The 126,612-nt window shown below is 38.2% G+C and overlaps 12 protein-coding genes across 15 annotated transcripts in view; 7 read left to right on the top strand and 5 right to left on the bottom strand.

Annotated features, from left to right (window-relative positions):
• The window catches only part of LOC148068874 (myelin and lymphocyte protein-like), a 13,031-nt gene extending 8,025 nt beyond the window's left edge, over window positions 1–5,006 (bottom strand). Inside the window, exon 1 of the mRNA XM_087802510.1 lies at window positions 4,840–5,006. Within this exon, the coding sequence (XP_087658636.1) occupies window positions 4,840–4,920 (81 nt within the window). The 5' untranslated portion in view covers window positions 4,921–5,006. The remainder of the gene's footprint in view (window positions 1–4,839) is intronic.
• A 10,162-nt stretch (window positions 5,007–15,168) lies between these two features.
• On the bottom strand, window positions 15,169–22,696 carry nphp1 (nephronophthisis 1). Its single transcript, XM_087802378.1, has 20 exons — window positions 22,560–22,696; window positions 22,235–22,290; window positions 22,110–22,170; window positions 21,790–21,920; window positions 21,535–21,718; window positions 21,296–21,397; window positions 21,121–21,233; window positions 21,009–21,057; window positions 20,846–20,933; window positions 19,752–19,846; window positions 19,547–19,675; window positions 19,401–19,475; window positions 18,514–18,624; window positions 18,342–18,424; window positions 17,123–17,199; window positions 16,820–16,919; window positions 16,643–16,755; window positions 16,505–16,578; window positions 15,630–15,674; window positions 15,169–15,546 (listed from the first exon to the last, which is right to left on the bottom strand). Exons 1-20 carry the CDS (start codon window positions 22,623–22,625, stop codon window positions 15,268–15,270), a joined length of 2,031 nt encoding a protein of 676 aa, XP_087658504.1. The 5' UTR covers window positions 22,626–22,696; the 3' UTR covers window positions 15,169–15,267.
• Window positions 22,697–25,871: 3,175 nt separating this feature from the next.
• Window positions 25,872–38,069, top strand: LOC148068872 (uncharacterized). Its single transcript, XM_087803246.1, has 5 exons — window positions 25,872–25,903; window positions 30,383–31,383; window positions 34,230–34,251; window positions 36,443–36,588; window positions 36,712–38,069. The coding sequence occupies exons 1-5, from the start codon at window positions 25,882–25,884 to the stop codon at window positions 37,162–37,164; spliced, it is 1,644 nt and encodes a 547-aa protein (XP_087659372.1). The 5' UTR covers window positions 25,872–25,881; the 3' UTR covers window positions 37,165–38,069.
• LOC148068871 (uncharacterized) lies at window positions 37,176–43,087 on the top strand. 2 transcript variants are annotated; one of them, XM_087802641.1, is made up of 2 exons: window positions 37,176–37,293; window positions 41,387–43,087. In XM_087802641.1, the coding sequence occupies exon 2, from the start codon at window positions 41,643–41,645 to the stop codon at window positions 42,519–42,521; it is 879 nt and encodes a 292-aa protein (XP_087658767.1). In that variant the 5' UTR covers window positions 37,176–37,293; window positions 41,387–41,642; the 3' UTR covers window positions 42,522–43,087. The 2 variants fall into 2 exon arrangements, with proteins under 2 accessions (XP_087658767.1, XP_087658766.1); XM_087802640.1 differs by lacking the exon at window positions 37,176–37,293 and adding an exon at window positions 39,337–39,351 and having other exon boundaries at window positions 41,284–43,087.
• A 1,345-nt stretch (window positions 43,088–44,432) lies between these two features.
• LOC148068870 (uncharacterized) lies at window positions 44,433–58,392 on the top strand. Its single transcript, XM_087802638.1, has 2 exons — window positions 44,433–44,584; window positions 56,524–58,392. The coding sequence occupies exons 1-2, from the start codon at window positions 44,563–44,565 to the stop codon at window positions 57,753–57,755; spliced, it is 1,254 nt and encodes a 417-aa protein (XP_087658764.1). The 5' UTR covers window positions 44,433–44,562; the 3' UTR covers window positions 57,756–58,392.
• A 2,920-nt stretch (window positions 58,393–61,312) lies between these two features.
• On the top strand, window positions 61,313–70,477 carry LOC148068869 (uncharacterized). Its single transcript, XM_087802637.1, has 2 exons — window positions 61,313–61,479; window positions 68,555–70,477. The coding sequence occupies exons 1-2, from the start codon at window positions 61,458–61,460 to the stop codon at window positions 69,874–69,876; spliced, it is 1,344 nt and encodes a 447-aa protein (XP_087658763.1). The 5' UTR covers window positions 61,313–61,457; the 3' UTR covers window positions 69,877–70,477.
• Window positions 70,478–72,112: 1,635 nt separating this feature from the next.
• LOC148068868 (uncharacterized) lies at window positions 72,113–77,773 on the top strand. Its single transcript, XM_087802642.1, has 2 exons — window positions 72,113–72,257; window positions 75,454–77,773. Exons 1-2 carry the CDS (start codon window positions 72,191–72,193, stop codon window positions 77,109–77,111), a joined length of 1,725 nt encoding a protein of 574 aa, XP_087658768.1. The 5' UTR covers window positions 72,113–72,190; the 3' UTR covers window positions 77,112–77,773.
• A 4,626-nt stretch (window positions 77,774–82,399) lies between these two features.
• On the top strand, window positions 82,400–87,291 carry LOC148068867 (uncharacterized). The gene is made up of 2 exons (XM_087802639.1): window positions 82,400–82,560; window positions 85,244–87,291. Exons 1-2 carry the CDS (start codon window positions 82,539–82,541, stop codon window positions 86,137–86,139), a joined length of 918 nt encoding a protein of 305 aa, XP_087658765.1. The 5' UTR covers window positions 82,400–82,538; the 3' UTR covers window positions 86,140–87,291.
• Window positions 87,292–89,492: 2,201 nt separating this feature from the next.
• Window positions 89,493–90,892, bottom strand: LOC148068866 (uncharacterized). Its single transcript, XM_087802328.1, has 2 exons — window positions 90,873–90,892; window positions 89,493–90,740 (listed from the first exon to the last, which is right to left on the bottom strand). The coding sequence occupies exon 2, from the start codon at window positions 90,663–90,665 to the stop codon at window positions 89,703–89,705; it is 963 nt and encodes a 320-aa protein (XP_087658454.1). The 5' UTR covers window positions 90,666–90,740; window positions 90,873–90,892; the 3' UTR covers window positions 89,493–89,702.
• Window positions 90,893–92,840: 1,948 nt separating this feature from the next.
• On the bottom strand, window positions 92,841–101,448 carry LOC148068865 (uncharacterized). Of its 2 annotated transcripts, none has more exons than XM_087802324.1 (3): window positions 101,325–101,448; window positions 99,068–99,175; window positions 92,841–98,279 (listed from the first exon to the last, which is right to left on the bottom strand). In XM_087802324.1, the coding sequence occupies exons 2-3, from the start codon at window positions 99,087–99,089 to the stop codon at window positions 96,787–96,789; spliced, it is 1,515 nt and encodes a 504-aa protein (XP_087658450.1). In that variant the 5' UTR covers window positions 99,090–99,175; window positions 101,325–101,448; the 3' UTR covers window positions 92,841–96,786. The 2 variants fall into 2 exon arrangements, with proteins under 2 accessions (XP_087658450.1, XP_087658449.1); XM_087802323.1 differs by lacking the exon at window positions 101,325–101,448 and having other exon boundaries at window positions 92,841–98,004; window positions 98,134–98,279; window positions 99,068–99,259.
• Window positions 101,449–102,628: 1,180 nt separating this feature from the next.
• Window positions 102,629–115,391, bottom strand: LOC148068864 (uncharacterized). Of its 2 annotated transcripts, XM_087802327.1 has the most exons (5): window positions 115,372–115,391; window positions 111,549–112,316; window positions 108,539–108,632; window positions 106,709–106,854; window positions 102,629–106,579 (listed from the first exon to the last, which is right to left on the bottom strand). In XM_087802327.1, the coding sequence occupies exons 3-5, from the start codon at window positions 108,558–108,560 to the stop codon at window positions 105,260–105,262; spliced, it is 1,488 nt and encodes a 495-aa protein (XP_087658453.1). In that variant the 5' UTR covers window positions 108,561–108,632; window positions 111,549–112,316; window positions 115,372–115,391; the 3' UTR covers window positions 102,629–105,259. The 2 variants fall into 2 exon arrangements, with proteins under 2 accessions (XP_087658453.1, XP_087658452.1); XM_087802326.1 differs by having other exon boundaries at window positions 102,629–106,854.
• Window positions 115,392–119,508: 4,117 nt separating this feature from the next.
• On the top strand, window positions 119,509–124,131 carry LOC148068863 (uncharacterized). The gene is made up of 4 exons (XM_087802823.1): window positions 119,509–119,832; window positions 120,722–120,899; window positions 122,502–122,596; window positions 123,872–124,131. The coding sequence occupies exons 1-4, from the start codon at window positions 119,509–119,511 to the stop codon at window positions 124,061–124,063; spliced, it is 789 nt and encodes a 262-aa protein (XP_087658949.1). The 3' UTR covers window positions 124,064–124,131.
• Window positions 124,132–126,612: the final 2,481 nt, after the last annotated feature.

Raw genomic sequence — 126,612 nt, 5'->3', positions numbered from 1 at the left:
TAAGTAAGAGTCTTGTGTGAAGAATGAAATCGGGTTTCAATCAGCTGAGCAAACACTTGATGTGTGTTCATTGCTGGTCAAATGGATCAGTGAGTTTTCACAGTGACCGCAGGAAAGATTCACACACCCTTTATTCAAGAATGGAACCGTCCGTTTGAACTGATTTATTCATTCATTTCAAGATTCATATGAAGTTAATGATTCATTTTCTTCCAGGATTACTGTTGAAACCAGTGTTTTCTACAAGCAAATATTTAAAAAATATTTAACAACAGTGACTGAACAAAGTAAAATAAAGAATGATTCTATACGCGTGGACACATGTTTGACTTGTTTTGCTGATTTTAGTTATAATAAATGTGATGTTATTTAACTCTTTCCTTTTTATAATTCACGTAAATATTTCTTCTTTATATATTGACGTACTTGACCTAAATCATCTTAAAATGAATAAATACTTTTTTGCAATTAGTGCAATTAAAATGCAGGGGAGAAACAAACCTTTTAGGACTTTGCATTTAACAATATAATAATATAAATAATATATAATTTAATAATAATGCTCAAATAATTCCCCTTTTTTATTTTTCTTACATTTTCTTTTCTTTATTTTTTCCCACATTTTATTTCATGCTGAAGATTTCCCAGCATGAGATCAATAGAATATAAAATATTAATGTCAGATTTTACCCGAAATCTAATGTGTTTGTGGTATCCCTTGTGTTATCTCAGGGTCAAGGTCACCCATATGTATTTCTGGAAGCCAGGGAGATAAGGTATTAGTATTAAGGCTTGTTCAAAGTGAAAATGTACACAGAAAACATTCTTCATGAATGAATACGTGAATGAACTTGATAATGTGAGCATTATATATGTATATATTTTTTGGTTTATGTTGTTTTTCTTTTCACGTATATTTGCCAATATTTGAGTATAAACGTAAAATCATGTGTACAGTATGTACAATAGAGAAAATACACCTTTAGAAAGTACATTTTCTTTAGTTTACAGGTTGTCAATATAGTTTTTTTATGTTTTGTTCGTTTTTTTGTGTTTTAACTGAATGTTTTTGTTTGCTTCAGAGAAACAACGTGAAGTTTGACAAGTTTTGAAGTTGATTTAGAGAATGAATCCAAAAGAATCCACTGGTTTAATTGTCATCATAGTGAACATTTTAAGTGTAGAATCCAAAAGTTGAGACAAAAATATTCACAGACTCACATGAACTTCATTAAAGACATTTTTCCTGAAACTAGAAAGTTATTGAATGAAAAAATAAAAGAAGTAAACTGAGAGTATCAGAGTTAAACACAACCGTGTTGCGAGTGGATCACAGTGGAAAAGTACAAAACTTTTTTCCTCATTTCAGTTTTGAGTGGGTTTGTCTGGCCATTCAAGTGTAACGAGAAAGTGATATAAGGAAAAAGGATGTGCCACGCCTAGTTCTTCTTTTATTTGAATAAAGGAAAAATGATATTATCGCAGTTTTAAAAGTCCTAAAAGCATTTTTGTGTTTTGAATTATTTACGTCTCTAAAATAAAATAAAATAAAAAGTAAATAAAGTATTTATTTTAAAGACATTATGAGATTGAATTGAATTTACTTCACACAATTTAACAAATTAAAAATAAATTTGATTCGATTTTTTCAGAGCGTCACTTTTGTACGAGTATTAGAACCAATAAAACTATTTTCTTTCTTGTATTTTATTACATAAGGATGTTATAATGTAAAAAAAAAAAAAAAAGGAATTTTCTATGACTTTAATCTCTTAATAAATCTATTCTATACAACTTTGATCTCGTAATAAAATAATTGATTTAATTGGTCCTCATACTCCGTGTACTTTTGTGCCAGCACTTAAATATATGTATTTATTCTGATTAATATATTTGTTGATTTAAATCAAGGTCGTATAAATGTATAAACCTCTTTGATATCCTATTTAAATATTAATTTATTTAAAATGTTATCAAATCTATTTGAGTGGCCCTAATACTCCATTGTAACTATACTTAATTAAAACCCACTTTAAAGTCTTCTTCCAGACACGTAACATAGTATTTTAAATGTGATTTAAATGTAAATCTTCTTGCTTTAACAGCTGATGCAAATTTTTGTTCGCTAGTTTGTCTTTTCTTTGCATTCAAACTGGAACGTTGATCCACTGCAGTGATGATCCTCAAGATACAAACGCGAGCGACAACATGAATGCAAACATATTGTGATGCAACTTTTGCTGAATCAATACAGAATCAATTTCACCGTTTAAATGACATCATCATGTGGATTGAAATTTGCATTGTGCATATTTGAAGAATAAAGAATGATTTTATTTCTCGTTTTTATTTCTGGGTGTTTCATTTCTCTTGCTGCTGTTAAACCGAATTTCCCCTCGCGGGACTAATAAAGGTTTTCTGATTCTGATTCTGATTCTGATTCTGATTCTATACGCGTGGACAAATGTTTGACTTGTTTTGCTGATTTTAGTTATAATAAATGTGATGTTATTTAACTCTTTCCTTTTTATAATTCAAGTAAACATTTCTTCTTTATATATTGACGTACTTGACCTAAATCATCTTAAAATGAATAAATACTTTTTTGCAATTAGTGCAATTAAAATGCTGGGGAGAAACAAACCTTTTAGGACTTTGCATTTAACAATATAATAATATAAATAATATATAATTTAATAATAATGCTCAAATAATTTCCGATTTTTATTTTTCTTACATTTTCTTTTCTTTATTTTTTCCCACATTTTATTTCATGCTGAAGATTTCCCAGCATGAGATCAATAGAATATAAAATATTAATGTCAGATTTTACCCGAAACCTAATGTGTTTGTGGTATCCCTTGTGTTATCTCAGGGTCAAGGTCACCCATATGTATTTCTGGAAGCCAGGGAGATAAGGTATTAGTATTAAGGCTTGTTCAAAGTGAAAATGTACACAGAAAACATTCTTCATGAATGAATACGTGAATGAACTTGATAATGTGAGCATTATATATGTATATATTTTTTGGTTTATGTTGTTTTTCTTTTCGCGTATATTTGCCAATATTTGAGTATAAACGTAAAATCATGTGTACAGTATGTACAATAGAGAAAATACACCTTTAGAAAGTACATTTTCTTTAGTTTACAGGTTGTCAATATAGTTTTTTTTATGTTTTGTTCGTTTTTTTGTGTTTTAACTGAATGTTTTTGTTTGCTTCAGAGAAACAACGTGAAGTTTGACAAGTTTTGAAGTTGATTTAGAGAATGAATCCAAAAGAATCCACTGGTTTAATTGTCATCATAGTGAACATTTTAAGTGTAGAATCCAAAAGTTGAGACAAAAATATTCACAGACTCACATGAACTTCATTAAAGACATTTTTCCTGAAACTAGAAAGTTATTGAATGAAAAAATAAAAGAAGTAAACTGAGAGTATCAGAGTTAAACACAACCGTGTTGCGAGTGGATCACAGTGGAAAAGTACAAAACTTTTTTCCTCATTTCAGTTTTGAGTGGGTTTGTCTGGCCATTCAAGTGTAACGAGAAAGTGATATAAGGAAAAAGGATGTGCCACGCCTAGTTCTTCTTTTATTTGAATAAAGGAAAAATGATATTATCGCAGTTTTAAAAGTCCTAAAAGCATTTTTGTGTTTTGAATTATTTATGTCTCTATATTTCTTCATATTTATGTTTGTTTTTATATATTATATTTCATCTCTTCTTTTTACGAAATTGAATCAGGAATCTGATCCCGTCAATCAGGTGGGTACCCGTCAATCAATTATGTAAATAAAGTATTTATTTTAAAGACATTATGAGATTGAATTGAATTTACTTCACACAATTTAACAAATTAAAAATAAATTCGATTCGATTTTTTCAGAGCGTCACTTTTGTACGAGTATTAGAACCAATAAAACTATTTTCTTTCTTGTATTTTATTACATAAGGATGTTATAATGTAAAAAAAAAAAGGAATTTTCTATGACTGTAATCTCTTAATAAATCTATTCTATACAACTTTGATCTCGTAATAAAATAATTGATTTAATTGGTCCTCATACTCCGTGTACTTTTGTGCCAGCACTTAAATATATGTATTTATTCTGATTAATATATTTGTTGATTTAAATCAAGGTCGTATAAATGTATAAACCTCTTTGATATCCTATTTAAATATTAATTTATTTAAAATGTTATCAAATCTATTTGAGTGGCCCTAATACTCCATTGTAACTATACTTAATTAAAACCCACTTTAAAGTCTTCTTCCAGACACGTAACATAGTATTTTAAATGTGATTTAAATGTAAATCTTCTTGCTTTAACAGCTGATGCAAATTTTTGTTCGCTAGTTTGTCTTTTCTTTGCATTCAAACTGGAACGTTGATCCACTGCAGTGATGATCCTCAAGATACAAACGCGAGCGACAACATGAATGCAAACATATTGTGATGCAACTTTTGCTGAATCAATACAGAATCAATTTCACCGTTTAAATGACATCATCATGTGGATTGAAATTTGCATTGTGCATATTTGAAGAATGTTCTCGTAAGACAAACTTACATTTGAAAAACACACATGAGCTCAGCCTGGGGTTCCTGGGTCCTCTGTTTCTATGACGATCTGTGTTGTCACCTTCTATTTAATCTGCTCTGGGGCATGATTGACACAAACTTACCGAGTAGCAAAACTTCTCATTCCGGAAATATTCGCATTGAAATAAAGTTTGCATTTGGATGTAAACGTAGGAAACATACAGCGATAGACAGATAGATAGACAGACACCTGATGGAAGCGAGGGAGTGGAGAAGAAAAGATGAACTCACAAACTCTGGGATGAAGAGCAGGTCAGGAAGGGTGGTGAAGATGCTGCCGCCGCTGGGCATGACGTCTCCTGCGCTAGCCATGATTGTCCCACCTAACAAGACCACCTCTCGTGTGTGCGTCTGTGTGTGTGTGTGTGTGATGCTGACACGAATGAGCGAATGTGTTGTTTCGATCACCTTTGTCAACTCTGTCTCTCCTCCTCCTGCGATCCTCCTCCCTCCTTGTGACTCCCTCGTCCAATGTCTGCAGCTTTAAAGTGACAATCCTGAGATCGAAATGAGAAAAAAAAGTTCATTGGTTTGAATCCTCTTGTGTGTGTGTGTGTGTGTGTGTGTGTGTGTGTGTGTGTGTGTGTGTGTGTGTGTGTGTGTGTGTGTGTGTGTGTGTGTGTGTGTGTGTGTGTGTGTGTGTGAGTGTGTGTGTGTGTGTGTGTGTGTGTGTGTGTGTGTGTGTGTGTGTGTGTGAGTGTGTGTGTGTGTGTGTGTGTGTGTGTGTGTGTGTGTGTGAGTGTGTGTGAGTGTGTGTGTGTGTGTGTGTGTGTGTGTGTGTGTGTGTACCCTTATGTTTTCTCCTACAGGGCAGTGAACAAGTTTACATGTACACAAAAAAGTGATTGTGAGGCAACTAGTGAAATGTTCACATGACAAATTCTGAACCTCCTTTGGAATTGTACCTAAAAAAGTGTGAATAACTCTTTCACTTCACAGTTTTAAACAAACATATGTGTGATTTGAGCCCATGTGTGCGATGGAGTGAAAGAAAAACATGTTTATTTTGAGGTTACATAAGGAAAAATAATATATCAATGTGTGAATGAGAGTTTATTAAACATATGAGAAAACAATAGAATTGCTATGTTTGTCTGTTGTCTCCCAGTGTGTCGCCACGACAACAGACTTTTGTGTCGGAACCACCTGAGGCAGGTGACGTCCTCAGGACCGAGACTCCACGGATGATGTGTTTGCATTATGTCAGGTTTTGAGCTTTGTTGGCCGTGTAGACATGTAGAACGTATCACATGTCTCGCCTGCGCATAAACGTTGACACAAGAACAGGTTTCCTCTCCACGAACCCAATTCAGGAGCTTGTACCTGTTTTTTTTATGATTATTTTTACTACTTTCTTTTCTTCTTTTTTTAATTACTATTTTAAAAACACGATCTCTGTGTTTGATGATCTACTGACTCCTTCAAGAAACATCTTATGTCACTTTTATTTAAACTTTTCCTTGATTCTCTGAGACTCTCGTGTTTGTCTTGTGGTGTCTTGACCTTTTAATTATATATTTTAATGAGTATTGTTTTGATTGTTTAAGCGCTTTGTGACCCTGGTCTAGAAAAGCTCTCTACAAATATTATCTTTTATCTAGTGACAGATATCTTTGACCTTCTGCAGGGTCAATCATCGCAGCAACATCAATATGAGACGGATCTTGGAAAGAAAAGGGAGAAAGAATTGAGATCGATTCCTGTTAAAGTTCACCCAAAATTCTACAAAAATGTTTGTTCATTTTAATGTAGCAACTAGAGCTCAGTGGTCTTCGTCTTCATCTTCGTCCAAAAAGACACTAAACAACATCCAAACACCTCCTCGTCTCTAACGTCCAACTTGGATTGAAGCTCCACATGAGAAGTTGTTCCAAAAACTTGATATTTTAAACTTGTTTGTAACAGTAGCTTAAAGGCTAACATGCTGTATATTCAGTGTAAATAGGAATAAATGAATACTTTATTTCAAACATGTGCATAAAAACAAAATACACTAGTTGAGGAGACGCCTTGATTTTCTGGAACTCCTGTTGTGTAATCAGTTTTATCTTGATCTTTAAAATATATACTTTATTGAATATTGTTTTGATTGTTTAAGCGCTTTGTGACCCTGGTCTTGAAAAGCGCTATATAAATAAAAATTGCTTACTTACTTACTTACTTACTTATCCTTAAGTCCAACCCCTTCTCCGACTAGTATCTACAACTATAGGTTATCTTGCTTTTTTGAATACTCTAAACAAAACAAAGAATCACCAACAAAAAAAACAAACACCATAACTGCTTGTGTCAAAATAAAAAGTCACAAATATTGGCAGCTAGTGAAAACATACGCACATACAAATATGGCGAGAGCTTCCAGTGTAGACAGTAGACAAACCCACCTGAGCACTGTTTCTTGATGGCTTCTTGAGTTTGAGGAGGTTTTCCATCTGTTGGCAACAATGAAGGTCAAATAGAGAACGCCAGTTAAATGTTACGTAGTGCAGCTTGAACACCAAACTATGAGCCATGAATCTTATTGATCTTCTTGAATTGACAAAAAGATGTCAAATCATTTCAATTGTCAAAGCTTCAACACTAGAGACATGATGCAAGTCCAATAACTTACAGTAACGCCTCAAAGATGCTCAGTGTTACTCACAGCATATCAACGTTTATCTGAAGAAGGTGCAATAAGGTGTTTTTTTATTGACGGTTCAGGGTTGGGTGTGACTCTGTAAAGCTTCCCCTTTGTTTTCAACAAGATGAATCATCCTCTAATCCCCAGACTTGAAGGTTTTATCTTTTCTACTTCAAAGTTTGTCTGACTTGCTGAGAAACTTTTCCGCCGACGCCCCTCACTCTCGCCCGTTTGCACCGACGCTCCGGGTTTGTCACTTCCTGTCTGTATTTAGACTCGTCGTTTTTACTGATGCGTTCCACCGCGTCGTCTGAAAACTTCACAAACCGACGACAGCTTGAGTGTCAGCGCGGCAGGGTGAACAGGAGGGGGCTCAGCCGGCAGCCCTGATGCATTTACCGATTTCTTTTTAAATGAATAAAACCAACTCTTGTATTATGAATTGTTTTCCATCTACCTAAAGACACCACCTGTTAAACACTAAAATATAGGACCCGGTGGCCTCATGTACTAAGAAGTGCGTAGATCTTCTACTAAATATGTCCATAAGCTGAAATCCAGAAGATGAAGCAGCACAAAAATATTCACATGTATGAATCTGTGCGCGACAAGAATTTAGGCACTTTTCTTTCCAATCAACCTACAATTAATGGCAGACTTGTTCGTCCCTTTCCACGCCCTCATTTACATATTTAAATAATATTTAAATTAAGCAGAGTCCATGATTTTTCTCGTGATCAGAAAAAACAAATGAAACAAATCGTTGATGTAACTCTGACATGAACATCAAATGGAACCGGCTGATTCGGGCGTACGCGACCTACAGACCGTGCGGGAATTTTGAACATTGTACCGCTCTTTTCAGTGATGACACACATGGACTTTGACAAGGAAAGGTTGCTTGTTGCACTTTTTTTGGTGCGTAAAACCCGTCAGTACATCAGGCCCCTGTTTCCTAAAGCTTCTTCAGCCGCATCACTTGACCTACAAATGACCTCCTCAGTGGCTAGTGTTGCTCTACTCAACTGATTCAATCTGGACAGAAGATGAATCTTTTTCTGAGACTGTATGTCAAAGTATTCAAACCTTTTTTTCTAATGAGAATGTTTCGAAAACACATTTCATGCACACTTGTCGTCTACACACTTCACAAACCTGTGATAGATTCTTGGATGATGAATAATTTCATGATGAGTGTGACTCAGTGTAGTTAATCCACAGTCTGGTAACATCATCTTGTTCTTATAACAATAAACATGAGGGTTGATTATATATAGACAATATGATTTTTTATTTATTATCTTACAACAAATCTAGAGAAAACTAAATGCAGACCTTTTATTGAAGAAGGTGAAAAGATGGAACCTGATCTCCACCTGCTTTCTACCTTATGCATTCTCACACATTCTTCCTTAACTTAATTATTTATTTTTTACTGTCCATCTTTAAATGCTTGTGGAGTTTTAAACGATCCATTCTTTACGAGTCTCCTCTTCCCAAATATACAGAGCTTTCTTTTGTTCCTTGTACCGAGACACGCCTTGTTAAAGGTGCAAAAACGAGTCTCACTGGAGCGCAGGGTCACAGGTCAGAACGATCCGGTTAGTTCATCCTTCTTTTCCTTTCAAACCTAACAGATTAGTAAGAATTAATGGTTGAATCTGAATTATAATGACACCTATTGTTATTATATATTATAATATAATAAATTACTTTTCATCAGAGTGTACAGTAATTGTTGTTTTAAACAGGTTATGAGAATTAAACAAATACAATATGATTAATCTTTGATGAATTTTGGGGATATTTTGAGGAATCTATTGACAGATGTTTGCAAGAAATGATCTTTTTGTGAGCCATGGTGTTCATTTTCTTCATTCATCTTTCAGCATCATCGTCGTTGATCCTCCAACTTCACCAATCCTCCCAAAGTCACAGATGTTCATGACCTTGTTTTATTCGTGCAGACTTTTCCTTGATTCTCTGAGACTCCTGTGTTTGTCTTGGTGTTGTCTTGATCTTTTAAGAATATATTTTAATGAGTATTGTTTTGATTGTTTAAGCGCTTTGTGACCCTGGTCTAGAAAAGCGCTCTACAAATATTACATACTTACATAATGTTCCTTTTGTATTTTACCCAGTACCTTCATCTCCACTGTTCCTCCCAAACATATCATTGAAAGAGGTACTTTGTCTTTATGAGGAAGTGTTTTGCTGGTTCTCTCTTTTGATCGACCGTTTCCTCTTCTGATCTTCAGCTGTCAATCGAGTAAGTTTTTAATTCATATTACTGCCTCTGCTGCACACATGCTTGTGTAAATTGAGAGATTTACAAGATGAAATCCTTGCTACCAAAATGTCTAAAGCATTTTTCTTTCAAGTTTTTTAGGGTCATTTACTTTGGTTGCTATTGGCTTTCATTGTTAGAAACACACAGTATAACAAACATGTTTCTTTGGCTGATTTACTTTTTAGATATTTACATCAGCAAAAGTGATAGATTTAAAAGGTTTGAACTCAGATTTGGACTGAATATGTGTTTAAGTTCAGCCAAAAATCAACTCAAACCTCAAACCAAAAGTTATAATTAATACAACTATTGAAACAGATTTTGTGTTTCAATTCTGACAGCTTGGTTGTTTTTTGGTTACACACTAGCCTAATGTCCCGAATGTGATACTGAAGGAATGTGGTAAAACAGGAAGTTGTGTTTCTTACCAACAAGAAACAGGTCTGTGTTGGTTCACATTACTGGCGTTTAGCTATGCTAGTCCGGACTAGTTAATCATGTCGCACTTGTCACGTTAAAGAATTAAACCGTCAAAGTTGAGGTTTGTAGGACTAAGACATAGGGTGGTTACATGTCAAGTGAGAATAAAACAGAATCAGAAAACTTGTATTTCCAGTGTAAACATTCCAGTGTTGTGATGTGACTGAAACATTTGTGTTTCTGAATTTGCTCTCATGCCGAAAAACTAATTAAGATATTTGTGTAATACAACAGAAACATGCTGTCTCCAAAACAAAGTTGTTTGCATGTACTTTTCCTCAACCAACATTATCCACTACTGTGTAGACCTTCGCCCATTCACTAGTGATGGCCTGATGAAGCATCATGAAGCACTTTCATTATCTTCAGAGTCCACTAGATGGTTGTGATGTGTTGATGAAGCTTCATGAAACAGTGTCATTATCTTCAGAGTCCACTAGATGGTAGTGATGTGTTGATGAAGCTTCATGGAACAGTGTCATTATCTTCAGAGTCCACTAGATGGTAGTGATGTGTTGATGAAGCTTCATGAAACAGTGTCATTATCTTCAGAGTCCACTAGATGGTAGTGATGTGTTGATGAAGCTTCATGAAGCACTGTCCTTATCTTCAGAGCCCACTAGATGGCGGTCTCTGCTCACTGATCTATTGCTTCTAACAACTATTGGAGCTACACATTTTTAAACTGAGGGCGCCACCTACTGACCTCTAAAAATATATCACCGTTTCATGAAGCTTCAATAGCCCGGACAGCGTGAGGACTAAAAATGGCTATTGTTGCTCCACTCGACTGATTCAATTACTTATTTTCTGAGAAGGAACTTAGTCGTATTAAACTATTTTTTCTCGACATAATGTTTCAAAACAAATTTGATGCAAACATGTCACCTTTTAAAAGCTTCTCACATGTTCGAAAGCTCTTGAACACATACAGCTCACAAATTAAACAACTCAAACGCACATGTATGAAGCCTCTTATCCACATCAAGACATATGACATTAACTATATCAACTTGATTTGGAAGAATCGCACACATACATTAACCTAAGCACACATAATAAATGTCACATATTTATATAAAAATGTATAATGATCATTAGTTTAAGGATTAGGATCGGTAGAACCGGATTCAAAGATCTGTATCTACCTGTCGATCTATATACAGTATTCCTGTCCTAACCAGTCGTAACTAGCTGGGACCAAAATCACTGCTATGACCAGTCAATCCATGGCCTTGACGCACCCAGGAAACGATTCATAGGTGTAATTGTTGCTTTATTTCCCTCGTTTGTCATCAGCCACACCTTTAGAGCCGCTTTATTTCCTTGGTTTTATTATAAGTCAAACGGTTCCTTTATTTTGCTCTTCATGATGCTGAGGGTTGTTAAACCTCCTAATTGACAAAAGGTGGTCCAGTGAAAAGGTGAAACTCAGAGGAATGTGAGATTATCTAACGTCCACCCAGCAGGCTGTGCTGCTTTTATAAGGCTCTATAAAAAGCAGGCTAATTATTAACCGTGGACACGCCCACTGTAATACTACACAGCGTTGGGGGTGATGTTGAACTTATGGGTGGAGGCGGTTGACGCGACCCAGCGAGCACAGAAATGACAGGATAGAAAACACTTGAAAAGCCTGTAAACAAAGCTTGAGTGATACTTGACATTAGGCCAGGATTTCTTTTTTTTTTTTAAGGTTTACCTGTGCAGCGAGTGCAAACAAAAGAGGCTCACTCATTGACACTCATTGAAGTTTGTGTCTTCTCGTCTATTGCAACAGCTTGTTTTCATGTCTAAACAAGAAGGATGTGTTTCGCCTGCAGTTCATACAAGACTCTGCAGCCAGAATTCTGAGCCGCTCTAGTAGAAGAACTCACATTTCTCCTTCAAACTCTTCACTGGCTGCCAGTTTCTTTCAGGATCATTTTAAAATTCTGGTTCTTACTTTCAGATCTATTCATGGTCAGACCTTCCATCAGTGATCTGATCCAGACTTACACCCCAGCTCGGGCTCTGAGGTCTGTGGATCAGATTCCTGTGTTTGTCTATATGTTGTCTTGACCTTTTAAGTATATATTTTATCGGTTATTGTTTTAATTGTTTTAAAGCGCTTTGTGACCCTGGTGTAGAAAAGTGCTCTACAAGTATTATTTATTTACTCACTTACTCAAACGCAAACATTAGGATTAGAATTGGATATAAAGCTGGCAACGTTCTACTCTTTATGTTTGACTTGAGTAAAGATAAGATCGTCCAGGATATTATTGAAATATTGTTGTGAATTTGCCTTTATCTGCATCCATCGTCCAACTCTTATCTTATCTTAGGATGGGTCCAGGGGGCAACATCGGGATCAAAGAGTACCGGACTTCCCACTTCCATGCAAGCTACTCCCTTGTGACTCCGGTGACTCCCAATGTGACCTAGGTCTCAGGAAGCATCCTTAAAATAACCCGGAGACACTTCAACTGGCAACTCTTGATCTAGAGTGGTAGCTGATTTACTTCAGAGTCTCTCCTGACTCACTGGACCTTGTCTCTAAGGGAGAGTCCAGAGTTGCTCAGACGAAGGAGGACCTTTGCAGTTCCCCACGATAGTCCTTAGCAGGGAGGTTCCCCATGGCTGCAACACACTCTAATGGCCCTTTCCGACTAGTCCTCCACCACTCGACTCAACTTTTTGTTTCGTTTACACCAGTACTGCACTTCGCAGCAGGTACTTTCTTTATATGCCCTCTGCTATAGTTCCAAACGAGCCAAGCCGGTACAAAAGGTGACTTCGAACGACTGCAAGCCACTGATGGTTTAAAGAGACACGACACAGAAGAGCGACTCAGCGAGACTCCCAACACGAGAGTAGGAGAGAAGGAGTACGAGAAGTAACTTTGTCAGTTGTTCCTTGGTGCATGGAGACGGTCCAGACCTTTTGTGTTTGGTAAGTTCACCGTTGCCTCCAAGTGCACTATGTCATTAACCGTGAGTAGAAGTAGAGTGGTGTCCAGTAAAGGTATGCCTGCAGTCCAGAGGCGACACCATGAGAACCCCACAGCACCCAGAGCCTTGAGATACTTTGTAAGGATCTCCTCCAAACCAGGCTGGGCCACAGAGAAGTGCTTGAACTACCTTAGCAAACGAAACCCGACAGATGGCTGAATGTGCCTCACACTCCTTTGTCTTCATAATAGGTTAGGTAGGTAGAACTTTATTGATCCCTAAGGAGGTCTCCTTCGGGAAATTGTTTTTTTCCAATTAGACACAGCAATACACCAATTATTCATAAAAATAAAAATAAGAACAAGAACAAAGAGAAATAAAGAGAAAGAACAAGATGATACAATCTAAGTCTTAAAATAAAGAACATAGATCAAAGAAAAATAACAAAGACAAATACAAAGATTAACATGGATTGAGGAAGTTCTTAAAATAACTTTCGCATTCCAGCGAGGTTTCTGGTCCAGACAACTGTTCCAGTCTGGCCCACGTCCAGAGCCATCCAAGAGGTTTGCCTCTTAGGCTCCCCATATCAGCAATGAAGACCTGAATCATGGTCTATGGTCCAATGTCACCTGACTCTCTCTGTAAATGGTTCAAGCACAAGGGGATCATGTCAAATGTTAGCCTTAGCTTTTTTTTTGTTTGGTGTTCATACTGTAGCCACTAGTGTCACTTTCATGGTCTTTTTTAATCCTTATCATGTTCCCAATCAATAAAGTTTTACCTTACCTTACCAAAGGAAGAGCCTCACAGAGTGCTGAGAACACCGTCTATATTTATGTAAGTAAGTAGTATTTTTAGAGCGCTTTTCTAGCGCTTTTCTAGGGACAAAAGCACTTATCAAAACAATACTCAAGAAAATATATACTTAAAAGATCAAGATAACACCGAGACAAACACAGGAGTCTGCACGAATAAAAGTGTCTTCAGTTGTTTCTTGAAGGAGTCAGTAGATCATCAAACACAGATGTTTCTTGAAGGAGTCAGTAGATCATCAAACACAGATGTTTCTTGAAGGAGTCAGTAGATCATCAAACACAGATGTTTCTTGAAGGAGTCAGTAGATCATCAAACACAGATGTTTCTTAAAGGAGTCAGTAGATCATCAAACACAGATGTTTCTTGAAGGAGTCAGTAGATCATCAAACACAGATGTTTCTTGAAGGAGTCAGTAGATCATCAAACACAGATGTTTCTTGAAGGAGTCAGTAGATCATCAAACACAGATGTTTCTTGAAGGAGTCAGTAGATCATCAAACACAGATGTTTCTTGAAGGAGTCAGTAGATCATCAAACACAGATGTTTCCTGAAGGAGTCAGTAGATCATCAAACATAGATGTTTCTTGAAGGAGTCAGTAGATCATCAAACACAGATGTTTCTAGAAGGAGTCAGTAGATCATCAAACACAGAGATGTTTCTTGAAGGAGTCAGTAGATCATCAAACACAGATGTTTCTTGAAGGAGTCAGTAGATCATCAAACACAGAGATGGTTCCAAAGCTTAGGAGCAACAGTCTGGAAGGATTTCTCTCCTCTGGTCCGGAAGTTCAGGAACCATCAGTAGATTCTGATCCACAGACCTCAGAGCCCGAGCTGGGGTGTAAGTCTGGATCAAAACACTGATGGAAGGTCTGACAATGAATAGATCTGAAAGTAAGAACCAGAATTTTAAAATAATCCTGAAAGAAACTGGCAGCCAGTGAAGTTTTAAGGATCAGAGAAATGTGAGTTCTTCTACTAGAGCGGCTCAGAATTCTGGCTGCAGAGTTTTGTATGAACTGCAGGCGAGACACATCCTTCTTGTTTAGATACCAAAATAAACTTTTACAATAATCTAAACGACACAAACACTAAATTTAGAGATTTTTTTCAGTTAAAACAGTTTCTGGTCAGTTTTCTTCAGTGTTGAACTAGAGACATGTCTTTGTCAAATACAACACCCAGGTTTCTCAGGCTCAGTTTGACAGACTGACCTAAGTCACCCAAGTACTGACTCAACCCTGGAACTCCCTCATCAGGCGAAATAACCAGAGTTTCAGATATTTCCATTCTCATTATAGGTCACCATGTTAAGGTAAACATCATGTTAAATATTTGTCGTTAGAAGCACTTTGTGATCAAGTCCTTCTTTAATGCTGCAAGATAGTTTTGACATGTAAACATAACGTTAGTGTCGAAGGTCAAAAACGTTTTATTGTGATGATACAGAAAATACTTTCTCTAAAAAATATGATATACAAAACTCGACGATGTCTTCAAAGGTCCGGAGCCGCTACCAGGCCACTCGCAGAAGGTCAAAGCTCAACTCGTTCATGTCAAAAGCGAGATGCTGATGGGCGAGGTCGGCGAAGATCTCCGGGCCTCCTGATTGGCTGGTGGCCTCCTGCCAGCGTTTGAGGGCGTCCAAGGCGGTGAAGATGATCCAGGCGCGCTGCTCCTCCACGGGCGGGTCTGCCCAGCGGTACGCCGGCAGCGAGGAAGAGTGGAGGAGGAAGTAGGCAGACGACATGTAGACTTTGGTGAACTCTTGCTTCAGGTACATCGGGTCTCTCTGGAAATGAAAGGGGTCAACATAGTGCGACAGCGCTCTCTACTGGTGACATGAAGCAAAGACGAGAATGGGAAACAAAAGACCTTCTGGGCTCTGCTCATGTGAGTTTCCGCTTCCAGCCAAGCACTCTGAGGAGAACAATACCATTTGGAATGAGTAACATATTCAAGAAAGAGTTTCAAACCTTAATGAAATTGTTTACATATTAATCGATAAGTCATGAGTTGTCGAAACACATGCTGTTGCGTTACATTATGACCAACACAAGTTTCTAATTCTAAATATTATAACATTTGACATAGGCTAGGATAGATGTAATCCTTTAATTCTGTGTTGAGAAATAAACATTTCTAGGTATTAAATGTAACTATACATTTCAAATGAATGCATCTTAATGTTCTTTACTATATATATTTAAATATTAAAACTGATTCGAACGAGAGGTTACGAGAGTCCATTATGACGTAATAATGGCTTCACTCCTCCTCCAGCTGTAATCACGCCCCGCTTTGTTTATACAACGAGTCCATTGGAGGTGGGGACTTCCTGGCTTGATGACGCGCAGTGACACACCTCCATGCTTGACCAATCACAGCAGAGTGGGTGTGGTTATGGTCAACAAGATTGAATCTCCAGAAAAACTGTGTGCAGTTGGCGGAGTTTAAGATCATTTTCTAATGTCAATATTTCAATGAAAAGAGAGTTTTGTACAAAAACACACTGATGATACAATAGAGTCACACATCACTTTAAGATTCACTTAAATAAACCCATTAATTTAACTTTAAACAATCTTAACTGATCATTCTAAAATGATTAATTGGCCCATTTAATTAGAAAATGTCCCCAAATATTTTGGTTGTCTTAATATGCATTTAGAGATAACCTTGATGTCAAATGCACAAAATAAATAAAAAGTATTTGCTTTTGAAAATATTTACGTTAACAAAATACTGACCCTGACAGCGTCCAGCAGGTCGGTCTGGTCCAACAGGAGCGGGAAGGTGGACAGCACTGGACTGGAGATCAGATCTGAAAGTGTCGTCTCTCAGATACAGGTTCCTGAAGGAACACGTGTGTGTGGCTGAAGAGTTACCAGCGTTCTGCATGGTCGGTCGGTCCATCAGCAAGGCATCGGCCAAAAGTTGTCGGTGTAGCGTCAGCAGGTGGACGCAGCTCAGGCAGTGCAGCAGAGTGTCCGGCAGAAGACTGAGAGACCATTTCTTTAAGCATGGAACTTCATATAACTTCACTGACAAACTATTTCCAGCACCTGAGTTGCGCTTTAGTCTGACTTTTCATTGACTTCAACTTGACGATCAGCTTGGGTTGGCGTCGGCTCTGCATCATCTGCTGGAAAACAGTCGCGGGCGCTGCAAACACAGCGTCGTTTGATGAAATATTCAACAGTTTCGAACATACTTAACAATCTTCTGAGATCAACAAGAGTTTTTTTTGTTTTATAGTTGTAGTATTTATACAAGCACACTCTCGCTCTTACACAAGATGTCGCTTCATTTAAATTGACTCAACTTTTGTAATTGATTTACTGGAAGTTAAAAGTCTCTGCTCTTACAATCTCTGATGTGGGAACTCTCCATCCCAACGTCCTTCTCATATGGAGTTCCCCCGTTCACCTGCAGCTCGTACGTCCTACAAGTATGGAAAGACGACAAGTATTACATGTATTATGTAGTACACACACGGCCCTCTTGGCGTCACTGTTGCCATGGCTACCATGAACTGTCGTCTTGCTGTAAATAGGGAAAAGTTTTCCAAGAAAATGTATAAAATTGTGAAGATATGAACATGAAGAAGTACCTCAAATCTCACTATATTATAACAATCTTCAGTCGGGAGAAGCAAAAATATTTGTCCACTCTTTTACAAACAAGGGATTTATTTATTTACTGCAGGTTCCATGCCATGATGCCTTCCTACATACTCTGCACTGTATTTAGTGACAACTGATTTATCGCTTGTTGCTTATGTTGCTATGTCAAAAGTGATCAACAGTTTATTGGTTGGCTGGGCGGCAAAGCATTATGGGAGCTATTCAGGTCACCAGTACAGAGATGGTTATCGAGAGGAATGGAGCTCATATCTTAGTTGAGTTTGCAAGATCAAAATAATTACCAAATAAAGTTTGTAAATTATAAGATGGCTATAACGATATGGTGACTACTCTACGGTGTCTTTTATAAACCCCGCAAGTCTATCTACCGTATTTTCCGCACTATAAAGCGCACATTATAAAGCGCATAGAATAGAAGATTCTGCAGTCAAACTTTTCCCTGATTCAGTAAACGCGTAGTAAAAGGAACTGATACTGATATTTCAAACGTTAGTGCATAACTCAACATTGTTCAGTCACGTATAATACGTAAAGCTCACGTTTACCTGTCGATATCTTTACTTAATCCATTAGCCCCATAACAATAGACTACTTTAAGGTGTGAAGCGGTAGGTGGAACATAGCTTTTTGCGTCCGCCATCATGTGACATGCGTCATAAATCCCACCCCGTGATGGTGCAATGACGTAATCCCACCAACGGCGTGTCGGCTCCGTCGGTTTGTCACCCGAGTCACTGACCAGGTAATGCTCATATATGAGGCACTCAGGATTATAAGGCGCACCGTCAGTTTTTGAGAAAATTAAAGGCTTTTAAATGCGCTTTATAGTGCGGAAAATACGGTAATATAATCTAATCTGATCTAATAATCCAGGGACCATTTGCCAACTATTTAGATTCTAAAATGTAAGAAATACTTCAGACAATTATGCATGTTGTACCTGTTGGGAAGTGGATTTCCAGCTTCATCCGTCAGTTTGAGGAAAGTCCATCCACAGCTCAGGTCTCCTCGCTCGCCCGTCGACTGAAACACAAGAGTTTGATTTTCGCTGTTTCCCATTTCTGACATTCATGTGTTGCTCAGGGACGGAAAGCGTCAAGTTTTGTAAGTACGTTTCGGATAAAAGACACTCCCAGCTCGAACAGGAGGCCCAGGTCGGGAGACGAGGAGCTGCAGCGTAGAAAACAGTCGCCGTCCAGTAGAGTCGGCAGCAACCCGGTCACCTGGAAGACATGGAGCAACATCTTGACCTTTTGAAAGGTTCGGTTCAGAACATGTTGATCACTTCCATCGTCGGCACATCACGAGAAAATATTCTGGAGTCAATTAAACATTTGAAACGGTGAGGACGGCTGTACATGCATGAGGCACAATTAATGATTAACCTTTTCCAGAAGCAAATAATAAATGATTGGAAGAAAAAACATACAGTAATAGCTTAATATATATATAACACATGTTAAATCCACAAGATTTGATTGTGGCATCAAAATTTTGATTGGTTTAATTTAACATTTCAAACTTTTTAACCCGTGTGTTATCTCAGGGTGAAGGTGACCTGAAGATAACCCCTGATGTTTTCTCCACAAAGGGTCAAGGGGTACCACAAACACCTTCGGGTCACCTTGACCCTGAGATAACAAGGGATAATATTGAATAGTTGAATTTGGTTGATTTATTTTTCTTTAAATAATTCCATTTTTTTTTAAATAGATTTTTTTTAAATTAATGGGGTTTCAGTCAGAGTTTGATATTATAATCAATAAAAGTAAAATGTATTTTTGAATTATTGGAATTGGAAAATCAAACTCTATGTGTAAAGAAAATCCTTTCGTTTTGAAGATGTTTGTTCTTTTGAATTAAATTGTAAAAGATAGAAAACTAATTCATTTTTAAATATAGAGATGATGGAATACAATTATTCAACCGTTCAATATTCTGATGCCAATAAAAAAAAAACACAATCCTGCCAGAAATCTTCAACCAAACAACTTCTCACCCGAGGAGAGAAGGTCCATGTTTTGGGGCTCTTGGGATTGTAGGTCGCCCTCACCGTGTGAATGTTGCTCAGCACCTGAACCAAATAAAGTCGCGGATGAGTTTCGGCAACAAGCAGACGGGTCTTGTTTGATTCTCTTTCCTCACCTGAGTTCCATCAAAAGCACAGAAACGGATGTGTCTACTGACCACTTGAACCCCCACACCAGGAGTGGGGATCATGCGACAGCCCCACAGCGTGAAGCAAACACAAGTTCTGACCTGGCGAGCACGAACCTGGACCGGGAGGTTTGGAAAGATCAGTGCGTTTACACGACATCGAGTAATTGGATCAACAGTTAGACTCCCTCACTCTGCCGTTGTCTGGGTCCAGGAAGAGATCACTAAAGGAGAGCTGTGATTGGCTGAGCTGAGGTTGGATATAATGACTTGCTCTGTACGTGATTCCTGAAACAAAGTGTGTTAGCAAAGAATATGAACCCAAACAACTTCCCTAACTGGGAAATAGTCATAATATTGAAGTAGATCTGTGCCATCAGAATAACAAATGGTTCGTATTCAATATTTAAAATGTTGACTTTTTTTATTTTAATGTAGATGTTTTAAGGCATTTCATTATTTTTTGAATAATCAAATTCAAATGATTTCTTTATAAAATAGTTGGATCTTATAGTTCAATAAAAAAAATATTCAACATAATTTTTTTGTCACACAGATTTATATTTGAATTCCATTAATTCAAAAAAACATTTGTAAAACTTAAGATTTGGAAGCTCGCTGCTCGATTGGATCAGTGTTCGATCTTTGGAATGAATTTAAAAGGCTATGAACTGAAGAATATTGAATTTAGGAAATACACTTTTGAGTTCTTGCTGGGGAGGGAGCTGGTCTGGGAACACCTTAGGGTCCCCCAGGAAGAGCTGAAGGAAAGACTGACCCTCCCTGCTTAAGCTCCCGAGACCTGAACCCGGATAAATGGACGACAACGAAACAAAACGAAATTAAAAATTCATTTTGAAAATGTGTATTTTTATAATATAGAAATGATTAAAGTCAATAATTCAAAAATGATTATTCAAACAAGTTTCCATATTTGAAATAATACATTCAACCATTTAATATTCTAATGACACTGAAATTCAATTCAATTTCATAAGTGACTTATCATAACAAAGTTATCTCAAGACACTTTACAGTTGAAGTAAGAAGAAAGAAAAACAGATCCAGCAACTCAACAATGAGTAAAGCACAGTCAGGCGTTGGCGAGGAAAAACGTCCTTGTAGAAGGCAGAAACCTCGAGCAGAACCAGACTCATTGTATATACTTCCATACTTTGACTGCCATTTTTTCTTTTGCTGAAGTCAAGTCTGTTTTCTTCATAACTAAATACAACAACTTTGAATAGATATAAAAATGATAGAGATAAAGAAAGTCTATAATTTCACCTTCTTCTACCAGCAGCTTGTTGAGAGTCGAGGGTCTGAATCCGGACGGTATGGCCCCCATGGCTGAGAGGACATCGGTGGCATCAATCTGACGGATGAACACTTAGATATAGAGACCGGACATGATATTGATCATCTATAGGGATGTTAAGAGAGGCCTCACCTCCGTCAGAGCCTTTCTGACCGTCGACCAGTTGGATGACGCAGCTTCACTGTCGACCAACATCAAGTTACTTTCTTTGGTCGAGGTGTGAGCAAGAAATAGTTTGATCAACCTTTTCTTATCGTCGGCCTGTTCGTCATCTTCCTCCTGAGACACGTCACCTTCACTTTCTTCATCGTCCTCGTCGTCATCATCTTCATCCTCCTCACTGGTGCCGGAACAAATCTAGAACACAAGTCATTGGTTCAACTACTGTTGGACATAACAAGTTTCAATGTGGTCTTTACCTTCAAGTAGGTTCTTGGCACAACTCCCTTGTCTCCTCTGGGGTTCTGAGCGAGCCACCAGCCATCCCCCCTTTTCCTGATTATTCTCAACACCTCCCCCTTCTGTATGTGAGGACAGTGGTGAAACAGTTGTTCTTCTTGTGCGTTGTCATGGTCTCCATCAGAAAATGTCAGAATTTGTTCACTGATCTGTCAAAAGTCAACTTGATGGGAATAATAAATAATATGAACTGCTTCACCTGAACCGAAAGATCTCCGTCCTCTTCTCCTTTAAATTCACTGAGAACCGTGTAGACAGGAAGCTGAGAGAGCAGTGAAACCACTGTACTCTCCTCTTCATCATCATCGTCATCATCATCATCATCCTCTTCATTATCATATTCCTCATCGTCAGCATCGTCACTGGTCTCTTTTGAGCGATCACTGTCGTTAAAAAATAAAAAAGTTTCTTTGTTTTTATGTAATAGTATAGAGAACATATGTATTAAACTGACCCTATCTTGCTTGGTCCAGGTGATGAGAATTCAAGAGACAGATTGTTTAGTTTCTCTAAAATGTCCAGTAGTCGCTTCTCCTGCTCTTTTTTCCTCTGGTCGTAGCTTCCCACAGGCGTCGACTCGTCTGCCTGAGAAGAAATAAAACGACACGAATGACTTCTTTTAATGTCATTGAAAGTCCAAGATAAGTAAGGAGATGTTTTACTAAACATGTCATGCACCCGTGCTATTACGTATCGTCAAATTGATGATTGAATAAATTGTGTTTTTTTAACTATCTATGAGGTCTAGAAAAGCGCTAGACAAATATTACTTACCTTTGTCAGTTTCATCAGCGTCTTCAACGTCTTCTCTGCTGATATTTGAAGTTCTTGACATCTGTCAACACAAAATAAGTCATGGTTATTTGAAAAATGAAATCAATGCCAATGAAGATGTTTACCTTTGAAATGTTTCTTCTGTGGGTTTGCCTTGAGCTTCTTTCAACAGGTTTTCAACCTGAGTTAAGGAACACAAACGACAAGGAAAGACAAATGTGGAATTAAAACTTATACAGTACAGTTTTGGTCATATTTATTTTCCATTGCGTTAATAGTGAAAATGGGCCACAAACAGAAAACCGCAGCCATGCTCACACCTTACGGAACTTTACTTGTTTATTAATTCAATGTAAACGTCACATCGTGTACAGTAGTAGTAAAATAACATTACATTTCGTGCCAAACAATGCGGCTTTTATTCGCTAGATTTTGATCATTTAGACAAACCTGTCGTTTTATATCGTCCACATCCTTTTGTAGCAACTGAAGCGGTCCCTTTCTTTTGAAAGGCATTCCTACATTTGCCTCTTTTTTTTAGCCAACTGGACAAGCTAGCAGCTGCTTAGCCGAGTGACTGACGCTCCATTTCCTTGTCGCTAGGCAACATTCTTCTTTCCCAAGTTTAATGGCGGTTTGAAATCAACGTGAAAGCTCACTACCGCCACCGCCTGGTGTGGATCGGAACCTAATTAAGTAAGTAAGTAAGTCTTTTTTATTTATATAGCGCTTTTCCAGACCAGGGTCATAAAGCGCTTTAACTTTATTTTCAGTAATAATACTCAATGATAGGTAGAGGTACTTACATAAACTTTGGTAAATAATACACACAACTAACCAACTATTATAATTTCTCTAATGATTTAGTAATACCATGACAGCGCAGTAGCAAATCAAAACATTTCTCAATGTAATTTCTCAATACATCTTTTAAATCCAAATGTATCTATCTATCAATCTTTTTTAGATTAATAGTCCAGATGTGTTTCTTTTATTTACTGAGCCCCTAAGGCAGGTGTGGGCAATTAAAATTCTTCAAGGGCCACATTAAATTCTGTGAATGTTGTTTGGGGCCGTCGAGCAAAAAGAAAGACGGAAAAATCTCTCTTAAAAAAAAAGACATGCGTCATTAGGCCGCGATATTTATTAAGCTAAATAAGCTTCAATTTTATTCTTGCATGTATGAGTTTTTTTCAAAACATTTCTTCAATTAACTTAAACGGTAAAAAGAGGAATGTGTGGTTTAACTTTTTTGCATCAGTCTCCTTGTTGTATAAGAGCTTTTCTGTGCTTTAAAGTGAAAATATTTGTGAGAAGAATATTTATAAAGGTATTTGCAAAACAAAAGTAATTTGATCTGGGATCAACACGATTTAGAAGTAAGTTAGTAAACCGTTTAACGGTGTTTTGACTAAACGCAACTTGTTAAATGTATTTTTGTGTCATCATTGATTATCCTGAAGTGACATTTACAATTAGCAGAGTTAACGTCACATACATAAGAAACTGCCTTTATTCTAGCAGTATTAAACAATTAAATATATTATTATAAATATTATTACATACATATGCTGTGGTGTGTTGGGGTGGAAATGTGTCCAAGAGGAGTGTCAACAGGTTGTGTCAGGGTGCAGAACGGAGAAACCCAGGTGCAGAGTTCAATTGTAGAAACTTGATTTTAATTCCGAGAGGGAAGGCAAAGACGTAATCCAACAGAACAGAATTCGGCAACAAGAAGCAGGAACGAGGGCGAGGCAAACTCGGTGTCAAAGGGCAGGAACAGATCCAACACAAAAACAGGCAGGAAAGAGGTACGAGTACTTAGCGTGAACATACGGGTACTATACGAAGATGACGTCAAGACGAGGACGTGACAGAGAGTGGGGGTTTAAGTAGACAGGGGAGCAATCAGCAACAGCCGGGGGCGGGACTAACAAGACAGCTGGGAACAATTACAACTCAGGGGGGAAGTAAGACTAGCACAGACACAGAAGGGAGCGGATTTCACAATAAAACCGGAAACACAAGGAGGAACATGTAGACTCATGACAGGTTGGACAGGTTGATCAGGAGGGATGGCTCTGTGGTTGGAATGAAGCTGGACTCACTGGTGACAGTTGCTGAGAGGAGATCATTGAACAAACTACTGTCAATCATGGATAATGACAGTCATCCTCGGAACACTGTCATCAGTGAGCAGAGAAGCAGAATGAGAGCACGAATGCTCCTACCCAGGTGCAAAACAAATAGACTCAGGGACTCAATTATCCCTCGGGCTATTAAATTGTACAATTCTGTACTTTTTCTTTGATCTATGTTCTTGTCTTTATCTTTAGACTTAGATTGTGTAATTGTGTTCTTTCTCTTGTTCTTATTTTATTTTGATTTATTTTTTATTTTTTTAATTGCTGTATGTATTGGCTATTGGAAAAAAACAATTTCAATAAAGTTTTACCTTACCTTACCTTACCTTATATAATATTTATTGGATCGAGGCAGATTCCAATGATGAAGTCAACATTAACACTTTGTTATTATTGACTTTCATGCATTGACTGAAAGTTTCTCTCGTCTCTACAGAACAGCAAAGTTACCAAATAATTCTGAGGAGGTAGCTGTCTGCAGCATAGGGGCTTGAGGGGTGAGGGGTCTGAGAGGGTCTCAATTGTTCAGTGACTCAAGTGTGTTTGTGTCCCTGCAGATGTTCAGCAGCTGCTGGTAAAAGAAGAAGTTTCTACTGAGCAGCAGGAGTGCAGCTCCAGTCTGAGTCATCAGGAACAAGAAACTTGTGTCTTCAAAAGAGAAGAAGAAGTTTCCACCACACTCTCCTTCACTCCTGTCCATGAGAAGGTTAGATATGAAGAAGATGGAGAGTCTTTGATCAGCAGCTCAATTAAAGACATCAAAACAGAAGCTGATGAAATCAAATGTGAAGGACCAGAACCAGACTTGAATTCAATTCTACTCTCTGACCACCAGAGGTCACCGTCTTCTGAATCTGACACTGATGAAAAAAACAACATGAAAGATGATCATAAGTCACTGATCTGTTCTGAGTGTGGGAAGAAATGTAGATACAAATCTGACCTGAAGAGACACATGCGGATTCACACTGGAGAAAAACCTTACATCTGCTCTAAAACTAAAGAAACTACCAGGGTAAAGATACCTGTTGTATCTTGATGTTAGAAAGGTTCACAGAATTTCCAAAGTTGCAGTTCTTTACTGACAGTTAAACCAAGACACGAACAAACCTAATCACCAGATGAACATTTAATACCTCGAGGAGTCTCTCGCATAGAAAAAAAAATCTAGCGCCATCTAGTGGACTTTTAGTACAACAACATTATTCTGCACATGAAAGAACAATAGAGTCAAAGATAGATTATTACAACTATACAACAATGAATGTACGTTAAAGGATAAAAACAACAGAGATAAACAAACACAATCAGTTTGTAGGAGAAGCACAACTCTTTTATATCACATTTATTCATAAAACACACCACACAAACTAATGAATAAAGAACAATATTAACTCACAGCTAAATACATAATTTAATGTCATTCGTATGATTTGTTTTATAGTTTAATCACTTCTCAAATAATGAAGATTACTATTGTGTTAATCTTTCTTGTGCTACTTAAGTCAACGACAAATGGAAAACAATCTCATGAATGAATCAATAAACTTGTTCTTCAACAGATTATGTTACTTCCTCGTTCCGAGTCAGGAAGTCGCAGAAGTTAGTTTCAGGAAGTCAAATCCAAGATGGCGGCGCGTTTTGTCAACAGTGAGTTGAGCTTCTGTAAAGTTGTGTTTATTCCACTTTAACTAGTGTTTTTACCACTACGTCGGTCGTGTCTACAGTATTGTTCGACACACATGTATAAAAGTGTTTCTGAAGTGTCATTTTAAATGTTTATGCTGTTTTGTAAACTATAATGCGACCCGTGCTAACAGTGGCTAACGCTAACTGACAGTGTTATTGTAGTGAAATATAGAAGGAGAAATATCACTAAAAACTGTTGATCGAAATGTATTTGAGGCGGATGTTCACCGAGGAAAATTGCTTTTATTAATAGTGTTGCTTTATTTTATTTTTTTATTACATTTCCGGGGGAAATTATTTTAAATTTCGAGACCTTTTTCTGAATCTTCAACAAAAGTAAACATAATATTGTTGCTAAAAATGAGGGTTTACCAGGAAGTCCTGTGGTTGTAAGAAAACAACGACGTCTTTCCTCATCTCAGCTTCATCTTGTTCTCTAGGAGAGCAAAGTTGAGTTTATAAACATGTGAATTTATCTAAAAGGTTTCAAACTTATCAGCAAAAAAATGACATCTTCTCTGTAGTAGTTCTATGTTCAGATTTTAAACACAACACAATGAAATATCTCTCTTCTTGTCTAACAATACAAACACTGAGGTAGTATAATAAACTCTTGTCAAACCTGTAAGAATATAAATGATGTCTAAACAATAACAACAAAACTAGAAAGTTCTAAGTAACTCTAAACACGTAGCTTCTAAGATGGCCGTGTCACGTTGTCATGGTGGAAAGTTACTGGAGTTGATTTCTTCTATGACAGGGACCGCACCCTTTTGTGCACCACAGACCGGTTTGATGTCAGACAAGATTCCGCGGACCGGTGCCAGTTCTTCAACCTTATCACTGTCTTTCATTTCCTGGTCTGACGATACATTGACTTTGACACCAACAGGAAGTGCTCGCTCATTCTACCTGTCTGTAGTTCATAAACACCTCAGTAATTATTTAGTTTTCATTTCGATTTAAATCAATTATTGAATGTATATATGCCCACTTTATTAAACGAGTCATTTTATTTTTATTGAATGTGTTCCATTTGTATAATGTATGCACTACAAACAAAAAAAACGTGTGTTTTTCTAACACTACTGGCAATAAACATTTTCTAATTTTCATGATATTATTGTGATTTGTTCTCTTAACATAATATATAAAAAACTAAATAATTACTGAGGTGTTTATGATCCGAACTACTGACAGGTAGAATAGGTTATAGAAAGGGGAATAGTCTAACATTTTGTTATTTGAAAAGCGAATTATTTCAGAACTCGAATGTTTGTATTGTATTGTACAGTTTTGTCTTATTATTAGTAAAACAGCTTCAGCCAATCAGCGGCTTCGTCACATGTAGCGCGGACACTTCCGTTGGTGTCAAAGTCACATGATCGTCAGACCAGGAAATGAACGAATGGAAAGTGATTATGTTGACGAAGATCGTCTTTTTGTCAATCTAAATGTTTAAGTGATAAAAAGTATCATGTAAACGTTCTGTTGACGTTTCTTTAACCCGTAAAAAATATTTTAAAGAGACGTTCGCATATGCAGCATGTGATGTCATCACGTAGGAACTGGGGGGACCGATATTTTAGGGGGGACCGAAAATTTTACCTACATCGGTGCGACTTCTCGTAAAATCACGCCAAAAACATAACATAAAGTAACATCCACTCTGTTGTCTTTATAATGCTCTTCTGCATGCTCTCTGGTCGCTATGGTAACGTGTAAACATCCCTTCAAAATAAAAAGATACAGGTAAAATACAGCTGCACCATGAAACGAGTATAAAGTGCATGTTTTACTCACCATGACAACGCTAACATATCACGTGACCCAGATGCGAAAAAATAATCCGGTAACTTTTTCAAAATAAAACATTGCGACTTTGATAATTAGAAAAAAGAATAGATTATGCAAATGTTTTATCCTTTCTCTGCAGCCCGGTACCAAATGACCCACGGACCGGTGGTTGGGGACCCCTGCTCTAGGGAGAATCTGTTTATCAGTTGACTTACGCAGATATGAAATATAACCAGTCAATCAAGTGATTATTTAAAATGTAGATGATTCATTACAGGAAAGTAGTAATTTCCCGACACTCCCCTTGATTGCATGATAATTATTGATGCAATGAAACCAAGACAAGTCTGATTACATAACAACAATCGCAAATCTGATCACGAGCTAAACATGCAAACCATCATCCGTATAGTGCACCCGTTTTAACACGTGGAGCAGCAAAACTGTTTTGACTTCAAAAATAAAATATGATGCCATATAAGAATTACTTACTTTGTTTAGCTTTATACTATTATTTTTATAAACTATAAACAAAAGGTAAAAGTTCAAACTTTTCACTCATTTTCTACTCACCCTCGTGTCGACTACTCTGAAAATAATCCCAACCCTGAGTTGACATGAGGGCGAGTAGAAAATGAGTTTGAAGTTTGAATATCATTCTAAGCATTAACATTGTTGAGAGGATATATTATCCATATTAACCAGGTCTTCCTTAACAGCTTTGTTGCGAACAGATTCTTATTTTGAGAGAAAGTGGTAAAACAATTTATGTAGTTAACGCTAACTAGTCAATGGATGGTGGAAAATCAATCCATCTTTAGTGAGAGCAGATCACTCTAATAAGATGATGAAAATAGTGATACTTAGCAAATGTAGTTTTTGTATCATAGCTATTTAACCTGTACATGTATAATATGTTTAATTTGCGGCACTGAAAAATTGTCAACTACTCCATTTTATTCTCAACTGCTGGCTCAGGACCCAAAAGTGGGGGCAAAGTGGATTTTCCTAGTAAAAAATGCATCTGTTTTTATCCAGTATAACTACAATTAGACTTCAACATGAATTGCTGTGATTTTTAAACAGTTAATTTAATACAGTTCCATGTTTTCCCTTAATTAAGACGAACTAGTTATCATAATCATTTTTTACATTTCAGATCAAATACATTTTTTATTTTTGAACAAACTAAAGTAAAATACTGTAAGACGTGTTGTGCGTGTTACTGTTCCTTTTAAGACTGAGGCAGGTGAGGGAGGGGGAGCGCAGGTGAGCGCGAGCCTCAGCAACTGTGCTGTGAAATTAAATCTTTTACCGTTTTGTTGGCAAATAAAAGGTAGAGAGAATGAGAGGACTGCTCGTTTTTCATGCATCACTGGAAACAACTCTACAAAGCATTGATATTAAACATCCACACTATACCAATCCTTATTTTAAAAAGGTGAAAGAGCTGCATGTGCCTCCGGAGCAGTGGGTTGCCGACCCCTGGTATAGTGCCACACATTTGTACATTGGTTAGAAAGCCACAGAGCAGACACACAAATAATTAAATAAATACAGGTTATACATTGTGAGCAATGTTTATGTTTCCTTGACAAACGTTATATTCCCATATATCTACAAATGATTTCATTAATCATAATACCCTTGGTATTGACTCTTTTAAAACAGGAATTATGACATTATCAGCTACAAAGATATTCTAAGTTTAGTTGAATCTTAGATTTGGTTTGAAAGTGTATTGCTGAAGTAAAAGCAGCTGTTTATGTGTTTAGTTATGTTCTTATTGTTTATATAGCATTTCTGTTGTTGGATTTCTGTACTGTTAGTGTAACCAATCAATAAAAGACTAACTTTAAAAATAAAAATGATATTTCAAGTGTGGTGATTAGGGATGAAAATGATCGATTAATTCATTATCTTATTGATCGATGATCGATTAATGGATAAGCGGCATATTCCTGAATTTCCCTCTGAATATGTTCTTTCTACTGTACACGTTACATTAATAATATAAATGAAAGGAAAAATGCAAATCATATTCCAAAATCAAGATTTATTTTGGGCTCACTTGAGAGCAGGGAATAAAATTTTGGCAGCAAATCAAACAAATCCTGAATAGAAAAAATATAAATATTACATTCATCTCTCATCTGCGACATTGGAAACATGTATAGCAGCAGCATAAAAATACATTCCTGAACAGAAGTATACAATACTATGTAATAGGGCTGTGTATTGTCAAGAATCTGGAGATACGATGCGTATCACGATACAATCTACACAATACAGTATATTGTGATACTGTAGAAACAACTATATATTGTTTCCTTTAAAGAACAACACTTTTTCTGGCTTTTATAACCAAGAAATTAGCAAAGTTACCTGCTTTGTTTTGTTTAGTCTTTTTTGTTTCTTCGATCTGCTCATATTATTTGGCATGAGTCTTCTCTAGATACTTAATAAAGTTAGTGAAGTTGAATCCTATGGAGGGATTTCTCCTCCGAGGATCCTCATGCATCAGAGTCGCTGCTGTGAGCAAATACTTCTGAGGAGGTAGATGTCTGCAGCATAGAGGCTTGAGGGGTGAGGGGTAGGGGTCTGAGATTTGTCAGTGACTCAGGTGTGTTTGTGTCCCTGCAGATGTTCAGCAGCTGCTGGTTAAAGAAGAAGACGTTTCTACTGAGCAGCAGGAGTACAGCTCCAGTCTGAGTCATCATGAAAAAGAAACTTGTGTCTTCAAAAGGGAAAAAGAAATCTCCACCACACTCTCCTTCACTCCTGTCCATGAGAAGATTAAAAACGAAGAAGATGAAGAAGAGTCTTTGATCAGCAGCTCAATTCAACACATAAAAACAGAAGCTGATGAAATCAAATGTGGAGGACCAGAACCAGACTTGAATTCAATTCTACTCTCTGACCACCAGAGGTCACCATCTTCTGAATCTGACACTGATGACAGTGAAGACTGGAGAGAAACCAGCGACTCTCGATCAGCTTCCAACTTTGTGAAGAATCGGATGGTTGCTGTCAGCGAAAAGAAAGACGATCATAAGTCACTGATCTGTTCTGAGTGTGGGAAGAAATGTACCTACAAATCTGAGCTGAAGAGACACATGCGGATTCACACTGGAGAAAAACCTTACATCTGCTCTCATTGTGGTAAAGGTTTTAAATGTAGTTCAAGTAAAAAGAAGCATGTTAGAACTCACACTGGAGAAAAACCTTACATCTGCTCTCTGTGTGATAAACGTTTTACAAACAGTTGGAATCTGAAGAAGCACATGCTAATTCACACTGGAGAAAAACCTCACATTTGTTCTCAATGTGGTAAAGGTTTTACAGACAGTTGGAACCTGAAGATACACATGAGAATTCACACTGGAGAAAAACCTTACAGCTGCTCTCATTGTAGTAAAGGTTTTAAAATAGTTTCAAACCTGAAGTCACACGTGAGATTTCACACTGGAGAAAAACCGTACACCTGCTCTCAATGTGGTAAATGTTTTACAACCGGTGGGAATATGAAAAAACACATGAGAATTCACACTGTAGAACAATCTTACACCTGCCCACAGTGTGGTAAAGGTTTTCCAACTAGTCGAGGCTGTAAGGTACACATGAGAACTCACTCTGGAGAGTCTTGAGAGGCATATAAAGGCATCCAATATATAATATAACAATATAATCCAAGTGTGACTCGTAAAATTGGAGTTGGAATATATCTATGTACAGAACAACCATGAACTGGAGAACCTTCTGACCACAACAGATGACACCATTTGTCTCATGTCAAGACCTGATCTTTAAAGAAATCGTAATTATTTAACATCTCTCACAACTGAGAGAAAAACTGATCTTCTTGGATGCCAGCAGTAAATTAATGTTGCTGCTGATTATGTACAGATATATCACTTCATTCAGGCGTCAGAACTCAATTATTTTTAACAAACTGTTTTTGGCTTTCATCGTCCAAGTCATGTTTGTAAGTCATTATTATTAGTGTTGATTTAAATTGATAGTTCACTCAAAATTCGAATTTCACTCACTTTCTAAACTCATGTCGACTTATGTTGGTTATTTTCAGAGATGAAGATTCCAGATGAAGTTTTCATCACAAACATCAGTTTGAAATATGTGATTTGACATAAAGAATGTCTCCAACCAACTCTTCTATAATTGTTCAAGAGATCTCTTTATTTTCTAATCCAGCTTCTGGTTCTTATGTTCCTCACCCACACTTTACATCTTCTTCTTTGAATCTGCTTTTCCTACTCCAGATAAAGCCAGTGTCACTGCTGTGTTTTCTGTGCAATGACAATAAAAGAAAGTCTAAAGTCTAAAATTAATGTTTACTAATTTTTGTTTTTAGCTTCCATAATAGAAACTACCAGGGTAAAAAGGCTTCTGAGCTATGACGCCCCTATCAATGATAGTTAGATTATTACAACTATACAACAATGAATGTACGTTAAAGGATAAACACAACAGAGACACAAACAAATCAGTGTGTAGAAGAAACACAACTCTTCCATATCACATTTATTCATAAAACACACCACACAAACTAATGAATAAAGAACAATATTGGCTCTACATGCCAGGAACGTGGAACATCAAACACAAAAAGAGGCCATGATACCACAACGTATCCCAGCTCGCCCATGGAAGTATTTGGAACAGATATATATACTCGGAATGATGACGACTACCCAGTTACCTGGACTATTACAGCCGTTTGTTTGACCTCGACAGACTTCAGAGCAGCAACTGTGATCAGAAAGATGAAGGCTACATTCGACCGGTACAGTTGAAACTGTGGTATCTGGACCTCAGTATACGTCAGCAAAGTTTTGAGTCATTTGCCAGATCATGGGAGTTCAAACATGTCACATCAAGGCCTTACTATCCACAAAGTAACAGATTAGCTGAAAAGACTGTACAAACTGCAAAGGCACTGATGGACAAAGCACAAACTGACAAGAAAGACACACACCTGAGTCTGCTTGAGTACAGCGACAAACAGTGAGTAAGTTAGTAATAGTCATCTGTAAAGATCGTAGATCAGATTCAGTACTTTCTAATAACAAACAACAACCCAAAGTAGTTGACTAACGAGAAGGGCATGCAAGGCATCAGGGGTCACTGGAAACCAGCTGTAATTCTTCAACATCTCAGAAAGACTAAAGAAAAGAACAGTCTGCATAAATATGTTACAGGTTCAGCACAGACAGAAGAAGTATAGAAAGCGCATGATTCTGTCATATTAAATAACACACACCAAACATCTGAAAATCACGTCCAGATGAAACAATGACTGAACTGAATGTCCAGGCCGTGAGGTTTTTTGACAGCGTGATCAATATTTTATTTTTGTATCTGAGATATTCACTAGCTGACAGTTTGTGTGTTTAAGTAATGAGACGAAACTAGTTCTAAATTATATTAAATAATCTGGTGATTTTTCTTTTGCTCTTGTTTGTGGGTCATTGTTGGAGCCACAGGGATGTGGATACAAATCAGTCTCTTCAGTTAAAGTAGACACGAACATTCAAGGTTATTCTGTAGTAATGGAATCATTTTTGGTCTCTGAGTATAATTTTCTACTCTCAGTGGTTTGACCGCGTACATTAATCCAAGAACATTGATTATGATAATGAGAATAAAACACTAATGAAATGGGAAGGAAGTTTAGATCAAAAAGAAAGCTTATGGAGCAAAACACTGAGTGAAAGAGATTCCAACACTGGAACAAAGAGTTTGGATCAGGATGGCAAACCAAACCACCGGAACCATCCAAGAACACGGCTTCCACAGCAAGATCATATAATGTCCAAACAGAGCTAAGAAGAAATCGAGCGGACTTGACTTTTCTTCCAGAACCTGTCCAGGGTGCAACGGTTCCGACAGACTCTAACGGAACACATGACAAGATCTGGTGGAGTCTCTCGACCTCCACAGAGACTGGACTCGTAATATAGATCACAGCTTAGTTCCTGCTGTGAAGAAAAGGGCAGAATAAATAAGTAAATAAATAAAGGGCAGAATAAATAAGTAAATAAATAAAGGGCAGAATAAATAAGTTCATAAATAAAGGGCAGAATAAATAAGTAAATAAATAAAGGCCAGAATAAATAAGTAAATAAATAAAGGGCAGAATAAATAAGTAAATAAATAAAGGTCAGAATAAATAAGTAAATAAATAAAGGCCAGAATAAATAAGTAAATAAATAAAGGGCAGAATAAATCCCTTCAGCAGAGCCAGAAGGTTCAGGTGGTCTACCCTGTCCTTCAGTTAATATAGATGTTCTTAAGTGTACACGATTGATGGCAGTAAATTGTTTAGTTTCACAGTACAGGGTGATAGAAGTTAAATGTAGGTTCATTGGATACTTTAACAGCTAAAAGAGGAGGTTGTAGTGGAACCTGATGACCACTAGGGTGTGTTGTACTGTTGACTTGGTTCAAGCTGTGCGTTTTAAAATCCAAGATGGCGGCGCATATTGTCAACAGTGAGTTGAGCTTCTGTAAAGTTGTGTTTATTCTACTTTAACGAGTGTTTTTATCACTACGTCGGTCGAGTCTACAGTATTGTTTGACAAACATGTATAAAAGTGTCTCTGAAGTGTCATTTTAAATGTTCATGCTGTATATATAAACTATAATGCGACCCGTGCTAACAGTGGCTAACGCTAGCTAACACTGTTATTGTAGTGAAATATAGAAGGAGAAATATCACTAAAAACTGTTGATCGAAATGTATTTGAGGCGGATGTTCACCGAGGGAAATGGCTTTCGTTAATATTGTTGCTGTATTGTTTTTATTATTACCGTAACGGTGGGTTTTAAGTGTGAACGGTTTATTCTCTGAAACCTATGAATCTCTTTACCAGGTCTCTTGGAAAACAAAGTTGAGTTCATAAAAATATATGAACTTGTATAATTCGCAACAAAACTAATCATCAGAAATGACATCTTCTCTTTAACAGTTCTATATTCAGATTTTAAACAGAATACAATGTAGTATATCTCTTCTAGTCAAACAAAACAAATACTGATTTAGCACAATCTTCAGAATAAACCCGCTCGTGTGAAATTTGTATGAACATAAATAATGTCTAAACACTGTGTTGTATAAACAATTTCCTTAAGGAGATCAATAAAGTTTATCTATTCTATAACTTATTTTTCTTCGATCTTCTTGTTGCTTAGGAGCTATTCTGTGCTTTTAAGTGAAGATATTGTCTTGCAGTGATATTCAATCAATCTTAGGATTCATAATGCAGTATAATAAGTATATAAAATAATAAGTCAGGATGTCTTGATTTCAGTCGATCCAATTGTTTGAGCGATTAGTTTCACTGATACTCGTGTACATATGCTTTAGCTAAGAACATGAATCTATGGAATTAGTTGTACAATTTTAAAGTAAAAAAAACACAAAATACTTTAACACTTATTCCCTTATGGGGATCACAGGGGGCTGGAGTCTATCCCAGCTTCTTCAGGGCGAGAGGTGGAGGACACCCTGGACAGGACAGCAGTCTGTCACAGGAAACGCAAAGACATAATTATTCACACAGAAACTCATACCTAGAGAAAAGTTTCTTATCAACCTTTGTATGTTTTTACACTGTGGGAGGAAACCGGAGTAAACCCAGGGAGAACATACAACTCCACACAGAGAGGTCATAAGTTGACTCCCTCCCAGAAAGATATTTTGGACGTTTAAGTTGTTGCTACAACAAAAGAAATGACAAAACAGGCAGTTAAAAGTTTAAACTTAAACATGTGGTTGATAACAATATTTAAACTAATGAAACCACTCGTTGTTCTTGTGGAGCTGCCGGAGCTGGATCTGGATCAGCCTCTTAAAGGAGCCATAACACATTGTTACTATTACATGGTAGGTACGGTACATAAGATCTTCATACAAGTTTTGTGTGCGTCCACTGGTCCATCGACCTGCATTCACAGTATGTCCTCTTTTGTCCGTCTCTTTACAAAACCTCCACATGTGTCCCATAACACGATGGATGAACTTGAAAGGCTCCAATTTGGAACTTCTGTAATGAGATGACTTTGGTCTGTTGTTAATAATTGTGACACACAAGTGTAATTGAGAAGATGCGTCTCCCTGTTGGCTCTTACCTCCAACTTCCTGGCCGAAGACTCTCACGGATCAGGTTTATGAAACCAACGTGGTGCAACATTTATTGGTTGGAGTAGATCAGACTCATGGTGAGTGATCGGTAGAGCTTTGCACAACTAACACAACACAATCTAAATAATAACTCAGCAGTGCAAACTATCACTCAGTGAGAGTATTTGACTAATTTTGTCGGACATGTAGACTAAACAGTGCAACAAAAGGTGAATGACATCATTAATGGTAGTGTGAAAATCTGTACCGGAGTAAAAAACTTTCTATAGTTACGTGTATACAGTGTACACCGTGCAGCCCTATGTCCTGCCATGTGGCTTTTATTGTTGTCCCTCTGATGGTACTTATGGCAATGTAAATATCCTTCACCACAGACAAAGTCACAGGATTGAAATACCACTGGGCCGTAACGGTTTCAGTCACAACACTAAATATAAAATAGACACAGGAGCAGGTCAGGGCTTGAGCTTACCACACGACAGGAGCCTAAAAGAAAGACTTAATTATCAAGTGACTCAAGTGTGTTTGTGTCCCTGCAGATGTTCAGCAGCTGCTGGTGAAGGAAGAAGAAGTTTCTACTGAGCAGCAGGAGTGCAGCTCCAGTCTGAGTCATCAAGAAACTTGTGTCTTCAAAAGAGAAGAAGACGTTTCCACCACACTCTCCTTCACTCCTGTCCATGAGAAGGTTAGATATGAAGAAGAGTCTTTGATCAGCAGCTCAATTAAAGACATCAAAACAGAAGCTGATGAAATCAAATGTGGAGGACCAGAACCAGACTTTAATTCAATTCTACTCTCTGTCCACCAGAGGTCACCGTCTTCTGAATCTGACACTGATGACAGTGAAGACTGGAGAGAAACTTCCAACTCTGTGAAGAATCGGATGGTTGCTGTCAGCAAAAAGAAAGATGATCATAAGTCACTGATCTGTTCTGATTGTGGGAAGAAATGTAGATACAAATCTGACCTGAAGAAACACATGCGGATTCACACTGGAGAAAAACCTTACATTTGCTCTCATTGTGGTAAAGGTTTTAAATGTAGTTCAAGTAAAAAGAAGCATGTTAGAATTCACACTGGAGAAAAACCTTACATCTGCTCTCAGTGTGGTAAAGGTTGTACAAACAGTGGGAATCTGACGAAACACATGAGAATCCACACTGGAGAAAAACCTTACATTTGCTCTCAATGTGGTAAATTTTTTACACACAGTGGGAATATGAAGAAACACATGAGAATTCACACTAGAGAAAAACCTTAAAGCTGCTTTGAAACGTGTGTCTTCAAAAGGGAAAAAGAAGTTTCCACCACACTCTCCTTCACTCCTGTCCATGAGAAGGTTAAAAATGAAGAAGATGAAGAAGAGTCTTTGATTTTAAATGTAGTTCAAGTAAAAAGAAGCATGTTGGAATTCACACTGCTCTCAGTGTGATGAAAGTTTTACAAGCAGTTGGAATCTGAAGAAGCACATTCAGCAGCAGCAGAATTCACACTGGAGAAAAACCTTACATCTGCTATCAGTGTGGTAAAGGTTTTTCAAGTAGTGGGTCTGTAAGATTCACATGAGAACTCACACTGGAGAGTCTTAAGAGGCGCATTCAACTAGTACACCTCAACATCCAGTTGTGACATGAAAACTGTACAACTGGAGTTAGAATATATCTATGTACAGAACAACCATGAACTGGAGAACCTTCTGACCACCACAGATGACACCATTTGTCTCATGTCAAGACCTGATCATTAAAGTCTTAAAGACTGCAGGGTGTAAAAGATGCTGTTGACACATCTGTTGCCATAACAACTGCAGCAGCACCAACTCTGGCAGTGAGTAGATGATGAGTGAAAGGATCTAAATCTTTGATCAGCAGAAAATAGAATAGAATAGAATGAACGTAATGTTGAGGTGTGAAGTTCAATTCTGTAACAGGAATGCTGATATTATTTGTTCTCGTAATCATCATTCTTGCAGTGAAATTACATGAAGAAACATGAGAAGTTTTCATCACAAACATCAGTTTGAAATATGTGATTTGACATAAAGAATGTCTCCAACCAACTCTTCTATAATTGTTCAAGAGATCTCTTTCTTTTCTAATCCAGCTTCTGGTTCTTATGTTCCTCACCCACACTGTTTCACATCTTCTTCTTTGAATCTGATTTTCCTTTTTGCTTCTCCAGATAAAGCCAGTGTCACTGCTGTGTTTTCTGTGCAATGACAATAAAGGAAAGTCTAATTTTTGTTTTTTACCAATTTTCGTTTTCAGCTTCCATAATAGAAACTATCAGGGTAAATATAACTGTTGTATCTTGATGTTAGAAAAGAACAGAATTTCCAAAGTTGCAGTTCTTTACTGACAGTTAAACCAAGACACGAACAAATGACATCACCAGATGAACATTTAATACCTTGAGGAGTCTTTCGCATAGAAAAAAATCTAGCGCCATCTAGTGGAATTTTAGTACAACAACATTATTCTGCACATGAAAGAACAATAGACTTAATGATACTTAGATTATTACAACAACAGAGACAAACAAACACAATCAGTGTGTAGAAGAAACACAACTCTTTTATATCACATTTATTCATAAAACACACCACACAAACTAATGAATAAAGAACAATATTAACTCAGAGCTAAATAAACAATTGAATGTCATTCTTATGAAGCCACTGTTTGTTTTATAGTTGAATCACTTCTCAAATAATTGGAATAAAACATATGAATGTTCATGAAGATACTATTGCGTACATCATTCATGTGCTACTTTAATCAACGACAAAATAGAAATAAAGCTCATGAATGAATCAATGAACTTGTTCTTTATCAAATGTATAGATTATAAAGCGTCGCATAGAGAGGTTTAATAGTTCTCGACGCTTGAAACAACCGAAATTGTACCTACACCGTTGACTAGTGATGGGTCGATGAGGTGTCATGAAACGTTTCACCACACAGCATCACTGTATTGATACTGTGTCGATACTGTGTCACTGAATACTGACACCTGCTGGACGTTATGAATCCTTACAAGCAACCTAGTTGAGAGCCTCAACTGACACTGATTTGATGACACATATACAATAATAATCTTTTTACATCATTTTATTATAGTAAATAAAAAAATAAATATGTACATAATGTAAACATGCAAGTGAATGTGTTGTGAATGAGGATGCTTGTGCACATGTTTTTTTTTGTGTGTGTTTTACACATTTTTATTTTAAAAAAGAAGCTTCTTCTTCAGTTCTTCAGGATGAATTTCAACAGAGCCTCATCCAGCACCTGCTTCCTGGAGGCTTGATGGTTAAAATGAGACTATAAAGTGATATAACAGTTACTTCCACAGGAAACGTCCCTCGATGTTTGAATTCCGAGGCAGGAAGTCGCAGAAGTTCATCCCCGAGATTTAAAATCCAAGATGGCGGCACCCGTTGTCAACAGTGAGTTGAGCTTCTCTAAAGTTGTGTTTATTCCACTTTAACTAGTAGTTTTACCACAAAATCGGTCGAGTCTACAGTATTGTTCGACACATATGTATAAAAGTGTTACTGAAATGTCATTTTAAATGTTCATGCTGTATTTGTAACCTATAATGCGACCCGTGCTAACAGTGGCTAACGCTAGCTAACACTGTTATTGTAGTGAAATATAGGAGAAATATCACTAAAAACTGTTGATCGAAATGTATTTTATTTACCATTAATTTATCTAAAGAATGTACGGTAGGACAGACATTTATGTGGTTTTACATATTAAACAAGGCGACGAAAACCCTTAATTTGAACAAATTGAAAGACTGTTAATTTAAGTAAATCTAAGTTATTTTTTACGCCTCCATACATTCAGATGGAAGCTTCTCCCGTCTCCGCAGAACTAAACTGCTTTTTATTGTGTTTTCTTTGTTTCTGAACATGCTTATGTTTGTGTGTTGCTTTTGTGGGGATTTTGTGTTCCTATGAACCGACCCCTCCCCAGCCTCGTACGTGGTGGTGGAATGAAGGACGGACACATGGATGAGTTTAAGAAAAATGCTCGTTTAGTGAATTATGCAAAAGTCAGAGACAAACTTACGTGAACACAGCGCTAGCAAGCAGAGAGATCTATCGCAGACGTCTTCGAATGCCAGAACGCAAATATCTTACAAAATGGTGGATCTTTTATAGTATGAATATTCAGGTTAACGCCTCTAGTCAAATGTACATGTAGGATTGGTCAGTGACTGTAAACACTTGATTCTAAGATGGCCGTCGCACGTGGTCGCCGTGGAAACTTACCAAAGATTGATGTCTTCTAGAGAGTCTCTGTTCCCAGCGACTTGCTGGCCTGTTGTGTCTTTCAGTGTGAGTTCTCAAACAGGTGTCCAGAGACTTGCTGGGAATCTGGGATTGTTTAATCTTTCTGTGTGTGTGCAAGGCTTTGTGACCTGGCCTGTGAGTTGTGAACCTGAGTAGTTTGAGTTTAGTTTAAGTGAATGCAATGCAATGCAAGACAATGATTATTTAATATGAATTAAATATAAAAGATTATCAGTAAATCAAGAGACTATTTGAAATGTGTGTTAAATCTAGATGATTGATTAAAGTAAAGTTGTCATTTCCTTACACTTCTTTGGATTCTTATTGAAGTTAGTGTTGACTCTTGTAGTGACTTCAACATCCACACTATGGATGAAACTGTAAAGAAGTTCATGCCACAGTTATTGTGACCAAAATGATCAGGATTACTATTGATATCGTAGTATTGTTGGTAAGCGCAGACCTGCGAATGTGAGAGACATTTTTTTAATTTACGTCTCGTTCGAACGTATTTTTTAAACACGTTTTAACGTATTGTTGTGCCGACATTAAACGCAAGTTAAAGTGTTATTTCAAATATATTTATGTAAGTAAGTCATTAGTGTACATATAGCTTTTTTTCCAAGACAAAAATCAGTCCAAACGTCAGCTTTAAAAGCTGCTGGACTCTGGTGTATCCTGTCTTTTTCACTCATTGCTGCCATTTTCCCTGTTTTGACACGTAGGAAATTACTAATGTTGCCAACTAGTGGCCGGAGGTTTAACTGCAGCACACAAATGAATGAACTCTGTGAATATTTGAATGTTAATTGTAAAATAAAACATCAAATGAATGTCTTTTACAAAATACATATATTTTAATATCGATACAGTATAGAGTTTTTCTCTATCTCAAAATGTTGATGTCGATATTTTCTCATACCCAGTATAGCGTTTATATGGTTGAGAGAAATGTAGCATTGTTCAATGATTCATGAAAAATTATCAAGTTTACCTTTTATTGAAAAATAATTACTTTAGTTTGTAAATGTGTCAAAATAGCGCATAACAACACAAAATAATTGTTTGTCCCTGCAGATGTTCAGCAGCTGCTGGTGAAGGAAGAAGAAGTTTCTTCTGAGCAGCAGGAGTGCAGCTCCAGTCTGAGTCATCAGGAACAAGAAACGCATGTCTTCAAAAGAGAAGAAGAAGTTTCCACCACACTCTCCTTCACTCCTGTCCATGAGAAGGTTAAAAATGAAGAAGATGATGAAGAGTCTTTGATCAGCAGCTCAATTAAAGACATCAAAACAGAAGCTGATGAAATCAAATGTGGAGGACCAGGACCAGACTTCAATTCAATTCTACTCTCTGACCACCAGAGGTCACCGTCTTCTGAATCTGACACTGATGACAGTGAAGACTGGAGAGAAACTTCCAACTCTGTGAAGAATCGGATGGTTGCTGTCAGTGAAAAGGAAGATGATCATAAGTCACTGATCTGTTCTGAGTGTGGGAAGAAATGTATCTACAAATCTGACCTAAAGAGACACATGCGGATTCACACTGGAGAAAAACCTTACATTTGCTCTCATTGTGGTAAAGGTTTTAAATGTAGTTCAAGTAAAAAGAAGCATGTTAGAACTCACACTGGAGAAAAACCTTACATTTGCTCTCACTGTGGTAAAGGTTGTGCAAACAGTTGGAATCTGAAGAATCACATGCTAATTCACACTGGAGAAAAACCTCACATTTGTTCTAAATGTGGTAAAGGTTTTACAAACAGTGGGAACCTGAAGATACACATGAGAATTCAAACTGGAGAAAAACCTTACATCTGCTCTCAGTGTGGTAAAGGTTTTACAACCAGTGGGGAACTGAAGAAACACATGAGAATTCACACTGGAGAAAAACCTTACATCTGCTCACAGTGTGGAAAAGGTTTTACAAACGGATGGCACCTGTCGACACACATGAGAATTCACACTGGTGAAAAACCTTACATCTGCTCTCAGTGTGGTAAAGGTTTTAAAAACAGTTGGAATCTGAAGAAGCACATGCTAATTCACACTGGACAAAAACCTCACATTTGTTCTCAATGTGATAAAGGTTTTACAGACAGTTGGAACCTGAAGATACACATGAGAATTCACACTGGAGAAAAACCTTACATCTGCTCTCAGTGTGGTAAAGGTTTTACAACCAGTGGGGAACTGAAGATACACATGAGAATTCACACTGGAGAAAAACCTTACATCTGCTCACAGTGTGGTAAAGGTTTTTCAACTAGTGCTGGCTGTAAGATACACATGAGAACTCACACTGGAGAGTCTTGAGAGGCACATAAAAGTAGTACACCTCAATATAATCCAAGTGTGACTCGTAAAACTGTACAACTGGAGTTGGAATATGTCTATGTACAGAACAACCATGCAGGGTGTAAAAGATGCTGTTGACACATCTGTTGCCGTAACAACTGCAGCAGCACCAACTCTGGCAGTGAGTAGATGATGAGTGAAAGGATCTAAATCTTTGATCAGCAGAAAATGAACGAGTAATGTTGAGGTGTGAAGTTCAATTCTGTTACAGGAATGCTGACATTATTTGTTCTCATTATCATCATTCTTGCAGCGGAATTACATGAAGAAACAGAAAGTTTTCACCACAAACATCAGTTTGAAATATGTGATTTGACATAAAGAATGTCTCCAACCAACTCTTCTATAATTGTTCAAGAGATCTCTTTATTTTCTAATCCAGCTTCTGGTTCTTATGTTCCTCACCCACACTTTATATCTTCTTCTTTGAATTTGCTTTTCCTTTTTGCTTTTCCAGATAAAGCCAGTGTCACTGCTGTGTTTTCTGTGCAATGACAATAAAAGAAAGAAGAATTTAATTTGTTTTTTACCAATTTTCGTTTTCAGCTTCCATAATAGAAACTACCAGGGTAAATATAACTGTTGTATCTTGATGTTAGAAAGGTTCACAGAATTTCCAAAGTTGCAGTTCTTTACTGACAGTTAAACCAAGACACGAACAAACCTATTCACCAGATGAACATTTAATACCTCGAGGAGTCTCTCGCATAGAAAAAATCGAGTAGACTTTTAGTACAACAACATTATTCAGCAAAAAGAACAATATACTCAATGATAGTTAGATTATTACAACTATACAACAATAAATGTACGCTAAAGGATCAAAACAACAGAGACACAAACAAACACAGTTTGCAGAAGAAACACAACTCTTTTATATCACATATATTCATAAAACACACCACACAAACTAATGAATAAAGAATAATATTAACTCGCAGCTAAATAAACAATTTAATGTCATTCTTATGAAGCCACTCTTTGTTTTATAGTTGCATCACTTCTTAAATAATTGGAATAAAACATATTATGAATGTTCAAGAAGATACTATTGCGTACATCATTCATGTGCTACTTTAGTCAACGACAAAATAGAAATAAAGCTCATGAATGAACCAATAAACTTGTTCTTTATCAAATGTACAGATTATATAGCGTAAAAAATTAAATATGTACATAATGTAAACATGCAAGGGAATGTGTTGTGAATGAGGATGCTTGTGTGCATGTTTTTTTTTGTGTGTGTTTTACACATTTTTATTAAAAAAAAGAAGCTTCTTCAGTTCTTCAGGATGAATTTCAGCAGAGCCTCATCCAGCACCTGCTTCCTGGAAGCTTGATGGTTAAAATGAGACTATAAAGTAATATAAATGAATTATGAACGAAGCAATCTTGAATGTTTTGTACAGTGGCTGTTTACCTGAGTTCATCCTGGACGTTTGTGGGACTTCATTTTCGTGCCTGACCCGATAGTGGCTCACATTGTGGAAGTGGATTTATTCAAATACGTTAAAAGGACAATTCTGTCCAACAGATTCGAAACATAACTTACCAAAAAAATATGCATAGTTAATACTCACTTTTTAAATGAATTTGAATTAAAATTTTGAAACATTAAAACAAACACCTTATTTTCTGAGACCAGATCAAAGTGGTCCCACACGGTGGAAAACTTTCTTTTATTGTTGTGCTGCTCCATGATTTAATCTGTTTATATGCAAACGATCCGCGATCAGTTTGACAGAAGCGTCTCTTTTTAAACAGTTTGGCGCGATGACGTCACAACGATACAGTCCGGGTATGGGTCACGTGACCTTCTTAAAGTGATACGCGCACCGACACTGGTGTTGCTCTCTGAGCTTCGACGCGTCGGTGTTGCCGGACCATCACTACCGTTCACAGTTGTTCTGGGAACTGTGTTTCGAACAGTTACTTCCACAGGAAACGTCCCTCGAGTTCTGAATTCCGAGGCAGGAAGTCGCAGAAGTTCATCCCCGAGATGGCGGCGCCCGTTGTCAACAGTGAGTTGAGCTTCTGTAAACATTGTGTTTATTGCACTTTTACTAGTAGTTTTACCACTAAATCGGTAGAGTCTACAGTATTGTTCGACACATATGTATAAAAGTGTTTCTGAAGTGTCATTTTAAATGTTCATGCGGTATTTGTAACCTATAATGCGACCCGTGCTAACAATGGCTAACGCTAGCTAACACTGTTATTGTAGTGAAATATAGGAGAAATATCACTAAAAACTGTTGATCGAAATGTATTTTATTTATCATTAATTTATCTAAAGAATGCTGGGTAGGACAGACATTAATGTGGTTTTACGTATTAAACAAGGCGACAAAAACCCTTAATTTGAACAGATTGAAAGACGGTTAATTTAAGTAAATCTAAGTTATTTGTTTACGCCTCCATACATTCAGATGGAAGCTTCTCCGCAGAACTTTAATACCAAACTGCTTTTTATTGCGTTTTCTCTGTTTCCGAACATGCTTATGTTTGTGTGTTGCTTCTTTGGATTCTTATTGAAGTTAGTGTTGAATCTTGTAGTGACTTCAACATCCACACTATGGATGAAACTGTAAAAAAAAGTTCATGCCGCAGTTATTGTGACCAAAATGATCAGGATTACTATTGTTATCGTAGTATTGTTGGTAAGCGCAGACCTGTCAATGTGAGAGACATGTTTTAAATTTACTTCTCGTTCGAACGTATTTTTTAAACACGTTTTAACGTATTGTTGTGCCGACATTAAACGCAAGTTAAAGTGTTACTTCAAATATATTTATGTGAGTAAGTCATTAGTATACAGTGAAGTAGTCTTGAAGATTTGTTGGATCCTTGAGTTAGTGAGAGACAAAGTCCGGTCCAATATAGTCTGGCAAAAAGATTTATTAAAGATGTTACACAAGATGTATAACAACGAGAGGTGTACAGAGCTCTGAGTTACGAGTGTGAAAACACGCGCATATATTCTTACAAGGCCGTTATCTACTGTTGTGAAAATATGCGCATATATTCTTACAAGGCCGTTGTCTACTGTTGCACACAAGTCCTTATAAGGTAACATTCAGTTGGTGTTATGTCTGGGTGAAAGTTACAGACAGAAGTTATTGACACGTTTCCTGAGTGTTCGGGCTTGACCTTTATTGAATAGAACACTCGGCACGTGTCACCCGAACAAATACACGTGATAAGGTTATGCAAACAGATTGACAGAAATATAATGAGGCTTCAACTTCCCCTTTTGGCCTCTGAAGGAGGACAACAACCAAGAGATAAAAACGGATAAAAAACAGAATACAAAATTGCTACAAATTTTAAAACCCTTTAAAATTATCGCCTGAGAAACATGCAAGCATAAGATACAGTGTCACCAAGCTGAATAGCGGTCTTTTAAGGACAGATAGAAGTTAATGGGGCATCCAGGTATTCAGGAACAGGGGTTTGGAGAGGGACAGATGCAGTTGATAACAGATTTAATGGGATGTCCTGATAAACGGGGGCAGTTGGTTCCACAGTAGAAAGTAACTGGTAGGCAGGAGGTTGGGCAAGGTCTCTTTTCTCTATAGCGGAGGTAATAACTCGGTTGCAAAGAGATCTGGCACAGGGGATGCAACAGCACCCACACAATACAAGGATGGCACAGAAGACAGCTATAGAGGTTAGGGCAGAGAGAACGAGTGAGCGATATTTCCCAAACATTTCACCAAATATGTCATATGTGGAGGTATCTACACCTGCATTAGCCTTGAGTTCGTAAGACATGGCATTCAACTTGGCTAGGGTGCGCGTCAATTTTCCATCCGGTGCAGTGTTATTTGGGATGAAGGTGCAACATTGTTCACCAAACATGGCACATACACCACCTTTTTCAGCCAGAAGCATGTCCACTGCCATGCGGTTCTGTACCACCATAAGGGATGTGGCGGCTAGCTGGTCATGAACCGCGGCAAAACCATCACGTGTGAAGTTAACTAAACGTTGTTGGTTGTAATAAAGGTAGTTGATGCGATCCACATTCTTGGGGGTGATGGGAAATATAGCTGCTACAATGGGAATGTTTTCAAATCCTGCTGAAATCTGGTCAGCCAATTTGAATTCATCTGGTACCCCACGGGGGATACCAATGGAGTCAATGTATACAGGGGTGCCAGTCAGGGCATCAGTGGATCGTTTAGTTAGGTGGTTGTGGGAGGGCCGATATTGTAATATGTCGTCTTCTGACATGCTGACGATATTGTCAGGGAAAATAAGATTCACCAGGGCACATGTTCCTCTCCACCCCAGTGGAAGTGTCTGTCGTATGATAGTTCCTCCGCAGAACCACCAAATGTCTGATCTGGCCACAAACTTAACTGATTCACTGACCGAGATGGTACCTATAGTTAGGCAGTGTATGGGAAGTATCCATCCTACAGGGGTCATGGGTCTCTCAGTGCGGTTTCTTTCAAGACAGGTGAAGTTGGACACGTACAGCCTAGAGTTGAACACAGGAGGGTCCATTCTGGTGGTCATGGGGTAAGCCGTGTCTGCTATGGTGCAATTAGGACGAAGAATGGAGTTGGTCATAACATGAAAATGGCATTCGGAATAATTGGTGTAGGAATCAAAAATGGAAAGTGTCATCGATAGCATCATGTGGGGGCCCATGCACACCAAACATGAGGCGACTTGGGCTGATTCACGGGCTGCCACCGCCGTTTGAATCCAGGCATTGAAATTGGGATTGTGTCATCCGTGTCAAGGGCATCCGGAACAGTTATGTCATCAGCCTCGAATGCCGTGACTTTGTTGGGTCGTTTTGGTCCTGGGTTGTGGGGTTTGGTGTCAACTAGGGAAGGTTTGCCATGCGGTGAGTTGTTGATTACAGGGGGATCTACGAAGATGATTTTTAACAGTCCCACAGGATCTGTGCCTGATACTGATAATCCCAGGGGCAGATAAGTAACGTTACCAAAACCTCGTTCGTACGGAACGCCAGACCATGCACATGAGGGATATGTCCAGAATTCTGCTCTGGAGACAACGCGACCAATGCTGGGTGGGGGCGTCTTACAGTGCGGATCTCTGTATAGACCGTTAAGATGCAATAGGAGTGGATTAAGGGATGTACCAGTTAGGGATCTCCGGACAAGGGTAATGTTACTGTTAGCCAGGGAAGAACATTTACTCTTAGTGTTTTTCCACCCCCCTGGCTGAGTAGTCCACAGGAGGCTATTCCAGGGACAATATGTGGAAACGTCTGAGTTACTTTGGATACACATGTATGCGTCATAACCCCGATAGGCTGCCTTGTTGCCTGTGCATGGGATCACATCACATAAGTCGAATTCATAAATTTTATTAGTTCCCCTTTGGTGATAAATCGTGATCTTAGAATTATAGTATAGCAGGCATTTGTCTGATACCTTATGGTCAGGACCGAGTGTGATCTGGCGCTTGGATCGTTTGGGGACCTGTAGCGTCTGGTTGTGAATGTTAGTATCATTGTGGGAAGATACCTCTGTGACCGTAGAAAGGGTTATACCGTGCAGAACATAGTACAATAACATTGGGGTACAGACTAAAACAGAAGCAATAAATGCAGCCAAGCAACAGGAGTGTATTACATGTCGAGGAATACTGGTAGCAATGGGTAATACTAAGTGTGCAACAGCTAAATTATTAAAAATGCGAGAGAACGTAACGAAACTCAAAGAGTGCAAAATGAAACAGCGGATTCAAGGAGGTCTTGCACCTTTTCTTGATCCTAATATAATATTCAATGTTTTGTGTGGGCAAAAACCTGCGGCAGTTGTTGATGCAGGGAAAATTCATCACACGACTCTTGGTACCATGCCAAGCAGTCAGACGTTAGACAGTGATGACGGGGGTGATGAAGGATTGTCCAGGTTGACGGGGACGACGTTGGTGGGGGGCAGGGTTGTAGATGGGGTGTGGGCGTTGACGTTGAGGAGGGGTTTGTCACAGCTCTCGGGGTCAGCTGCACACTGCGTCAGGTGGAACCAGGTGTCTCCTTTGCCTTCCAGCCGGAGGGCGTGAGACGTCCTTTCCAGTACGCGATGAGGACCAGTCCAACGTGGTTCCATCCACTTTCGCTTGAGCACCTTCAGGTAGACACACGGGGTGACCTGCAGTGGGACGGGTTGCTTGGGGACCTCTTCAGTCTGCTTGGAGAACCTGGAGCCAAGAAACTGTACAGTTGAGACAAATGGCGTGTGTGTTGGCTTACCCCTTAGGTTTGATATTGGTAATGGAGCGTGGGGGCCCTGGAAAACAGCGACCTGTGTGGAGTTCGAATGGAGAGTAGCCCGTCCGGGTATTAACAGACATTCGAACACTTATCAGTGCCATTGGTAGTGCAGCGAGCCAGTTGACTCCGGTACTTATCATGACTCGGTTGAGGTTGTCCTTCAATGTCCTGTTCATTCTCTCCACCTGTGACTGGGGGTGGTAAACAGAACCAAACTTGTGTCTGAGGCCCAATTGGCGCTCCACCTGTAAGTGGGTGTTCTTGAAATGCGTGCCATTGTCACTTTTCAGACAATGGGGAAAACCATGAGTTGGAATGTAATGGTTAACCAAATGTTTAAAGACGCTTTTTGCATCTTCTTTCCGGCAAGGATATGCTTCTGGCCATCCTGAGTAGGCGTCCACCATCACCAACAGGTACCTGTATCCAGAAACTGGGACCAACATGTCAGTATAGTCGATAACAACCATTTGTCCTGGAAAGAAAACTGAGGGGTGTGTTAGTCCTGGTAATGGTTTGAGAGTAGGCCTAATTGCAGCTTGATTGCAAACATTACACGAGATTAGTGCTTGTTTCACCATTTGGTTTTTAAATGGATGCCACCAATTGTCCAATCTTCGAATTGTTTCTTCTCTGCCTACATGTGTAGGACCATGTGCCTCAAGGATTAGAGATTTCAGATAGGCTACTGGTGCAGCCGGGCGTCCCCTTTTACACCAGACACCTTCTTCTGTTTTCCCTGAGCCTTGATTTATCCACATGGAAATCTCTTCAGGTGATGCTTGAGATTGAATGTGAAGAATTTTTGACCAGGATGACTGCTCATCCATTTCTTCAGCTGGAACCACCATCATTTGCCCTTGTGGCTGATAACCCGCGGTTTGTTTTGCCAATGCATCTGCCGCGCGATTACCTTTTGATATTCTGTCAAGTCCGATTGAATGTCCTTTGCATTTGACTACAGCTACTTTTGACGGGAGCATAAGTGCCGCATACAATTTCATTACGTCTTCACTGTTTTTAACAGGAGTTCCTGAGGCAGTCATGTATCCAGTCCTGGACCATTCTGGCAATCCAAAATGTACCGCTGTAACTGCGTATGCTGAGTCTGTGAAAATATTTACATCTTGTCCTACAGATTCTTCTAGAGCTCTTGTGAGCGCCATTATTTCTGCTCTTTGTGCTGACTGTTTCCCTTTTATCTTTGCACTTATCAACGGGATCTCTTCATCCCCTATCTGTTCTACCACTGCAAAAGAGGACAATAATTCCTCCTTGTCTCTGAAACAACACCCGTCAGTGAACAGCACCCTTTCTGGCTCTGTCAGAGGAGTTATGTACAAATGTTCCCTGATTTTTTGAGCTTGTTTGTCTTTGTCTGCGCACATGTGTGGGGTCCCAACATTCATCCCATCAGCCATGTTCACGCCATCGTGTATATATACAAGGTTTGGTGCAGCAAGAATCTTTTCCAGCTTCTGCTGTCTTCCCGCTGTCATTGTGAAAAGGTTACTCGTGACATATTGTAAAGCACTATGTGATGTCATTATGATAACTGAGTGCTTTAACGTTATGTGAGATGTTTTCAGTAAAATTTTAGCAAGTGCTGATGCATACCTGGCGCAAGGTGGACTTTTCTTCTCATAGGCATCTAAAAGGACTGAGCAATACATGTTGACAAACCTATCACCTGTGTTCCCCTTTTTCTGAAATAACACAGCCGAAACGGATGTGTCTTTTTCGGAAACATCCAAATAGAATGGTTTGGTGTAGTCTGGAATCTGCATATCAGCGGCTTCCGCCATGATTTGTTTGAGGACGATGAATGAGGACTCAGCCACTTCGGACCAATCCAGTGAGGCTGTAAGATTACGCATACCACATTTGTTCACCATCTGGCGAAGTGGGGCTACCATGTCAGAGAAATCTGGGATGAAATTACCAGAGTAATTTGCCAAGCCAAGAAATTGTAGCATTTCTCGGACAGTCGTTGGTTTGGGATGATGTAAAATGGTAGCACGGTGTGAAGAACTGACACCCGTGCCATTGGCTGAAATCAATCGTCCAAGAAACGACACCATGGGTCTGCAAACCTGCAACTTAGACCTGGACACTTTGAATCCACAGGAGTACAAGTGTCGTAAAAGGACATCTGTGGCTTCAAGACAGCCTTGTTCCGTGGGGGACGCCAGTAGTAAATCATCAACGTACTGGACGAGTGTGGTGTCAGGGGGAAGGACACAATCGGAGAGCAAGTCTCTCAGGGTGGCATTGAAAATGCCGGGAGACAACACAAAGCCTTGTGGTAGTCTAGTGTAGGTGTACTTCTTTCCCTCAAATGTAAAAGTAAACATGTCACGCAGATGAGGAGCAAGAGGTAAACAGAAAAAAGCATTTGCAAGATCAATGCATGTGAAATACCTGAGTTCTGGTGATAGCGTAGAGAGTGCTGCATGTGGGTTGGGTACTGGTAGAACGGGAGTCAAAACTTTTTCATTAATCAAACGGAGGTCATGTACCATCCGGTACTTCCCTGTACCCTTTTTCTCCACAGGGAGGATCGGGGTGTTCCATTTGGAGCTAAGTGATGTCTGCAACACGCCTGTTTGTAGAAGGCCGTTAATGGTCTCCGCAATGCCCTGTCTACCCTCTGGAGACGTGGGATATTGGGATCTATAAACAAGACCTTGAGAAATATTAAAGGTAATAGGAGTCACTGAGGTACAGAGTCCTACATCCGTAGGAGAAGTAGACCACAATCCTGAAGGGAGTTGGTCTAACATTTCAGCCGCAAAATCAGAATCCATATGTTCTCTGCCATGACATCTGCTGATCAGGGTGTGTTGGAGTGTGGCATGTACTGGATCAGTATGCAATGTGATACAATAAGTCTGAGTGGAAGAAGAAAATGACAAATCCTCATGAAATGTGGGTGACCAGTCTGAGGCCATAATGGCCCAGTTCTTTAGCGGTACATCCTGCAGCTAAAGCTAATGTGATGTGTGGTGAGGCCGGAGTCACAGAGGGGTCAGTGGGTGTTGACATCATGTAGCACTGCAATTGAGAGGCAGTGAGTTCAGTGTTCAGTGCTATGCCTTCAGGGCCTGCAAAAAGACATGGGTTTGACAAAAGCCATTCATTGCCTTCAACCTGGTGAAATCTGTCTTCATAGACAGTGTCACCCATCCGGTCATAATAGAGGGTACAATGTGGCGGGTCGACAGGAGGGAGGTAAGGACGAAGAGCACGACACCATGGCAACCACGTTTCCACTTCTGAGTTAAGTGCAGACCATGTAGGTGACTCAATGTCCATCAATGCCCAGTAGATGTCAGCCGTAGCTGAAACAGGGGTCTCAATATCTTGCTCCATCAATGGAAACATGTGTTCGTCCGATGCTGAGGAGAAAATGACTTGTCCATTTGGAAAAACCAGTTGCAGGCCTTCCGCGGAGCAGTGTATAACAGTAGCCAGTCTTATGAGCAGATCCCTGCCCAATAGATTAATAGGACACGTTGGAGCATAGACGAACGAGTGTTGATGACTCTGGCCCGCCACTGAAACAACGGCAGGCGCGGTGAAAGGCAGGTTTTGGGTCTGCCCTGAGTAGCCAGTAAGTGGAATAGTTCGTGGGGACAACGTCATTGTTCTTCTGGGGCCCATCATTGAGGATACTGACCCTGTGGAGGGGCCAGATGCTGGTTATGATGTCGATAACCAAAAGGGCCGGAGCCTGGTGGACCACCTCGGCCACGTCCCCCTCTTCTGGGACCAGACTGTCTTGGAGTCTTCTCGGGACATGAGGTGGACAAATGACCGTATCCTTCACAATACCAGCACTGCACGTCACTCAAGCCGTGAGACACGTAGGGACCTTCAGCCGAACTCCTCGAGTAACCTCCCCTCTGTCTGGGTGTATAGCCGCGATTAGGTCGGGGCTGATATTGGGGCTGTGGGGCAGGATATTGGGGTGGATGCTGTCCCATAAACATGGGATACATCCCGGCGGTGGAATGCAAATCAGTAGGGCCTGAGTAGGGAATGGGTTGGGGAAACGGGGGTGGGTCTGGAATTACGGGGGCCTGAATCGGGGCCTGTACCTGGGGTTTGGTAATCTTCTTAGCCTGGTTGTAATCTTGTTTAGCCCTTTGCACCTGTAAGTTAAGTAATTCTGTTTCTAGTGCTTTAATTTTAACATCATCACCCCGGGCTTTATCATCCTTTTCACATGATAACACCATTCTGTATGATCAGCAGTTGCCAAGTCAGGATTATCGCTCACGAGCGTGTGTATAGCCGGGGGCAAACCTCTGGACACCGCCGCTCTGAAGAGAGAGCTGGCCATAGGAATCTGGGCCGGACTTTCACCAGTTTTGTTTACAAAATCGTCTTCTGCTCTAGCCATAAAGGTAGAAGGATCTTCAACGGGTCCTGGGGTGTATACCAGTTCAGAGAACAACATGGAAGGAGCTGGAAACAATTCCCTGATCACAATTGCCAATTCCCTACCCTGTTGCTGAGAGATAGGCGTGGCGGGATCAGAATTCAGCCATGGACATCTCAGCCATATGGGCCCTGCTTGAACGGGAGAGCTCGTTCTAGCGACAAGTGCTTTCATATCACCCGCTGATAGAAGCAAACCGGCAGTCTGAGTAGTACATTTAGATAACCACGCAGCACCACCAGCTGAAAGTTGAGGCATCTGGCTAGCAAGTGCTTGAATATCAGAAATAGAAAAGGGTTTGTACTGGGGAGCCACACCTCCTCCAGGGGCATTCTTAAAGAGTACCGGCGCCTGTAGATTACTTGGATGGCCTCGTGTATGAGTCGCACCTGTTCTTTGGCCATCTCTACCTGTCAGCCTCTCAGTCCCCTCTACCTCCCCTGCCTCTTCCTCCGCCCTCTCTTCAGCCTTTCTCACCACGTGATTCAGAAAAAGTCTTTCTGCCTCTCTTCTTATTTTCTCTTCCACAATCTCCTCGTCCTCTCTTTTCCTGTCTTGCTGCTTTCTTTTCTGTATATCCGCTAGGCGGTCTCTCCAGTACTCGACATCTTCTTTCATCTGCCGCCCCTTTTCTCCCGTTAAAGTAAAGTTTGAAAATGTATTTGCTGTATCAAAAGACACTTCTGTCATCTCGCGGTCATTTATTATTCCTTTATCCCACATATCGGCCTTTTCCATGAGGTTGGAGTGGTGTCGAGCTGCTACATCCTCTACAGTAAGAAAGTCGGGACAACTTATTCCTCCTCCCATCTTTGGTTTACTTTTGTCAATGGTCCGTTGAACTGATTGGCCCTCATCTCCCTCAAAATCTCCCGCAACAACTCCTCTTGTTATATTAAATACCGGCATTTGTATTGATAATGGGTGTGGTGGTGGAGAAGCAGTATGAGATTTGAATGGATTATTGGATGAATATGGTGGAGGTGTGTCAGTCTGGTGTGAATCCGGTAATCGTAATTCCTCTGACAGTACCGGGTAAAGTCCACTGGATGGTGCCATTATCCCACCTTTTTTCAACTTTCCTTTTCCATCTTCCCCCGCCTCTTTCTCAGAGGGAGGGATTGACTCCACCCCTTTGATACCAGCAGCTGTACTTCCTGTAACTGATTTAGTCACAAGCAGAGCAGCGGACAGATGCAACCATCTTACCAAACATTTTGTGTCTTGAAGATTTTTCACTCTCCCTGCTCTATCTCTCCCTTTCAATGTTGATTTCGAAGTGCCTTCCGCCTCCATTTCGTTTATTCTTCCGATAAACTTGTGTTCTACTCTATTTAACACATCAGTTAGAAGATGAATGGAATTATTTTGGGGAAGGTAACCTGCATTTTGAGTCTCTGTAAACCATTTCACCATTTTTGCTTTTTTTTTTCATCTCGTTTGGCGCAAAATTTCCACTATAGACCTGGACTGCAGCCTGAAATTGTTCTGACAAAGACTTTTTCTGAGGATGCGGAACACATTTTGACCAATCAATCCAATCTGTGGAAAGATTAAAGTCTTTATGTAATTTACTTGACATTTTAATTTAGGTTTATTTCCTTATTAAAATTTTAATAGTTGTTTTTTTGTTTTTTTTTTAGTTAATCTAGTTATCAGTAAGACCAGTATTCCTGGACTGCGTCCTAGTTCCTATATATTTTTACAACAATACAATGTTTTAACACCCCCTTATCAATTTTGTCCCCCGAACACGACGGCATTCAACACGAGTATGTGGGACCAGTTAACTCTTCCTCCGAACACGACGGAATTCAACACGAGAATTGCGGAACAAGCCAACACCTCTATTCTTCTATTCAATTTATAACAACTATTCACCTCGAGGATTTTTCTAAAAAAATGTAAAACCTGCCACAACAATGCCTGTATTGCTTATCCCATACAACAATACAGTATTCTTTCTACTCCAACACGAGGACGTAGTATTCCCAAGAAACACAAGAAATTTTCACAACTTATTCCAACGCGAGGAAAAAACTCTTCATCATATACATCCAATATCTTAACACATTTTGACAAACTTTGGAAATAGGAAAACCTTTACCCACCCAGAGAGAGGTAAAGACTCGTTTTATAATAAATTAGTTCGATGCTTTTTACCTTATTTTACTCGGCGCCTCGAGTCCACCTCCCCCGGAATGGGATCCGGCACCTCCGAACCCTCTCTCTCAAAGGATCCTGTTCGTGACGCCAATTTGAAGTAGTCTTGAAGATTCGTTGGATCCTTGAGTTAGTGAGAGACAAAGTCCGGTCCAATATATTATATATATATTAAGATTTATTAAAGATGTTACACAAGACGTATAACAACGAGAGGTGTACAGAGCTCTGAGTTACGAGTGTGAAAACATGCGCATATATTCTTACAAGGCCGTTATCTACTGTTGTGAAAACATGCGCATATATTCTTACAAGGCCGTTGACTACTGTTGCACACAAGTCCTTATAAAGTAACATTCAGTTGGTGTTATGTCTGACTCATGGGGTGAAAGTTACAGACAGAAGTTATTGACACGTTTCCTGAGTGTTCAGGCTTGACCTTTATTGAATAGAACACTCAGCACGTGTCACCCGAACAAATACACGTGATAAGGTTATGCAAACAGATTGACAGAAATATAATGAGGCTTCAACAGGTATATAGCTTTTTTTCCAAGACAAAATCAGTCCAAACGTCAGCTTTAAAAGCTGCTAGACTCTGGTGTATCCTTTCTTTTTCCCTCATTGCTGCCATTTCCCCTGTTTTGACACGTAGGAAATCACTAATGTTGCCAACTAGTGGCCGGAGGTTCAACTGCAGCACACAAATGAATGAACTGTGAATATTTGAATGTTAATTGTAAAATAAAACATCAAATGAATGTCTTTTATACACAAACTATTGATATATAAAGCTTGGACTTATTATAAATGAAAATAAAGTAGTATTACAAAGTAAAAAAATATATATATATATATATATATATATATATATTAATATCGATAAAGTATGGAGTTTTTCTCTATCTCAAAATGTTTGTCGATATTTTCTCATACCCAGTATAGCGTTTATATGGTTGAGAGAAATGTAGCATTGTTCAATGATTCATGAAAAATTAGCAAGTTTACCTTTTATTGAAAAATAATTACTTTAGTTTGTAAATGTGTCAAAATAGCGCATAACAACACAAAATAATTGTTTGTCCCTGCAGATGTTCAGCAGCTGCTGGTGAAGGAAGAAGACGTTTCTACTGAGCAGCAGGAGTGCAGCTCCAGTCTGAGTCATCAGGAACAAGAAACGCATGTCTTCAAAAGAGAAGAAGTTTCCACCACACTCTCCTTCACTCCTGTCCATGAGAAGGTTAAAAATGAAGAAGATGGAGAATCGTTGATCAGCAGCTCAATTAAAGACATAAAAACAGAAGCTGATGAAATCAAATGTGGAGGACCAGAACCAGACTTCAATTCAATTCTACTCTCTGACCACCAGAGGTCACTGTCTTCTGAATCTGACACTGATGACAGTGAAGACTGGAGAGAAACTTCCAACTCTGTGAAGAATCGGATGGTTGCTGTCAGTGAAAAGAAAGATGATCATAAGTCACTGATCTGTTCTGAGTGTGGGAAGAAATGTAGATACAAATCTGACCTGAAGACACACATGCGGATTCACACTGGAGAAAAACCTTACATTTGCTCTCATTGTGGTAAAGGTTTTAAATGTAGTTCAAATAAAAATAAGCATGTTAGAATTCACACTGGAGAAAAACCTTACATCTGCTCTCAGTGTGGTAAAGGTTGTACAAACAGTGAGAATCTGACGAAACACATGAGAATCCACACTGGAGAAAAACCTTACATTTGCTCTCACTGTGGTAAAGGTTTTTCAACTAGTGATGGCTGTAAGATGCACATGAAAACTCACACTGGAGAAAAACCTCACATTTGTTCTCAATGTGGTAAAGGTTTTACAAACAGTGGGAACCTGAATATACACATGAGAAGTCACACTGGAGAAAAACCTTACATCTGCTCTCAGTGTGGTAAAGGTTTTACAACCAGTGGGGAACTGAAGAAACACATGAGAATTCACACTGGAGAAAAACCTTACATCTGCTCACAGTGTGGAAAAGGTTTTACAAACGGATGGCACCTGACGATACACATGAGAAATCACACTGGTGAAAAACCTTACATCTGCTCTCAGTGTGGTAAAGGTTTTAAAAACGGTTGGTATCTGAAGAAGCACATTCTAATTCACACTGGAGAAAAACCTCACATTTGTTCTCAATGTGATAAAGGTTTTACAGACAGTTGGAACCTGAAGATACACATGAGAATTCACACTGGAGAAAAACCTTACATCTGCTCACAGTGTGGTAAAGGCTTTTCAACTAGTGCTGGCTGTAAGATACACATGAGAACTCACACTGGAGAGTCTTGAGAGGCACATAAAAGTAGTACACCTCAATATAATCCAAGTGTGACTCGTAAAACTGTACAACTGGAGTTGGAATATATCTATGTACAGAACAACCATGAACTGGAGAACCTTCTGACCACCACAGATGACACCATTTGACAAGACCTGATCATTAAAGTCTTTGAAGACTGCAGGGTGTAAAAGATGCTGTTGACACATCTGTTGCCATAACAACTGCAGCAGCACCAACTCTGGCAGTGAGTAGACGATGAGTGAAAGGATCTAAATCTTTGATCAGCAGAAAATGAACGAGTAATGTTGAGGTCTGAAGTTCAATTCTGTTACAGGAATGCTGACATTATATATTGTCGTTATCATCATTCTTGCAGTGGAATTACATGAAGAAACATGAGAAGTTTTCATCACAAACATCAGTTTGAAATATGTGATTTGACATAAAGAATGTCTCCAACCAACTCGTCTATAATTGTTCAAGAGATCTCTTTCTTTTCTAATCCAGCTGCTGGTTCTTATGTTCCTCACCCACAATGTTTTACATCTTCTTCTTTGAATCTGCTCTTCCTTTTTGCTTCTCCAGATAAAGCCAGTGTCACTGCTGTGTGTTCTGTGCAATGACAATAAAGGAAAGTCTAATTTTTGTTTTTTACCAATTTTTGTTTTCAGCTTCCATAATAGAAACTACCAGGGTAAAGATAACTGTTGTATCTTGATGTTAGAAAGGTTCACAGAATTTCCAAAGTTGCAGTTCTTTACTGACAGTTAAACCAAGACACGAACAAACCTATTCACCAGATGAACATTTAATACCTCGAGGAGTCTCTCGCATAGAAAAAAATCTAACGCCATCTAGTGGACTTTTAGTACAACAATGTTCAGCAAAAAGAACAATATACTCAATGATAGTTAGATTATTACAACTATACAACAACAAATGTACGCTAAAGGATCAAAACAACAGAGACACAAACAAACACAGTTTGCAGAAGAAACACAACTCTTTTATATCACATTTATTCATAAAACACACCACACAAACTAATGAATAAAGAATAATATTAACTCGCAGCTAAATAAACAATTTAATGTCATTCTTATGAAGCCACTGTTTGTTTCATAGTTGCATCACTTCTTAAATAATTGGAATAAAACATATTATGAATGTTCATGAAGATACTATTGCGTACATCATTCATGTGCTACTTTAGTCAACGACAAATTAGAAATAAAGCTCATGAATGAATCAATAAACTTGTTCTTTATCAAATGTACTGATTATAAAGCGTCGCATAGAGATGTTTTATAGTTCTGGACGCTTGAAACAACCGAAATTGTACCTACACCGTTGACTAGTGATGGGTCGATGAGGTGTCATGAAACGTTTCACCACACAGCAACACTGTATTGATACTGTGTCGATACTGTGTCACTGAATACTGACACCTGCTGGACGTTATGAATCATTACAAGCAACCTAGTTGAGAGCCTCAACTGACTCAGATTTGATGACACATATACAATAATAATAATCATTTTACATCATTTTGTTACAGTATATAAACAATTAAATATGTACATAATGTAAACATGCAAGTGAATGTGTTGTGAATGAGGATGCTTGTGCACATGTTTTTTTTTGTGTTTGTGTTTTACACATTTTTATTCAAAAAGAGAAGCTTCTTCTTCAGTTCTTCAGGATGAATTTCAGCAGAGCCTCATCCAGCACCTGCTTCCTGGAAGCTTGATGGTTAAAATGAGACTATAAAGTAATATAAATGAATTATGAATGAAGCAATCTTGAATGTGTTGTACAGTGGCTGTTTACCTGAGTTCATCCTGGACGTTTGTGGGACTTCATTTTCGTGCCTGGCCCGATAGTGGCTCACATTGTGGAAGTGGATTTATTCAAATACGTTAAAAGGACAATTCTGTCCAACAGATTCGAAACATAACTTACCAAAAAAAATATGCATAGTTAATACTCACTTTTTTAATGAATTTGAATTAAAATTTTGAAACATTAAAACAAACACCTTATTTTCTGAGACCAGATCAAAGTGGTCCCACACGGTGGAAAACTTTCTTTTATTGTTGTGCTGCTCCGTGATTTAATCTGTTTATATGCAAACGATCCGCGATCAGTTTGACAGAAGCGTCTCTTTTTAAACAGTTTGGCGCGATGTTGTCAGAACGATACAGTCCGGGTATGGGTCACGTGACCTTCTTAAAGTGATACGCGCACCGACACTGGTGTTGCTCTCTGAGCTTCGACTCGTCGGTGTTGCCGGTGTAGGTACAATATCGGTCCCCCCTACAATATCGTCCCCCCTACAATATCGGTCCCCCCACTTCCTACGTGATGACGTCACACGCGTCATATGCGAACGTCTCTTTAAAATATTTTTTATGGGTTAAAATAACGTCAACAGAAGGTTTACATGATACTTTTTACCACACATGAAACATTTATATTGACAAAAAGACGATCTTCGTCAACATAATCACTTTCCATTCTTTCATTTCCTGGTCTGACGACACACGTGACTTTGAGACCAACGGAAGGCTCCGCGCTACATGTGACGAAGCCGCTGATTGGCTGAAGCTGTTTTACTAATAATAAAGCACAACTGTACAATTAAATAAAAATCATTAGAGTTCCGAAATAATTCTCTTTTCAAAAAAAGAAAAGTTAGAATATTCCTCTTTCAATAACTTGTCTGTAGTTCGGATCATAAACACCTCAGTAATTATTTAGGTTTCGATTTTTTTTAAATCAATTAAATCAATTATTAAATGTATATGTGAATATATATATATGTATATATATATATATATATATATATATATATATATATATATATTATATTCCAACAGTATTATGAAGAGAACAAATCTCAATAGTGTGAAAATTAGAAAATGTTTTTTTGCCAGTAGTGTTAAAAAAACACGATTTTTTTTGTAGTGCATACATTATACAAATATGACAATTAAAAAAAAAATGACTCGTTCAATAAAGTGGGCATATGTACATTTAATAATTGATTTAATTGATTTTAAAAAAATCGAAACCTAAATAGTTACTGAGGTGTTTATGATCCGAACTACAGACAAGTTATTGAAAGGGGAATATTCTAACTTTTCTTTTTTTGAAAAGCGAATTATTTCGGAACTCTAATGATTTTTATTTAATTGTACAGTTATGCTTTATTATTAGTAAAACAGCTTCAGCCAATCAGCGGCTTCGTCACATGTAGCGCGGACCCTTCCGTTGGTCTCAAAGTCACGTGTGTCGTCAGACCAGGAAATGAAAGAACGGAAAGTGATTATGTTGACGAAGATCGTCTTTTTGTCAATATAAATGTTTCATGTGTGGTAAAAAGTATCATGTAAACCTTCTGTTGACGTTATTTTAACCCATAAAAAATATTTTAAAGAGACGTTCGCATTTGACGCGTGTGACGTCATCACGTAGGAAGTGGGGGGACCGATATTGTAGGGGGGACGATATTGTAGGGGGGACGATATTGTAGGGGGGACGATATTGTAGGGGGGACCGAAATTGTACCTACACCGGACCATCACTACCGTTCACAGTTGTTCTGGGAACTGTGTTTCTAACAGTTACTTCCACAGGAAACGTCCCTCGATGTTTGAATTCCGAGGCAGGAAGTCGCAGAAGTTCATCCCCGAGATTTAAAATCCAAGATGGCGGCGCCCGTTGTCAACAGTGAGTTGAGCTTCTCTAAAGTTGTGTTTATTCCACTTTAACTAGTAGTTTTACCACTAAATCGGTCGAGTCTACAGTATTGTTTGACACATATGTATAAAAGTGTTTCTGAAGTGTCATTTTAAATGTTCATGCGGTATTTGTAACCTATAATGCGACCCGTGCTAACAGTGGCTATTGCTAGCTAGCACTGTTATTGTAGTGAAATATAGGAGAAATATCACTAAAAACTGTTGATCGAAATGTATTTTATTTACCATTAATTTATCTAAAGAATGTACGGTAGGACAGACATTAACGTGGTTTTACATATTAAACAAGGCGACGAAAACCCTTAATTTGAACAAATTGAAAGACGGTTAATTTAAGTAAATCTAAGTTATTTTTTACGCCTCCATACATTCAGATGGAAGCTTCTCCCGTCTCCGCAGAACTAAACTGCTTTGTGTTTTCTTTGTTTCTGAACATGCTTATGTTTGTGTGTTGCTTTTGTGGGGATTTTGTGTTCCTATGAACCGACCTCCCCCAGCCTCGTACGTGGTGGTGGAATGAAGGACAGACGTATGGATGAGTTTAAGAAAAATGCTTGTTTAGTGAATTATGCAAAAGTCAGAGACAAACTTACGTGAACACGGGCGCTAGCAAGCAGAGAGATCTATCGCAGACGTCTTCGAATGCCAGAACGCAAATATCTTACAAAATGGTGGATCTTTTATAGTATGAATATTCAGGTTAACGCCTCTAGTCAAATGTACATGTAGGATTGGTCAGTGACTGTAAACACTTGTTTCTAAGATGGCCGTCGCACGTGGTTGTCGTGGAAACTTACCAAAGGTTGTTGTCTTCTAGAGAGTCTCTGTTCCCAGCGACTTGCTGGCCTGTTGTGTCTTTCAGTGTGAGTTCTCAAACAGGTGTCCAGAGACTTGCTGGGAATCTGGGATTGTTTAATCTTTCTGTGTGTGTGCAAGGCTTTGTGACCTGGCCTGTGAGTTGTGAACCTGAGTAGTTTGAGTTTAGTTTAAGTGAATGCAATGCAAGACAATGATTATTTAATATGAATTAAATATAAAAGATTATCAGTTAATCAAGTGACTATTTGAAATGTGTTGTTATTTCCTTACATTCCCCCTGATTGCATCATGAAATAATGATGCAATAAAACAAAGACAAGTCTGATTACAAAATAATAATCGCAAATCTAATTATAAACTAAGCATGCTAAACTATCATCCGTATAGTGCCACACAAAGATTACATTTGGAGAGAAGGCAACAGAGAAAACACAGATTCATTTAATGAAAACAATTATACATTATGAGCATTTCTCTTAAATCAAAAGAAAAGAAAAAACAACAAAAGAAAATCAAAAAAAAAAATTAATAATAATTATTATTCCAAATTATGCATTAAAACTGAATTAATTGAATGCCAAATCATCAAAACAAACATATTCACACTAACTAACTAAAATCCAATAAGCCTATATTAAAGTAGAGATTTTGTTAAAATATATATTGATATCGAGCCATTATCCACTTCTTTGAAAAAACTCTTTAACGAGTTAAAAAGAAAGAAGCAGCCCCGTTTTCGTAACTAAGACTTACTTTATGAATAAAATAAAAAAATTAAAAAATCTACTCTATATAAAATATTTTTTCAATTATAAATATAAATTTTATTTTATTGTCCTTTGTTAGATATAGAACTCCACAAAAAAATTGAGAAACTTATTTGCCATTATTAACCAATTTATTATCTTTATCTTGAAGTTCCCCAAAGAACTGTTAAAATTAATTTGGTATTTATTTTAGTTTAAGACTCAAATAATGTTGTCATGTTGATGAAAAGTAGTAATTTCCAATGCTTATATCATTTAATTCCGTCAATTAATTACACTTGCAAGTCCATATGTTGTCAATTTTAGAATTCAACTTGTTTATTTTCCATCAATCTCTTGCTCTAGTTCTTATTTTATTTTATTTTTTTCAACTTAGATTTAAGGTATATTTGTCTTTAACAAAGGTAATTTAAAGATTGATATGATTCTGAAGTTTCTAAATGGATTGTTCACTATTTTCTTTCCTGAAGGCATCATTTATTAATTAATTAATTTCTTCTTCTTTTCAGAGTCAATTCTTTTCCCTGCTTTTTATTTTGTTTAATGTTTATTGTTGCCTTAGAACGTTAGAAGCAGCTTTAAAACATATTTCCATTTATCATTAAACTTTTCAATTAATCAATTTAATTTCTAATCCCAAGTTTCACTTTTCATATTTGTGTATTGTATTATTGGCTGCCACTGTTGAAGATAAAAGTATTCTATTTTAATTTATTAAAAAATATATATATTCTTAAAATGATTAATTCTGATAATATGTCTTAATCATAACAAGATATTTTCTGTTATTTGAAATTTCTCCAATGTTTGGACAATTTCCAGCCCAGATGATTGTCCTTTTAAATATATAACACCAAAATGTTCCTTCTTTTAGCATTAAGTTAAGTCTTATTAGTTTTAGGGAAGTTGTATTTATCTTGTATTTCTTATGTTTGGTAATTTACACATCTTAACTATTTCACCACGTGTCCAAAGAGTAGTTTCCTAAAACTACATTTGTTCCTATATACATTTAAAAGTCTGCTAGTCAAGTTTTTAGCTTCACTCATGTTGGCTCATGTTTCTTGTTCACCTTCTAACAAGGAGATCTTTTGATATATTTAAGTCTGCAGTGGACAGTGGCTTCTTATTTCTCCCTCACTGGAGCTTCTCAACACCACCTCTGACAGGATAAGAATGATCAGAAGTTATGAGAAGGTCAGTTTTGAATCTATTCAGGTGGTGATGAGGATATTGTGTTTGTGTCATGAGTTGTGTATTCCAAACTTTGTATGTCTGTGGATGTCTGTTAAAGTTTGTCATGTGTTTTATTTGAATAAACCTTGAAGTTAGCAGAGAGTTCAAATGATCAGTATGTTTTGACTTCATGGTGAAGAGAGAAACGGAGGCGGAGGTTCGAGGGAATTCTTTCACACACACACAGGGAGCAGGTTGTAACAATGACACTTTTTTTTATCTTTTTCAATTTAAATTGAAAACATCATGTTTTTGTTTGTTTATCTCTGAGATCACTGAGTTATTGGTAATATCTATGTGAATGTCTGAGAGTGTTGTGTGAGTTCAAATGTGTTTTATGAATGTAATAGTTAATTAGATCAGGTTTCAGTCAGACCTCTTTGATTATTTACCCACAACAGAAATACAGTATCTATTCTAGATTACTCTTTTGCTTATCTTAACTAGTTTCTTTAATTAATATTCACTTCAAGGTGATTTCCTCTTGGTCTATAGGTGTTTGGTTTGTTCAACTAGAAAGAAGAATGTCATATTTTTTATCAGTGTTTCTTTTAATTTATCTCTTAATCTATTCTTTTTTCTTTGACCTTTCCTCCTACAGTATTTCAGTCTTTTTTTTAAAATATTTTCACTATTTTAGTCTAATTCCCAAAGAACAATATCATAAATTTCACTCACATCAAGATGGAGTAGTTTAGTATAGTGTATATATAGTCTCTATAGTATAGTCTGAAGGTGACAAGTCAGAAGCTCTAGACAGAGTCACTTATAATTTGTTAAAAATAAAATTCTGCATCAGTTGACCACACAAGTTTTTGTTTAGTTTTCTTATGGCTGCTTTCATCATAGCTCTGAGTGGAACAATCACAGTATGTTATTCTGGGATTAACTGTTTACTGTTACTTTTTGGACTCCGGAAGATATCATGTCTCTAACAGGTTAGATTTTTCTGCTTTTTTGTCACATCACAAACAACTTTGCATTTCTTAATCATGTTTCTCAGGGCCCTAGCTTCTCCACCAGAAACCATAGCAAGAGCAACACGAGGGACAGAAGTGTCAGAGAGAGCATAGAGAACCTTGTTCAGTTGTTAGTTCAGCAGCCTCACCATCAGGACCCACAGCAATGTCACTGCAGACAAGAGTCAAGTTTGTGCCATTTGTCGTCATCATCACGTTCATCATCATCCCAGATATAGTTCTTAGTGCAGTGTGGGGGGTCCAAAGGTGGATCATAGGAATGAAGCCTCAAAAGTATTTTCAAGATCAGAGAAACCATCAGATGTTCAATCACGTTGAACCAGTACAGCTCCTCCCTCTCTGGAGCAGAAGTTCATTCTTGGTGGAGAGTTGTTGAGGTTGAGTTCTTGTTTGTTCAGCTCAGAAAAATTGCTTCAATCGTAGGTGTCACCAATAGGGAACTGGACCAAAGTTCCTGGACTAAAAGCCAAAAATGCGCCATTGTTGACCAAAATTCTTTGTTTGTTTCCATCCCCTCGTCCTCTTCTCCTGCCACACCCATGCACTCCAGCCAGTGGCCAATAGGGAGCTATGATAGGACCCTAGAACTATCATCAACTATCATCATCTCTATTTTAAGAGAAGCTCTTTAAAGTCTTTAAGTGGAATCTTAATTAGCTATATCTGGAGCTCAATAAGAGCATTTTGTGTAACTATTTTATTTATTATGAATTCTCAGAAATCATTGATGTGAGTAACACACTTATAATAAGATTTACCATTAAGTTAAAAACAGAGTAACGTTTCTTATTTTTCTTCCCCGTCAGGAGCTTTAACTTGTCACCTGTAGTAAAAGTTACTTTTGTCTTGAAAAGAGGAGGTCAATAAATGAATAGAACAAATTAATAATAATATTAATAATAATGCTTAAAATAATAATAATAATAATAGGTAAATAAGCAATTACCATAATAAACAATTAAATGAAAATATGAAGAGGAACAATCTAAAAATCTAAATTAAGAACCAAAACCTTAATTAACTAATTAAAACATTATAAAATCCGAGATGATTAAAAATAAAACAAATAGTAAATTAAGATATTAATAATAACATTAAAATTAAATGGAATAACTTGTAAATCGAAAGTAATAATAATAACCAATTAAGTTAAATGCAATTAGATCTAATCAAAATATTATACTAATTAATTAAAATTATTCAAGTCAAAACAATTGTCAATTAACAACTTATTATTTATGTATTGTTATTTAGTTAACATCCTAATTAGCTGCATATATTATTATATATATATATATTATTATATATATATATATATAGCACAATTGACAAAATGTCAAAATGAAAGAAAAAAGGAATAAGAGTGACTGTCTAAAGACCAAATACAACATATAACTTAATATTCCTCCAATCATTAAAAAGATAAAAATCCAATCCCTAATTTACTAAAAAATAATAAAATAGTAAATTTATGACTAATTGTTAAAATATTAAAATGTATTTAAAGTAATAATTGAAAAACTAAGAAAACAGAATAAACTGCAATTGATTCAATTAATTAGTAATTAAATAATTACACCAATTGAGTCAGAACAAAAGTCAATTAAGAAGTAAACAAAGAGCAAACCAGCAGGGGGCAGCATAGCAAATACAACACCAAAGATCAGAAATTGAGAGAAGAAGAAGAGAAAACAGGAACACGCCAAGGGTCACGGCCACCAAGTCGTGGGGATTTTGTGTTCCTATGAACCGACCCCTCCCCAGCCTCGTATGTGGTGATGGAATGAAGGACAGACACATGGATGAGTTTAAGAAAAATGCTCGTTTAGTGAATTATGCAAAAGTCAGAGACAAACTTACGTGAACACAGCGCTAGCAAGCAGAGAGATCTATCACAGACGTCTTCGAATGCCAGAACGCAAATATCTTACAAAATGGTGGATCTTTTATAGTATGAATATTCAGGTTAACGCCTCTAGTCAAATGTACATGTAGGATTGGTCAGTGACTGTAAACACTTGATTCTAAGATGGCCGTCGCACGTGGTTGTCGTGGAAACTTATCAAAGGTTGTTGTCTTCTAGAGAGTCTCTGTTCCCAGCGACTTGCTGGCCTGTTGTGTCTTTCAGTGTGAGTTCTCAAACAGGTGTCCAGAGACTTGCTGGGAATCTGGGATTGTTTAATCTTTCTGTGTGTGTGCAAGGCTTTGTGACCTGGCCTGTGAGTTGTGAACCTGAGTAGTTTTAGTTTAGTTTAAGTGAATGCAATGCAAGACAATGATAATTTAATATGAATTAAATATAAAAGATTATCAGTTAATCAGGAGACTATTTGAAATGTGTGTTAAATCTAGATGATTGATTAAAGTAAAGTTGTCATTTCCTTACACTTCTTTGGATTCTTATTGAAGTTAGTGTTGAATCTTGTAGTGACTTCAACATCCACACTATGGATGAAACTGTAAAGAAGTTCATGCCACAGTTATTGTGACCAAAATGATCAGGATTACTATTGATATCGTAGTATTGTTGGTAAGCGCAGACCTGCGAATGTGAGAGACATTTTTTTAATTTACGTCTCGTTCGAACGTATTTTTTAAACACGTTTTAACGTATTGTTGTGCCGACATTAAACGCAAGTTAAAGTGTTATTTCAAATATATTTATGTAAGTAAGTCATTAGTGTATATATAGCTTTTTTTCCAAGACAAAATCAGTCCAAACGTCAGCTTTAAAAGCTGCTGGACTCTGGTGTATCCTGTCTTTTTCACTCATTGCTGCCATTTTCACTGTTTTGACACGTAGGAAATTACTAATGTTGCCAACTAGTGGCCGGAGGTTCAACTGCAGCACACAAATGAATGAACTCTGTGAATATTTGAATCTTAATTGTAAAATAAAACATCAAATGAATGTCTTTTATACACAAACTATTTAAAAATATAAAGCATGGACTTATTATAAATGAAAATAAAGTAGTATTACTATATATATATATATATATATATTTATATATATATATATAGATATCGATACAGTATAGAGTTTTTCTCTATCTCAAAATGTTGATGTCGATATTTTCTCATACCCAGTAAAGCGTTTATATGGTTGAGAGAAATGTAGCATTGTTCAATGATTCATGAAAAATTAGCAAGTTTACCTTTTATTGAAAAATAATCACTTTAGTTTGTAAATGTGTCAAAATAGCGCATAACAACACAAAATAATTGTTTGTCCCTGCAGATGTTCAGCAGCTGCTGGTGAAGGAAGAAGAAGTTTCTACTGAGCAGCAGGAGTGCAGCTCCAGTCTGAGTCATCAGGAACAAGAAACGCATGTCTTCAAAAGAGAAGAAGAAGTTTCCAACACACACTCCTTCACTCCTGTCCATGAGAAGGTTAAAAATGAAGAAGATGAAGAAGAGTCTTTGATCAGCAGCTCAATTAAAGACATCAAAACAGAAGCTGATGAAATCAAATGTGGAGGACCAGGACCAGACTTCAATTCAATTCTACTCTCTGACCACCAGAGGTCACCGTCTTCTGAATCTGACACTGATGACAGTGAAGACTGGAGAGAAACTTCCAACTCTGTGAAGAATCGGATGGTTGCTGTCAGTGAAAAGAAAGACGATCATAAGTCACTGATCTGTTCTGAGTGTGGGAAGAAATGTATCAACAAATCTGAGCTGAAGAAACACATGCTGATTCACACTGGAGAAAAACCTTACATTTGCTCTCATTGTGGTAAAGGTTTTAAATTTAGTTCAACTAAAAAGAAGCATGTTAGAACTCACACTGGAGAAAAACCTTACATCTGCTCTCAGTGTGGTAAAGGTTGTACAGACAGTTGGAATCTGAAGAAGCACATGCTAATTCACACTGGAGAAAAACCTCACATTTGTTCTCAATGTGGTAAAGGTTTTACAAACGGTGGGAACCTGAAGATACACATGAGAATTCACACTGGAGAAAAACCTTACATCTGCTCTCAGTGTGGTAAAGGTTTTACAACCAGTGGGGAACTGAAGAAACACATGACAATTCACACTGGAGAAAAACGGTACATCTGCTCTCAGTGTGGTAAAGGTTTTACAAACAGTGGGAACCTGACGATACACATGAGAATTCACACTGGTGAAAAACCTTACATCTGCTCTCAGTGTGGTAAAGGTTTTAAAAACAGTTGGAATCTGAAGAAGCACATGCTAATTCACACTGGACAAAAATCTCACATTTGTTCTCAATGTGATAAAGCTTTTACAGACAGTTGGAACCTGAAGATGCACATGAGAATTCACACTGGAGAAAAACCTTACATCTGCTCTCAGTGTGCTAAAGGTTTTACAAACAGTGGGGACCTGAAGAAACACATGAGAATTCACACTGGAGAAAAACCTTACATCTGCTCTCAGTGTGGTAAAGGTTTTTCATCTAGTGATGGCTGTAAGATGCACATGAGAATTCACACTGGAGAAAAACCTTACATCTGCTCTCAGTGTGGTAAAGGTTTTTCATCTAGTGATGGCTGTAAGATGCACATGAGAACTCACACTGGAGAGTCTTGAGAGGCACATAAAAGTAGTACACCTCAATATAATCCAAGTGTGACTCGTAAAACTGTACAACTGGAGTTGGAATATCTATGTACAGAATAACCATGAACTGGAGAACCTTCTGACCACCACAGATGACACCATTTGACAAGACCTCATCATTAAAGTCTTTGAAGACTGCAGGGTGTAAAAGATGCTGTTGACACATCTGTTGGCATAACAACTGCAGCAGCACCAACTCTGGCAGTGAGTAGACGATGAGTGAAAGGATCTAAATCTTTGATCAGCAGAAAATGAACGAGTAATGTTGAGGTGTGAAGTTCAATTCTGTTACAGGAATGCTGACATTATTTTTTCTCGTTATCATCATTCTTGCAGTGGAATTACATGAAGAAACATGAGAAGTTTTCATCACAAACATCGGTTTGAAATATGTGATTTGACATAAAGAATGTCTCCTACCAACTCTTTTATAATTGTTCAAGAGATCTCTTTCTTTTCTAATCCAGCTTCTGGTTCTTATGTTCCTCACCCACACTGTTTTACATCTTCTTCTTGTAATCTGCTTATCCTTTTTGCTTCTCCAGATAAAGCCAGTGTCACTGCTGTGTTTTCTGTGCAATGACAATAAAAGAAAGTCTAAATATTTTTCTTTACTAATTTTCGTTTTCAGCTTCCATAATAGAAACTACCAGGGTAAAGATAACTGTTGTATCTTGATGTTAGAAAGGTTCACAGAATTTCCAAAGTTGCAGTTCTTTACTGACAGTTAAACCAAGACACGAACAAACCTAATCACCAGATGAATATTTAATACCTCGAGGAGTCTCTCGCATAGAAAAAAATCTATCGCCATCTAGTGGACTTTTATTACAACAACATTATTCAGCAAAAAGAACAATAGACTCAATGATAGTTCGATTATTACAACTATACAACAACAAATGTACGCTAAAGGATCAAAACAACAGAGACACAAACAAACACAGTTTGCAGAAGAAACACAACTCTTTTATATCACATATATTCATAAAACACACCACACAAACTAATGAATAAAGAATATTATTAACTCGCAGCTAAATAAACAATTTAATCTCATTCTTATGAAGCCACTGTTTGTTTCATAGTTGCATCACTTCTTAAATAATTGGAATAAAACATATTATGAATGTTCATGAAGATACTATTGCGTACATCATTCATGTGCTACTTTAGTCAACGACAAATTAGAAATAAAGCTCATGAATGAACCACTAAACGTGTTCTTTATCAAATGTACAGATTATAAAGCGTCGCATAGAGACGTTTAATAGTTCTCGACGCTTGAAACAACCGAATTTGTACCTACACCGTTGACTAGTGATGGGTCGATGAGGTGTCATGAAACGTTTCACCACACAGCAACACTGTATTTATACTGTGTCACTGAATACTTACACCTGCTGGACGTTATGAATCATTACAAGCAACCTAGTTGAGAGCCTCAACTGACACTGATTTGAAGACACATATACAATAATAATAATCATTTTACATCATTTTATTACAGTATATAAAAAATTAAATATGTACATAATGTAAACATGCAAGTGAATGTGTTGTGAATGAGGATGCTTGTGCACATGTTTTTTTTTTGTGTGTTTTACACATTCTTATTCAAAAAAAGAAGCTTCTTCTTCAGTTCTTCAGGATGAATTTCAGCAGAGCCTCATCCAGCACCTGCTTCCTGGAAGCTTGATGGTTAAAATGAGACTATAAAGTAATATAAATGAATTATGAACGAAGCAATCTTGAATGTTTTGTACAGTGGCTGTTTACCTGAGTTCATCCTGGACGTTTGTGGGACTTCATTTTCGTGCCTGACCCGATAGTGGCTCACATTGTGGAAGTGGATTTATTCAAATACGTTAAAAGGACAATTCTGTCCAACAGATTCGAAACATAACCTACAGAAAAGAATATGCATAGTTAATACTCACTTTTTAAATGAATTTGAATTAAAACTTTGAAAAATGAAAACAAACAGCTTATTTTCTGAGACCAGATCAAATTGTTGTGCTGCTCCATGATTTAATCTGTTTCTATGCAAACGATCCGCGATCAGTTTGACAGAAGCGTCTCTTTTTAAACAGTTTGGCGCGATGTTGTCAGAACGATACAGCCCGGGTATGGGTCACGTGACCTTCTTAAAGTGATACGCGCACCGACACTGGTGTTGCTCTCTGAGCTTCGACGCGTCGGTGTTGCCGGATCCATCACTACCGTTCACAGTTGTTCTGGGAACTGTGTTTCTAACAGTTACTTCCACTGGAAACGTCCCTCGATGTTTGAATTCGCAGAAGTTCATCCCCGAGTTTTAAAATCCAAGATGGCGGCGCGTATTGTCAACAGTGAGTTGAGCTTCTGTAAAGTTGTGTTTATTCCACTTTAACCGGTAGTTTTACCACTAAATCGGTCGTGTCTACAGTATTGTTCGACACATATGTATAAAAGGGTTTCTGAAGTGTCATTTTAAATGTTCATGCTGTATTTTTAACCTATAATGCGACCCGTGCTAACAGTGGCTAACGCTAGCTAACACTGTTATTGTAGTGAAATATAGGAGAAATATCACTAAAAACTGTTGATCGAAATGTATTTTATTTACCATTAATTTATCTAAATAATGTACGGTAGGACAGACATTAATGTGGTTCAACATATTAAACAACAGTTTAATTTGAACAGATTGAAAGACGGTTAATTTAAGTAAATCTAAGTTATTTTTTACGCCTCCATACATTCAGACGGAAGCTTCTCCCGTCTCCGCAGAACTAAACTGCTTTTTATTGTGTTTTCTTTGTTTCTGAACATGCTTATGTTTGTGTGTTGCTTTTGTGGGGATTTTGTGTTCCTATGAACCGACCCCTCCCCAGCCTCGTACGTGGTGGTGGAATGAAGGACGGACACATGGATGAGTTTAAGAAAATTATCGTTTAGTGAATTATGCAAAAGTCAGAGACAAACTTACGTGAACACGGGCGCTAGCAAGCAGAGAGATCTATCGCAGACGTCTTCGAATGCCAGAACGCAAATATCTTACAAAATGGTGGATCTTTTATAGCAGGGGTGCTCACACTTTTTCGGTCCGCGAGCTACTTTTCTAATGATCAAGCTCAAAAGATCTACCTTTATCAAATTTGCTCAACATAAGTAAGTACATACTTCACTCAGATAACTTGCACTGAATGAAGTGAATGGACTGATAATCAGTCATGATGGAAGAATGTGTGGATTTAATCATCTTCATATAAATACTGACTTACATAAATTACTAGAGTCAGTCAGTGAGGAGCATATTTCCTCATAAGAAGATACTTTTCCTCTGAGAGTAACTTCCCTTTTCCTTTGTTCATCAAAATCAACAAAGAATTCAGACGGGTTCATCCCTTTCCATGCCTCCATTTCAATATGTCGATCATGTTTAAATGAAGCACAAAACTTTAATTTCTCCATTTCTGTGATCATGAAAAAACAAAAACAAATGAAAACATGAATTCAAACTAACAGTTTATATTTGTTAATTTTAAACATGTCTGATATGAATCACACAAGTGGACTATTTAAATTTTAAAACATCTTCAGATGAAGTTTAACGAGAATAAAACTGTTAACCACTAACGTCTCTGACGTCATTAGACATGTGTGGCTCACCTGCACCTGTTTAACGTCTTTGGGTTTGAACGTATTCTTATTATATTCGTGAGATAAAGGTCATTTACAAATAGTCATCATGTGATGTTGTATTAATACAAGTGTGTTTTAAGGACGCGATCACAAAAGGAAAACCAGCATTTGTTGCGCTTTCATTGGAAACTGCAGTTTAACTTTTAGGGAACTGACGTCATGTTTCTGTGACTCTCGTAGAGAAGAACCTGAAGCGATCAAACACGCATTATTTTGTTCAATATATATATATATTTTTTAAAACAAGCTTATAATTCTAAATCGTTTTTCTGAATTGCGTAAAATGACTGTCGGACGTTTTGCTCTTTTTATTCTCGATTCATTTGAACTTTGCCGTGCGTTCAGTGGAAGAGGCAGGAGCTCTGATTGGCTGCTGTGCATGTCAATCAAATTGTCAACCAATCGGCGCAATGACCATTTGATTGACATGCACAGCAGCCAATCGGAGCTCTCTTCACTATTTTCTTATATCATATTTTATTAAATCACGCGATCTACTCGCAACAGCCTCGCGATCGACCGGTAGATCGCGATCGACGCATTGCCCACCCCTGTTTTATAGTATGAATATTCAGGTTAACGCCTCTAGTCAAATGTACATGTAGGATTGGTCAGTGACTGTAAACACTTGTTTCTAAGATGGCCGTCGCACGTGGTCGTCGTGGAAACTTACCAAAGGTTGTTGTCTTCTAGAGAGTCTCTGTTCCCAGCGACTTGCTGGCCTGTTGTGTCTTTCAGTGTGAGTTCTCAAACAGGTGTCCAGAGACTTGCTGGGAATCTGGGATTGTTTAATCTTTCTGTGTGTGTGCAAGGCTTTGTGACCTGGCCTGTGAGTTGTGAACCTGAGTAGTTTGAGTTTAGTTTAAGTGAATGCAATGCAAGACAATGATAATTTAATATGAATTAAATATAAAAGATTATCAGTTAATCAGGAGACTATTTGAAATGTGTGTTAAATCTAGATGATTGATTAAAGTAAAGTTGTCATTTCCTTACACTTCTTTGGATTCTTATTGAAGTTAGTGTTGACTCTTGTAGTGACTTCAACATCCACACTATGGATGAAACTGTAAAGAAGTTCATGCCACAGTTATTGTGACCAAAATGATCAGGATTACTATTGATATCGTAGTATTGTTGGTAAGCGCAGACCTGCGAATGTGAGAGACATTTTTTTAATTTACTTCTCGTTCGAACGAATTTTTTAAACACGTTTTAACGTATTGTTGTGCCGACATTAAACGCAAGTTAAAGTGTTATTTCAAATATATTTATGTAAGTAAGTCATTAGTGTATATATAGCTTTTTTTCCAAGACAAAATCAGTCCAAACGTCAGCTTTGAAAGCTGCTGGACTCTGGTGTATCCTGTCTTTTTCCCTCATTGCTGCCATTTCCCCTGTTTTGACACGTAGGAAATCACTAATGTTGCCAACTAGTGGCCGGAGGTTTAACTGCAGGCCACAAATGAATGAACTCTGTGAATATTTGAATGTTAATTGTAAAATAAAACATCAAATGAATGTCTTTTATACAAAAAACTATTGAAATATAAAGCTTGGACTTATTATGAATGAAAATAAAGTAGTATTACAAAATATATATATATATATATATATATATATATATATATGTATATATTTTAATATCGATACAGTATAGAGTTTTTCTCTATCTCAAAATGTTGATGTCGATATTTTCTCATACCCAGTATAGCGTTTATATGGTTGAGAGAAATGTAGCATTGTTCAATGATTCATGAAAAATGAGCAAGTTTACCTTTAATTGAAAAATAATTACTTGAGTTTGTAAATGTGTCAAAATAGCGCATAACAACACAAAATAATTGTTTGTCCCTGCAGATGTTCAGCAGCTGCTGGTGAAGGAAGAAGAAGTTTCTACTGAGCAGCAGGAGTGCAGCTCCAGTCTGAGTCATCAGGAACAAGAAACGCATGTCTTCAAAAGAGAAGAAGAAGTTTCCACCACACTCTCCTTCACTCCTGTCCATGAGAAGGTTAAATATGAAGAAGATGAAGAAGAGTCTTTGATCAGCAGCTCAATTAAAGACATCAAAACAGAAGCTGATGAAATCAAATGTGGAGGACCAGGACCAGACTTTAATTCAATTCTACTCTCTAACCACCAGAGGTCACCGTCTTCTGAATCTGACACTGATGACAGTGAAGACTGGAGAGAAACTTCCATCTCTGTGAAGAATCGGATGGTTGCTGTCAGTGAAAAGGAAGATGATCATAAGTCACTGATCTGTTCTGAGTGTGGGAAGAAATGTATCTACAAATCTGAGCTGAAGAAACACATGCTGATTCACACTGGAGAAAAACCTTACATTTGCTCTCATTGTGGTAAATGTTTTAAATGTAGTTCAAGTAAAAAGAAGCATGTTAGAACTCACACTGGAGAAAAACCCTACATTTGCTCTCACTGTGGTAAAGGTTGTACAAACAGTTGGAATCTGAAGAAGCACATGCTAATTCACACTGGAGAAAAACCTCACATTTGTTCTCAATGTGGTAAAGGTTTTACAAACAGTGGGAACCTGAAGATACACATGAGAATTCACACTGGAGAAAAACCTTACATCTGCTCACAGTGTGGTAAATGTTTCACAACCAGTGGGGAACTGAAGAAACACATGACAATTCACACTGGAGAAAAACGGTACATCTGCTCTCAGTGTGGAAAAGCTTTTACAAACGGATGGAACCTGACGATACACATGAGAAATCACACTGGTGAAAAACCTTACATCTGCTCTCAGTGTGGTAAAGGTTTTAAATGTAGTTCAAGTAAAAAGAAGCATGTTAGAACTCACACTGGAGAAAAACCTTACATTTGCTCTCACTGTGGTAAAGGTTGTACAAACAGTTGGAATCTGAAGAAGCACGTGAGAATTCACACTGGAGAAAAACCTCACATTTGTTCTCAATGTGGTAAAGATTTTACAAACAGTGGGAACCTGAAGATACACATGAGAATTCACACTGGAGAAAAACCTTACATCTGCTCTCAGTGTGGTAAAGGTTTTACAACCAGTGGGGAACTGAAGAAACACATGACAATTCACACTGGAGAAAAACGGTACATCTGCCCTCAGTGTGGAAAAGGTTTCACAAACGGATGGAACCTGACGATACACATGAGAATTCACACTGGTGAAAAACCTTACATCTGCTCTCAGTGTGGTAAAGGTTTTAAATGTAGTTCAAGTAAAAAGAAGCATGTTAGAACTCACACTGGAGAAAAACCTTACATTTGCTCTCAGTGTGGTAAAGGTTTTACAAACAGTGGGGACCTGAAGATGCACATGAGAATTCACACTGGAGAAAAACCTTACATATGCTCTCAGTGTGGTAAAGGTTTTACAAACAGTGGGGACCTGAAGAAACACATGAGAATTCACACTGGAGAAAAACCTTACATCTGCGCACAGTGTGGTAAAGGTTTTTCAACTAGTGCTGGCTGTAAGATACACATGAGAACTCACACTGGAGAGTCTTGAGAGGCACATAAAAGTAGTACACCTCAATATAATCCAAGTGTGACTCGTAAAACTGTACAACTGGAGTTGGAATATGTCTATGTACAGAACAACCATGAACTGGAGAACCTTCTGACCACCACAGATGACACCATTTGACAAGACCTCATCATTAAAGTCTTTGAAGACTGCAGGGTGTAAAAGATGCTGTTGACACATCTGTTGCCATAACAACTGCAGCAGCACCAACTCTGGCAGTGAGTAGATGATGAGTAAAAGGATCTAAATCTTTGATCAGCAGAAAATGAACGAGTAATGTTGAGGTGTGAAGTTCAATTCTGTTACAGGAATGCTGACATTATTTTTTCTCGTTATCATCATTCTTGCAGTGGAATTACATGAAGAAACATGAGAAGTTTTCATCACAAACATCAGTTTGAAATATGTGATTTGACATAAAGAATGTCTCCAACCAACTCTTCTATAATTGTTCAAGAGATCTCTTTCTTTTCTAATCCAGCTTCTGGTTCTTATGTTCGTCACCCACACTGTTTTACATCTTCTTCTTTGAATCTGCTTTTCCTTTTTGCTTCTCCAGATAAAGCCAGTGTCACTGCTGTGTTTTCTGTGCAATGACAATAAAAGAAAGTCTAATTTTTTTTTTTTTTTTTACTAATTTTCGTTTTCAGCTTCCATAATAAACACTACCAGGGTAAAGATAACTGTTGTATCTTGATGTTAGAAAGGTTCACAGAATTTCCAAAGTTACAGTTCTTTACTGATAGTTAAACCAAGACACGAACAAACCTAATCACCAGATGAACATTTAATACCTCGAGGAGTCTCGCATCGAAAAAAATCTAGCGCCATCTAGTGGACTTTTAGTACAACAACATTATTCAGCAAAAAGAACAATAGACTCAATGATAGTTCGATTATTACAACTATACAACAATAAATGTACGCTAAAGGATCAAAACAACAGAGACACAAACAAACACAGTTCACCTCCTGCATCGGACCTACTCCCACTTGGATAAAGGAAGCGGTTCAGTGAGAATCCTGTTCCTGGACTTTTCTAGTGCCTTCAACACTATCCAACCCACTCTGCTGCAGGACAAACTGACTAAGATGCATGTGGACCCTGGTCTGGTCTCCTGGATTACGGACTATCTTACTGATCGACCACAGTATGTCAGGCTGAAGGACATCAAGTCTGACACTATGGTGTGCAGTACAGGAGCACCTCAGGGGACAGTACTGGCCCCTCTCCTCTTCACCATCTACACTTCAGACTTCTGCTACAACTCAGAGCTGAGTCTCGTCCAGAAGTATGCTGACGACACTGCCATTGTTGGATGCATCAGGGACAACAGCGAAGACGAGTACAGGAGTCTGATACGTGACTTTGTGGACTGGAGTGAGAGGAACCACTTGCAGCTGAACACCTCAAAAACCAAGGAGCTGGTCTTGGATTTCGGGAGGTCCAGGACAAAGCCACGTCCAGTGTCCATCAGAGGCGACGAGGTGGAGATAGTGGACAACTATAAGTACCTCGGTGTGTGGATGGACAGTAAACTGGACTGGTCCTGCAACACAGACCATGTGTATAAGAAGGTTCGGAGTAGACTGTACTTTCTGAGGAGGCTTCGTTCATTTAACATCTGCAAGAAGCTCCTCTGCATGTTCTACCAGTCTGTGGTGGCCAGTGTCCTGTTCTATGCTGTGGTGTGTTGGGGTGGAAATGTGTCCAAGAGGAGTGTCAACAGGTTGGACAGGTTGATCAGGAGGGCTGAGAGGATATCATTGAACAAACTACTGTCCATCATGGATGATGACAGTCATCCTCTGAACACTGTCATCAGTGAGCAGAGAAGCAGAATGAGTGCACGAATGCTCCTACCCAGGTGCAAAACAAATAGACTCAGGGACTCATTCATCCCTCGGGCTATTAAATTGTACAATTCTGAGTTCGGGGGCAGGAGTGGAGTGAGAGTATCTGGATGTTCTGTTCCATGTTAGTCTTTGTATCTTTGTCTTTGTTGTTTTTCTTTCCTTGACCTATGTTCTTTGTCTTTGTCTTTAGACTTAGATTGTGTCATCTTGTTCTTCCTCTTTATGTTCTTCTTATTTTATTTTTTATTTATGTATTATTTTTTATTGTTTATGAAAAATTGCTGGCTATTGTAAAAAAAACAATTTCCCAAAGGAGACCTCCTGAGGGATCAATAAAGTTTTACCTTACCTTACCTTACCTTAAATAAACAATTTAATGTCATTCTTATGAAGCCACTGTTTGTTTTATAGTTGCATCACTTCTTAAATAATTGGAATAAAACATATTATGAATGTTCATGAAGATAATATTGCGTACATCATTCATGTGCTACTTTAGTCAACGACAAATTAGAAATAAATCTCATGAATGTACCAATATACTTGAGACGTTTAATAGTTCTCGACGCTTGAAACAACCGAAATTGTACCTACACCGTTGACTAGTGATGGGTCGATGAGGTGTCATGAAACGTTTCACCACACAGCAACACTGTATTGATACTGTGTCGATACTGTGTCACTGAATACTGACACCTGCTGGACGTTATGAATCATTACAAGACTTAGACTTAGACTGCACTTTGTTGATCACTTTGAGATGACACTCTCAGGGAAATTTCTGTTTTCCAGTAGCACAGAAGGGATAGAGAAAAAACAAAAAGCACACAGAAGAGGACAATAGCATTAAATAACAAAACATTAACTGAATATAACGACAGTATAAACAAAATAAAAATATAAATAAAATAAAATAAACAGCTAAACAAAGTGACTTTACAATACTTCAAATGAAAGTGTCAGAGTGTTGTTAGTCCACTGTAGAGGTGGAAGTGTCAGACTCCTTCCCCTCCGACTCAGCCCCAAGTGAGGAGTTGTACAGCCTGATGGCGTGAAAGACAAAGGAGTTTCTCAGTCTATTGGTCCTACACTTGGGGAGCAGCAGTCTCTGAGTGAACCGGCTCCTCTGGTTGGTGATGACAGTGTGCAGAGGGTGGCTGGTGTCATCCATGATGTCCATCAGTTTGTCCTCTTCTCTGCCACCGACACCAGAGAGTCCAGTTTATTGCCGACCACAGAGCCTGCCCGCCTGATGAGTTTGTCCAGTCTGGATGAGTCCCTCTTGGATATGCTGCCCCCCCAGCATACCACGGTGTAAAAGAGGATGCTGGAGACTACAGATTGGTAAAACATCAGCAGTAGTTTGCTGCAGATGTTGAAGGACCGCAGTCTCCTTAGGAAATACATCCTGCTCTGGGTCTTCTTGTACTGGTGGTTGGTGTGTGTTGTCCAGTCCAATTTATTGTCCAACCACAGGCCAAGGTACTTGTAGGACTCCACTGCCTCCACCTCAGCTCCGTCTAAGACAACTGGTCGCGACCTTGGTCTGGACCTCCTAAAGTCAATGACCAGCTCCTTTGTCTTTGAGGTGTTAAGCTGTAGGTGGTTTGTGTGGCTCCATGCACTGAAGTCATCCACCAGTCTCCTATACTCCTCCTCTCTGTCGTCCCTGATGCACCCCACGATGGCTGTGTCATCTGCATACTTCTGTATGTAGCATAGCTCCGAGTTGTAGCAGAAGTCTGAGGTGTACAGGGTGAAGAGAACAGAAGCCAACACTGTGCCTTGGGGGGCTCCCGTGCTGCTGACCACCGTGTCAGACGTGGTGTTCTTTAGCCTGATGTACTGGGGCCTGCCAGTGAGGTAGTCAGAGATCCAGTCTACCAGAAAGGGGTCCACTCCCATCCCGCCCAGTTTGTCCCGTAGTAAGGTTGGCCGGATGGTATTGAAGGCACTAGAGAAGTCCAGGAAAAGAATCCTCACTGTGCCGCTTCCATTGTCCAGGTGGGAGTGGGCTCGGTGTAACATGTAGAGGATGGCATCCTCCACACTAACACCTGGCTGGTAGGCAAACTGAAGGTTGTCCTGGGCATGTTGTACCTGGGGTCTGAGGAGTTTGAGAAAGAGCCGCTCCATAGTCTTCATCAGATGTGAAGTGAGTGCCACTGGTCGGAAGTCATTTAGTTTGTTGGGCCCGTACTTTTTCGGAACTGGGACGATGCATGATGTCTTCCAAATGGTGGGCACTCTCCTTAGCTTCAGGCTAAGGTTGAAGACGCGTTGGATTGGTTCACCCAGTTCAGTAGCACATGTGTTCAGTACCCTTGGACACACCTTGTCTGGGCCTGCTGCCTTCCTGGGTCGGATTTTCCTCAGCTGTCCTCTGACCTGGTCTGTGGTGAGGCTGTGGTGAGGCGGGTGAGGCGGGGATTGTTTGGGAATAGGGGAGACGAGGTGGGGTGATGAGGTGTCTGGGGGGAGGTGTGTTGAGGGAAGAAGGAGATGCGGCTGCCGTGGGGATGAGGGCGTGGGGGGCAGGGACTGATCAAAGCGGTTGAAGAAGGTGTTAAGTTCATTAGCCCTCTCAGTAGTCCCCCCTGTGGCTTTGGTCTTTGTGTTAAGACCAGTGATGGTCCTCACACCTTCCCAGACGTCCCTCATGTTGTTCTCCCTCAGCTTTTCTTCCACCTTCCTCCTGTGGATGTCCTTACCCAGAACAGTAAATAAAAAATTAAATATGTACATAATGTAAACACGCAAGTGAATGTGTTGTGAATGAGGATGATTGTGCACATGTTTTTTGTGTGTGTGTTTTACACATTTTTATTCAAAAAAAGAAGCTTCTTCTTCAGTTCTTCAGGATGAATTTCAGCAGAGCCTCATCCAGCACCTGCTTCCTGGAAGCTTGATGGTTAAAATGAGACTATAAAGTAATATAAATGAATTATGAATGAAGCAATCTTGAATGTTTTGTACAGTGGCTGTTTACCTGAGTTCATCCTGGACGTTTGTGGGACTTCATTTTCGTGCCTGACCCGATAGTGGCTCACATTGTGGAAGTGGATTTATTCAAATACGTTAAAAGGACAATTCTGTCCAACAGATTCGAAACATAACCTACCAAAAAAAATATGCATAGTTAATACTCACTTTTTAAATGAATTTGAATTAAAACTTTGAAAAATTAAAACAAACACCTTATTTTCTGAGACCAGATCAAATTGTTGTGCTGCTCCATGATTTAATCTGTTTCTATGCAAACGATCCGCGATCAGTTTGACAGAAGCGTCTCTTTGCAAACAGTTTGGCGCGATGACGTCACAACGATACAGTCCGGGTATCGGTCACGTGACCTTCTTAAAGCGATACGCGCACCGACACTGGTGTTGCTCTCTGAGCTTCGACGCGTCGGTGTTGCCGGACCATCACTACCGTTCACAGTTGTTCTGGGAACTGTGTTTCTAACAGTTACTTCCACAGGAAACGTCCCTCGAGTTTTGAATTCCGAGGCAGGAAGTCGCAGAAGTTCATCCCCGAGTTTTAAAATCCAAGATGGCGGCGCCCGATGTCGACAGTGAGTTGAGCTTCTCTAAAGTTGTGTTTATTCCACTTTAACCGGTAGTTTTACCACTAAATCGGTCGTGTCTACACTGTAGACTCTACAGTATTGTTCGACACATATGTATAGAAGTGTTTCTGAAATGTCATTTTAAATGTTCATGCTGTATTTGTAACCTATAATGCGACCCGTGCTAACGTTGGCTAACGCTAGCTAATCAGAATCAGAAACCTTTATTTGTCCCGCGAGGGGAAATTCGGGTTAACAACAGCACGAGCAATATACCAAAAAAAATAAAACACCCAGAAATAAAATAATAAAAAGAAAATCTTAATAGAATAGAAAATAAATCTGCACTATATTATATATACACAATCATATTTACAAAAAAACAAGAAGAAAAGGTGCTGTTAAATATTTATCTTGTTGTGGAGTCTGATGGCAGCAGGAGGAAGGCCCTGCAGTACCTCTCCCTCACACACCGGGTAGGGAGCATCCTATCACTGATGGAGCTCCTCAATGCCCTCAGTGTCTGCTGGAGAGGGTGAGATAAGTTCTTCCTCATGGAGGCCAGCTTGCCACCTGGAGAGGTGTGGGGGACAGGCTGCGGAGTCAGCGGGGGGGCTGAAACAATACAAGCTCGGGGGGGAGGAGAAGGTAAATGTAGAGGTGTGAATGGTGGAAGAGCAGGGGGGGAGCCCACACCTCAAACCTTGAAAAATAACTGTTTAAGTTGTCAGCCCGATTTTGATCCCCCTCCACTACAGAGAGCCTGGTCTGATGTCCGGATATGGATTTTAAACCTCTCCAGACATCTCTGGTGTTGTTATTGGCCAGACTCTCTTCCATCTTCCTCCTGTACCTCCCCTTTCCCTCCCTGATCTTTCTTCTGAGCTCCTTCTGAACTGCCCTCAGATGCTCTTTGTTTCCTGACCTAAAGACTCTCTTCTTCTCCTTTAAGAGAGCCTTTATATCAGGATTAATCCAGGGTTTGTTGGAGAAGCATCGTACAGTTCTGGTTGGCACAATGCTCTCCACACAGAAGTTGATGTAGGTTGTGGTTAGACCGTCAATATCCTCCTTGTGGGACTCACTGAAGATGCTCCAGTCCGTGGTCTCAAAGCAGACCTTCAGAGCTTCCTCAGCTTCTTCAGACCACTTCTTGACCGAGCGAGTCACTGCTGGTTGCCTGCTCACAAGTGGCTTGTAAACAGGTAGGAGAAGGACCAGACAGTGGTCAGCTCGTCCCGAAGGGGGGATGATAAATAAGCGTCTTTAGTGTTCGCATAAAAAAGCTCCAGTGTGTTATTGTCCCTGGTGGCACAAGTGACGTACTGCATGAATTTGGGCAGACAGGAAGAGAGAGATGCGTGATTAAAATCACCGGAGATGATAAAGAGGGCCTGAGGGCTCTGAGTCTGTTACCCGTTCACTACTCCAGTGATGACGTCACATGCTGCCTCCGCGCTCGTCCAGCGCAGCAATCGCGTCCGTGTGGTTGGAACCAGAACCACACGGGTTAACACTGTTATTGTAGTGAAATATAGGAGAAATATCACTAAAAACTGTTGATCAAAATGTATTTTATTTACCATTAATTAATCTAAAGAATGCTGGGTAGGACAGACATTAATGTGGTTTTACATATTAAACAAGGCGACGAAAACCCTTAATTTGAACAAATTGAAAGATGGTTAATTTAAGTAAATCTAAGTTATTTGTTTACGCCTCCATACATTCAAATGGAAGCTTCTCCGCAGAACTTTAAAACTAAACTGCTTTTTATTGTTTCTTTGTTTCTGAACATGCTTATGTTTGTGTGTTGCTTCTGTGGATTCTTATTGAAGTTAGTGTTGAATCTTGTAGTGACTTCAACATCCACACTATGGATGAAACTGTAAAAAAAAGTTCATGCCGCAGTTATTGTGACCAAAATGATCAGGTCATGATCATCTATTGTTATTTCGTAGTATTGTTGGTAAGCTCAGACCTGTCCATGTGAGAGACATTTTTTTTAATTAAGTGCATTATCAGTCCCAATTAACATGAAAAATCCAGTATCTGGCCATTTTTTAACTCAAGATTGTTGTGGAGGAAGACAAGCTGGTCCACATACTGCAGATCACATGACTTACCGACGTCACTGTCTGGCTTTTTTTCCAAGACAAAATCAGTCCAAACGTCAGCTTTAAAAGCTGCTGGACTCTGGTGTATCCTGTCTTTTTCACTCATTGCTGCCATTTTCCCTGTTTTGACACGTAGGAAATTACTAATGTTGCCAACTAGTGGCCGGAGGTTCAACTGCAGCACACAAATGAATGAACTCTGTGAATATTTGAATGTTAATTGTAAAATAAAACATCAAATGAATGTCTTTTATACACAAACTATTTAAAAATATAAAGCATGGACTTATTATGAATGAAAATAAAGTAGTATTACTATATATATATATATATATATATATATATATATATATTAGTATCGATACAGTATGGAGTTTTTCTCTATCTCAAAATGTTGATGTCGATATTTTCTCATACCCAGTATAGCGTTTATATGGTTGAGAGAAATGTAGCATTGTTCAATGATTCATGAAAAATGAGCAAGTTTACCTTTTATGGAAAAATAATTACTTTAGTTTGTAAATGTGTCAAAATAGCGCATAACAACACCAAATTATTTTGTGTCCCTGCAGATGTTCAGCAGCTGCTGGTGAAGGAAGAAGAAGTTTCTACTGAGCAGCAGGAGTGCAGCTCCAGTCTGAGTCATCAGGAACAAGAAACGCATGTCTTCAAAAGAGAAGAAGAAGTTTCCACCACACACTCCTTCACTCCTGTCCATGAGAAGGTTAAAAATGAAGAAGATGAAGAAGAGTCTTTGATCAGCAGCTCAATTAAAGACATCAAAACAGAAGCTGTTGAAATCAGATGTGGAGGACCAGGACCAGACTTGAATTTAATTCTACTCTCTGACCACCAGAGGTCACCGTCTTCTGAATCTGACACTGATGACCGTGAAGACTGGAGAGAAACTTCCAACTCTGTGAAGAATCGGGTGGTTGCTGTCAGCAAAAAGAAAGATGATCATAAGTCACTGATCTGTTCTGAGTGTGGGAAGAAATGTAGCAGCAAATCTGGCCTGAAGATGCACATGCGGAGTCACACTGGAGAAAAACCTTACATTTGCTCTCAATGTGGTAAATGTTTTACAAGCAGTTGGAACCTGAAGATGCACATGAGAATTCACACTGGAGAAAAACCTTACATTTGCTCTCAATGTGGTAAATGTTTTACAAGCAGTTGGGACCTGAAGATACACATGAGAATTCACACTGGAGAAAGACCTTACATCTGCTCCCAGTGTGGTAAATGTTTTACAATCTGTTCGAATCGGACGAAACACATGCGGATTCACACTGGAGAAGAACCTTACATTTGCTCTTATTGTGGTAAAGGTTTTAAACGTAGTTATAGTAAAAAGAAGCATGTAAGAACTCACACTGGAGAAAAACCTTACATCTGCTCTCGGTGTGGTAAATGTTTTACAAGCAGTTCGAATCTGAGGAAACACATGCGGATTCACACTGTCTAAAAACCTTACATTTGCTCTCAATGTGGTAAATGTTTTACAAAGAGTGAGAATCTGAAGAAACACATGAGAATTCACACTGGAGAAAAACGGTACATCTGCTCTCAGTGTGGTAAAGATTTTGCAAATGGTGGTAATCTTAAGAAACGCATGAGAACTCACACTGGAGAAAAACCTTACCTCTGCTCTCAGTGTGGTAAAGGTTTTGCAAACAATGGTAATCTTAAGAAACACATGAGAACTCACACTGGAGAAAAACCTTACCTCTGCTCTCAGTGTGTTAAAGGTTTTTCAACTAGTGATGGCTGTAAGATACACATGAGAACCCACTCTTGAGAGTATTGAGAGGCACATGAAAGTAGTACACCTCAATATAATCCAGTTGTGACTCGTTAAACGGTACAACTGAGCAAATTGATCTTCTTGGATGCCAGAAGGAATATATTGTTGCTGATTATGTACAGATGTTTCCCTTCATTCAGGTGACAGAACACACATTTTTTTCTTAACAAACTGTGGTCCACATCATGTTTGCAAGTTGTTATTATTAGTGTTGATTTAAAGTGATTGTTTACCAAAAATTGAAGTTTGGCTGAACTATTCATCTAATTTCTGAGATGAAGTTTATTGATTACAATATTGTTAGATTAAAATGACTTAACACATTAAACAATGATGAGAAATCAAATATTGGTTCAAAGACCCATTTTAACTGTAATTACAAGAGAACGATGGGCCAGCAGAGTTTTCAATCCTTTCTGCGGACCAGGAGGTGGCGCTGTTGTTACATCTTCAGCACAGTTCTCCACAAGTTTTATTACATTTGAGGTCAAAGGTGGTTCCTGGCATAGATGTCTCTTCTCTCAAAATTCCTTTCTCACACAGGAAGCAGACAAAGTATAAACAATACCAGCATTGATACAATTATAACACTGTTGTATGTGGTTCAGTCAATTCGATGAACATACTTCAATTCAACACTTTTCCAAAGGTTATATTTTGTCGTTATGTAAATAATTGGTCATTTACATGATTCATCTTTAGACAATATTCTGCTGTTTTTCACGTATTTTCTGTTTTCTTTCCTTCTCAGATTTACTGATATGATAAAAATGTTCAAACATATTTCATCATTTCTTAAAAGAGCTGGTAACATTAAACACTCCTTCTCACTAGACCCGTTATCAACACATTTGTTGTTTTTTTACGCATCTGTAACTTCCTGATGTGAAAGTTTTTTTACAGGAATTCAGAAACTTCAAAATCAAACCTTACGAATAGTCTTTTGAAATAAATTGTAGAATATCCTAAAATGATGGTTTGTTGATATTAACGTTATTCTCTTGAAGTAACTTTATCAGTGTTTCATTTAGTTTTCAGAATTGTTTTAATAAAATTGTCAAACAATCTTAAGGTTCAGTCAGGGGGGCGCTGCTGAGCATAGAATGGATCAGACGTGATTTTTGGAGCTCCAGAGAACGAATGTATAAAAGTTGTTTTTTCAGCGCACTTTTTGGACAATATTTGAAGTTTAACTTTGCTAAGCCATTCACTTAAACAATGAAATTGCAGGTAAAACAAGCAAAGTTAGGCAAACAACGACTCTATCCACGAGGCCTTTGACACCGACTTTAGCCTCGAGCTCGATTGAAGTTGCTTTCCTGAGAGTCCTGAGACATCCGAGGCATCGGCCAGGAGCTTCATGCACTAAGAAGTTCGTAGATCTTTTACTAAATATGTCTGGAAACTGAAATCCAGAAGCTGGTGCAGCACAAAAATATTCACATGTATGAATCTGTGCACGACACTGATTTAGGCACTTTTCCTACAAACATCCTAGTCAACGTAGAATTAATCGCAGACTTGTTCGTCCCTTTCCACTCACTTACATATTTAAATCATATTTAAATTAAGAGTCCGTGATTTTTCTCTCTGTGATCAGAACAAACAAATGAAAACATGAATGTAAACTGGATCAACTGTTTATATTCGATCATTTAAAAATGTCTGACATGGATCACATACTTACGTTTAAATAGTGCAGACGAGCTCTGGTGTCAATGTTTATATTTTATTTTAACACAGTTAATAACGCGAATACTTTATTTACAGACAATCAGGGGCTTATTTGAAACGTCTCAACATGAGTTTAACAAGAATAAAAGTTTAAATCACTAACTTCAAGAGTATTGATGATGAAGAGAATGAAGATGATCTGATTGTCTGAGTTTCATATAAATGTGTGACGCAACTGCAACACACGCGAGTTCTTATTACATTTATAAAATAAAAAAGTTTTGTGTATAAATGAACAAATCATACAGGTGTGTTTTTCAAAGAGATCGCTCCGGTCACGTGATCACACGGCTTCTTTCCTTGAAGCATCAGAATAATTGTCTTTGTTTTATTATAAAAACAAGCTCATAATTATTTAATATATTTTTCTGAATAGTGTAAAATAGCGGATTCATTATAAAATTATCGATGTTGTCTTAATAAATACAGATAATCAATTTAGTGAAAGAGAACATATTAACTTGTGTAACAACAACTACTGTGTGTTAACTTATGATCAATATTAATCGTTAATGTAACTTTGATGTGAACATCTCAACGTGACTAGTGAGGCTGACGTGCATCTGAGCAGCTGATCCGGGCGTAAGTCACCTACAGAACCTTGCGGGAATTATGTACCTTTTATCGCTCTTTTCAGTGTTGATACACAAGGACTTTGACGTGAAGGGAGCACGTTTTTTGTGCGCAAATACGTTAAAAACAACATATGTGTTGATAACGTGTCCGGTGAGAAGAAAGTGTTTCATGTTAGCAGCTCTTTTAAGAAATGATGACATATGTTTAAAAGTGTTATCACATCAGTAAATCTGATTTTCATCTAAAATGTTTCACAATGTCACATCGAACATCCTCACGTGGCTTACACGTCCATAGTCGTCTCATTCATTCATGAAGGACATGAGATCATTTTATGAATTACTTTTCTCAGTTTTTGACATTCATTCCTCAACACCCTGAAATAATCAGTTTTGGGGATTTGAAATTGGAAAAACTTTTAAGATTCAAGGCAGGTAAAGTTCATGATGAACCAAAAATGAGAAAATACATGTAAAATAGCAGATGTTGATATTGTCCAAAGCTTCATAGATGAATCATCTTTATCTCCATAATGACAAAATATATCAAATCAATAAACTTCATCTCATAATTAACTATTACTTTGAATCAACACTACTAATAACAACTTGAAAACATGATATGGACAATGTTAGCCAAAAACAGTTTTTTTCGTGTGTGTTCTGACACCTGTATGATACATCTGTACATAATCAGCAGCAACATTCATTTCCTGCTGGTATCCACGAAGATCAGTTTTACTCTTCAGTTGTAATGATCAGTTCTTGAGATTAGACAAATCGTGTCATCTGTGGTGGTCGGAAGTCGCAAGGTTCAACATGGTTGTTCTGTACATAGATATATTCCAACTCCAGTTGTACAGTTTTACGAGTCACACTTGGATTATATTGAGGTGTACTACTTTTATGTGCCTCTCAAGACTCTCCAGAGTGAGTTCTCATGTGTATCTTACAGCCAACACTAGTTGAAAAACCTTTACCACACTGTGAGCAGAGATAAGGTTTTTCTCCAGTGTGAATTTTCATGTGTTTCTTCAGATTCCCACTGTTTGTAAAACATTTACCACATTGAGAGCAGAAGTAAGGTTTTTCTCCAGTGTGAATTCTCATGTGTTTCTTCAGGTCCCCACTGTTTGTAAAACCTTTACCACAATGAGAGCAGATGTAAGGTTTTTCTCCAGTGTGAGTTCTCATGTGTGACTTAAGGTGTGAACTTATGTTAAAACCTTTACTAGAATGAGAGCAGGTGTAAGGTTTTTCTCCAGTGTGAAATCTCATGTGTGTCTTCAGGTGTGAACCAATTTTAAAACCTTTACCACAATAAGAGCAAATGTAAAGTTTTTCTCCAGTGTGACTTCTCATGTGTCTCTTCAGGTCCTCATTGTTTCTAAAACCTTTACCACACTGTGAGCAGATGTTAGGTTTTTCTCCAGTGTGAATTCTCATGTGTTTCTTCAGATTCCCGCTATTTGTAAAACATTTACCACACTGAGAGCAGATGTAAGGTTTTTCTCCAGTGTGAACTCTCATGTGTTTCTTCAGGTTCCCGCCGTTTGTAAAACATTTACCACAATAAGAGCAAATGTAAGGTTTTTCTCCAGTGTGACTTCTCGTGTGTAACTTCAGGTGTGAATCAATTTTAAAACCTTGACCACACTGAGAGCAGATGTAAGGTTTTTCTTCAGAGTGAAACCTTGTGTGTTTTTTTAGGTCCCCACTGTTTGTAAAACCTTTACCACACTGAGAGCAGATGTAAGGTTTTTCCCCAGTGTGAATCCGCATGTGTATCTTCAGGTGAGATTTTGAAGGACATTTTCTCCCACAATCAGAACAGATCAGTGACTTATGATCGTCTTTCTTTTCACTGAGAGCAACCATCCGATTCTTCACAGAGTTGGAAGTTTCTCTCCAGTCTTCACTGTCATCAGTGTCAGATTCAGAAGACGGTGACCTCTGGTGGACAGAGAGTAGAATTGAATTAAAGTCTGGTTCTGGTCCTCCACATTTGATTTCATCAGCTTCTATTTTGATGTCTTTAATTGAGTTGCTGATCAAATACTCTTCTTCATCTTCTTCATTTTTAACCTTCTCATGGACAGGAGTGAAGGAGAGTGTTGTGGAAACTTCTTCTTCTCTTTTGAAGACACAAGTTTCTTGTTCTTGATGACTCAGACTGGAGCTGCACTCCTGCTGCTCAGTAGAAACTTCTTCTTCCTTCACCAGCAGCTGCTGAACATCTGCAGGGACACAAACACACTTGAGTCACTGAACAATTGAGACCCTCTCAGACCCCTCGACCCTCGAGCCCCTATGCTGCAGACAGCTACCTTCTCAGAAGAATTTGGTAGAGCACTTTTCTTGAGGGCGCTGGTACGATCACCACTAGAGATACAAACAATGAATCGATTATCAATTAATTGCCAAGAAATTACTCGAATAAAATAAATTAATTGAAATTTATGGTTTTGAACCCGTAACTACTGGCGATTTCACGTTAAACACACATGGCACACAAGCCACAGAGAAGAGGGCAAGACAGTTCGGAGTTGCTTTAAGTTGGTTTATGTTGATTAAGACACCACACAGCGACCCACATCGATATTTAAAAAAAATAAAATAAAATAAAAAAATAAATATATATATTTGCGCTGATGTCACGCGCCAGCGCCCATGAAGCTGTGCTCACAGAAGTGGCTCTGATGCAGTGTTGCCGCGTGTGATGCTCGGAGGAGAAATCTCTCCAAAGGATTCAACTCCACTAACTTTATTTAGTATCTAGCGATGACTCACATGGCTCATCAAATGCCGCAATAGGGAAGCCTGAGATGCTTCTCTGAGATAGTAGCTCTCAAAGAACTACTCATATAGCTCACTGTTGACTGTAGACTATGACTATGTTGCTTGATATTGGTGCAAGATACACTACAATTAAATATGAACTTCCCATCTCTGGCGACACCACCTCAGTTGTATCTCCTCAATGTCCAGCTGGCCTGCTGGGAAGAGACTCTCCATCACTCACTGGCACATCTTTGGCTTTCACACCCTGTGGAACTTTGGTCCAGTTTCCAAATGGCGACACCTACAGCACCTGCAGCAGCTACTCTGAGCTGTACAAGCATGAGCTCAGCCGTGACCAACTCTCCACCAAGAATAAACTCTCGCCTGCACCAGAGAGGGAGGTAGTGGTTTACTGGTTCCACTTGATTGAACCACCTGATGGTTTTTCTGAACTTGAAAGGACTTTTGAGACATGGAAAAGGTGGATTATGCTTCTGCGCTTCTATGAACCACCCATGGACCCGTCACACTGAGCTATGAACTATGTCTGATGATGACGACTTGGACTGTGATGACAAATGACACGATCTAGTTGCAAATATGAACTTGACTCTGGTCTGCAGTGAGATTTTTGTGGGTCCAGATGGTGTGGCTGCTGAAGTTGAATTAACAACCGAACAAGGTGTTCTCTATGCTCTCTCTGACACTTCTGTCCCTCGCGTTGCTCTTGCTGTGGTTGCTGGTGGAGAAGCTAGGGCCCTGAGACCAAGGAATAACAAATGCATAGCTGCTTGCAGTTGGATGAAAATGCAGACAAATCTAGACTGTTAAAAACATGACATCTTTCCTGAGTCCAAGTGATCAAAGTAAACAGGTAATTCCAGAATACCATACTCTGATTGCTCCTCTCAGAGCTATGACGAAAGCAGCCGCAAGAACACTAACTTGTGTGGTCAACCAAGCAGAATTGCTTTTACAAATTAAAACTGACTGTCTATGGCTGCTGACTTGTCACCTCCAGACTTTATTAAACCATTCATCTTGATGTTAGTGAAACTGATGATATTGATGTTGCTGAATTAGACCAAAAGGGATAAAAATAGAGATAACTTCTAAATATTTTTCTAAAAATAATGAATTAAAAAAATGGGTTTATCATGGAAAATAACATTCTTGGAGGACAAGAAAATAAACATATTAATTCTTATCATTATAACATGAAATACCATTTTTATTTATAAAGTTAGTCTTTTATTGATTGGTTACACTAACAGTACAGAAATCCAACAACAGAAATGCTATATAAACAATAAGAACATAACTAAACACATAAACAGCTGCTTTTACTTCAGCAATACACTTTCAAACCAAATCTAAGATTCAACTAAACTTAGAATATTTACTTTGTAGCTGATGATGTCATAATTCATGTAAAAATTTAAAAGAGTCAATACCAAGGGTATTATGATGATGAAATAATTTGTAGATATATGGGAATATAAAGTTTGTCAAGGAAACATAAACATTGCTCACAATGTATAACCTGTATTTATTTAATTATTTTTGTGTTTGCTCTGTTGCTTTCTTACCAATGTAATCTTATTGTGGCACTATAGTTAGAATATTTAGCTTTTGATCAGATTTGCGATTGTTATTTTGTAATCAGACTTGTCCTGGTTTTATTTTACCAATCATACAAGCAGGAATGACCAGATGTGTTTACCTAAATATTCATACTATAAAAGATCCACTATTTCGTTAGAACTTTGCGCTTTTCATTTGCATAAGTGAAATAGGATACATCTAGTTTTGTTGTTATTGTTTAGACGTCATGTATATTCTTACAGGTTTGACAAGAGTTTATTATACTACCTCAGTGTTTGTATTGTTAGATTAGAAGAGAGATATTACATTGTATCGTGTTTAAAATCTGAACATATAACTATTACAGAGAAGATATAATATTTTGCTGATAAGTTTGAAACCCTTTAGATAAATTCATATGAGGAAAGACGTCGTTGTTTTCTTACAACCACAGGACTTCCTGGTAAACCCTCATTTTTAGCAACAATATTTTGTTTAATTTTGTTGGAGATTCAAAAAAAGGTCAAGAAATTTGAAATAATTTCCCCCGGAAATGTAATAATAAAAACAATAAAGCAACAATATTAATGAATGCCATTTCCCTCGGTGAACATTCGCCTCAAATACATTTCGATCAACAGTTTTTAGTGATATTTCTCCTTCTATATTTCACTACAATAACAGTGTTAGCTAGCGTTAGCCACTGTTAGCACGGGTCGCATTATAGTTTACAAATACAGCATAAACATTTAAAATGACACTTCAGAAACACTTTTATACATATGTGTCAAACAACACTGTAGACTCGACCGACGTGGTGGTAAAACTACTAGTTAAAGTAGAATAAACACAACTTTACAGAAGCTCAACTCACTGTTGACAATATGCGCCGCCATCTTGGATTTTAAAACGCACAGCTTGAACCACGTCAACTGCACAGCACACCCTAGTGGTCATTATGTTCCACTACAACCTCCTGTTTTAGCTGTTAAAGTATCTACTGAACTTAAATTTAACTTTTATCACCCTGTACTGTGAAACTAAACAATTTACTGCCATCAATCATGTACACTTAAGAACATCTATATTTATTTACTTATTTATTCTGCCCTTAATTTATTTACTTATTTATTCTGCCATTTATTTATTTACTTATTTATTCTGCCATTTATTTATTTACTTATTTATTCTGCCCTTTATTTATTTACTTATTTATTCTGCCCTTTATTTATTAACTCATTTATTCTGCCCTTTATTTATTTACTTATTTATTCTGCCATTTATTTATTTATTTACTTATTTATTCTGCCCTTTATTTATTTACTTATTTATTCTGCCATTTATTTATTTACTTATTTATTCTGCCATTTATTTATTTACTTATTTATTCTGCCCTTTATTTATTTACTTATTTATTCTGCCCTTTATTTATTTACTTATTTATTCTGCCCTTTATTTATTTACTTATTTATTCTGCCATTTATTTATTTATTTACTTATTTATTCTGCCCTTTTCTTCACAGCAGGAACTAAGCTGTGATCTATATTACGAGTCCAGTCTCTGTGGAGGTCGAGAGACTCCACCAGATCTTGTCATGTGTTCCGTTAGAGTCTGTCGGAACCGTTGCACCCTGGACAGGTTCTGGAAGAAAAGTCAAGTCCGCTCGATTTCTTCTCAGCTCTGTTTGGACATTATATGATCTTGGTGTGGAAGCCGTGTTCTTGGATGGTTCCGGTGGTTTGGTTTGCCATCCTGATCCAAACTCTTTGTTCCAGTGTTGGAATCTCTTTCACTCAGTGTTTTGCTCCAGAAGCTTTCTTTTTGATCTAAAACTTCCTTCCCATGAGAAGTTCTGCCTCAGGGTTAGGGTTCTATATACCAAGAGAGCTTTTTGATGATCTTGATTTTTGTTTAGCATCAGTGTCACCGTTCTGACGGCTCTCTCCGCCTCCTCGTTACTCTTTGCACACCTGGAGCTGCTTGTGACATGTTCAAAGTCAAAGTCTTGAGCGAACTCAGCCAACCTTAATGAAAACTGAGGTCCATTGTCTGTCACGAGCACCTCTGGGATTCCAAATCTGGCAGATATGACTTTCAGTCTCTTCACTGTGGTCGTTGTTGTGAGGGTTGGCAGATTGGCTACTTCGATATACTTTGAGAAGTAGTGGATCACTACCAGGTTGATGTCTGCTGCGAACCTCTGCCTATTTATAATTCCTATTTAGAGAGTTCATTTCAAAAGCTTTTCATTTAAAGGTCACCTCACTAATAGTTTTATTTGTTTGGATTTCATTAGTGTTTTATTCTTATTACATAATCAATGTTCTTGGATTAATGTACGCGGTCAAACCACTGAGAGTAGAAAATTATACTCAGAGACCAAAAATGATTCCATTACTTCAGAATAACCTTGAATGTTCGTGTCTACTTTAACTGAAGAGACTGATTTGTATCCACATCCCTGTGGCTCCAACAATGACCCACAAACAAGAGCAAAAGAAAAATCACCAGATTATTTAATATAATTTAGAACTAGTTTCGTCTCATTACTTATATCTCAGATACAAAAATAAAATATTGATCACGCTGTCTCCCAGCAGTCCTTTTCAAAAACCTCACGACCTGAACATTCAGTTCAGTCATTGTTTCATCCGGAGGTGATTTTCAGATGTTTGGTGTGTGTTATTTAATATGACAGAATCATGCGCTTTCTATACTTCTTCTGTCTGTGTTGAACCTGTAACATATTTATGCAGACCGTTCTGTTCTTTAGTCTTTAATGTAATAATACCCGTCTTGTACTATTAGTGCGAGCAGGACTGGTCTAAAAGCCAGTCTTTGACAGCTTGTGAGAAGCAATGAAAATCTGCTTTGTTCCTTAGATTGTAAGTAAGTTAGTAAGTACGTAATTTGGATTAATATAGCGCTTTTCCAGACCAGGGTCACAAAGTGCTTAAACAATCAAAACAATACTCAATAAAATATATACTTTAAAGGTCAAGATAACACTGAGAACAACACAGGAGGTGTAGGGTCCAAAATGACACTCAAGTATTTCACTTCCTCTACATTTTTGATTGTGTAATTATCCACATACTGTAGATATTTGGAAGAACACTTTGGATTTGTCTGTTTGATAAAAAAAAAACATTGAGACTATTTTCTCAATTGTTCAGTCTAAGGCAGGACCTGTGACGCCACTCGGTTGCTTTCTTTATTGCTGTAGAGAGTCTAGCTGCTACAGAATTGGCGTCTGGCCATGTATAAAGAAGACTGTATCATCAGTGTACATCAAGACCTCCACCATCGTCACAGATGGAGGGTAGATCGTTGATGTACAAGCTAAATAGTTACGGCCCTAGAATGGATCCTTGTTGGACATAAGTAATACAGGGTTTGAATGTTGACATTCAAGCATCCAAGAAGTTCAATTTCAGTTGTGAGAAGTGTTAAATAATTACTATTTCTTTAATGATCAGTTCTTGAGATTAGACCTATCGTGTCATCCGAGGTGGTCGGAGGTCGCAAGGTTCTCCAGTTCATGGTTATTCTGTACATAGATATATTCTAACTCCAGTTGTACATTTTTCATGTCACAACTGGATGTTGAGGTGTACTACTTTTACGCGCCTCTTAAGACTCTCCAGTGTGAGTTCTCATGTGAATCTTACAGACCCCACTACGTGAAAAACCTTTACCACACTGAGAGCAGATGTAAGGTTTTTCACCAGTGTGAATCCGCATGTGTACCTTCAGGTTCCCACTTGTTGTAAAACCTTTACCACATTGAGAGCAGATGTAAGGTTTTTCTCCAGTGTGAATCCGCATGTGTATCTTCAGGTCATATTTTTGTCTACATTTTCTCCCACACTCAGAACAGATCAGTGACTTCTGATCGTCTTTCTTTTCGCTGACAGGAACCATCCGATTCTTCACAAAGTTGGAAGCTGATCGAGAGTCGCTGGTTTCTCTCCAGTCTTCACTGTCATCAGTGTCAGATTCAGAAGACGGTGACCTCTGGTGGTCAGAGAGTAGAATTAAATTCAAGTCTGGTTCTGGTCCTCCACATTTGTTTTCATCAGCTTCTGTTTTCATGTCTTTAATTGAGCTGCTGATCAAAGACTCTTCTTTATCTTCTTCATTTTTAACCTTCTCATGGACAGAAGTGAAGGAGAGTGTGGTGGAAACTTCTTCTTCTTCTCTTTTGAAGACACAAGTTTCAAAGCAGCGGTAAGGTTTTTCTCCAGTGTGAATTCTCATGTGTTTCTTCATATTCCCACTGTTTGTACAACCTTTACCACACTGAGAGCAGATGTAAGGTTTTTCTCCAGTGTGAATTCTCATGTGTTTCTTCATATTCCCACTGTTTGTACAACCTTTACCACACTGAGAGCAGATGTAAGGTCTTTCTCCAGTGTGAGTTCTCATGTGTCTCTTCAGGTTCCCACTGTTTGTACAACCTTTACCACACTGAGAGCAGATGTAAGGTCTTTCCCCAGTGTGAATTCTCATGTGTATCTTCAGGGGGCAACTGCCTGTAAAACATTTACCACATTGAGAGCAAATGTAAGGTTTTTCTCCAGTGTGAATTCTCATGTGTATCTTCAGGGACCAACTGCCTGTAAAACATTTACCACATTGAGAGCAAATGTAAGGTTTTTCTCCAGTGTGAATTCTCATGTGTATCTTCAGGCCAGATTTGTAGCTACATTTCTTCCCACACTCAGAACAGATCAGTGACTTATGATCATCTTTCTTTTTGCTGACAGCAACCATCCGATTCTTCACAGAGTTGGAAGTTTCTCTCCAGTCTTCACTGTCATCAGTGTCAGATTCAGAAGACAGTGACCTCTGGTGGTCAGAGAGTAGAATTAAATTCAAGTCTAGTTCTGGTCCTTCACATTTGATTTCATCAGCTTCTGTTTTGATGTCTTTAATTGACCTTCTGGTCAAAGACTCTCCATCTTCTTCATATCTAACCTTCTCATGGACAGGAGTGAAGGAGAGTGTGGTGGAAACTTCTTCTTCTCTTTTGAAGACAGAAGTTTCTTGATGACTCAGACTGGAGCTGCACTCCTGCTGCTCAGTAGAAACTTCTTCTTCCTTCACCAGCAGCTGCTGAACATCTGCAGGGACACAAACACACTTGAGTCACTTGATAATTAAGTCTTTCTTTTAGGCTCCTGTCGTGTGGTAAGCTCAAGCCCTGACCTGCTCCTGTGTCTATTTTATATTTAGTGTTGTGACTGAAACCGTTACGGCCCAGTGGTATTTCATACCTGTGACTTTGTCTGTGGTGAAGGATATTTTTATTGCCATAAGTACCATCAGAGGGACAACAATAAAAGCCACATGGCAGGACATAGGGCTGCACGGTGTACACTGTATACACGTAACTATAGATTATGTTCTCAATTACACTTGTGTGTCACAATTATTGACAACAGATCAAAGTCATCTCATTACAGAAGTTCCAAATTGGAGCCTTTCAAGTTCATCCATCGTGTTGGGAGACATGCGGAGGTTTTGTAAAGAGATGGTCCTCTTGGTTCCTTCTTCAATATATTGGCGTCCCTGGGTGGGCCTGTATATTGAAGAAGGAACCAAGAGGTTGTCGACTGGAAATTAGTGAACCCAGACCAGGTCAACGGGATGATGGATTTTATTAACGGCTACTGAAAATGCACCTCCTGATGCAGTGTTATTTGGAATGTATGTGCAACACTCTTCCCCAAACATTTGACAAACTCCTCCCTTTTCTGCTAGAATCCAATCTAAGACTTCTCTGTTCTGTCTTGTCATAATGCTAGTCTCATGTAATTGTTCGCCAAGTAACATGATATTACCCATGTGATTTTACAATTAAGCATTGTGTTTCCTAATCTTACCACTAACAGGCTTGTTTGAATCGTACTTATCTGAGGTGCTTCTTTCATTCTTCTTTTGGATTGGCTGGTTGGGCGTCGCACTGGAGCTCCTCCCGTCGGACCCGAGGTTGTCTTTCGCGTCGTCGCCAAGTTCCCTGGCAATAACCAAATGAGACAGATTGTCACCACGAGAAGATGTGTCACCAGCATTTTCATTTTCTACTGATGAACTTGGATATTGACCAGGGTCGTTATACCTGTCCGGTGGTTTGATATTAGGTCTATATCTTAGATCATAGTTTTTCTCCTTCTGACCTAATCTTAGTTTAGCTCCACCCATTGTCTGCTCGTGTTTTTCGTCTATTTCATCTTCTAGCTCCTCACTGGCTTTCCAGTTTAAATCACGCATGTTTTCTTCTCCTACCTTTTCTAGTTCGATCCAGTAGGACTCACCACCTGTTTTTTGATTTATCGGCATAACAATGGCCCAAATCCTTTGTTCTTTTTCCCCATTTCTCTGAAAGTTTACGAATGACTTTTAACTGTTCAGGGTTTTTTGCACTTACAATATCAACAGGTGTTATATTCATCTTGTGTCAATGTTACTTTTCCAAATTATCCTTCATTTGTTTAAGTTTATATGACTTACTTGCTTATTTATTTATGTTATCATTGTTTCATTTACTTTACTTATCAGTAAATTACTTGTTTACTCTTATGTTTTTTTGTTTTTTTTATAAAATCAACTTAAACTTCAAAATGGAAAAAACTTTCAAAATGTCTTGCCTTAAATTCAAAATGGTTACTTTTCCAAAATAGTTTCTGTAAAACTTCAAAAATGGCTTCTGTTGGACTACAAATGATGACGGATTCAAAATGGCATCAACTTGACTTCAAAATGACGTTTTCAATTCAAAATGGAGAATCTCTGTGATCGGAGTGGGTTGGTTATATCCTCTAGTCCCTCTAGTGTCTTTGCTTATCTTCGTACTTCGGCCTCAGTCTAGTTTTGACCACTCTGGTCGATAATCCTCTGAAAACCGTTTCAACCTTGTGGTCAATTTTTTAATGCGACCCACACCAGAATATTACAAGGCCCACATTTCTCCCTTCAAACCTGTTGCTCCAAGTGTACCAGACCTCAATTTTTAACTGCGACCCACACTTCAGAATCAACTATTTCGATTCTCCCTTCGGGCCTGTAACTCCAACAAAGCCTTAATACAACACAAACCGCGTCACAATGTCCAAACACAATGTTTTCCAAGTTCCAACCAATATTTTCAACACACTGACAACACACTCCTATTCTTCCAGATTCTCTGGAACTCTTTCTACAGACAGGCTCAAGATTTTTTCTTCTTATCGACGCTTCCTTATTCAACAGCTGTGTTTCACATCAAGTTACAACGTGTCATCAGTGCAACATTTAACACACATTAACAGTACACGCAACTTTGATATATATTAACGAGTATATACGTTGCTTTTTTATATTTTTTGTAACGACAGATTATATTCGTTGGTTTTACTATTTTGGTTATTTATGTATTATATGAAGATCTGTTGAGAGGATTTGGAATTCCCTTGTTTCGCACACACTCTCATTCCTACGCAGTCACTTTTATTTCTTCTTCTCTTGTTTAGATTAGAGCTGTTCCAACACACACACATGTACTCACTCGTGCGCACACACTCTCTTACTCCTCCGCACACACTTTTTCTGCTTTTTCTACGCAGCTTTTGGTTTATTAATAATTCAACATTTGATGTGAAATCTTCATCACATCATTAATTGTCCTCATTTTCTAAGACCGCGAGTAACTGTTCCGTACCACAACCAACGATGCTCAGCTGCCAAAAGTTTTGTTACTTTTATCCAACTAGCTTTGATTTCTATGACCCTTCTAGAGACAATATTCAAACTGTCCTATATCTATTTTAGCCCAAACCTTATCAGCAGGCTCTGATTATCTTAAGCTATTAATAATCACGTTTAGTTCAGTTATCATGGACTTACTCGGTACCCCTCTGGCACGTATCCACCGGTTTAAAACCGTTTTTTACCCTAACCACGGTCTGGCCTTTATTTCAATTGACCCCAAGCTTGATCTAAAAAGGTCACACAGACTGTTTCACTGTGCCCTGTTTTTTACGTTGACCCCAGGAATTCACTCTTCCACCTCTTTAGTGGTTCGTGTTTTTTGTGGGGAGTTTAAAACGACTAATCGAAACACAGATCAGCAAGCCTTCACACTTCTTGGAGGCAAAACTCTGTTTGAAATCAAAAAGAGAAGAACTCACCTCTTAGTTGTGATTCAGACTCCTGGTCAGCGCTTTGATGTTGTCACTCTCCAGCAAGGTACCTCACCAGCAGGGACTCCAATATATTGAAGAAGCAACCAAGAGGTTGTCGACTGGAAATGAGTGAACCCAGACCAGGTCAACGGGATGATGGATTCTATTAATTCACAAAGCAATCCGTACGATCTCACAGAATGATCATCATCAGATTCTTACAGGATTCACATTGACTTCACACAGGGCACAGTGGGGTCCGCCCTCCGGACCACCTTCTTATGACATTCTGGACACTCGGCCAGGTCGATTTCACAAGATGTTTCCCAATCTCATTATATAAGCTGTTTTCCCAAACTCTCAGTGTGTGTGGGTGTGTGTGTGTGGGTGTGTCTGTAACGTCTCCAGTAGCTGGAGAAGCCTCTAGGATGATGTCAGTGATCCTGGACCATTAACCCTTTACGCCACAACATTTCCACCCGTCGTTAGTTTCAACTAACACTACAGTTACTCTCGGTCATATAACATATACATAATCTGAGACCAATAAAAACATTATCAACCTCTTGGTTCCTTCTTCAATATCAACTACTTGCAAGTAGTAGGGTTGCAACTGTTGTTTGTTATTAGAAAGTACTGAACGTCTCGCCCTTTTAAAGTATATATTTTAACTGTGTACTGTTTTTGATTGTTAAAGCGCTTTGTGACCCTGGTCTAGAACGATCTTTACAGATGACTATTACTAACTTACTCACTATGTTTGTTGCTGTACTCAAGCAGACTCAGGTGTGTGTCTTTCTTGTCAGTATGTGCTTTGTCCATCAGTGCCTTTGCAGTTTGTACAGTCTTTTCAGCTAATCTGTTACTTTGTGGATAGTAAGGCCTTGATGTGACATGTTTGAACTCCCATGATCTGGCAAATGACTCAAAACTTTGCTGACGTATACTGAGGTCCAGATACCACAGTTTCAACTGTACCGGTCGAATGTAGCCTTCATCTTTCTGATCACAGTTGCTGCTCTGAAGTCTGTCGAGGTCAAACAAACGGCTGTAATAGTCCAGGTAACTGGGTAGTCGTCATCATTCCGAGTGAATATATCTGTTCCAAATACTTCCATGGGCGAGCTGGGATACGTTGTGGTATCATGGCCTCTTTTTGTGTTTGATGTTCCACGTTCCTGGCATGTAGAGCCTTTTTCAACAATGTGTTCAATGCCGTGAAGCGTCAAAGATGAATCATGTAAAAGACAAATTATCTACGTAACGACTAAATATAACGGTTGTAAAAGTGTTTAATTGAAGTATGTTCATCGAATTCACTGAACCACATAAAACAGTATTTTAATTGTATCAATGCTGGTATTGTTTGTACTTTGTCTGCTTCCTTTGTGAGGAAGGAATTTGGGGAGTAGAGGTATCTGTGCCAGGAACCACCTTTGACCTCAAGTGTAATACAAACTGCGCTGAAGATACAAAAACAGCGCCACCTCTTGGTCCACAGAAAGGTTTCAAAACTCTGCTGGCCCATCGTTTTCATTGTAATTACAGTTAAAATGGGTCTTTGAACCAATATTTGATTTCTCATCATTGTTTAAAGTTTCAAGTAGTTTTAATCCAACAATATTGTAATCAATAAACTTCATCTCATAATTAAAGGAATAGTTCAGCCAAACTTCACCCTTGATCTAGAGCTGGGATTATTTTCAGAGTAATCCGTTAATTTTTAGATTTAAGGGAAAAATGTGTGTTCATTTTCATCTTCGTCCAAAAAGATCAAAAATTGAAACAAGTCCATATTTTAAGTTTGTTTTTAGCAGAAAGCTCAGCCTCTCAGCTGCTGCCGGAAATCTTTCCTCATTGAAACACATTGCAAGTGTCAGTGCTCGTGCACAAGATGTAGGATGATGGTCTCGTAGGTTCAGCTAAAAATAAACTGTAAACAGACTCAATTCTATTCCTCATGTTGATGCTGTAATTGATTTTGGAAGAAGATAAAGACGACTGAGCTCTGGTCACTACATTAAAATGAACATTTTTGTCTATAACTCTAAAAAGAAGAGGTTACTATGAAAATAATCAACATTAGTAACAGAGCAGAAAATGAGGGAAATTACATTTTTTGTAAACTTTCACGTTAAATCAACACTAATAATAACAACTTGCAAACATGATGTGGAAAATGAAAGCCTTAAACAGTTTGTTAAGAAAAATTGCGTGTGTTCTGACGCCTGATTTAAGGGATACATCTGTACATAATCATCAGCAATGTTAATTTCCTTCAGTTTCAGTTCATTTAAAAGGACAATGTGCAACTACATTAAAAAGATGGCTACAGATTTAGCACAATGCTAATTTTCCTCAACAAAGATGCAGACAGTTTACATAATACATCAACATACAAATAAAGCAAAAACACAATAATATACAAAAACACATTACAATGTAATAATGTCAATGATGGCCAAATATCCATCTAGTACTATTAGTGCGAGCAGGACTGGTCTAAAGGACAGTCTTTGACAGCTCGTGAGAAGCAATGAAAATCTGCTTTGTTCCTTAGATTGTAAGTAAGTAAGTAATTTGGATTTAGATAGCGCTTTTCCAGACCAGGGTCACAAAGCGCTTAAACAATCAAAACAAGACCCAGAACAGAACCTTGAGGGACTCCACACAACAGATCTGCCGATTCAGACCTCATTTGATTGGCAGATACAGTAAAACTGCTCCGAGAAAGGTATGATGAGGACCATTCTAACACAGACCCAGACAGTCCCACTTCATCCCTCAGTCTTCTCAGCAGGATCTGGTGATCAACTGTGTCAAAGGCTGAGGACAGATCCAAGAGAACCAGAACAGGGAATTTACCAGAGTCAGCCGACATCATGATGTCACTGGACACTTTCAATAAAGCTGTCTCCGTAGAGTGATGTTTACGGAAGCCAGACTGAAACTTCTCATGAAGTTTGAAGCTCTGATCCAGGAACAAAGACAGCTGCTCAGACACCACCTTCTCCAAGATCTTGGACAAGAAAGGGAGCTTAGCCCATTCCATTCTTTGATGCCTTTGTCTGAAAAGGCTGATTGAGAGAACGCACTTACTTTTGTGAACATTGCAGTCGCCCCTGGACACTGACCTTAAAACTCTGCTTGTTAGTTGAGAGCGTGGCTGTACATAGGTCTTCGGGGGAGGAGGGGCAGCATCATGCAGGATTTTATGTTCCAGACAGATATTGGAGAACCTTATCAAGTTGTCAAAGCTCAAGATTTTATGTTTTTCAAGTATGTTGCAATGGTGGTAGCGCCAAGGTTTTTGATCAAGGATTTTAAGTGCCTAGCTGTGCAAAGATCTAAGCAAGTTTAAAACTGTGGGTTTCGCTTAGGACCATGATGACAAGCAGTCATTAGTCAGACCGTTTTCTCAATTGTTCAGTCTAAGGCAGGACCTGTCAAGCCACTCAGTTGCTTTCTTCATTGCTGTAGAGAGTCTAGCTGCTACAGAATTGGCGTCTGGCCGTGTGTAAAGACTGTATCATCAGTGTACATCAAGACCTCCACATCGTCACAGATGGAGGGTAGATCGTTGATGTACAAGCTAAATAGTTACGGCCCTAGAATGGAACCTTGGGACGTCCGTAGTACAGGGTTTGAATGTTGACATTCAAGCATCCAAGAAGTTCAATTTCAGTTGTGAGAAGTGTTAAATAATTACTATTTCTTAATGATCAGTTCTTGAGATTAGACCTATCGTGTCATCTGAGGTGGTCGGTGTTGCAAGGTTCTCCAGTTCATGGTTATTCTATACATAGATATATTCTAACTCCAGTTGTACATTTTTCATGTCACAACAGGATGTTAAAGGTGTACTACTTTTACGCGCCTCTTAAGACTCTCCAGTGTGAGTTCTCATGTGAATCTTACAGACACCACTAGTTGAAAAACCTTTAACACTGAGAGCCGATGTACTGTTTTTCTCCAGTGTGAATTCTCATGTGTATCTTCAGATTCCCACTGTTTGTAAAACCTTTACCACACTGAGAGCAGATGTAAGGTTTTTCTCCAGTGTGAATTCTCATGTGTATCTTCAGGTTCCAACTGTCTGTAAAACCTTTACCACATTGAGAACAAATGTGAGGTTTTTCTCCAGTGTGAATTAGCATGTGCTTCTTCAGATTACACCCGTTTGTAAAACCTTTATCACACTGAGAGCAGATGTAGGGTTTTTCTCCAGTGTGAGTTCTAACATGCTTCTTTTTACTTGAACTACATTTAAAACCTTTCCCACAATGAGAGCAAATGTAAGGTTTTTCTCCAGTGTGAATCCGCATGTGTTTCTTCAGGTCAGATTTGTAGCTACATTTCTTCCCACACTCAGAACAGATCAGTGACTTATGATCATCTTTCTTTTCGCTGACAGCAACCATCCGATTGTTCACAGAGATGGAAGTTGATCGAGAGTCGCTGGTTTCTCTCCAGTCTTCACTGTCATCAGTGTCAGATTCAGATGACGGTGACCTCTGGTGGTCAGAGAGTAGAATTAAATTCAAGTCTGGTCCTGGTCCTCCACATTTGTTTTCATCAGCTTCTGTTTTGATGTCTTTAATTGAGCTGCTGATCAAAGACTCTTCTTCATCTTCTTCATTTTTAACCTTCTCATGGACAGGAGTGAAGGAGAGTGTGGTGGAAACTTCTTCTTCTCTTTTGAAGACACAAGTTTCAAAGCAGCGGTAAGGTTTTTCTCCAGTGTGAGTTCTCATGTGTCTCTTCAGGTTCCCACCGTTTGTAAAACATGTACCACACTGAGAGCAGATGTAAGGTTTTTCTCCAGTGTGAGTTCTCATGTGTTTCTTAAGATTACCACTGTTTGCAAAATCTTTACCACACTTTGAGCAGAGGTAAAGTATTTCTCCAGTGTGAATTCGCATGTGTATCTTCAGGTGCCAACTGCCTGTAAAACATTTACCACATTGAGAGCAAATGTAAGGTTTTTCACCAGTGTGAATTCTCATGTGTTTTGTCAGATTCCCACTGTTTGTACAACCTTTACCACACTGAGAGCAGATGTAAGGTCTTTCTCCAGTGTGAATCCGCATGTGTGTCTTCAGCTCAGATTTGTATCTACATTTCTTCCCACACTCAGAACAGATCAGTGACTTATGATCATCTTTCTTTTCACTGACAGCAACCATCCGATTCTTCACAGAGTTGGAAGTTTCTCTCCAGTCTTCACTGTCATCAGTGTCAGATTCAGAAGACGGTGACCTCTGGTGGTCAGAGAGTAGAATTGAATTGAAGTCTGGTTCTGGTCCTCCACATTTGATTTCATCAGCTTCTCTTTCGATGTCCTTAATTGAGCTGCTGATCAAAGACTGTCCATCTTCTTCATATCTAACCTTCTCATGGACAGGAGTGAAGGAGAGCGTGGTGGAAACGTCTTCTTCTCTTTTGAAGACACAAGTTTCTTGATGACTCAGACTGGAGCTGCACTCCGGCTGCTCAGTAGAAACTTCTTCTTCCTTCACCAGCAGCTGCTGAACATCTGCAGGGACACAAACACACTTGAGTCACTTGATAATTAAGTATTTCTTTTAGGCACCTGTCGTGTGGTAAGCTCAAGCCCTGACCTGCTCCTGTGTCTATTTTATATTTAGTGTTGTGACTGAAACCGTTACGGCCCAGTGGTATTTCAATCCTGTGACTTTGTCTGTGGTGAAGGATATTTTCATTGCCATAAGTACCATCAACAATAAAAGCCACATGGCAGGACATAGGGCTGCATGGTGTACACTGTATACACGTAACTATAGAAAGTATATTTTTTATTCCAGTACAGATTTTCACAGTACCATTAATGATGTCATTTACCTTTCGTTGCACTGTTTAGTCTACATGTCCGACAAAATTAGTCCAATATTCTCACTGAGTTCCTGTGAGCGCAGCAAACAGCACTTCTCTGTCTCTGCACCTCAACAGACGCATGAGGCTCCTCCCTGTTCTGCCAGCACAGAGTAGAGTCAGAGCACTTTGTGACCTCTCTGTGTGGAGTTGTATGTTCTCCCTGGGTTTACTCTGGTTTCCTCCCACAGTGTAAAAACATACAGAGGTTGATAAGGAACTTGTCTCTAGTGTGAATAATTATGTCTTTGCGTGTCCTGTGACAGACTGCCGTCCTGTCCAGGGTGTCCTCCACCTCTCGCCCTGAAGAAGCTGGGATAGACTCCAGCCCCCTGTGATCCCCATAAGGGAATAAGTGTTAAAGTATTTTGTGTTTTTTTTACTTTAAAATTGTACAACTAATTCCATAGATTCATGTTCTTAGCTAAAGCATATGTACACGAGTATCAGTGAAACTAATCGCTCAAACAATTGGATCGACTGAAATCAAGACATCCTGACTTATTATAGGTTAGGAAGAACTTTATATACTTTTATATACTTATTATACTGCATAATGAATCCTAAGATTGATTGAATATCACTGCAAGACAATATCTTCACTTTAAAGCAGAAAATAGCTCTTAAGCAACAAGAAGATCCCAGAAAAATAAGTTATAGAATAGATAAACTTTATTGATCTCCTTAAGGAAATTGTTTATACAACACAGTGTTTAGACATTATTTATGTTCATACAAATTTCACACAAGCGGGTTTATTCTGAAGATTGTACTAAATCAGTATTTGTTTTGTTCGACTAGAAGAGATATACTACAATGTATTATGTTTAAAATCTGAATATAGAACTGTTAAAGAGAAGATGTCATTTCTGATGATTAGTTTTGTTGCGAATTATATAAGTTCATATATTTATATGAACTCAACTTCGTTTTCCAAGAGACCTGGTAAAGAGATTCATAGGTTTCAGAGAATAAACTTAAACCGTTCACACTTAAAACCCACCGTTACAGTAATAATAAAAACAATAAAGCAACACTATTAATAAATGCCATTGCCCTCCGTGAACATTCGCCTCAAATACATTTCAATCAAGTTTTTAGTGATATTTCTCCTTCTATATTTCACTACAATAACAGTGTTAGCTAGCGTTAGCCACTGTTAGCACGGGTCGCATTATAGTTTACAAATACAGCATAAACATTTAAAATGACACTTCAGAAACACTTCTATACATATGCGTCTAACAATACTGTAGACTGGACCGATATAGTGGTAAAACTACTCGTTAAAGTGGAATAAACACAATGTTTACAGAAGCTCAACTCACTGTTCACAACGCCCGCCGCCATCTTGGATTTTAAATCTCGGGGATGAACTTCTGCGACTTCCTGCCTCGGAATTCAAACTTCGAGGGACGTTTCCTGTGGAAGTAACACGATTTGTTAAAGAACAAGTTTATTGATTCATGAGCTTTATTCCTATTTTGTCGTTGACTAAAGTAGTACATGAATGATATACGCAATAGCATTTTCATGAACATTCATAATATGTTTTATTCTAATTATTTGAGAAGTGATGCAACTATAAAACAAACAGTGGCTTCAAAAGAATGACATTAAATTATTTATTTAGCTGTGAGTTAATATTGTTATTTATTCATTAGTTTTTGTGAAGTGTTTTATGAATAAATGTGATATAAAAGAGTTGTGTTTCTTCTACACACTGATTGTGTTTGTTTGTGTCTCTATTGTTTTTATCCTTTAGCGTACATTTATTGTTGTATAGTTGTAATAATCTATCTTTGAGTCTATTGTTCTTTCATGTGCAGAATAATGTTGTTGTACTAAAAGTCCACTAGATGGCGCTAGATTTTTTTTTCTATGCGAGAGACTCCTCAAGGTATTAAATGTTCATCTGGTGATTAGGTTTGTTCGTGTCTTGGTTTAACTGTCAGTAAAGAACTGCAACTTTGGAAAATTATGTGAACCTTTCTAACATCAAGACACAACAGGTATCTTTACCCTGGTAGTGTTTATTATGGAAGCTGAAAACGAAAATTAGTAAAAAATAAAAATAATATCTGGAGAAGCAAAAAGGAAGAGCAGATTCAAAGAAGAAGATGTAAAACAGTGTGGGTGAGGAACATAAGAACCAGCAGCTGGATTAGAAAAGAAAGAGATCTCTTGAACAATTATAGAAGAGTTGGTTGGAGACATTTATGTCAAATCACATATTTCAAACTGATGTTTGTGATGAAAACTTCTCATGTTTCTTCATGTAATTCCACTGCAAGAATGATGATAACGACAATATATAATGTCAGCATTCCTGTAACAGAATTGAACTTCAGACCTTAACATTACTCGTTCATTTTCTGCTGATCAAAGATTTAGATCCTTTCACTCATCATCTACTCACTGCCAGAGTTGGTGCTGCTGCAGTTGTTACGGCAACAGATGTGTCAACAGCATCTTGAAATGCAGATTAAAAACTACACTAGCGCAGTATTACCCACGGGATCTAATTTTTTTTGACTGTGCTACACTTTTGAACGTATTTACAAACACCTTTTTAACCAACGTACACTCTCCATGTCATGTGTACAAATGCTTAGACAATGACTATAAAATAGTAAAGTTTATTATGTAAAAATCATTGAATTAAAATATTAACCTTCTTTTAATGACAACACGACAGTATTTTTAAACGTGTTTGTTAATAAGTTAGAACAAGAAGCAAAGTGATAAAATTCCCTGACATGGGCAGTACTGCGCTTCTTTAAAAAAAACTGTGTAATTACCAGAGGCGACAAAAGAATTGAATTATTAAAATATTATTATACATCTTAAGCTTTCTTTGAGATTCAATATTAAACCCAAAGTATTTAAAAATGTATTTAAATATATATTTTTATAAGAACGTAAAATAATGAAAGTCACACATGAACACGCGTCGATGTCCATCAGGGCTGAGGATGACGGAGAGATTATGGATCAACTTCAATCCTGTGTTTGCTGCTGCACTGGTTTTCTAAGTGAACTTTAAGATAGTTTGACAATTTTATTACAATAATTCTGAAAATTAAATGAAACACTGATAAAGTTACTTCAAGAGAATAACGTTAATATCAACAAACCATCATTTTAGGACATTCTACAATTTATTTCAAAAGACTAGTCGTAAGATTTGATTTTGAAGTTTCTGAATTCCTGTAAAAACACTTTCACATCAGGAAGAAACGGATATTGATGAGTAAAAAACAACGAATGGGTTGATAACGCGTCTGGTGAGAAGAAAGTGTTTCATGTTTCACGTCTCTTTCAGAAATGATGAAATATGTTTAAAAAAAAGTATGTGTTCTGACCCTTGTACGATACATCTGTACATAATCAGAAGCAACAATCCTTTCCTGCTGGCATCCAGGAAGATCAGTTTTTACCATGTTCAGTTGTGAGAGATGTTAAATAATTACCATTACTTTAGTGAGTTCTTGAAATGAGACGAATGGTGTCATCTGTGGTGGTCGGAGGTCGCAAGGTTCAACCGTTCATGGTTGTTTTGTACATATATTGAAACTCCGGTTGCACAGTTTTACGAGTCACTTGGATTATACTGAGGTGTACTACTTTTATGTGCCTCTTAAGACCCTCCAGTGTGAGCAGAGGTAAGGTTTTTCTCCAGCGTGAACTCTCATGTTATTGAAGAAGAAACCAAGAGGTTGTCGCCTGGAAATTAGTGAACCCAGACCAGGTCAACGGGATGATGGATTTCACAAAGCAATCCTTACGATCGTCAGATTCTTAACATCATTCACGTTGACCGAGAGTAACCGTCTGTAGGTTGTAACCTTAAATGTGTGTATGTTCAAAGACTAGCCTTGAGTAGGTTTGTGGATTACTTCTTGTGTGTATACCCTGTAGGAATGTTAGTACCCGTTGCAGGAAAGTTTTGTAGGTCACTTCCGGAAGTGCCAAAGACAAAAAGATAATCCGTGACGTACGACTGAACAAGAAAATGATAAGCAGTTAGCTCATAATTTAACATATTCAATTTATTCATAACTTGTGATAGTTTTTTAACACTTCAGGTCGCATGTAATCTCACATGTGACTTCAGGTGTGCAATGCTTATAAAACATTTACCACAGTGCGAGCAGATGTACGTTTTTTCTCCAGTGTGAGTTCTCACATGCGTCTTTAAATTGGAACTACGTGTAAAACGTTTACCACAGTGTGAGCAGATGTAAGGTTTTTCTCCAGTGTGAATCCGCATGTGTACGTTCAGGTGAGATTTTGAGGGACACTTTCTCCCACACTCAGAACAGGTCGGTGACTTACGATCATCTATCTCTTTGCTCACAGCAACCATCCGATTCTTCACAGGGTTGGAAGTTTCTCTCCAGTCTTCACTGTCATCAGTGTCAGATTCAGAAGACGGTGACCTCTGGTGGTCAGAGAGTAGAATTGAATTCAAGTCTGGTTCTGGTCCTCCGCATTTGTTTTCATCAGCTTCTGTTTTTATGTGTTGAACTGACCTGCTAGGTTTTTGTTCAGTGTGTATTTCCACATGTGACTTCAGGTGTGAAATGCTTATAAAACCTTTACCACACTGAGAGCAGATGTAAGGTTTTTCTCCAGTGTGAATCCGCATGTGTGTCTTCAGCTCAGAATTGTAGGTACAATTCTTTCCACACTCAGAACAGGTCAGTGACTTATGATCATCTTTCTTTTTGCTGACAGCAACCATCCGATTCTTCACAGAGATGGAAGTTTCTCTCCAGTCTTCACTGTCATCAGTGTCAGATTCAGAAGACGGTGACCTCTGGTGGTCAGAGAGTAGAATTGAATTGAAGTCTGGTCCTGGTCCTCCACATTTGTTTTCATAAGCTTCTGTTTTGATGTCTTTGATTGAGCTGCTGATCAAAGACTCTTCTTCATCTTCTTCATATCTAACCTTCTCATGGACAGGAGTGAAGGAGAGTGTGGTGGAAATTTCTTTTTCCCTTTTGAAGACACAATTTTCTTGTTCCTGATGACTCAGACTGGAGCTGCACTCCTGCCGCTCAGAAAAAACGTCTCCTTCTTTCACCAGCAGCTGCCGAACATCTGCAGGGACACAAACACACTTCAGTCTACATGTCCGACAAATTAGTCAAATACTCTCACTGAGTTCCTGTGAGCGCAGCAAACAGCACTTCTCTGTCGCTGCACCTCAACAGACGCTCCTCCCTCTCCCTGTTCTGCCAGCACAGAGTAGAGTCAGAGCACCGGCTGACATTAAAGTTGCAAGTACAAGTTACGACCCAAATGTGATAGTTTGCACTGCTGAGTTATTATTTAGAGTTGTGCAAAGCTCTACCGATCACTCACCATGAGTCTGATCTACTCCAACCAATAAATGTTGCACCACGTTGGTTTCATAAACCTGATCCGTGAGAGTCTTCGGCCAGGAAGTTGGAGGTAAGATCCAAGAGGGAGACGCATCTTCTCAATTACACTTGTGTGTCACAATTATTAACAACAGACCAAAGTCATCTCATTACAGAAGTTCCAAATTGGAGCCTTTCAAGTTCATCCATCGTGTTATGGGACACATGTGGAGGTTTTGTAAAGAGACGGACAAAAGAGGACATACTGTGAATGCAGGTCGATGGACCAGTGGACGCACACAAAACTTGTATGAAGATCTTATGTACCGTACCTACCATGTAATAGTAACAATGTGTTATGGCTCCTTTAAGGCCTTGACACACCACGCAGATTATCGGGCGTCTGGCTCTGTCAGGCAGTCAGCGCCCCAAGTCCCTGTAGTGTCACCCCCAGTCTGGAGTCGGCGTCCTCGTCGGACGAATAAAAGAGGTGGGTGCACTCGTTCAGTCTGGAGTCGAGAGTCAGGCTCAATGGTCGATCTGATTGGTCGAGTGATAGGTTTAGCTAGCGAATCAGTGCAGGACAATGAAACGGAAGTGACTATTGTAAACAAGCAGCGATGGCATAGATGAAACTACACTTATATCGAAAATCCACACTAATATTATCATGTGAAAGAAGCAGATCAGTGCAGTGCAGTCTAGACACGGTAATCTGGTCCTTTCACATGCATCCAGCGAACATTATAAAAACATTGAACATCTCATCACCTCCTGCTCCATGAACTCATTCATTTACGATAATGTCTTGTCCTTTTCACATGCAACCTTTCATGCGAGTCAAGTTCATCTCAACATCTGTATCACTGTGTCTGACTCATGTTCATTTTGTGCTAATAATGATACAGGAGGACAATGTTGACATGACTTTAATGATCATTCTAGAGTATCACAATTATGTCCCTATATCTTGACATGTACGGAAAAGCCTCCGAGCTGCTGCTGTGAGATCCAGGCGTTTTTTCTGCGACATCTTTCTTCCACAATAAGAAGACCAAGGGCTTTGCGAGATGCTTAATATGTGTGTCGTTATCCATCAAATTTTTTATTTTATCTTTCGTTTAATGGGTGAAAACACAGACCATTCTCTACAAGTCCCAGAGCATTTCCGGTTTTTACTTCTCCCTGACGTCACGCGCTGAAGCGTCACCCGCTGTCACACATGCGCAGACCGTACACTTTTGCCGACAGTCTTTGGTGTGTACCAGGCATTTTTTCCGAGAGACGGGGACAAACTACACTGGACTGCCCGATGCTCGACAGTTGGCGCGGGCAGTCAAGGCCTTTAAGAGGCTGATCCAGAAACAGGCGAGGCTCTCACTTAGCTCCGGCAGCTCCACAAGAACAACGAGGGGTTTCATTAGTTTAAATATTGTTATCAACCACATGTTTAGGTTTAAACTTTTAACTGCCTGTTTTGTCACTTCTTCTGTTGTAGCAACAACTTAAACGCCCAAAATATTAAAGGGAGTCAACTTGTGACCTCTCCGTTTGGAGTTGTATGTTCTCCCTGGGTTTCCTCCCACATTTCAAAAACATACACAGGTTGATAAGGAACTTGTCTCTAGGTATGAGTTTCTGTGTGAATAATGATGTCTTTGCGTGTCCTGTGACAGACTGCTGTCCTGTCCAGGGTGTCCTCCACCTCTCGCCCTGAAGAAGCTGGGATAGACTCCAGCCCCCTGTGATCCCCATAAGGGAGTAAGTGTTAATGTATTTTGTGCTTTTTTTAGTTGTACAACCATATTCCATAGATTCATGTTCTTAGCTAAAGCATATGTACACGAGTATCAGTGAAACTAATCGCTCAAACAATTGGATCGACTGAAATCAAGACATCCTGACTTATTATAGGTTAGGTAGAACTTTATATACTTTTATATACTTATTATATTGCATTATGAATCCTAAGATTGATTGAATATCACTGCAAGACAATATCTTCACTTTAAAGCACAGAATAGCTCTTAAGCAACAAGAAGATAAAATAAAAAATAAGAAAAATAAGTTATAGAATAGATCAACTTTATCAATCCCTCTGGAGGTCTCCTTAAGGAAATTGTTTATACAACACAGTGTTTAGACATTATTTATGTCTGATTAGATTGTACTACATCAATATTTGTTTTGTTAGACTAGAAGAGATATACTACATTGTATTATGTTTAAAATCTGAATATAGAACTGTTACAAAGAAGATATATTTTGTTGCTCGTTTGTAATGAAATACATAAGTTCATATATTGTTTATAACCTCAACATTGTTTCAAGAGACCTGGTAAAGAGATTTAAAGGTTTCAGGATAATAAGTTAGCGATGTTAGAAGCCTGTAGAAACGCTTGATTAAAATAAAACTCCACTATGTTTCCTTTTGATGGAGATTCAGAATAAGGTCTCACATTTTAAAATAATTTCCCTCCAAAACGGAATAAAAACAATAAAGCAACAATATTAACGAAAGCAATTTCCCTCGGTAAACATTCGCCTCAAATACATTTCGATCAACAGTTTTTAGTGATATTTCTCCTTCTATATTTCACTGCAATAACAGTGTTAGCCACTGTTAGCACGGGTCGCATTATAGTTTACAAATACAGCATAAACATTTAAAATGACACTTCAGAAACACTTTTATACATATGCGTCTAACAATACTGTAGACTCGACCGACGTAGTGGTAAAAAACACTCGTTAAAGTGGAATAAACACAACTTTAGAGAAGCTCAACTCACTGTTGACAACGTGCGCCGCCATCTTGGATTTTAAAACTCGCGGATGAACTTCTGCGACTTCCTGCCTCGTATAGAATAGAATAGAAAAGCTTTATTCATCCCCGGAGGAGAAACACACTTTCACAACAGCGCAGTTTAAAAAAATAAAGTGCAAGGAAAAAGAAATAATAAAAGAGATAATACAAAATAAAATAAAAACGATCTTAAGAATATACAATTATTTACAAAAATTAGAAATTTAACACTATTAACAAAATAAAATAGAATAAAATAAAATAAAATAGAAATAAAAACGGGGAAAAAAAAAAAAAAAAAAAAAAACACACAAGAAGAAAAACACACTACGGATTAGCATCAGGATATTTAAAGTAGAGAGTTAAATATCCTGACACCAGTTGGGATGAAGGACCTTCTATAACGCTCCGTCCTACACTGGGGGTGCCTGAGCCTGCCACTGAAGGAGCTGGCCAGCTCCTCCACGGTCAGGTAAAGTGGGTGGAGAGCGTTGTCCCTGATGGAGGATAGTCTGGAGAGTGTCCTCCTCTCTCCCACCTCCTCCACCGAGTCCAGCGAGCGGCCCAGGACAGAGCCGGCCCTCGTGACCAGCCTGTTCAGTCTCTTCCTGTCCCGGTCCGTGCTGCTGCTCCCCAGCAGACCACAGCGTAGTGGATAGCAGAGGCTACCACGGAGTCATAAAAGGTCCTTAAAAGTGGTCTGCACACTCCGAAGGACCTCAGTCTCCCCCGGAGGTGGAGGCGACTTCGGCCCTTCTTGTACACGGCGTTGATGTGTGTGGACCAGTTCAGTTTATTGTTGAGGTGAACACCCAGGTATTTGAAGCTGTCCACCAGCTCAATGTCCGATCCCTGGATGCTCACCGGTTGATGTGGTGGGGACTTTTTCCTGAAGTCAATCACCATCTCCCTTGTCTTACCGGTGTTTAAGCAAAGGTAGTTGCTCTCACACCAGTCAACAAAGTCCTTGATGACTGACCTGTACTCCAGCTCGCCCCCCCCAGACACGCAGCCCACAATGGCCGTCGTCAGAAAACTTCTGGAGGTGACAGCTGCTGGAGTCATAGGTAAAGTCCGCCGTGTAGAGGGAAAAAGGAAAGGTGACAGCACTGTCCCTTGAGGCACCCCGGTGCTGCAGATGGTCACCTCAGACCTGCAGTCCTGCAGCCTCACATACTGCGGCCTGTTGGTGAGGTAGTCCATCGTCCATGCTGCCAGCTGTGTCCCAACTCCTGCGTCCTCCATCTTCTTCCTTAGCAGCGCCGGCTGGATGGTGTTGAAAGCACTTGAGAAGTCAAGAAACATGACTCTCACAATGCTACCAGCGGCTTCCAGATGAGTCAGTGCCCGGTGCTGCAGGTAGATGACGGCGTCGTCCACCCCCATCTTTGGCCTGTAGGCGAACTGCAGCGGATCCAACGCAGAGCTCACCGTCGTGCGTAGCTCGCGGAGTACCAGCCTCTCCAAGGTCTTCATCAGATGGGAGGTCAGGGCGACTGGTCTGAAGTGGCTCGGCTCCTTCACGTGTACCGCCTTGGGAACCGGAACCACACAGGAGGTCTTCCACTGGACCGGGACCTTCTCCAGTTTGAGGCTCAGGTTGAAGATGTGTGTGACCAACTCACAAAGTTGATCAGCACAGTCCCTGAGCAGTCTGGGGCTGAGTCCATCTAGTCCAGCAGCTTTCCTGATCTTCAGTCGCCTTAATTCTCTCCTCACCTGTTCAGATGTAACAGAGAGAGGTGGCTGTGGGGGGTTGGGCAGCTGAAGTAGGGCGTGTTGGGGGGGAGAAAGGTGGCTTGGAGGTGAGAACAGTTGGGGGGAGGGGGCTGAAGCAGGGGAAAAACAGCTTTGTGAAGAGTGGGGGGCAGAGATGGAGGGGGGAGGGGGGCCCTGATCAAACCGGTTGAAATACTGGTTAAGTTCAGTGGCCCATCTTTGGTCTCCCCCTGCTGTGGCTCTGGCTCCACTCTGGCCATGACCTGAGATGTTCTTCAGGCCTTTCCACACATCCCTTGTGTTGCCCTGCGCCAGTTGCTCCTCCAGTTTCCTCTTGTATTCCTCCTTGGCCATCCTGATCGCCAAGTAATTCAAACATCGAGGGACGTTTCCTGTGGAAACACAGTTCCCCGTTAACCTTATTAATATTATTTACAAACAGATATTACTAAAGGAATAATAAATAAATGTACACAGAATAATACATAATAAATATGAACAGTACGATACGTCGTACAAACAAATCAATTTATCAACTATATTTTATTTTTCAAAGACACTACTACCATCTAGTGGACATTTAGTAAAAATACATCCATCACTCTAAATAAATTAAATTGTTGTAATATTACAGTTAAATTATAATAATTACTGTACGCAGACATAAACACAGACATATTCAGTGTGTACAAGAACACAGCTCTGCCATATCACATTTATTCATATTAACACACTATAACAAATAAATAAAACAACTTCCATGATGAAAGAACAATCTTGGGTCAAATATAATACTTAACTGTCATTTGTATGACGCCACAGTGGTTGATTTTTTTTTAGTTGCATTACTTTTAAAGAATAAATATTGAAATATATATATATAAATATCTTTTACATCATCAATGTGCAACTTTAGTAATCACTAAATACAAATAAAACCCACAAATAAATCGATTAATTTTAAACAAATTACTTGTTAACGTTGTGCGGTTATTCAAAGTAAACATTTTGATTTAAATCTTGGTAACACAAAACGTTTATTTATGATTTATTTAATAACATCGATGTGTACAAAATACGAATTAAGTAAACAAAGGTGTTCGTCACTTGTTTACTTTGTTACAACATGTCAATGTGTTTTAAAGGAACACTAAACACACATCCTAGATTTCAATTAAGTATTAAATTATTAAGTGCAGTGTTGGGAGTAACACGTTAATTCATAGACTTTTTTAATAACCTGTTATTAAGTTATTATGTAGTAGTTTAATTATAAAACACTTTCGCCATTACTGTGTCAAAAATTTAATGATCTGTATATACAATTAAATATTACACAATTTATATAATGGCATAATATAACTTTTTTTTGAAATTGATGTATTTTATTTCAAATTGTAAAATGTATAAAATATGCATTGATAAAATTACTGTAAAACAAAAAAAGATATATAGTAAAATGAAGACTATTTTTTTTTGTCATTTTTCATTTATCATATTAAAGTTTTCCCATTATATTAAATTGTGTATTTCTCCCTTTCTTCTTTTGGCTTGACTGTCACAGTAAAGAGCAGGAGTGGGAAATTATAATTCTTCAAGGGCCACATTATATTCTGTGAATGTTGCTAGGGGCCGTCAAGCAAAAAGAAAGACAAGAAAAATCCCCCTCAAAAAAGGACATTCGTCACTAGGCCGTGACATTTATTAAGCTAAATAAGCTGCACTTTTATTATTGTACATATATGAGGGGTTTTTTTTTCAAAACATTTCTTCAATTCACTTAATATATACTCAAAAATGTTATGTGTTATGTAAAAATGTAGATTAATAATAAATACAAAATACATAGATTGTTAATGCATTAGAACCATTTATACATGATCATACTTTAACATTACATGGGCTGCATACATTCAATTAAATTTTATTTAAAGTGTCTTATCATAACAAAGTTATCTCAAGACACTTTACAGTTGAAGTAAGACTATGGTTGAATGAGCAATAAGCGAAACAATGTGCAGTGAGCTATGGCGAGGGAAAACTTCCCTTTAGAAGAAACCTAAAATTTAATATAATTTATTCTCCAAAAAAAGTTCAAAGTTGTGTAATTGTTCTTCCTTTGACCTACAGGGGCGCTATGCTTGTTGTGAAACGTGTCGCATTCGCTGCTTCCTCGTTAAATAACATTTCGTCGCTCAATCACCTGACTATTCTATAAAAAAAATAAAAGGAGAGGAATAGGCTAAGATCAATATATACATAAGCTTGTTTGGTTTAATTTATGAAAAAATAAAGTGTTTTTCTACGCTTTTGTGGATAAAAAAAAACAATCCCGACGTTGTACAAGACCATGAACGCATCAAACATGGAACCTTAGTGGAACCACGTGACTGCCAGGACTGTCATGGCCGCCCCCGTAGCGCTCGTGCAAGGCGCCAGCAGAGGTTTGGGGTTCGAGTTCTGCAAACACATCCTCAGATCCACATCGGCTGACGTCATAGCGACCTGTCGGAACCCGGGCGGAGCGTCGCATCTGCAGGGTTTGGCGGGCGAGCACGCGGGACGAGTGACGGTTCTGGGGGTCGATGTGACCCGAGAGGAGGACATCCGTGCGGCGGCGGCGCGCGTGAAGGACTCCTTTGGGGGTCTGGATCTGATCGTCAACTCCTCCGCGATGCTTCATCCGTCTGGGAAAGGAGAGACGAGTCTCAGGGACGTGTCTCCTCAGGTAAAGTTATTATGTTCATGGTTTAATGTTTAGAAAATGAATGTGAGTCAATTATATATAAAGTAATTATTAGTTTGAAGTACAGTGTTAAAGAGGCTTTTCTGTCTAATGTTGTTGAGAAAAAAAAGTAGATAAATGTAATATACGTGGAGAAAGTGTACTACATATTGTGAGAATTACTTTAAGTTGTTGTACTTCTACTTCTTCTACTTTTAATTCCTAAACATCTCATGACTTGTATTCCTTCCACTTTTACTTGTACACTTGTTCTTCTACTTCATACTTCTATTTCTTTTAATCCTACTTCTTTTTCTTCTACTACTTTTACTTGTCCTACTTCTTGGAACTCATACTTATTTTACTTCTACTGTTGTTACTTCTTCTACTTTTACTTATTGCACTTCTACTTATTCTTCTTCCTATGTATATCCACTTATTTTACTTTTTATTATTCTACTTCTACTTATTGTTCTACTACTTATAATACTCCTTGCACATCTACTAATTGTACTATTGTACTTCTTCTACTTCTTGTAACATGTACTCCACATTTGCTTCCACTTTTGAATCTTCTTCCTCTACCTTATACTTCTTATACGTCTTTTAATTCTACTTTTATTACTTCTACTCTTTCTACTTATTCTACGTCTTGTACTGAATCTACTTCAACTTCTACTTCTTCTTCATGTACTTTTACTTATAATTCATGTACCCCATACTACCCCAACTATCCTTTTTACTTCTACTTCTGCTACTTTTACTTTTTGTACTTTTACTTCTGCCACGTTTTCTTATTCTACTTATTGTACTTTGTGTGCTTTAAAGTCTTCTTCTTGTACTTCTTTTACTTCCTCTCCTTTTATTACTTCTAATATTTCTACTTCTTTAGGGAATCCTTTCAACATTGATGACCAACGCTGTGGGTCCGCTTGTCATGGCCAAGCACTTCTCTCCACTTCTTCTCAAGGGCTCTGGAGGGTTTGGTCAGCAGTCAGCAGACAAAGGGAAGCAACACAGTGGCATCATTGTTAACATCACTGCCAAAGTGGGATCAATTGGTGACAATGGTAGGTGAAGACATGTATTCCAATGAATATAGTAAAAGTTAACTAACAAAGAAACTATAGATATTATTCATTATCTTATCTTTAGAGTCCACTAAATGGTTGTGATGTGTTGATGAAGCTTCATGAAACAGTGTCATTATCTTCAGAGTCCACTAGATGGCAGTGATGTGTTGATGAAGCTTCATGAAACAGTGTTATTATCTTCAGAGTCCACTAGATGGCAGTGATGTGTTGATGAAGCATCATGAAACAGTGTCATTATCTTCAGAGTCCACTAGATGGTTGTGATGTGTTGATGAAGCGTCATGAAACGGTGTCATTATCTTCAGAGTCCACTAGATGGCAGTGATGTGTTGATGAAGCTTCATGAAACAGTGTCATTATCTTCAGAGTCCACTAGATGGTTGTGATGTGTTGATGAAGCTTCATGAAACAGTGTCATTATCTTCAGAGTCCACTAGATGGTAGTGATGTGTTGATGAAGCTTCATGAAACAGTGTCATTATCTTCAGAGTCCACTAGATGGTAGTGATGTGTTGATGAAGCTTCATGAAACAGTGTCATTATCTTCAGAGTCCACTAGATGGTAGTGATGTGTTGATGAAGCTTCACGAAACAGTGTCATTATCTTCAGAGTCCACTAGATGGTAGTGATGTGTTGATGAAGCTTCATGAAACAGTGTCATTATCTTCAGAGTCCACTAGATGGTGTCTCTGCACTATATTCCTTTTGTTTTGAACAATTGTTCTAATGAATCATCATTTTTAAAGTGATGGCGCCACCTACTGACCTCTGAACAACATGACACTGCTTCATGAAACTTCATCAACACATCAGTAATAAATACAGTCAAAGGGCAAATTGCACTTCTGCCAAATCTAGCTCTAAAGCATTGGTTCCCAACCTTTTCCAACTCAAAGGCCCACTTTTAGGTCTCAAAAACCTTTGCGGCCCACTTCCAACCCAATAGATATGAAGGCATTATAATGTGTTCTTGGAGCACTTTTTGTATTGAAGATTGAACATAAAGGACTGAAATCAATAAAGGAGAAAGATATTGGAAGCTCCACAGTCACTAACACAGCATCTGTAACATGTTGCAACACCTTCAGTATTAGACGCACGCACACATTATCCCTATTGATGGCTAACTATCCTTTTTTTTTTACTCCAGTTTTTGCTATCAACTTCAAACGTAAAAAAAATGCAATGCGGTCTAAATTGGTTCGGCCGATAACAACAAAAGTCTCTTTGTCACATGTATAATACTCGAAGGAAAAACAATATAATGAAAAGATTTTTGAAAATGTTTAATATCCTTTTAAGCTTTAACATTTAAAACATTATTGTGTGTATTTTATTTTTATTTAATTACATCCACCCTTCCACAAAAAAAAGATATCATTTGGGAAACGATTTTGTGGTACCTTCGCTGCCCACCAGGGGGCCGCAGCCCACAGGTTGGGAATCACCTGTCTAAAGTATTAGTGCAAACAGACAGAATAGTTATAACCTTTTTAATGAAATGATGGTGATTTATGAGACATTTCTGACATGAACTTGATTATGTTTTCTATGTATGTATTTGAATATGTGTCCAGGTCTGGGTGGCTGGTACAGCTACAGAATGTCTAAAGCGGCTCTCAACATGGCCACAAGGAATCTTTCAATAGAACTGAGCCGCGGTCGACCCAAGGTTAGTGCCAATGGTTCCTGTGAGGATCATGTGACTGAAAGAATATGAATAGTTTTAGCTGCATTATAATATGCATTAGCTTTAGCCAAGAATGTTATCATATGTTTATTAACAATACTTATTGTAGTTTCACACACAAACATTCAAAAATAGTTATATATATAAGAAGATAATTAAATGAAAAAAAAAACCTGCATTGTCGTCACATTATTACACTTTATATCCTTTTATACAATATTCACAACAACGACAGACACACAGCTTCTTCCCTCTGGCCCTCAGACTATTAAATGCAATATAATTCGAGCAATGCACTATTTAAAACATTATTTGTTCTATTATATATATATTTCCTTATTTTTTACTTATTTATATGTATACTTTTATATACATTAATTATATGTAATTTTTAAAACATTTATTTATTCTGTTTATATTATATTGCACTATTTATAACTTTTTAATATTTATATTTATACAATCACCCTTTGCTGTGTTTTTTAAACGGTTGCTACAGTAATAGAAAAAAGAAACTCTTTCCTTGTAGATAAATGTTGTTTATAATTCACTAGCATTCGACAATTTCGCAATACCATATCGATATTCAAAAGCACTTTATTGATGAAAAACAAGTTATTTTATTGTTCATATTTAGATTTGTGTAATGGCCCTTCATTATGATGTTGCAATTAGATGATCTTCAAATATGTCTCTGTTGCTACAGTTTCCCAACTTATCACATTGTTGCCCTATTGTGATGCGTATGGTGTCGCCAGATTTTTGCCAATACTCACACCTAGTAAACATCAGCAGATCTGTTGTGTGTTGTCCCTCAAGGTTCTGTTTTAGGTCCTTTATTATTTTTGCTGTACTTGATTCCCCCTTGGTAAAATCATTCAGAGATTTCCTGATGTTTCTTACCACATGTTTGCTGATGACGTCCAGCTCTACTGCTCTTTTGATCCAACTGAGCCCCACTGGCGGAACTTAGTCAATTGTTTGCTAGAAATCAAACAATGAGTGAAAACACTTAACAGCTAAATGTGGACAGAACTGAAACTTTGGTTATTGCTCCTGATGATAAGGTTCCAGGTTGAGTCAGTACTTTTTATTTGTGCTTTTCACTGATTATCTGAGACTCTTGTGTTTTTGTCTTATGTGTCTTGATCTTTTAAAGTATATAGTTTTAATTGTTAAAGTGCTTTGTGAGCCTGGTCTAGAAAGATCTTTACAAATGACCTTTAGTTACTTACTTACATTGTAATGTTTTCCTAGGTGGTGTGTGTGTCGTTACACCCAGGAACCGTCAACACCGATCTTTCTCGGCCCTATCACAAGAATGTCCCAAAGGACAGGCTGTTCAGTGCCGAACACTCGGTGGACTGTCTGATGAGACTTATTGACAGCCTGAGTATGGAGAAGACTGGAAAGGCTTACAACTGGGACGGTACAGAGCTCCCCTGGTAGACCAGAGGACTGTGTAGTCAACTGTGTCTGTTTAAAGTACCACTCCGACCATAAAAACGTTACATATAGACTGTGTCATTCGTTGCTACACAAACATATACTTGGGGCATTTTCAATGATTTAAGATCATCGTCTTCTTCTGGTCCAGAACTTCACCAGACATTAACCTCAACAGAACCACACGGACTAATCCAACTTGTTTCACCTGTAAACAACCTTTCCCGTAAGTTTACCTGAGTGGATGGGACTGATTGGTTTGAGCTTAATCCAGTTAAGGGATTCCAATAAGCGTCAAGTCTACACACCCAAGTCGAAATCACGAGACCAACTCCGTGACTGTGTAGTTGAACAAGGAGGTTTTGACCTAAAAATGACAAACAAATGGTGCAAATGTGGCTTTAATTTCTAGCAACAATAAGAAAAATGTTACCTTTAAAATCTTTTGTTAATGACATTTGTGTATCTGAAAAACTGAAGTTTGATGTTATCAAGAATGTCTATAATGTTCTCTAGAAATATAGTTTTATGGTATGTTCCAGCAGAACTTTGAGTGATGCGAAAGAAGGTTCAGTGCTTGGGATTTCTTTTAGGGTATTTTTTATTTTCATACACAATGATGTCAAGTTAGAACTTCCTTATTACTCCTTTAAAACAAATTAACAATGGATACATGAATGAGGTGCATTCTAAGAAACACAAACTTTCACTCTCAGCTCTTTTTCACACAAGAACGATGCAGTCAAAACTGTATCGTTTCAATCAAAATGAACACAGAAATCATTAAGTTTATGTCAATTGCTATTTGCAAAAGTTGGACAGAAATGCTGCTTTTTGTTCATTTTACATTGTGAGTTTGATTAGTTCACTATTGCTTTATTTTATTTTATTAATCACTTAATACAGTGTTAAGTTTTCACTTTTTTGTGTTTGTTTAAGTTGCTTGGGAAGGGAGGAAATGGATCGAACTTGGTTTCGGCCTGTCGGATAAAACTGGTCATACAAAAATGATTGTCATGGCACCTTATTTATTATTTTTTTCATTGTTCTCAACTCAGAAAAACATTTAGAAAGTAAGTTGTCTCTTACAAAATCTGACTTTCCCTAGTAACTTGTTACTTTAAATTAACTTAGAATGACTGAGTAACTTTTGAAAGTAGTAACTGTAACTAAGTCAATATTTTAAACATAACTGAGTTACTTTTTGATAGAAAACTCTGTAACAAAGTTACTATTTTAAAGTAACAGAGTTACTTTTGAAAGATGTAGCTGTAAAAGAGTTACTATTTTAAAGTAACAGAGTTATTTTTGAAAGATGTAGCTTTAAAAGAGTTACTATTTTAAAGTAACAGAGTTATTTTTGAAAGATGTAGCTTTAAAAGAGTTACTATTTTAAAGTAACTGAGTTATTTTTGAAAGATGTAGCTTTAAAAGAGTTACTATTTTAAAGTAACAGAGTTATTTTTGAAAGATGTAGCTTTAAAAGAGTTACTATTTTAAAGTAACAGAGTTATTTTTGAAAGATGTAGCTTTAAAAGAGTTACTATTTTAAAGTAACTGAGTTATTTTTGAAAGATGTAGCTGTAAAAGAGTTACTATTTTAAAGTAACGGAGTTACTTTTGAAAGATGTAGCTGTAAAAGAGTTACTATTTTAAAGTAACTGAGTTATTTTTGAAAGATGTAGCTGTATAAGAGTTACTATTTTAAAGTGACTGAGTTATTTTTGAAAGATGTAGCTGTAAAAGAGTTACTTTTTTAAAGTAACTGAGTTATTTTTGAAAGATGTAGCTGTAAAAGAGTTACTATTTTAAAGTAACGGAGTTACTTTTGAAAGATGTAGCTGTAAAAGAGTTACTATTTTAAAGTAACGGAGTTACTTTTGAAAGATGTAGCTGTAAAAAGCAGTGGCTGTAACTAAGTTACTATTTTAACCTGCCCAAAACTGGTAGTGTGTGACCACCATGTGTTCGTTTTACTTCACTACAACATCTGGATGTGCGTCTGTTGAGACAATGGCTATTTTTCCAAGACCACCATTTTTTCACAATAAATAAAAAACTTTAAAAAAAAAAATCCTTTTCCCCTTTTAGTTTTCCTTTTCCCCGATAAATGCGTGTGTTTGTTTTTAATGATAAAATGTAAGTATATTCAACAGCAATATAACGATACAAAAAAGTTATTTTATGGCTAATATTTCTTTAAAGTGTAATTGTCTAGGTATGCGATACTTCTATCCTCAAGTAGTTGGATAGTCTTCAGCCCCAGATTAACCTGATACAGAAAAGAGAAAAATCGATTTAGATTTAATAAATACAAAAAAGTATCCATCTTTTTTCCATTGGATCCACCAAACGTTTAAACTATAGTTGTGCCTCAGTAGCTAAACACACAACTTGTTAAAAGATATAATCTAATCAATTCATTGTACGTTGAATTCAAGCGTAGTCTTGTTCTTGTTTGATTTTTCTTAATCAGGGTGTTTTGCTGCTGCTTGACCTTTGGATCCGCTCCAGAGTATTCAACATTTATCTGTGGAAAGAGACACAATTTG

Source organism: Callionymus lyra, chromosome 11 (genome assembly GCF_982586985.1).
Source record: "Callionymus lyra chromosome 11, fCalLyr1.hap1.1, whole genome shotgun sequence".
In the NCBI taxonomy this organism is placed as follows: Eukaryota; Metazoa; Chordata; class Actinopteri; order Syngnathiformes; family Callionymidae; genus Callionymus; species Callionymus lyra.
This window is presented reverse-complemented; position numbering and strand designations above follow the sequence as displayed.

Excerpts from the sequence above, each read along its gene's own strand:
- nphp1 (XM_087802378.1), bottom strand. The coding sequence starts at position 22,625 with ATGCCTTTCAAAAGAAAGGGACCGCTTCAGTTGCTACAAAAGGATGTG. Across the intron at positions 19,476-19,546 it reads GTGCTTTTGATGGAACTCAG|GTGCTGAGCAACATTCACAC; the intron begins GTGAGGAAAGAG and ends TATTTGGTTCAG. Across the intron at positions 18,425-18,513 it reads GAGTGTCTTTTATCCGAAAC|TCGACGGGCGAGCGAGGAGA; the intron begins GTACTTACAAAA and ends CTTGTGTTTCAG.
- LOC148068872 (XM_087803246.1), top strand. The coding sequence starts at position 25,882 with ATGGCGGCGCGTTTTGTCAACA. Across the intron at positions 25,904-30,382 it reads GGCGGCGCGTTTTGTCAACA|ATGTTCAGCAGCTGCTGGTT; the intron begins GTGAGTTGAGCT and ends GTGTCCCTGCAG. Across the intron at positions 34,252-36,442 it reads GGCGGCGCATATTGTCAACA|ATGTTCAGCAGCTGCTGGTG; the intron begins GTGAGTTGAGCT and ends GTGTCCCTGCAG.
- LOC148068871 (XM_087802641.1), top strand. The coding sequence starts at position 41,643 with ATGGTTGCTGTCAGTGAAAAGGAAGATGATCATAAGTCACTGATCTGT.
- LOC148068870 (XM_087802638.1), top strand. The coding sequence starts at position 44,563 with ATGGCGGCGCCCGTTGTCAACA. Across the intron at positions 44,585-56,523 it reads GGCGGCGCCCGTTGTCAACA|ATGTTCAGCAGCTGCTGGTG; the intron begins GTGAGTTGAGCT and ends TTGTCCCTGCAG.
- LOC148068869 (XM_087802637.1), top strand. The coding sequence starts at position 61,458 with ATGGCGGCGCCCGTTGTCAACA. Across the intron at positions 61,480-68,554 it reads GGCGGCGCCCGTTGTCAACA|ATGTTCAGCAGCTGCTGGTG; the intron begins GTGAGTTGAGCT and ends TTGTCCCTGCAG.
- LOC148068868 (XM_087802642.1), top strand. The coding sequence starts at position 72,191 with ATGTTTGAATTCGCAGAAGTTCATCCCCGAGTTTTAAAATCCAAGATG. Across the intron at positions 72,258-75,453 it reads GGCGGCGCGTATTGTCAACA|ATGTTCAGCAGCTGCTGGTG; the intron begins GTGAGTTGAGCT and ends TTGTCCCTGCAG.
- LOC148068867 (XM_087802639.1), top strand. The coding sequence starts at position 82,539 with ATGGCGGCGCCCGATGTCGACA. Across the intron at positions 82,561-85,243 it reads GGCGGCGCCCGATGTCGACA|ATGTTCAGCAGCTGCTGGTG; the intron begins GTGAGTTGAGCT and ends GTGTCCCTGCAG.
- LOC148068866 (XM_087802328.1), bottom strand. The coding sequence starts at position 90,665 with ATGGTTGCTCTCAGTGAAAAGAAAGACGATCATAAGTCACTGATCTGT.
- LOC148068865 (XM_087802323.1), bottom strand. The coding sequence starts at position 99,236 with ATGAAAATGCTGGTGACACATCTTCTCGTGGTGACAATCTGTCTCATT. Across the intron at positions 98,280-99,067 it reads GAAAGAAGCACCTCAGATAA|ATGTTCAGCAGCTGCTGGTG; the intron begins GTACGATTCAAA and ends GTGTCCCTGCAG. Across the intron at positions 98,005-98,133 it reads TCACTCCTGTCCATGAGAAG|AGGTCACTGTCTTCTGAATC; the intron begins GTTAGATATGAA and ends TCTGACCACCAG.
- LOC148068864 (XM_087802326.1), bottom strand. The coding sequence starts at position 108,560 with ATGGCGGCGGGCGTTGTGAACA. Across the intron at positions 106,855-108,538 it reads GGCGGCGGGCGTTGTGAACA|ATGTTCAGCAGCTGCTGGTG; the intron begins GTGAGTTGAGCT and ends GTGTCCCTGCAG.
- LOC148068863 (XM_087802823.1), top strand. The coding sequence starts at position 119,509 with ATGGCCGCCCCCGTAGCGCTCGTGCAAGGCGCCAGCAGAGGTTTGGGG. Across the intron at positions 120,900-122,501 it reads GGGATCAATTGGTGACAATG|GTCTGGGTGGCTGGTACAGC; the intron begins GTAGGTGAAGAC and ends ATATGTGTCCAG. Across the intron at positions 122,597-123,871 it reads TGAGCCGCGGTCGACCCAAG|GTGGTGTGTGTGTCGTTACA; the intron begins GTTAGTGCCAAT and ends ATGTTTTCCTAG.